Source organism: Poecile atricapillus, chromosome 6, assembly GCF_030490865.1.
Source record: "Poecile atricapillus isolate bPoeAtr1 chromosome 6, bPoeAtr1.hap1, whole genome shotgun sequence".
Lineage (NCBI taxonomy): Eukaryota > Metazoa > Chordata > Aves > Passeriformes > Paridae > Poecile > Poecile atricapillus.
In genome coordinates this window covers 21,226,283-21,328,950 of record NC_081254.1, presented here as the reverse complement: position 1 = coordinate 21,328,950, position 102,668 = coordinate 21,226,283, and the positions used below count along the sequence as shown (strand labels likewise).

The 102,668-nt window shown below is 43.4% G+C and overlaps 1 long non-coding RNA gene across 1 annotated transcript; it reads left to right on the top strand.

The window, feature by feature from the left end:
* The first annotated feature begins 8,256 nt into the window (after nucleotides 1-8,256).
* On the top strand, nucleotides 8,257-58,779 carry LOC131580394 (uncharacterized). Its single transcript, XR_009277858.1, has 4 exons — nucleotides 8,257-8,431; nucleotides 14,166-14,288; nucleotides 26,529-26,672; nucleotides 56,104-58,779. It is a non-coding gene; the product is annotated as an uncharacterized LOC131580394 (long non-coding RNA).
* The last annotated feature ends 43,889 nt before the right edge of the window (nucleotides 58,780-102,668 follow it).

The following is a 102,668-nucleotide window of genomic DNA, read 5'->3' as shown; positions in this document are numbered from 1 at the left end:
CAAGGTGTGCATGGCAGTGATTTATGCACTTGGAGGTTGAGACACATCAAAGAGCCTGCTTGCTGCATTTCTAGTCCCAGTGAGCAATTTATAGAAGGGTTTATGTAGATAAATAACCAGGGAGATTTATGTGAAGCAACACAAAACATATGTTTTTGGCTGCAGAGATGTAGAAATGCTCAAGGTCTTGGAAGCTGTGTAGCTGAGGTTATTTGTACGTGTTCCCGTTAGTAGGATTTATTCCGGGGCTTCGTTTTACTTGGCATTGCCTCCCAAAGGCTGCAGAGCAAACAAGCATAGCAGGATCCATCACCTCTTTTACTGTGTTGTCTGAAAGAGTTTGTCACATATAGCTTTAAAACCAGAAGTTTGGTCACATCACCCCTAGATGGGGCTGGGAATAGGAAAAGGCTGAGAGCAAGGAGAAACAGCAGCAAAGGAGACAGACCTCCTGGAGATGGAGGTTGGGTGCGGTCAGACAAGTCCCTGGAGAGACCCCAGATACCAGCTTGTTCTCTCACCCTAGGCACTGAGTGCTTACCTCGAAAAAATGGGTGCTTACCTCTGCAAACCTTGCAATTCTCCCATGGTTAGTGTGATTTGAAGGGAGAAGAGGAGACAGTCCTGGCCTTAGCTGGAAAGCTGGGATGTGGATTTGAATTTGTCCATCACACCAGGTGAGTCTGTGGTAATGGGAATAAGTTTCTGTCATGTATTATGTTTGCCTGGCTTGGACGTCCCCTGCAATCCTGGGTCCCACTGGCTGTGTAGTATTCCCTTTGCACTGAGATCCAGTCCCTGAACCTGGCATGAGCTCATTTGTGCCTGCTGAAGGTTAGGAGCGGGCTCAGTGCTGTGTTAGTGTGACAGTGAGCCAGAGCCAGGACGTGCTCTCACTGCTATCCCACCCTGAGAACTCACAATCTGAGGAAGTTGTGTGTCCTGGACCACCTTCCTCCTGCTCCTTTGCCCTCATGGGATGGCACAGAGGACTGTCAGAGGGGCCTGCTTGACAAAAATCTCTTGTGTCAGAAGAGACTCGCTGTGGGCCAGACAGCAAAGTCACCCTTATCGGACGGAGAGTGTGCACCAAGGAGAGCTCGCAGTCCTCACACCCAGTCCCACCACCCTCCATGCAGACCCTGACACATCCACTCGCCTGACAGAGGGGCAGATCCCCTACCACCGTGGGATATTGCACAGGAAATGGAGGCACAGCTGTCTGGCAGCCTGAACTGCCTCATCAGTTATTTTTGAAGTCTGAGGTGTTCCTGTTTCAGAAAGGAACAAAGAAGTCACTCAAACAAATTATACCAAACTGTCCCCATAAGGTGTGCACTCCAATGAACACTGATGTGCACATCTATCAGCAACACAAGAGTAAGACTGGTAATCCCTTCTGCCACTTATCCATAAAATTCCTCCCTACATATCTCCCTGTCCCCTGACCCTCTCTCCTCCATGGCTCTGTCTTCTGGTGATGAAGGCAGATCTTGGTGTGCCAGTGCCTGTCATTTTCTATCCTAGGCAGAAAAAAATATCAGCTGTTTCAAGATAAGTTGTGACTGCTCCTAAATCTTAGGCTCCCTCTTCCTGTGCAGGAGTGCAGAGCTTGGGATTTGCTTGGCAATCAGCCCTCCCATCGATGGGAAAGGCCCCCTGCCCTCATGTATGCTCACCACATGGGCCGCTTTATTTACATAGCTGGGTCCACACATTTATATTTAGTAAGTTTGAGAGGCCACCATGGAATTAGAAAGCTAAAAATGAGGATAGAATAAAATATATGGAAGTTAAGGGGGGGATATGAGTGAAAACTGAGGAGGCTGGAGGTAACTCCAGGGCTTGCTCAGCTGTGTGACCATGAATGCCAGAGTCTCCTGCTGTGAGCAAAAGGAACAGAAGTTGAGATCACCTTTGGGTATGAACCCAGATCAGATTCAGGCCCTTCTTCAAACATTCTTACTTGAATATAACTTGAAATTGCAAAACCAACCCAGTCTTATAGACTATAAGACATCTATATATCTGTCTATATTTATCCCAATGGATAAATATATTTTGGATATATTTGGATGTACTTATTTCCAATAAATTGGAAATTTTCAGTCACCACATAAGTCTGACCAGAGTTAGGCCTGAGGTTTCTTGATGCAATGTTTTAACTCAGGTCTCTCAAGTGATCTCAAGATCACCCAGGAGATTATTTGCTGTGATTCACTCCCTCAGTGAAAAGCCCCCTCCCTCACCCCCCCTAAAAAAAATAAGCCATTTGATGACAGTTGGGAGTTGATTATGCATTCATCTTCCTCCCACACCCTACACACATGGAGGGAATGGGGTGGATATGTTTCTGCCACCATCTCCAGTGGCACACAGCCTGCTGCATCTCTAGGAACCTCTCACCTGAAAGGCCTGCTGGAGGTGGTCTGTGATAACAAACAGCTTTGGCTCCAGCTAAAAGGTTTTTTCTCACCTTAAATGTATTTGGTAGAAATGTTGCATTCAGCGCAACTCATTGCTTCCCTTAGTAACTATAAGCAGAGTAAAATTAAACTTTCATGAGTCTCAAGTACATAACTATTCAAGCTCCAGGGTCTGTTTCTCTGGCCATCCTGCACCAACAAGGCCTTTGCTGGTGGTGCTGGGGTCCTGGGCATAGATGGTGCTGCTCACCCGAGCTAGTGATGTAACTGGTAGTAAATTATTGCTCATCACTCTTGTCCTTGGTAGACTTGTGTAGCTGCTGATTGAGGCTGGTTGTGAGCTGTGGTTACTGGGAGCAGGAAGGGCAGCGGGTGCCTCCCTGCCATGGCTAGGATTGCCCCCCACACAAGCAAAGAGGGTTTGAGGATCAGCCCGAGGCCAGCTGATTGTTTCCAGGAGCTGCGTGCCAGCAGTCCCTCCCCTGGAGGACGTAAATTGCCCTCATGTGCTCTGATAAGATGTGCTGTAATTATGAAGAGAATGAAACAGTACTTTCCCCACCCACCGGCCCTAAAAAGAAACTTATTGACTCTCTAGCCTGTTTTGTGCATTGCTGGCAAAAAAAAACAAGCTGGGGGAAATGAGGATGGTTTTGAGGTTCAAACAGGCTCTGTACCCAACTGCCAGCTTCTTTTGAGTCAACACATGCAGTAGTTCCCAGGAAGGTAATTTCAGTGTGTCAAGGCTCCTAATAGTGCAGTGCTCTGTTAAAAAAGGTGCTGAAACCCTCCTCTCTCTGTAGCCACAGTCATGGTGAGCCCCCCAGAAACCTCAGTCATTCTCCTGGGAATGGGGTTTTCCCATCCACACTGGAATATCCTGAGCCCTGAGAGGAGCTAGGGCTTAGCATGCCTATTTTGATGCTAAGGTTTCCTCTCAAGAGTGCAAGCAGATACAAATTTCATTTACTATACCTAGTTCAGTGGCTTAACATCCTTGTGGAATAGCTATGACAGCATTTTTAGCTGATGGATATGAAATTTCCTATGATTATATAACATGGGATTCTGAATCTCCTGTAGCTTATGATGAAACTTGTTTCAACTCTGGCAATTCAAAGGCAATTTTAGCCTTTTTCAGAAAGGCAGAAAAAAGTTGTCTTGACCAGAGGCAAAATTCTCTTTTAATGACTCCAAGCTTTCTTACTCTCATATTTGCACTTCTAGCAGAAGTTATTCTTGCTTTAGGTTTATGTCTGCTTGCAAAACTCTCAGCTTGAATCTAGCAGCATTTTCTTATGAGACATGTTGCATCATCTAGCTTCAGTCAAAAGCCACTCAATTTTACTCCTCTAGGTGAAAAGTGAACTGAGGGGAGATGATATCCTATTTTAAGAAATATTATCTGTGCTGGTGAGATATTTTCTGGAGGATTAGCTTTCCCCTTGGCACGAGGAGAGACAGTACTGAAGGCAAGATTTTGCCTTGGTGCTCTATGACCTTGATAAATCAGGCACCACAAATCACTGCTGTTAGAACTTAAAAATTTCACATCCCTTAATGAGTGGGAGGCAGAAGTGCCCTATCTTTTGAGAAGATCCTCCTGTTTCTTACTTGCATGTTAATTTAGCAGCTCCCGAAATAGCAACCTATAGTACCTAGATTCATAACTCATAATTAAAACTCCTAACAGTGTTCAGGCTCCAGTGTTGGTTTGACCTCTATGCCTCTCCATGAGCATACATCTCAAGGGATTCTTGCCCTCTTTTCAGGGAGGAGCCTGTGACTTATCCCATTAAGTTAACAGAAGGTCATATAATAGTCATAAAAATATTATGGGACCCTCCCACATTCCTCACCCATGGCTAAATACTGCAACAGGGAACAATCAGTGCTTTTTAGCTGGGCATCCAATAAATCTGGAGAGGTATTAGGCAGAACTGAAGCTCTACAGCTGCTGGGGTAGAGCGTGAGCACAGATGGATGGCTTGGGAAATGGGGTTCTTTTTTTGCCTCTGTTACTGTTTGGAATCAAACCTGTGTTTTAGGTTTTGCAAGATCTTTAAGAGGTGCAAATGTTGCATTTATTAAAAGATCTTGTTTTCTGTTTATTTGTCAGCTGTGTTATGTAGGGAAGTAAATTCAACAAAATTGAAGTAGTTTTACAGAAATGCTGTTCTGCTTGGTTGCTTTCTCAGTAGTGGTTAATAAGCCTATTTTGCATGGGACCTACCCAAAAGCAATCTCTCTCCAAACTCCCTGCGCTGCTCCTTGCTGAAGTTTCACTGCTGCCAGGTGAGCAGCTTTGAGCTTTGTCCCTTGGATCCCAGGAGCAGCATGTAATTCAGGCTTTTTGTACAGAGAATTGCAATGTCTCCCACAGGCTGTCCTCCGCAGCTCCAGCCCACTGAATCCTCTCCATCTGGCTGCTCTGGCCTGGGCTCTGCTTGCACCTGAGGACTGAGTCATGCTGGCATTGGCAGCCCAGCAGGGCATCTCTTCTCCCTGTGGTGCCTGAGCTTGTCTCATGGACCCATTCCTTATTCTTTCCTAAGCCCCTGGGAAAAACCTGGGGGAATGTGGTTCTTTCTAGACATTTGTTATTTCATCTGCTCTGGGTCTGAGCTGCTGTGTGCTCATAACCTCTGGGTGGGGTATTTGGGGTAAGAGTTGTGCCATGTGAAGTGGGATGATACTGGTTGCTGCTACTTAGGCCAAAGTTTTCATGCCACTCCGGGTACCTTAAGAGAAATTTGTCTGACATACATTTCCAAACTTTCCTCCTTCACACTCCCCAGTATTTGCTGGAAAGCCTTAGCTCCCTTGTGCCTTGTCTTGGCATGTACAGAAACACTGTGCCTTTGCTGAGGACTCTGCCACCATCCCAGCTCTACCTGGAATCTGGGTTCCACAGCACTGCTGAGTCCTGCATGTCATATCTCAAGCCTAGCTTTAGCAGAGCCTTTATCTATGAAATGCATTACATTTTGCTAAAAGTGTCACAAGGGTCAGGAATGAAAAGATGCTGCTGCCATGTGACTGAAGTCCCTGTTCTGAACACTTTGCAGGCTCTCATGTCTTTGCTGTCAAATGTTTGTTGTGCTGTGTGCTTAAGAGGGCAGCAAAACAAACCTTGTCTGGCCTCTCTGGAGCCAGTGGTGTGACAGTCGAGATGCAGCAAGTAGTCAATAGAGCTGCAACTCCTGCAATGACACAACCTTTCAAGATGAACATTGACCTTTATAGGCTTAAGTGCATTTCTCCCAATGAAGTGTGGTCATGGCTATATTCCCAAATGATTTCTCTATGGATGGCCAGTAGCTGGAAGAAGTGTCTAGAGACAGAATTAGCAGTTTGAAGAAACTGATGTATGCTCCTGCTATTGACTCTATTGAAAAGTTTCTGCAAGTATTGAATGAACAAAGGAGCAGACTGCCCAGCTGCATGACTGTTGAAGAAATCTTCCTGATGCTGGAGGTCAGAATCTATTAGAATTTTATCCAGAAGTGAATTAAGGTGTTGACAATGTGCTGCAAGGGTAAGGTCACATGCTGTCACTAGATTTTTCTCAGGAACTTCTTTTGCTGCTCACACAGTTTTGAGGCTGAAATGATATATGTGAAGAGAGCAGGATGAGAGACAACTCCAACTCCTTGCCCCTTAGCCTTTTGGATAAACTTCAGGTTTTTACATGGGGGTGCCAGCCACACTATCTAGGAGGGAAGTAGTCTAGTTTGCTACATCTGCAGGCTAGCAGGCACCCTGTGCCACAACTTTGGGCTGTGGTGTGTTAATGAGGAGTCTCAGCCTTGCAGGGAGTCTGTGTCCTGGCTGGCACCTCTGGGATGCACATGCTCGCTGCCTCACAAGAATGCACTGGGGACATCTCCTGTCCAGGTGGAATGAATAACTGTAGATCAGTTGCTGTGCAGTTGCCCTTCCTTGGAGGGTGTCTTTCAGCAAGGTGCTGCCAGAGTGAGGCTGGTCTCTGCAGGGATCCTGGCCAGTCTCAGCCTTGGACACCTCCTGAGGTTGGGGGCCCACTGTAACCCTTGCTCAGGCAAAGGCCAGGCAGAAGGAGAAAGTAGAACTCAAGAAAATAGTTTCCCCAGGGAAGCTCCTGCAGGAACAAAAAGCCAAAGCCTCTGTAACAGAGCCAAACATCAATGAAGGAAAAATCTAATTACCCCTTCTTGTGGGGTTTGCAGTACAGGAAATGTGGCCCTCCGGGACAGATGTAAATATAGGCATAATCTAATGCCATACTTGCCTGAACTCCCTGAATTCAAGATCTCTCTATTAAGCAGTCAGCTGGTTCTAACAGGAGTTGTTGAGCTGGAGGTGGTGTCTGCTTTTTCTACTCTCTCCCCACCAGTCTGTGCGCAGTGCAGTAGGTGAAGGCAGGGGCATTATAAAATAATTGGCATGAGTTACTTCTCTTGATTCCTTTAGCTTTACACATAATGTGCTAATGTCTGTAACCTCCTAGCTGTTTCTACAGCTATTGCTGGAAAGGAGTGTAAAAAGGGAACCCTTCAGGTGTGGGAAACTGCCCTGAACAGCAGCCTGTGTGTCTGTCCATGCTCCCTCCTGGCAGTGCTGCAGCCTTTCTCCAGCAGAGATCTGCCTCAATTTGAGAGGACTTGAGAGCTTCAAGACTTGGGTCTCTTGCCAGTCCAAGCGATTTTTGCTTGTGATTTGTTGCTGAAATCTTGAGAGCTGACAGGTCTGGGTTTGCTTTCCAATCCTGCATTTGTGAGCAGGTGGGGTGGTCCTGGCATGATCAGTGCAGTTTCCACATAGGTGTGTAAGGTTTATTGCTTCAACCTGCTGAGTGGTGCCTCAGTGTAGCTGTGTGAGTGCATCAGACTAAGGGCCAAAGAGTCTTCAGCACCTGCGAGCTCCACAACTGCTGCTACAGTGCAGTACACACGTCGTCATTTGGCAAAGGCTTGTCAGCAATGGAACCTGCCTCTGAGCAGAAACTGCTTGAAGAACCCACATTGCTGACTTGGGCTCAGTTTGGCTGTCCCAGGCAGAGGGCTGTGCCTCTTGGAAGCAGCGTGCTGCCTGAGGTGTGCCGAGAAGAGAATAGGTAAGTTTCCCTAGCACGAAGAAAATGCATGTGGTAGAGACCCAGAAGACTGGCTGCAGGGATAGCATTTAGCAGGCAAAAGACTACTTCAAGTGTCTTTTGTTGTGTTAATTGACTGCTATCCAAGTGTGTTTTCTCACCATGCTTTGAGGACCGATTTAGCCAGATGCAAAACACTCTCCTATGAAGGAGCAGCTGTGTGCGTTAGCTGGGTTTGCTTGGCTTTCAGTCCCAGGGAATCTGAGTGCTCAGCTGTTCCTAAGAAATTGCTGGTGAGGAAAACAAAGTAACAGACACAGTGGGGATTTTGTAGCGTACAATTGAGGAGCTGAGATCTGTTTCCCCAGCAGAGCTCAGCGCCCGTTCTCCCACGCAGCCTGCAGGCAGCGGGCTCTGTGCAGGGGCTGCGCTTGAGCCCGGCCCCGGGGAGCTGCCCGGCCCCGGGGGGGCTGCCCGGCCCCGGGGGGCTGCCCGGCCCCGGGGGGATGCCCGGCCCCGGGGAGCTGCCCGGCCCCGGGGAGCTGCCCGGCCCCGGGGGGGCTGCCCGGCCCCGGGGGGGCTGCCCGGGCCCGGGGAGCTGCCCGGGCCCGGGAGCTGCCTCCCCCCTGGGGCAGAGCCTGCGGGGCACAGGGGCTGTGGGCAGCCAGCCCCTGCAGCCTGGGCAGAGGCTGGGCTGTGAGGGTGAGGAGGGGCAGAGTCCAGCCAGGACTGGCACAGTGTGTTACTGTGGAGGTTTGGTTTACTGGCCGTAGAATTCAGGACCAGAAATCAAGACTTGTTTTTTTTCAATAAGATCTGTGCAGGATAGGCAAAAACTCGTCGCACTTTGGTCCATCCTAGAACACTGTCTTGTTCCTGCAACAAGCAATGGAACATCAGACTGCTGCTGACAGGAGAAGAGGGTAAAAAAGTAAGTGATTACCAGTTCATTTACTGCTGAAAAATTGCCAGCCTACCTTCATAGGCCTGTATCCCTGGTGGACCAGTAATGCCAGTTTATGCAGTTGTGTGAGTACCCAGCAGCTTCTTCAGGCTGGAGCTCAATTGCTCTGTCATGTTTAACAGAGGGAGAGCAGGAGCGGGTGAGGTGATGTTACCCAGATCCCTGTTGTTTTGGGAATCACCCAGTGATGCAGGCAGCTCCCTGTGCTTCAATGAAGTTCTTGGTAGCAGACAGATAATATCAAACACTCAGTGCCCTGGCAGCACTTCTGAAAGCCAAATTCTGGAGTGAATGACAAAGTGTTTTTCCGTTCCTTGGAAAGTACAAACGGCTTTTCTTTTTGCTGCCCCACCACTCACTGCATGTGGGAGATTTGTTTATGTTAGGCTGTCGAAGGAAAAAAAAAAAAATTTTTACATGTTATCTCAAAGCCAGGCAGATTAATCCAGAGGAAGATTTACTTAAGTGCAAATCAAAGGCTTAGTTTTGTTGGATAGTTCTTCAGTGTCTTGAGTCTAAATCCATCATGCTACCCTTGAAGGATTCAAATGTTTCAAAAGAATTTGGAAAGTTTGCTGTTCACTGCAGTTTGTAACCAGATTGCTAGCAGAATGTACTGCTGTCTTTTTTTTTTTTTTTTCTTTTTCCTTAGGGCTTCAGCTCTGCTATTTTTTATCTAATTTATTTTTGTTATGTTTAGTGTTCAAGATCTTTGAAGCCCTAAGGAAGGCTGTACAAATTAAAGGTACAATCCAAATCCAGGATTTGCACTCCTACTTCTGTGTAAACAGCTTCTAAGCTGAGCCTATGTAACTGATGTGCCCAGGTCTTGCATAATATTCCACTGCCCAGAAGCAGGACAATATTTCCATGTTTGCTACACTTGTCTACACTTTTCCTAAGTGTTCCAGGCAGGCATTATAGGACCCTTTGATTTAAAATGCATATGTATTCATTGTATTCCTTGCTTTTGGTGTTAATTTTCCTGCATTGTATTCTCAGGTTGCTGTTGTCCCACACCTACCCGGGGTGCTCTGCTGCCATATCTGCATCAGGCACATTAGGAAGTTGCTGGGACCAGTAAACTCTTCTCTTGATTGAAAATGATTTTTCTCATGTAAGTGTTGGGAATGGCAGTGGGCTGCTGCTTGTTCTGACACCTTCTGTGCAGGGAGGGCTTTAGAAGTAGGTAACACTTTAATTCCCAGCTTCTGCCTCTAAAATATGAGTGTACAGAGAATAAGGGTCTTAATATATTGATAGCTGGAGATGAGCAGTCCAAGAAATGTTGGTAGAGCTCTGAGATATAGCAGAATGACATTGTGGATCTGATTTAGAAAGTTGGGCAGAATCAATTCTGGGTGTTGAAAGCTTATGGCTTGTGTATAGCAGCTTGGCTTCCTGGACTGATTCTTGTGTCCAGTGTGTGATCTGGAGGTATTCCTGGTGAGAAATTGAGTTCTGGCTCCTCTGTTGCATCCATGGGGCAAGCTGAAGACTCTTGTCTGCTTTTTCCAGCAGTTGTGAGCTCTTTTCAGTTGATCACATCTGTGCAAGTAAAATGATTTTTTTAAAAGGTATAACAAAATAGCTCCTATAACTGAGCTCCACATCTGGCTGTCAGGCTGCAGGAACGCTGAATGCAAGGGGCTGGCCTAGAGGAGATGGGGAATTCAGACTCTGAGCCAAAGGCACTGGGATCACAGGGAAGGATGGAAAACCAGGTGCAGGAGCAAGAATGGTGTTTCCATGGTCTGATTCCAGCAAAAAAGCAGAGAGCTTAGAAGATAAAAGGTTAATTAGCTGGAGCTTGGGGTGTTGTTTGGTATGTGTCTTGTGTTGGGAACTAGCATCTTTAATGAAGCCTCTCCCTTTGGGGTTTAAATGCTGGGTTCAAATAGCAGTCAGGACAAGAAGTTTTGTTTCCCATGTCACATCAAACTGGAAATGGCAAGATATCCAAACAGATTGGCAGCTCACATTGTCAGGTGCAGAAGGCTGAGAACTGCCAGCCAAGTCTTTCCTGGGCTCTTCCTTAAATTTCTTCAAGTTGTTAGTGTGTGTCAAGGTTGTGACTCAATCATTTCTGCTCTGGGCCCCTATGGACCAGCTTGTCTTCCTTTTGGCTGAGGGACCACTGAAGCAGATCTCAAGTGAGAAGCCTTTTTGTCCAGCAGCCTTGAAGCAAGGCAGTTTTCTCCTGCATGTTTTGTGCAGCTGTGGGCAGTCATGCACACTCCCAATTTTTTAAATTCTTTATTCTGTCCATATTTCTGGCTCAGGCACCATAACTGAGAGCTGGGTAGGATATTTCATTTGCATTGCTGCCAAAGATTTCTATCTTGCTGCTGATGCTAAGAAGGTTGCACTTCCATATTGGCATGATACTTTAGTAATCAGTGCTTGCTTTTGCTTCACATACATAAAATTGGTGTTTTTCTAGTTTTTCTAGTGCTTATAGAAGTGTTTCCTACAAAGGGCAGCTCATGAGCAGTTTTTAAGATACCTTTCTCTACGATAATGGAATTGCCCACGGATTTAATGTCTTTCAAAACATTTATCAGCAAAATGATGGATCTGCTGCTGCATTTGTTATCAACTGCACACAAACATTTGGAGACACACAGTACGTTCAAAACCATGAGGAAGTTCTCCAACTGATTTCCTTTTTTCTTTTTTTGTGCAAATCTGTTCTGGTGAAGTGGATGGCAATTCTCATGAGTGTGAGCAAGATGAAATCAGTTCACTTCTGCTCAGATTACAATAGTTTTTGACAGCTTTCTGAAAAGCATAGATAAATAAAACACCTTTTCATAAGAAACCTAGATAAATGAGAATCCTCTGGTATGGAGGCATTGCCCACTTTGCCAAAGTTTTCTTGGAAGCAAATTATCTCTGGACAAGAGGCATATTTGAGCTCTTCAGTTTTTTCACCAGCATTGTTGAACAGGGTGAAAATGTTGTCTAATCCAGGAGCAGATTAGTTTGATTTTACCCATAATTTGTTAGGTCAGATATTGTTACTTAAGTAAAAACATGCCAATTGGTTGGGGTTTTTTTTTAATTTTTCAGAGTTTTATCCTTTTCCATGATATTTGTGAGTGAGAAGTTCAGAACCTTGCATTCTGCTTTTCATGTTATCTTCCAGATCCACTTTCTCTCTGCTCAGATCTTGTTGGTATAGTTCTCTGTGCCCAAGTGTTAAGGTTATTTTCCCTGGCCCAGATAAATACTTCAGTTTAGTAAACATCAGATAAAGACCAATTATCTCCTTGATGTCTGCTTTATTTGGAAAGGCCCTTCTACTCCAGTCTGATGTAAATTCACTGCTGTCATGACTGACTCAGCTTTTCCTTCCCCAGTCTGTATCCTCTATTTCTGAAGCAGGCTATAGAGATTCTGCTCCCCTGGATGTCCTTGTACACGGTACTAGAAGGCTATTTGCACTTAAAATTGGATGACACTTCATGGTTGGCTGACATGAGCACGTGTCTGACATTTTAGCTGGCCCAGCTTTAAAACCAAGTTCCCATTTGTAGCTGCCAAAATCTTGATGGGATATATAGTATTCCTGCTGATGGCAGAGGTTATTTTCACAGGGGGCTCAGATGGAAGGCTTTCTTCTATCTCCAGTCCTTGGGATTAGCAGCATTCATGGATGTGTGTGAACATTTGCAGATCCAATGTGAAAAGCCAGACTAACGACTTCATTAAATCTGTAATTCGTTGTCATTTGGCTGCATATCTATGACTGCAAAAAAGCAGCCACACAATTTTTTTCCAAAAATTTACTTCCAGGCTAAGATCTATTTGAAGAAAAAAAAAATTCCTGTATATAATTTCTTTGAATGCTTGTAAAGATGTTGTGCTTTGTGTATGGCCTAAGCCACTTGTATAGGCCCCAAGAAACAGTTGTAGTGCCGCGGCTGATCCACCTACAGTACTGGTTCCAGCCACCATGGTAATTTACTGACCTCTGCTTTCCTCCTCATTTTTCAGCTGGTTTCCTATTCAACCTCTTGCTCAGTATACTCTTTCATGCCACTTTGGTCCAGCTTTTGACTTTTGATGTTAAACACTGTCCAACACCTTTGTGCAGATTGAATTTTTGAGGGAATTTTAGAGCTTGAACATGTTATGCTGCCTTTATATTGCCTTTTGAATGCTCTGCTAAGTTATTTGTTGTCCTAGTTAGTGCTTTATCCAATTCCCTGCCAGATGTTTTCTCAGACCTCATCCCCTAGGAGGTGCTCTGAGATAATTTCCCACTGTTGATGATTAATTGGCAAGTCTGTCTTCTGTGTTTGCTCCTTAAATCCTTGTTTAAGCTACAGCAGGACAATGTGCTAGTTTTCTTTTTAGCCATAATGTAAAACTTGACAGCAGAGACACTCTCTATAAAGGAGGATCTCTTCATCTAGTTCTTTTGTAATCAAAGCTTGGGAAGGAGTGCAGTGAAAAAAAAGTTTTCTGGAAAGAAAGGAAGTTGCAGCCGAAACCTGCTAAAACAAAGGAGTGCATAATGCATTGCTTAAACTGTAAATCCCAGCAAATATCCTTTCAGAATTTGCTCTGGGATTGATGCTTGGCAGCAAATCATGGCTGAAGACGAGTCTATTTTTGGCCCAGTTAGGATTTCCCTTCATTTTGTAGCCAAGTGCAAAACCACCATCCAGCTGTATTGCTAGATATAGCACTGACCTTTTTACCTTATTGGACCACAGTTTGACTCTTAATTGAAATTGCACTATAATTACACCTCATGTCCCCATGGACACTTGTCTGTCTCATGAAACCAGCACAACATATTGGAACAATCTGTTTTCAAGTGATACAGGGCAGACTCTGAGGAATCACTGTCTCTCATCTCTGCTGGTGGTGGTGACTCCTCCAGGACACCGTGGCTAAATCTGCTATTGAAGGAGGTGTTCACTTGGGTTTAAGAGGGTGGTGAGATTGTGGTTGGTTTCAAGGGTGTTGGCTCCCCCTATTAACTGACCATCCAAAACATTCCCATGAAGCAGAAGGAAAAGGTCATTGGAAAAAACTTCTTTGAGATCTCATGGCAAGAGGAAAATACATCCATAGAAATTGGAAGTTCCTTCAAGTCTTCTGTGACATCTGCACAGGTTGCAGAGCAGTGTGCAGTGTTCGTGTCATTACACCTTGATACTGGCTTCAGGACTGGAATATTTGTCCTGGCTGTATTTCAATCCTGTAATATTAAAAGTACCAGCTCCACTGACCTCTCAGTCACAGAATGGGTCAGGCTGGAAGGGATCCGAGTGGCTCATCTGGTCCAACCTTCCTGCTCAAGCAGGATCATCCCAGAGCACAAGGCACAGGATTGTGTCCAGGTAGTTCTTGAATATCTCCAGGAAGGGAGACTCCACAGCCATTTGGGACAATCTGCTTCAGTGCATGGTCATCTTCCTCCCTCTCAAAGGCATCCTGAAGGACAAAAGGAGGCTGTTACATGTTTGGCTAAATCTCTGATTTGGGCAATTAGAATATTGCGATTATGAGGACATAAATATGACTCTTGGTTTAACGTGTTTGCTTTTGTTTCCTGTAGTTCTGATGCTTTCCTGGGTGAAATAAAACACAATTTACACCAAAAGGCTCAGAGAACTTTGTGTAAGGAATGCAGTGATATTTATATGGAGGATCACTTTAACATTGTACCTTATGCTTCCCCTAGGAAGAAGGTGCACAGGAGTTTTGTAACACTGTTTGCAGGCCTGCCAGCAGGGAGTGGGAGAGACCTGTCTGAATCTGAAGATCAGCAGTGAATAGGATACTGCTTTCCACCTAACAAGACTAAGTGAGTAAAACATAGCTTCTCTGTGCAGCTGAAATATCTGCAAGACAGTGATACAGAAAATAAGTGCTGTAGCAGCAAGTTCTGCAGTAGCTGTTTGGCATATGATGTATGCAAAAACTCTATTATTCCTTTCTGAACTCTGTCCAAGCTACCTTTAATGGCCTCAAATAATGGGAAATCTGTCACTTTTTCCTGGACTCCTCCTTGGTCTAGGAGGCATTTCTTCCAGTCAATCTCCATTAACTTTCCTTTGGTCAGATTAATACAATTATACCTTCTCTGGCCTTTCTTTCTCTGATTGCTCCTCTTTGCTTTATACATGTCTATGAGAGCTGTACAAACAGTCTGTACCTCTAGGATAGTTACCTGTCCCAAGAGGAATTTGCCAGTGCTGAAGATAGGCATTTTTATCATGATGGATGACCTTATGGAGACAAAGTGAAATGTGGAGTCTTGAGGACCTGCCTCTAAAGTTGGATAATTGGTTGCATATGAGGCAGGTTAATCACTGTCATAGTCTTGTGTGTTGAATGTACAAGAGGAAGGTTGCATGGTGGTTTGGGGCTGTCTAGAGGGGATACGCAGAGTTGAGAAGATGCTGTGCTACAAGATCAGTGTGGCTAAATGGTGAATGCTGGTTAAAACCTGGGAACACAGTGTAAAGACTGTGCAAATCAAGTTCTCAAACATCAGCCTTCACTCAAGATGGCATGGCACTGACAGGTAGATGTGTGTCATTAGTGTTATTCTGGGCAAGTGTGCAGGAGCTCTGCTGACCCCACTTTGGGCGGGTACCTAAAACCAGGCAGAACCTGGGTGCTTCATTTCCTAGCATAGCTGCTTGTGGTCTTTAGCTCTGTGTCCTGCTGTTTGGTCTGTAAACTGGGAGTAATTCTTCCCTACCTTCACAGGAGCTTGTTAAATGTTGTGTTTGTGGGGCACTGAGACTGAGGAGTGGTGAGCAGGATACATTAAGGGAGGGAAAGTAATAGCACTGTGCAGAGAGTGGGGCTTAGGAACCCACGCTGAGCCATCAAGGGGGAGGAAACTTGTGAGTATCTGTTAAATGAGTTTTACCTTTCCTGTGTGCTCATGTTTTGTTGAGCAATAGTCCATGACCTGCATTTTAATCCTGCCTACACTGGATGCTTTTCTCTGCTCTTTTAAGGGTGGTTTTGGCTCTTCTTGATCATTTTAGCTCAAGTGGGGCTGGGTGTATAAGTGCTGTGTGATAAAGCATATGAGGAGGATACTGGGGAGCGCTAGGAGACACAGCTGATGCTCTCTGCACATTGACTGTTCCAGGCATTTTTCCTTTTCAGCTGGGCTGCACTAAGTCAAACTATGTGGGTGAACACAGGGACAAAGTGACAAACAATAAATCAATTGAAAAATGGCAAGCCCAGAATTATGGATGTTATTTCTACCTAGTGAACTTGAGGAGCCTGATGGGGAACTGTTTTGTCCATTGATGGAAATAGTTTCCCTGATAAACTATTTGCAATTACCTGTTAATTGTCTTCCTTCAGCTTCTGTCATGCCATCTGGAAATCACCAAAGCCTGGCTATTAACAACTGGCTTCTCAGCTCAGCAGGAAGACTGGGCTCCTGATTTGCTAATCAGAGTATCAGCCAGTCACTGCTGCTCCTCTTGTCTGGGCTTGAAGTGTGAGATACAGCATGATTATGGTTGAGGGCAAGATTATTGCATGGGGCACTCCACATTTACCCTCCTGTCTTGAAGAGCTGGCTGTTAACGCAATTCAAGTGAAGTAAGCAGGAGTTGGTTTCTCCCCTTTTCCCAGACAAGATAATTTCTGCTTGGGATTGTCCAAGGTGCTTGGGGAATGCTCTGCTCTGCTCTTACAGCAAGTTGATACTGAACTCCCACTTCATGCTTTTCAGCTTGAAAGGTCCAGGCAGAGCTTTCCCATCAACAGGATTAATTTGTATTGGATTTTCTTGTGTCTATATAGAAGACAGAGAAGTTCAGAGTTTTCAGTAGCTAAGAAAACCTTGCAGCAAACAACTGCAAAGTCACACTGCAAACTTTCACACTAGTTTTCCTGGGAGTTCTCTATGAGGGCAAGCAAGTGACAAATGTGAACATTTTGACAAGATATCTGTGAGCTGTACATTCCCAGGGAAAGCAAGGATGGCTTTCCCTGTGAGATGATTTGAAAGCTTTGTCTGATCGGCCACAAACTTCCGCTAGAAAAGAATCTGGCAGGAGACCACACAGGATAAACTTCAGGCAGAAATCATCTACTGGAAGGGGAAGGACACAAAACTCAGCATCTCTGGTGGGAAAAAGAGTTAGAATTATAACAGGATAATGACTGCTCTTCCAGTGCAACCACTCCACAACAAAACTGACAGGAAGGAGTAGTCCCCTCTGCCTTGTTCACTGCATTGGGCAAGGACACCAAAGGCTGACCAGTGTTTAAGGCAACAGGCACACAGAAATCTCTTTCCTCTTAATTGGCATCATGTCAGACTGGTTTCCTCCAAGGACACTCAGATCATATTGATGACCATAGAACAGGAAAATATCACATTAAAAAAAAATCATCATCGCTTTTTTTTTTTTTTTTTTTTTTTTGTATGAAGCCAGGCATTTTTATTTTGTCAGAAGCATTTCAAGTGTTTCACTGACAGGTTTATACAACTCATATTTTGTTCAATGAAGAAAATACTTAGTCACAAAGCTGGTGTGTATTTTAACTAAAAATTCATAAGGAAGATGAGGAACATATCTACTTTACTCCTGACTTATACAAGCAAAGAGAAAAGAACATTGTTAACCTTGCACCTTTGCTTAAATGTATTAGCCATCTGGAGCTCAGTTTTGTCTTCAAAAATAATTACTGGGAATAAAACGTCTGTAGTTGTTGCTGTATTTTTATTTCCCTTTTTGACTTGTCTGGGACAAATTTTCTAGATTTTCATACTTTAACAATGGCTGGAAACATGGAACAAAAGTTGTTTCTCACATGACCAGCACTCAGCCTGGTGTTCAGTGCCCACAACCATGTCCAGAGCAGCACTATGGTACCAATTTGCAGTGATGCAAACCCATGTCATCTTCCCCTCTGGAGAGTCCTTCCTGTGCAGCTGCCCCTGTGCTGTGGCTGTCTAGTGTGGTAGGAGCTGTTTGGGTACTTTATGAGGTTTAATTTCAGCAAATGGTGAGACTAAAATCAAAACCCAGGATTCCCGCTTCCTTTTCTTACCACTTTCTCTGGATAAAATGTCTTGCATGTTGAAGAAGTAGAATAAAAATCACAAGATTTGACATTGCCAGAGTAATTTCTTCTCAAATTTGGCCTATGATTCAGGGTTTTGAAGAATAGCTTTTATCATTCTTCCCAAGAGTGTACTTTTAAACAAATAAATATTCTTCCACCAATGTTTACAATCAGAAGGGGCAGCCAGAAAATTTGCAAGCAGTGAAAAAGAAATTGGTCAGTAGGTATCTTTGCCAACAGGGAAGCAGAGGAAAATAAACAGCATCTATTATGGAAATATATTTTATTTGAAAGGTGTTGTCCAGTTCAGACTCTCAAAGACTTATCACCAATGTTGAGGTGTCCTGGCTTATATCTTTGATTTATGTTTGAACTTGTTCACATTCATCCAAGTGTTGAGAAATGGCCAGTTTAACAAACAAAGCCTTTTATTCATAGCTATACAGGGTTCATATTGCAGTTTTGTGTACAGATAATTACATTGTATATCTTGACACTATCATTTTTCATGTTTGCTAATAGTTGCTGTTTGCCAACAATTACTGTCTTTCTGGAGACTTAGCTGCAGGCAGTTGCTTTCTCTGTAATCATATTTGCTTCAGCAAAACAGTTTTATTCTGATTTTGAGCATATGAGACCACTGATTCACTCCAGAGGTCTGCCTTAAAATTTTACTTTGAGTAGGTCTGTGTGGTTTACTGCATCATGGACTAGCCAGGAAGAGACCTCCAGCTCAAGCAGTCCTGAGTAATTAAAATATCATTGGGAGATTAAATAAATGGAATGTGACTCAGTCCAGTAGGATCTTTGAGGCTGTGGCTCAGCTATACTGCTGCCCTCAGCTGTCTAAGATGCTCAGCTCCTGCAGGAGCAGCTCTGCATACCAGGTTTTGCTGGTCAGACAGTCTGCCATAGGTAACAGATGTGAGAATTTATCTTCAGACTTGGTGCCTGCCCCAGAAAGATCCATGAGAACAACAGGGAGGTGTAAATTCAGTGAATGGTCTCAGCCTGGTAAAGATGAGGCTCCTGGTCAGCTACTGTGCTCACAGCTCAGCCCCATGGCTTTCAACGTGTGCAGCTGCAACTTGTGATTCAAACAGGCATTTCTGTTGTTATAAGAGTGCCACTTAACTTCCAAGTGCCTTCCAAACTTTATTAGCTCACGAGATCTTTGAGGTACAAGAAGCTTGTTTTTACAGACTGAATTTGTTTTTCCTTTGCATGTTTCAGATGAGGGGAGATCCCTTTAGCACTGATGTAATGAAGAAGGGGGTGTTTTATGCTATCTGGAATTTATTATTATTTTCTACTTCTTTCATTTGAATAAAATTTACTTTACTGGGAAATTCAGGTCTCATCACTGCCAAATCAGGGGTCCATGTTTCACATCCATCATAATGTGTGAGGTAAAATCCCTTATTGTCAAATTATACAATGTTAAATTTTTAAATCTCATTTTGGAGGTGCTGTGTAGCTCATTATTCCCTTCTGGTGCCCCAAGATGCCTGGGTAGATTGTGGTAATACCAGCAAGGAAGGGTGCAGACAAACCATGATGTGCTCAAGCGAGAGGTAGAGGTGTCTGTCTAGATGGAGTGGAGGAGGTAGCTGCTAAACCTGGACAGGCTCCCTTGTGCTCAAGGGGTCTCAAGAAAAACCTGTGTGGCTCCCATCAGCCAGTACACAGGAAAGTGAATCCTTGTGACCATGGGGCCAAAATTAGATAGTAAATCTGTCAGAGAAGAGGGGAGCTGTGGTTTAGAAGTAAATATAGGAAAAATTTCTACATTTATTATATCTGTGTCATATATCAGTGGCAAACACTTTTACTTGAAAAGGAACAGGTATCTGTTCAAAGAACTCCCCTTCCCTGGTCACTTGGATTTTCACCACTTCAGTCACTGTATTCAGCTTTCCTGCCTGTAGGAGAGAAAAAGGGCAGTGAGAAGGGCAAATAGTTGGAACTTAGCATCTTTCAATTTGCTTTTTGCAAAAGCAGCATTGAGCCTTCTTGGTGGGGAGTAGAGCAACTCATCAGAAAATCCTGCCAACTTTTCAGCAAACCTTGTTTCCCCCTTGTTCCCAGCCTGTAGGAGGTCTGTCAGACAGGTAACAAAGATGATTGTTAGCTCAAAGATGATAAAACTGGCAAATAGGAATTCTGAAGTTAATCAGAGCATATTGGTTTATGACACAACCATGGACATCAAATGAATGCAAAAATCATGAAAACCTCCCTTTGTTGCTGGCAATGATTCCAAGTCTGCTTTAGAAAAATTCTTAATCCACTTATTTATCTACTGCATCTTGGAAGAGAATTTTGTTTTATCACCTTGCCTTACATGGTGTGCAAGCAAAAGAGCTGCTTTGTCAGGAAAGAACTATTATTTTTGCCCTTCTAGGGACATGGGGGACATTTAAGTGCATCTTTGTCCTGTGGGTGTGTCCTCAAGAAAGAGATTAGGCACTAAATTGGGAGCTTAACTTCCATTACAAAGCAAGGCATGCCTGTGCTTGGTACACTGACTGGCTTCATAAAATGGCTTAATTTATTTTGTTAACCTCAGCTCCTTGGGCCATTGTTGATTGTGTGTGGCAGTGTTAATCAAGTGTGTTATAGGGAATAATTTTGGCTGAAGTTTTGGATCTGTGCTATGTAAGGAAAATATTTGGATGGCATTAAGTACAGTTGAAGCTCAGTTTGTGCTCACTCTGTGCCATAAATTGATCAGACATGTTCAACAATTATCTAGCACTCCAAAAGCATCATTGTAAATGAGAAGAGTTTTGCATAACTGTGAAAAGCAGTTAATTTGATAACAGCCTAGTCACCAAATTCACATAATTTACCCTATTTCTGCATGACTGTCATGCTGAGCTGTGGATGGTATTGGAGAGAAGCTGCTTTAGCAGGACAATCTGCAGGATGGCCATTACTGAAGAGGGGTAAATATGAGCTGTCCTTCCTCATAGCTAAAAGTTTGTCAATGGTCTCTTTGTCATATACATGAATATTACAGGAATCTCTCCTACTGACCAGCAGTTGAAAATCATTCTGCAGAGACAAAAGTAAGATACTGACAGCCTTGACTAGGACAGGTTTGTTGGACTAGCCATATAACAATACGCTGGAAATTCCTTTCAACAAGAACAGTTCTGTGGTCTAGGTTGTATTGCTGACAGAATATTTGGAGCTCTTGGTCAGTTGGGAAATGATTAAAATATTTTAAAGGTGTTTTTTTGTATTGGTTACTCACAAATGAAATACAGATGTAAAACTCCTTGAGCTATAAATCTGGCCTCAATCATTCCTAACATTTCAACATCATACTGTGCAAAATGGCCTCCACTTAAGTAATTTCCAAATGACTGAGCTTCACATTTTTCTTCTGTTATTGTCATCAACCTCAGCAGCTGTCATAATCAAGGAAGAGCCACTAATGAGAAGCTGCTGGTAAATTTGGCATGCCTCAGTCACTTCCACGTGAATACCTGGAGAACAGACTGAGCATCTACAACAGCCAACGTGAATCAAAAACAAAACTAAGAATAAGAGCATGGATGTGAGCTGTTCTTTCAAACCACTCTATGTAAACAAATAGCCCTGTCAGTGTATACAGAGCAATAACCTGACTCTAGAACAAGATGAACCTTTCCAGTCTTGTGTTTACACTATTGCCCTCTGCAACTAGACCTAGAAAGACAGCTGTCATCTGCACCTTGGAGAGCATGATAAGAAGTGACTATTTTGTAACCAACACAAGTCTGTTCTTTATATTCATACAGCTCAGCTACATCACTGATAGATAAAAAGAAGTTACAAATACCTAGGTGCTTCATCTCTTTTAAGATTACATGTACCAAGATGGCAAAGAATGATAAAATTAGATTGTTATCTTGCTGCAAATATTGCAGTCACTGACTAAATCTTTCCATAGTTAACTCTTTCTTACACTGAACAGACATTTTCCAGATATTTGCATGGCTTAACACATCTGTTTACATATTTCCTCAACCAGCCAGATTTTCTCACTGATTGCATCTGAGAAAACCTATGGAGAGAGAGAGAGAGAGTATGGAGAACAAAATGTGTGCAACATATTTCTCTTGATGTATGTTTTCATCCCAGCTGCTCTTGTAATGGAGATGTCTGAGAGCATTTTGGACATGATGAACTGTGACCTTTAGTGAACAATGGCCCATCCCCAATACACAGAGCTAAACTTTCTCAGACTAAAGATTGTCCTCATCCTCCCTACAGTGTGTAAGTTTCCTTGATGTGGATCTTCATGATGGAATAAGCCAAGATCCAGGTCTGAACATTCAAATATCTTGGATAAAATCTAACTCCAAGGCCCCTGTGGCTGCACTTTATGATTGTACAGAGAAGTGTTTGTAAAGCTGAAACATGTTTGTAAACAGTTTGTTGAATGAGAAGCTAAGTTACCATCTGGCCTCTTTGTGCAGATTTCCCTCTTTGTTGTTTTGCAAGTTCTTGCACATGAGACAATTAGTATTGTTGATGGAGGGTGAATTTTGAACCTGTGGTCAACGTGCATGTATCTAAGAAATAGATTTTTTTGCTATTTAACTTTGAAACAAAGGTAATGTATTTAAGTCAAGTAAGGTTATGTAGTCATCATCAGAAATTGTGGCACATGCCTGAATGACCAGGCACAGAGACTAAGCAGTAAGTTGTGTACACTGGGTAAACATGTTAAGGCACAGTTTGAGAAGCACCTGGTGCTCTGGTCCCTTGGGAAAAACTATATTTGGCTCTATTAAATGAAAAGAGGGATAAATCCCCACAATCTACCTAGAGGAAATTTGTAAACAGAGAGGCTGGAGAAAAAGTATATTGAAAAATTGTTCACTAGTCCTAATGATTTAACGAATACAGTATGGATATTTCAGTAGCGGAGAGGATGATGGGACGTGTGTTAGAGAAAGCTGGGTTGAATCCAGGCCTCTAGGATGATTTTCTGTGACAGTTTGGTTAATTATAAGAGCCACATGAAAAAAGGCACATAAACTTCATCCTGTTCTGTTTTAAAACTTTCCCCAGAGCATCAGTCCTTCTTTAAAGGTTACCCTCTGATATGTAACACGTCCTGTGTTGTTTTGCTAAGCTATGACTCTGTAGTAAGTGTTTGAAATTTACAGCTTCAGTTAGTCATAGACTTGAGAAGTGTTTATTTTTTCTCAGTTGTTCTTGCTATGTAATGAATGTAGCTCAGCGAGTACTCTGACTCCAGCCCTGGACTCTGGCAGCCGCTGTCTTTCCGAGAAACAGCGCATTGGCTGCAGCACGCTGGTAATACGAGTGAGGCCTTTCTGCCCATTACCGAGTAATAATTTGCAGGCTGAGGAGGAGAGGCTAGAACTGAAGTCACACAAGGTCATTTCTGGCTGAGCTGAAAATAAAGCCCATATTTTAAAGGCAGCTTAGGAAAATTGCAGCCACTTATCCATATTGGTTTGCAGAAAGAGCCTGTCTGCCTATTTAGATGTGGTGGTTGCAAAATGGGGGGTTCCTTTTCCATAAGTAACTCATTTGTTTTGGTGGGTTAAAATTCCCTATTTGGATAAAGGTCTGTGACTGCTGGCAGTCATTGTAGTTAGTACCATGTTGCAAACAGCCCAGGGTTTCATGCACAATGGGACCTGCTGTGAATGAAGGATCCTGGATCTTCTTCAGGCCACTTTAGAAGCATGTGTTTGTATTTTGAGAAAAACTGAATGTGCTTCGTGGGAAAAGGAAACACTACCATTAATACTAGATGTATGTTCTGTAAATGACTAATACTGCAACTAAATCCAAATTAAAACTACGCTTCTGTTCATTGAGATTGATTAGCAAGTGTTTACTGTTAAATAGTTGATTTATTTAGCATTTCCACAATGTTCTTAACAATAGCTGCATAGCACTTATGTAAAGATTTCTTTCACAGAAGGTCTCAGAAGCCTTTTGCTGTAGGGAGAAGCTCAAGCTCTGTGACTTGACTTGCTGTTGCCCCCAGTGAGTACCTGCTCTGTGTGTGGTGGTCACAGGGTGGGTTTCCTCTGCTGCTGTCCCAGGCAAGCTGTGATTGCCCCTTGGGTGTTATGGTTGCCCCTGGATTGTTTTGGTTGCCCCTGGGCAGGCTGGCAAAGACTGTGCCATGCTGTGAGTGGCAATGTGGGTCCAGCAGCGCTGCCTACAAACTGAAACACAGCTCCAGCTCTAACAGCCATTTCTGAGCTGCTGATATCTTTGCCAACGTTTTGATGTTTGAGCTAAAGCTCTTTTGCTGGTGCCTGCTTCAGACCACTGTGTGCATCTTTCTTAATTTAATGAAAGTAACATGGGGTTGATTTTCCTTTGTTCAGATAGTTAGAGGAACTTCTCAGTTCTGTCTGTGTCCAGGGGAGGTAGGTCACTGGTTCCTTTTTACTGGTATTAGCTGTGAAGTATTTTATTCTCCCTTTCATTATTTTCCTTTGATATTCTCAGTCTGGGCTGGACTTTCTCATTGGTGAGTCAGCTTCTTTTCTGCTTGTTCCCCCATAGAATTACCTTATAGGCTTCATCTATCTTCCAGCTCCTGGAATGCCACAGAGCTGTCAGTGTCTAAGGCTAAGGTGGGAGTGTTTGAATTGCCCTGTCTCTCCAAATTGTCCTCATGAGGAGAAGCTGGGCTGGGGGGCTCTGTTCCTAATATATCTCTTACTCACATGCATGATCATTGCTCAAAGGTGACCAAGTGTCCCAGTCCCCAGCTGCAGCAAACACTGATGGTGTGGACAAAGCTCCTGAGACTGTTTTCAGCCTTTGCTATGGACAGTATCAAACTTGGTGTGCTGTGTCTAGCAGTACTCTCAAAGGGCTAAGGATGGAAATATATCCTGCCTTATATTTCACTGAAAACACTGGGAAAGCTGCCCTGGACCTGTGAGGTTGTAGTGACTGTGCTTGTTTCGATCATCCAAGAATCGCCCAAGGTACCAGATCAAGTGGTGATGTCTTTGCCTGCTGCTGAGCTTTCACAAAGCCCCAGCTGCAGGTGGGTCCTTTCCACAGACACCATCTGGTATCTCCCTGTACTGGCACCTGCAGCTTTATATCAAGGATAAAGCAAACCTTAGATAACATCAGAGAATCCCTTTTGGAAGTGCATTGAGAGGGCTGTAAGCATGGGCCTCTGAAAATGCAATGGAGGCTTCATTTAATTACTGTGTGTCCAGAACCTCTGCTCTGTACAGCCTGTAGACATCTGCCTTTGTAGTGGTGTCAGGCAGAAAAAACGACCAGGGCATTTTCACTGCAGGCCCTCCACTATATTCCCTGTGAGAGGCTTGAAACTGCCGGCTTAGGGTTTGGCAGCAGCCTGAACTGATAACTACTGGCCACACAGGCTATGGGACACATGGACCTGGGGCACAAGATCTGCCAAGAACTCAGGGCTCAGGGAATAATCTCACAGGCTGCATTTCAGTGTAAATTATTTCCCTCTGAAAAATATTCCTTTCTCAGGGCTTTACTGGAACGTAAAATATGGCCCTTAGGAGGTGGAGGCTGCTTCAGGTTTGCTGATTGGATTAAAATATAATTATTTCCTGTTCTCCCCAAATCACTTGGTGCCCAGCTGGGGGTGCTGCAAAAAGGATGCACTCCCCTCGCCCAGGAGCTGAATAGGATTTCTCTTCATTCAGCAGAATGGAAAAGAAAAATAGAGAATAACACATTAGGGATTTACATGCCGTTGTACAAACAATTGCTTGGCATCAGAGCAAAGCCAAGTAACCCCACCAGCTCTCATTCACAGTCCAGCAGCAGCAGGAGGGTCAGGTTCATTACCTGGGGGATTCTGCTCAAATGCAGGCTCCAGTCCAGCAGGGAGATGTCAAGAAAGAGTGAAGGCAATGTAATCAGCTCTGAGTGTAAAAGTTACAATCCGTTAGAGGAGCTTATAACATCCTACAGTGAGTGAAGCGAGACTGGGGCTGAAGGATGAAGGAAATCGGGGTGGAGGATTTTCTGGCTTTTGAGGTTTTATGAACCTTGCAAACTGTTTTATGGGTTCACAAAGCTAGTTGTCTGCAAACCTTTTTTTTTTTTTTTTTTTTGTAATTTAAATCCTTTTCTTTCCAGGGCCATCCAGGTTAGCAATAAAAATAATGTCAAACAATGAAGTAAAGCTGAGTCTGTTCTGCAAAGACTAGAGCATCCCAACAGAGACAGCCAAGCCACAGAGAAAAAGCACACTGTCTTTATTCACGGAATGGTGAATAAATGGATGCTCATGCTGGCTGTGATTTGTTTCTATTCTCATCTTTATTTTCAGTAACTTTCACTCTTCTCTGTATTGTGTTTGGTTTTGTTTTTTGTTTTTTTACTTTGGTTTCATAAGGAAGCAAAAGTTACAAAATAAATTCATCTGTACATGTATGAGTGCCTTTCAGTCTCACCCATCTGGTGTTCTTATTTCATCCAAATTTACCAGAAAGGTACAGTTCTCAGAGGTAATTGTGTTCCAACATGTTTTGTGAAAATAAGTGCCTGAAGAGAGGGGCAAGACCTTGTTAATGTTTTGAGCAAGGGGCAAAACTACAGGGAGTTAAAATCATTAAGAATTACAAACATACTCCCCACAAAAAAAATACAAATAAAAAAAAAAGAAGAGGGAGAAGGCTCAGAAGAAACTCACTGTGCTGCAGCTTCAGAAAATGCTTACAACTACCATGAGACTGAAATTCTTATGAGACTATGTCATTAACTCATGGACTTCTCTGTGTTTCTGCTTTGCTGAATGTCTCTGTAAAGCAGTATGTAACCTATAACATCTGAGAACAAATCAAACTGACAATCCAAGCAGCAGTGAAACTAGATCAGCCTGTTTGTTATTCCATGGCTAGTCATGAGAGAAACGTGGAGCTTGTTTCACAAATTGAAACATCCCAAATTATCAGCAGGCCTGTGACCACTCTGCATTTTTGTTTTTTATTGGGAGTTAACTGAAGCCAAACAGGACCAGACCAGACCTGTTACTTCATCTCTGCTTGGCTGGGTTCTGATTGCTGTGGTCTGATTGTGCTCCTGGAAATATCAGACATGGCTTTGTATTGGAGGATGCTGGATCCAGAGGCAATGATTTGTGAGTTGATCCTACTACTTCTGGGATGAATTCCCTTTGGAGTCTACTGCTTGCTCTGGACTCTAAAGGACAGACATATGTGAAAGGAACAGTGAAGTAAATGTTCTGGAGTTAGCTCTGGATAATTTTGTTTCCATGTCCAAATTTCCATATAATCCCTGCAATTTCAATAGTATGTTTAGGAAGAAGGAGAAAAAAGTAAAATATGTAAATATTTTTAAAAGAGAGGGAGAGTGGCTCCCTTCTGGTCAACATATCTATCATGCACAAATGTCAGATGTTCCAGGGTGAGGAGTGAGTGCTCCTTCTCTAATCCCTAAAGAGCAGCTTTGCTTGCTGACAAGGCAGCACTTACTGGACTGGGGTCATATGTGGTGTATTTTCTGCAGCTTCTCTTGAAAGATCATCCTGAATTTTGCATCCCTTAAACTCTTGTGTTCATGGCAAGCACTCTCTTGGTCATATAACAATATTGCTACCAGGGAAGTACTTTCATGGCCAAAAAATGGGTGCCTAAATGTGTGTTTAGTGAAAGCCATTTCAGAGGTGAAATTTGGGATTGCCTCCAAATTTGGGATGCAGCTTTTAGGGTGAATACAATTATTCTGGGAAATGCACAGAGAAGCCCTGTAAAGGCTCTGTCCTCCTGTATCCTGCCATGAAGTGGTGCATGCAGCCAGTCACTGGGGATTCTTACCTCCATGTCTGATCAGCCTGTAAAATCTGCCTTGGCTGTTGGTATTTCACCGCTGTTGGAGGTACCTGCCTGAGGCCATGGTGCTCTGCAGGACCCTGCACAGAGGAGGGCCCTGCCTGTGTTAATTTGCAGCCTCAACAGAAACATGCTTGGGAGAGAAAATGGCAATCCCTCTCTCTTTGGCCTTGAACCAATTTCCTTGTACATGGCTTGGTGAGAAATTCAGTGGCTCAGGAAAGGCTGTGTTGCAGTGTCATGGATGTTTTGGTTCATGGGTGTTAGAAATAAAGCCTCTCCTTTTCAGCTGCTGTTTGCAGGAGTTTATACATTAAAAATGTAAAACCTGCAGTTGTAGCATTTTATTTTACAAACCATGAGGCCTGACTGAGTGTCCCTGGTAGCCTCCAGCCATCCATCAGTTGGTGTGGGGCCAGGGGTGCTCTGGCTCTGTCCTGGTGCCCTCAGAGTCATCTTTGTGCCACCCAGAGCCAGAGGAGCTCCAGGCTGTGGTGTGTTGTGGCCATATGGCTTTTGCCTTTGGACAGACACTGAATCTCGCCCTGAAAACCATGTCAGGGAAAATAGCCTGCTTTTTGGTGTGAATTGATTCCTGAGTAAGCCTGCCAGACCCTGGCTGGAGGGGTGTCCCCCATGGTGAATGGTTTCCCATCTGGCTGAGTGAAGATGGTAGATAGGCAGTGTTGCAAGCATAGGTCATGACTTTGCTGTTCCAGCCAAAACTGTAAAAAACAGCTGTCAAACAAGATCAGCAAGGGAGGATTTTGCTGCTTTGTTGCTCAGGCCATTTTGGGGGAGGAAGGAGTGAAGAAGCTGGGCTTGATCCATTGCAGGCTACCTGCATTCTTTCCCCAGGCTGGGTGCTTCACAGTGCAATTCCCTTACGCTCTCTTATCAACAATGGGAAGGTGTTTTATTACTGGGTTGCTGCTGGCTGCTCACCAAGCACCCTTGAGACAGGAATCGTCACTCAAGCTAAATTAAAGAGTGCTTGAGTACATACAGGGGAAGGAAAAACAAACTGTCACAAACTGAATCCAGAACACCTGACATTCAGAGCTGCCTGGTTGACATCAGGCTTTTCCCCTTCCCTAAACAAGTGCCCCTCTTGCAAATGAAATCTGGGTTTCCAGAGCTGTCCAAAGGAGTTAGGCACCCATCTTCAGAGTGAGATGCCTTATGTCAGAATTCAGGATTTCTGCAATTTCCCCTGACTGTCACTAGCTCTTGGTATGCCCTTGGGTGCAACAGTTAACTTGCATTAGGTGTCCTACTGTGTGCAGTAGTACTGCCCAGTGATGCTGCAGGCTGTGGAGATGTGCAGTTGATCAAGCTGGGATGTGATGAATTGCGTAAGCCAGGGCAGGGTTATTTCTGCAGGCATTGAGGTATCTTCTGATGCAGCAAGGCCACAGAAGCTCTGCTTCACACCCCACCTCCCAGGCCAGGGGCTGTGCTAGCACAGTGCTGGTGCACAAGCTCTGCTGTGTTTGCCGTAGGAGATCCCCAAGAGCAGCTGGGGTGAGATGCTGAGGGGCTGTGGCTCCCATCGTTTGCAGACCAGCCCCATACACAGCCAGGGGCTGCCTTCTCTCAGGCATGATGGTTTGAAGCAGCCCTCAACATGAATATAATACAGGGATTTTGTTTTGTGGGAATTTTAATCTTCGGCTTCCGCTTCCCTTTGAGATGAGAATGTGTGGATCTGGCAAGGAAGGGGACAGTTTGGCAGCTCAGCAAGCCTTGGCTGTGAATGGAAACAGATTGTATGGTCTGCATTAAGGTTCAGGCTGGGGAGGGATGGGGTCTGTCCATGCACCAGTGGTCTGGGAGTATGGTGGGGCAGGCAGGCAATGAAGTGTGGGATGCCTGCAGTACTGAAAAGTCTTGGACATCTTATATACTGCCTGTTGTAAGCCCACCAGAGCTTACATTTATCCTCTCACAGGGAAGGAACAGTTGAGTTCCCTTGAGCTGTTGCTTTGCCTCCTCTCACTATGTGAAGCCAATACCTGCCGGGAGCAGGTCTGTGTGCATCATGGAAGAAGGATTTTCCCAAGGAGAAAAAAGCTAAATCTTTGGTGTATTTTCCCACGATTTTGAATTTTAGGATAATTGATGAAATGCATATTTATAGCATTATGTCAACAATTATTGTAACAGAAAATATTATTTTCTGCCAGAAAAAAATAATTCAGATTTATTTTACTTACCTATATGCTTGTCAAACAATACCTGAACAACTACCTGTGCTGAAGGAGAAGGAGAACTGTGTGTAGAAAAGGGGAAGGTATTTATCAATACCCCTTGTGAGGGAGCTGGATGGGTCCCTGTTGAATTCCCTGTCATGAAACAGCCCTTTTGGCAGGTAGAGGAATCCAACCCTCCATTCAGAAATGCCATGGCCCCAGGCATTATCTATCTCAAGATTTTTTGGCAGCTATTTAAATACCTGTGTCTTTGAACCACTTGTCCTTGATAAACGTCAGCAAACTCCTTTGTTAAATCAGCCCTGACTTTGACCCACATCTTTGAACCACGAGAAACACCAGCTGACATCTGTCTGCAGCGTGTAAATAGCGTGGATGCTTTGGATGGGTTGGCTAGCTGCTTCTCCCTCCTGGAGGCACAAGACTCCTCTGCTGCTGGTGGTGTGTGCCCCGTGGCTGTGACAATCAATGTGAGATCAGACTTTCTGTGCATTTGCTGAGTAGCTTAGTATAGTACAGGCTAAATATCTGGGGGAAATATCTATCATCATGACTAGCCCTCTCTAAACTCCCCCAGAACCATAATCCCTCTAAACAGCATTGGGTTCCTGGTATGATTAGAGTCCACGCTCAGCCCCCGACCTGTTTCAAATTCACTGATAATGATGTCGTTTATTTCTTGGTCTGGGTGCAATTGCAAATCAGGTTGGCTCCCTGCAATTGTATTGTTCTGTCTCTTCCTTCAGTGATATGTTCCTCTGAGCAATGTTTTGGTCTCATCCACAAACATTAGTGTGCAGTGAAGGAGGACCAGGAGGGGTCATGACAGCTTTCCAATTCCCTGCTAATTTGTTTTGATGTTTGCAACATGCCAGGTTTGGATCCTGAGCAGAGGCCAGGCAGCACTAGGAAGAAAAGGCCTTTGGCAGGGGGATAGGAAAAGGCTGCTGGAGCAATCAACACAAGAGCAAAGCAAAGGCAAGGGTCAGGCAGATATTGCTGCGTGCATTCAGCAGTTGAATGAAATTGGGAATTGATCACCAGGGCCTGGGTGTAGAGACAGTATTTGCAGTCAAGGGCACCTCTCCCTACCACAGCTGCAGCAGAGGGGTCCTGTGTTTTTATCTTGTTACTTCTTGCAGGGGTTTGAGCCCCTCTTGGATTTGAGAGATACAACAAATGTGCCTCTATTTCTCTGCAGTGAAGGCTGGGACAGAGGATGGGTTTAACTGCTGTGCTAGGGTGGAGGAACAAAGCAGTGTCTTCTGCTGCAGGAGTGCCTGAGCCCAGTTATCCAAATGGCTTGTTGTTGGCCTGTGCAGGGATGAATCCCTCAGGAAAGGGCACTAAACTATCTGATTGTCACCTGGTAAGGAGTAAAAAGATGGTGATTTTTCTCTAGGAACTGCATGTGCTATATTTTCCCAGTTTTACAGCATCTTGCTTGCTTTTCCCCAGCATGGGTCCTAGGATGTTTCAGAGTGTGTTTTAAAATCTCTCTAAATCCACTTGTGATTTCACTGTCTCCCCTACTATTGGTAACACCTCTAAATTAAGTTTCATCTGTGAATTTATTTCTTCCCCAAAGAAATTGCTTTCTTCCCCAAAGAATGCAGTGTTTTTATGGTGACAGAGTAAATATATAAATGCAGATTGCAGGAGTGAGTGGAGACTAACAAACTTTGTAGAGGGCTTTGGAGTATCTCCAAGGCTGGACAAAAAACCTGGATACTTAGGGATAGTTAATTGGCTGGAATGCTCCAGGGACGGGGGTGTCTGAATATTTGAAGACACTCAAACACCTGTCATTCTCATTCTTCCAGAGCAGAACTGAATCCAGAAATTTTAGCAAAAAAAACTTTTTACCAAACTAAAAAACAGGCTGCAGAAATAGAAATGTAACTCAGTAATAAAGTACTGCAAAAACCAGTTTTCTGCTCTGTATGTGGCTTTGGGAGTCCCATGACTCTGAGAAGCTTGGTATTCAGGGCCAAACTATCTCCTGTGGAACCAGAGAAAAGTGTGCATTCAGATTAATTTGTGTGTAATGTATTTATCAGTTTTCATCTGCTAAACACATACAAATCTGATGTGTACTCAGAAACAAAGGATGGAATTTTATCACTTGTCAACTTTACCTCCCTAAAGCTGGAGAAGCCACAGGTGTTGAGTTTCTCCTAAGGGCTAAAGTTAATATGAAAAATCGTAGATTCATTATAATCTTGTAGTGCTGGAACTTTGCTGGCCTGCAAAGATCTCCTTCATCACTCTGCATTTAGGCAGGAGGATTACTTCCACAAAATGCTTATGGTTGTTTGCCTGACTTCTTATAAAAAACCCTCCAATATTTAACTACGCTGATAGTCAGAGAGCATTCTTAATAACCCCTTTAAATCTGCCTTGCTTGGAGAAAAACTGATTTTTCTTCTCTTCCTCTTAGGAAACCTGGAGAGCAATTGATCATAATCTTCTTGACCTTTTAAATGTGAGAAGATTGCTATTACATCTCTCCGTAGTCTTCTCTTTTCTAGACTAAACAAATGTACTTCCTTCATGTATCCTTCCTGGGCCATATTTTCAAAAACCTCAATCCTTCCTATTACTATCCTTTGGACTTCTTCCAGTTCTCTACATCTCCCTTAACTGTGGTGCCCCAAAATGAACACAGTATCCCAGAAGAGTGATATCATTGCTCTTGTGTTATATACACATAACACTTGTGATAATACATCTTAGAAGGAAATTTGTCTTGTTTGCAATGGCATCACACCATTGACTCACTGAGTTTATGGCTTGACCATTCTGTGCTGTGTCTGTTCAGTCAGTGAGTAGCTCATCATTCTCCCCTGTTCTCACACTTGATTTTTCCTTTTGATGGTAATACTTTGTACTTGAACTTACCAAATTTCATGTTGGTTGGGGCTATCTGTCCAATTATCAAGGCCATTTTTCATTCTGATCCTGCCTTTCAAAGGAGTGGCAGCCTCTTTCAATTTGTGATCCTTTGCAGAGTCTAAAATGGAGTTCTTTTGGCTGATATTCAGAAAGGACAGAGATGTTTGTTCAGAGGGGACTAGGAAATTGGTTTAAATTTATAAAGGAGGGAGAACTGTGGGGTTTTTTTCACAAGCCACTTAAGCAGCTTCTGCTTGTGATGTCCTTTCATTTTTGAATTATTAAAATAATTGGCTTTTTTTAGCTGTGTTGCAGTTGTAGACTACAGACATCTTGTAAAAAATGTATGATATCTTAATGCTCTTTCTTCACAAAGCTCTCCTTACTTTTCTAGTTCCATTTGTAATAGCAATCTATTGACTTTTCTGGCCCAGAATGAGATCAGGTTTCCATATTATTTCTATTTAGGGAGAAGACTTATTCTTTAGTTGAGAAAAAGTTACTGCAAAGGCTTCCCCTGTTGTAAGAGAAGGGTCCTGGGGACTGTGGTCTGTGATAAGAACTCCATCTAGATCTGTAACTTGGCAGGCTTTGTTTCTCTTGTCCACTGAAAGTTCATAAAGAGTATCTGCCCCAGAAAAAATCTAGTTCCTTGAAGTTTCCCCTTCTATATGTCATCAGATTTCTTCTTGTGCAGCCTCCTAGTATCAGTCTTCCTCTTCTTTCTCTTGATCCCCTACTAATAATGCCTCTTCCTGGGCTGTGCATTTATATAGCAGATGATAATGGTGTTCATAGAAATGGTGGGGAAGTGGGAAGGTACTTAACATTAACTGAAGGAAAAGGGATTTCCTTGTTCTCATCCTTACAAATTGCTCACCGCAAGCAAAGTTTCTCCAGGAGGCCCTGCAGGCAACATGTGCAGCAGACTCCATTCCTGCAGCATATTTCCCTGGCAGCGTGCTGACAGATACTGCTCTGACCAGCAATTCTAGTAACATCCCTGTCTGTCCAGCTGTCAGAGGATTGCTTGAGTATTTTCAGAAAATCAGTTCTAATAGTCTCACCATTTCATCTGTGCAAGGTCGTTAGTCCCCAGGTAACTATTGAGGCAGACTGTAATTACCTCCTGTCTGCTGCACTATAAATCCTTATTTTCACTCACGCGTCTGCACTGGGGCCAGTCTGAAGTTTTCCTCTGATGTGATCAACTTTGGGGAGCAATCATCTCTCCAGTACTTCTGAGAGAGGATGTCTTTTCTGAAAGCTACATCCTCCCACCTAGATTTTGTTTGCCTAGAGATAGGAGTTGCTGGAGAAAGTCCTCTGACCAGGATTTAGTGTAGTGTAAGGAACAGAGTAGTCCCTGGTGGCTTTGCTATCTGTGGACTCAGTACTCTTTAACCTGGATCATGAGGGTTTGTATTTAGGGACTGCAAATCCTCCTGAAGCAGGCAAGCCAAAGATGGCAGAACTGGGAACTCCTGCCCTCAGTTCTCTCCATGTGCAAGTACAAATAAGGCACCCTCAACTGATCTTGTGTGATGTATTTGACTGCTTACCTTGGCTGGTTTTGCCTTCTCAAATGGCAATGGAGTTTGTTCTTGCTTGTGTTTGCTGGGCTTGGTTGATAAGTGGAGGGAAGACAGTGAAGAATGCTGCTACCTTTGCCACCCTTGTGTCCAAGGATGTCCTGGCTCACACATGACTGAGAAAGCTCATGGTGCCCCCTCATCCTCACTCTTCAAGGGCAGAGCAATGCAGGCAACTCCCTCTCCCTGCTAAGAAACATCCAGACTGGGATCAGTATGTGAGAAGCAATTGTTATCTGCTCTCCACAATCACTGCAAACCACATACTTTTGAAGGCATCTTGGTCTGGGGGAGGCTGTTGTACAAATCAAGATGAATTAGGAGGATGTCAGGATGATCTTTGTACATAATAAGGAGAAAGAAACAGGCTGAGGAATATTGGACAAATGAAGAAAGGGAGCAATCAAGGAGAAAAGCTAGTTCTGGGCAGGGATACTTGGCTTGGCTGTTTTCCCTGAAGGCTTGTTCCATTAACGTTTGGATATTCAGCAAAAGCTGTCTTTGCAGGGGTAAAGAGATAAGCAGAAATGTTTAGTTTAAAAGTAGCAGAGCTCTAGGTTTCAAGTGCATTCTGTCTGGCTTCCTCCTCCTCCCTCAATGAAATACTCTGGCTTTTCTGTAGCAAAATATGTGAGTGAGTCTGAGACATGCCTGGGTTCCCTATGCACATGTGGTTCTACTCCCCTCTTCTGATTTCATCCAGATGTCTTTTTTAATTGTTATTTCTGTTAAACTGTGCTGCTATTAATAACTTGGAAATAGGATTGCTCCTCTGAACAGCAACTGGATACAAACCCAGAACTTCATTTAGTCTTCGTTTAATGATGGCTTCTTCCTTCAGCTATTTACCATCCTAGTACTAAAAGATGCATTGTCCAAAATAGAATGATACGAACCTTTCTTTTTCACTTCTGAGCTGACACCTGAAGGTTGCTGTTATAGTAGTGGTTATACAGAATGCTATGTATTGTTATGAAAATGTCACTAAGAGCCAAACCACCCCAGGTGGGTTGGCTGGCTGGTGGGGCCAGGCATATGAAATCAATGTGATGATTTGGCTGAGTTGAGGTCAGAGTATTCAGCATCTCACAAAAATGAGCATGGTCTGTAATTACCCATAGACTGTAGTATGCACACAAGAATTTGACTTCACTCAGCATGCAGTGGTCCATTGCCTGGTCCTCAGCAGAGGCAGCACATAGGCTTACATGTTTCTTTTCAAGTATCAGTTTCACTGACTCCAAATGGCTGCTGCTGAGTTTATATTGCAAGTTTCAGGGCATGTCTGGAGGGATGCCACCTCTTTGAAAGAGACATTAGCTACAGAAGTTTTGCTGTAAAGGAATCATGCTGGGTTCACTGCCTTGCCTGGCACCTTTGTCTTTGGCACCATGAGGGGTAAGAGCCTGTAAATGGCAGTTTATCTTTGTGGGTGAGACCTGTCCAGATAGGAGATAGGCCTGATGTTTAGTACTGGCTACACTACTGTTTCAAAACTTTGGAGGCATTTTTAGACACTTAAATTGGTGGCCCTACCACTGAATTCCATGGAGCATCTGCAGTTCTCTTTCACTGTAGGTAGGTTTGCTGAAGTTTTGGAGCCTATATGACAGTGATCATCTGCTGCTAGTTGAAACCAAACATTCCTAGAGCAAAGCCTCTAGGAACTGGGTTGTGTGGTGCTATGAGAAGTGAACTTGATGATCCAGCAAGTCCTTTCCAGGCCTGCATTCCTTTGGTTCTGAAGCTGGAAACATGAAACAGTGTGATTTCTGAGGACCTTGTTAGCTTTGGCTTTAAGTGATAGCATGTATCTCCTGAGAACCATTCATAATATGAAAAACTTTTCTTTTTTCATAATGATAAAGCCTTAACACTTTGCTCAACAGTGATTTAATGAGTAGAATATTCCCACTGTCAGGGTCTGATACTAATAATAGACAGATGGCTGACAGTTTGAAAATCAGTCAACACAAAATTTTTGCTATATTAAACCCAAACGATTTTAACTTGAAAAAAATTGAGCTTCTTATTCCATGGTCAGATTGTAAATGAACTGTCAGTAAATACAATTAACTGACAAGGTGTGTTTATACTGCAGAAATCATGAAAACACACATAATGTAAAATGGTGCACCTGATGTTAAGTGAATTATACATACAGAAAAATGGAGGTGGGAAGAAGAAGCCCAACAGAGAGTAGGAGCAAAGCAGTGATGAGAAACAGCAGAACCAACAAAAAGGGAAGATGAAATTCACTGGCATGTTTCTAAGAGACAGTTCTGCTAGATTCAGAATTAGCTTCTAGCTACACTTGGTGCTCTGTATTGCTTGGAACTGTCACCAAGAACAAAGCCTTTACAGGTGTGTTGGTTGGCTGCTGACCAGGTGCACAATCTAACAGATGTTAGATGGTCACTGCTGTCCCTCCTGTTACTTTGTGGGAACAGCTAACTCAGACTGAAAACAGTAATGTCATAGAGCCCAAGGTGTTTGTGGAAGCTGAGGGCGAAGCTGCATCTGGAGGTGTTTCTAAATTATGACGGCCACCCTTGGGTTTGGATCATCTATATTCCAGCCCTTTGTCAGGGGCAGTTCTCAGTCCTCAGTTCATTACTGTCAGTCCTAAACTGCTGATTTCTCTCCACTGTTATCTCTAGCTTTACAGGCTCTGAGATATAAGAGCACAGTGTTTGTGGGGAGCCCAGTGAATACATTTCTTGGGATTTAGACTAACAGGAATTCCCACAAGAACAGGAAGTTCCCTGGCATGTTCCACTGTTACAGCCTGAAACAAGGCATGAAGAACATGCAGAGTGTGTATTATAGCCCCTCTTCAGAGATGTGTCTCACTGTCTAATACTTATGACAAAGAAATCCCATGTGAGGAGAGTTATATTAAACAACTCTCTAGACAAGCACTAGAGAAAGAGACAGCAATTCAAGATCTGTTTTCTTCTTGCATATGGGAAAAGGGCAGGACTATTTCATTGTCACAGAAAGCTCAAGGTGTAAAGTGTAATATAGTAGAACAACTTCAGGGCTGCTCTCGAGGCTAAGAACTATTGTTTGGCCTCCACATTAAACTGACTCCCCACACTGGGGAAGAAAGAGTAGAAAATATCATATGGAAAAATGCTGTGTAAGAGTGAGCAAGAGATACTGTACCGGTCTGGATTTATAAAACAAGAAAACAATCTGCATAATGGCATTGACTTTCATTCTAAGGGATAATGAAAAACCAGAAGGAAGATTTAGAAAAACAAAGCAGGCTATGGAAGAGCTGCAAGCAGTCTATTACAGAGTATTTATGCAGTAGAATATTATTTGTCAGCATTTTATGAAGAAAAAATTTCCATTTTGAAAATAACAGTAATGATTAATCTTTAAGAGAAAAAGGTTTCAAATTTAGTCAGTGAAAAAAAATCAGTGATTCTTTATTCTAGATAAGATAAAAGGAATATGAGCTCAGTAACATCACTGGAGATCAAGTATTGCAAAATAGTGACATATACCTGCTAAAGATTCAATTTTGAAGTTAACCTGAGTGAAATAAAAGGATGAGATGGATATACTTCAGAAGAGTCACTGAAACTAACTAGTGTAGCTTGGAGGAAGAATAATTACTTCTTAGCTTATGATGAAAACCTCCAGTTAACCAGAGAGCTATCATTTTTTTTGCTATAACCTAGTAATGCAGATCCAACTGTAAGGTAGGCTCATCTTTGTGGTCCTAAGTCTAGTCCTGTCAGGTTAGCTGGAGAAATTCTGCAGGCAATTACAAGCTGCCATTTCCAAAACATCTAGTAGAGACTACATGTAGTTTACAATATTGAGTAGATACTAAAGGAAGAGTTTGAAGATTTACATGTTACCTTGATCCATGTATTCTTTGAGTTATGTGGTTTTTGACCTCTAAATTATTACACATTTTTTACTTACAAATATGCAGCATGGTGTATTTGAAATAAACTATGAAAATAGGTCCAATGGTAGTAGTGTTGCCAACTTGAACATATATGGTATATGCAGGACCTTCTTGTGCCCATTTGGATTTTGGGAGTGGTAACACCACATTGGCTGTGGTTGGGAACAGGCTTTACTATGCTGTACCCTCACACATTTCCAGAATTCAGTCATACAGTTCGGAAGTAAAACATAAATTACAGCAGAGTCAGAGAGCAATTGACAGGTATGAGGAAAGGGGAGAAAGGACCTATTGTGTGAGAAGCAGACAGCTCTGCTGACCTGAAAATATATTATTCTATGGAAGCACAAACCAGAGGGTTTGTGGAATTTGCTCTCAATTCACCATGAAAATGCTGGGCTGGGGCAACCATCCATTTGATGCGGGTGGTCCTTAATGCATGTCATAATTTACACTTAAGGCATATACGATCCCTTGAAATTCCCTTCTTAGGAGGACCATAAAAACAGTGTTGCATATGGAGCACGCTGGAGGTTTCTGCAAAGCTCCCCCATTGTCAGACATAAACACATCCTATTATTCTAGCTTAGGTCAGAGTTCAATGACTCCCCAAAGCTTATTTCAGTCCTAAACTAATCCCATTGCAGTCCGGGTGGGCAAAGCAGAAGCGTTTCCAACACAGCTTCTTTGCTCTGGCTGCTCCACAATCAGAAGCAAACCTGACTCATCAGGCTGCAGGTCAATGTACAGCTTATTGGTGAAATCTCCGTTGCCCATCCTCAGGCTGTTTTCTGAAGGATTTTGCAAGCATTACTGAAGTTTCCTGTACTCTGCATAGGAGATCCTGGGATTATCATTAGCCTCATCTTCAAGAACAGGAATCAGAAGTTAAAAGACTTCATGCAGGGAATCCTTGTTAGCACAAGAAATAGATCACAGATGTGCCTTCGCCTGGCTGCTGCTGCAAAGACAGAGCCCGGGCCTTGCTGCACCTCATGGGCTCACCCCTGTTTGGACACAGATGTCAGGGCTGTGCTGCTGTGCTGGGAGCTGCCCTGCTCCTGCACAGCCACTGCTGGAGCCATTTGTTGGAGACCTGAGTGGGTATGTACCCCTCTGCTAGGCACTGTCCCTGCACCTGTCTCCAGCAGGGCAGCAGCAAGCAGACAGGGTGAAGATCAATCCACTTGGTCTAAACAAGGAAGTTTCCCAGACTGAGGCTACTCCTTGCTCCCAGTTTGCCAAATGCGCTTTCCAGGGCCGTTTGTTTCTTGCTTGTCAGCATGGGGGTCACACAGTGATATCTCCAAGAAAGACACTGCTGTCTTTGGGAATAGTGACCCAATGGTCAGTGCCCAGGACAGGGCTCATGGATGGCAAATCAGGAAGACCTTCCTCTGTTTAAAGGGATGAGATGAAGCTGTAGAAGGGTTTACACTTGGACCAGAGGTCTGGGCTGCACAAGCTGGGGAGAAAGCACTGACTCCTACCCTGGGAAATTAATGGTGAAAGGTTTACTCTGTACTTCATCTTAGCTGACAGGAGTAAGGCTGTCTCTCTGAACTACATGACTCTGTGGTACAAGGGATGGCTTCACAAGAGCAGGTAAGAAACATTTTGGCCATAGCTGCTGTTCAGAGGTTTCAAGAGCCAAATAAACAATGAAGGAAGAACAGAGAAAAACATCTGACCACAGAATATAAACAGAATAAAAAGTGCTTCTTTTTAGCATCTCATAATAACTGGATCAGGAGAAAACCAGGATATTTTACCTAAAATTTCAATGTGCATCAGTACTTGTTACTCCCTTTTACTCTTCTGTCTCTCAAAATCAGACAGTTTGTATCCTTAGATACAGTCATCAAAAGACCAGAATGGCAACTCAAATTGAGAGATTGCATTGCTGGATCTGGCCCTTGGTAGTATTTTATCTCTAATGGAGAGAAAATAGCAGTGACAAGGAATGAACATGTACAGTGTCTTTCCCTCCCATGGCCTTCCCAGGGGAGCTTTCCCTGCTCAATTCGTGACCAACAGGCTGTTTCCCCTCTCTGAAATATTGCCCATTCCTTCACCAGAGGTTTCCTGTGCTGACTGAAATATTAAAAAGGCCAAACAACATGGGGGAAGTTTGTTTATTTGTAGGGCTGCATATTCATGCCTGGCTTAGGCTTCCCCTCCTGCTGAGGAATTTCAGCTATTTTGCTGGAAATCTGGGATGGGGGAGTTAAGGCCCTGGTGAGAATGGGGGGATTGTAGTGATGCTGGTGACAGGAGTCAGGCCCAGATGGTCAGTGATGTCTCCATAACACTAACAGGGGTCAATGGAGGAGAGAAACTGTGTGGGAAGGAGACTGAGCCCACAGGAATCTGCTGTGGCAGGGGAGAGTGGAGCCCAGGGGTCACTGAAGCAGCACATGAGGAGCCTGGTTTGTGCACCCCTCCCTAGGCCCATCCAGGGTCTGGCACCTCAGTTGCACCTGGGGATCTCCAGAGAGTTTCATTTTCCCTTTTTAAGATCCCAGACCCAGCCTCCACTGGAAACTCTCTGGGAGCCTCCTGCAGGGGAAGGCTGTGTTGGGATCTCTGCCCCCCACTGCAGGGCCCTAAGCCATGCTCTGAGAGGAGGGGGTGTACGAGGAGGGAAAACAAGGCAGCTGCTTGCATCCTGGGGCCGGTACTTCTAAAGGCAGCAGAGCAGTGATTAACGCTCAGCCTGGCAGCGGGGCCTCTCTCCGGAAGCACAGCTGGTGCAAGCTCCTGTGGGGCACCTCCTTGTGCCCTTCCCTTGTGGTGAGGGGCAGTGGCTCCCCAAATACGGTGTCTGTGGGGAACAGCAGCCTCCGTGGCTGCCCAGGCGCTGCCGCTAGGAAGTCATCATCTGGATCTTGGGAAGCATCTGTGCTTCCTGCCACTGTGGGTTCACCATGTGGCTGTGTTAGCCAGCAATGCTCCTGTGCACCACCAGCCACACCAGGAGCAGGGATGTGGAGAAGGTTAGCAAGGATTAAACATTGGCTTGTCAAGCCCTTGGGAGTGTGAGATGGCTCAGGAAGCTGTCTATCTCTGTAAGCAGTTGGTACAGCCTGCTGTGTCCATTTCAAACAGCAGCTCTTCTCCAGGTCCAAAGGAAGTACAGGTTTGAAGTGTTGCCTTTAAATAGACAAGTTAAATAAAAATGGTAGCAGCAGAAAACTGCAGTGTGCATGCAGATTGTGATGACTGAAGCATGAGACCTGGCAAAGATTAACATCCCTCTCACGCCAAGGGCTGCAGGGGCCCTAATAAACGTACAGCTGCTTTTCTCCTGAAGCTGTAGAGAGACCAGCTTGTGTGGATTTTCAGCACAGAACAAAATTGGGATGATGGGCTTGCTGTATCTGGTCCTATGAAATCATGTTCCTGCATGGCTACCCACTGAGAAGAGAGGCTCATCGTGCTGCAGACAGTTCACTTGTCTCCTGAGTTTGGGGTCCCTTTGTCTGTACGCTGCCAGGACTCAGAAAGCTGAGGATATTGGTTTTACATGCTCTTCATTAGTACTATTTCAGTGTTGGTTGGTTTTGTTTGTTTGTTGGGTTTTTTGTTTTTGTTTTTTGCTGACAGTTTCTGCAGAAAATATATTTTTATTAGAAAATGCCGTGACATTTCCAAATTTCTAGTGTTGGATGACATTTGAGTTTATGTGTGCTTTGCAATTAAAATTTTTAAATGGTTCCTAAAAATGAAAAAGAAAAACCTAATATTTGAGAGGGGGTGGATGTTTTCAAATGAAAAATTAGCTGTTGCTTCTGCAAATTGATTTTCTGGCAGATGATTATATTACAACCATTTTTCATTAAAGAATAATCTACTGACCAGCTGCAGCACATTCATGTTTCAAAAGAAAGAGGAAGACTTCCACGTGCTGCAGTTTGGCTTGGACTGTCAGAAAGTGGGGGGGGAAACAGTAGTCCAGAGGTTTTCCTGAGCACTGCAGAGCGTGGTGGAAGCAGAGCATGGAGTGGCAGGCAGATCCTGCTGGGCTGACCATGTGTGTGGCCCCACCACACTGAGCACCTCTGGGACCCCGATACAACACTCCCTGGAAGGCTGCAGGGATACAAACCCCATCGTCTGCAGATGTAGGACAGTGGTGCCAATCTCTTCTGCCAGGCTGAAGTCAGGATGTCTACCCTCCAGGGGTGAAATCTAATTGAGAGGTTAAAGAACATTAAGACTTGGAGCGGGAAAGCATAAATGTAGTGTCTGAGCTCTCCAGTGACTTTCTGGAAATCACCATGACCATGTACAGGCTTGAAATTCTGTCACATCTTGCAAACATAAGATGGAAGATGATGTAGAGGTGACTTTTGAGGCACCACAGCACTAAAATTAACACTGGCTTAGTGTGCAGATGGCGGTGGCCCAGCTGTGAGAGCTGCTAAGTGTCTGACACCCAGGTTATACCCAGGCACAAAAAGCAATTCCTATAGTGTACTGCCAGAGCTGAGAACTGCAGAGTGTCCCATTCTGGGCTGGAGGCTCATCAGGGCAGGATCAGGGCTGCAGCAGTGGGGCTGCATAGTTGGCAGCTTTCTCTTACCTGAAGTTCTCACTTTATATTTGGTTTCTTTTCCTATAGCCCTCTTTCTTTGGGTGTGTTAATGAAAGTGAGTATGTGTAGCTAAGGATCCCAAGTTAAAGGCTGCTGTCCTGAGCATCCCAAAGCTCAGTCATTGCTTTGCCCAATTTTTCCACACAGGAATTTTCCAGTTGGGTTTTAGTCTGCATTTTAACATCCTGGTACCTTTGGGTTGTTATAGAGGAGCAGAAGTACAGAAGAAAAATACTGACCACCGCAGTTTTTCTGATCACTTACAAACCAACAGCCAGCTCTACCTCTATACATTTGTAAGCTAACCTGTGTTTGCCCAAAATGTGTTGTAATTAATTGCTGTATTAGCAGGCTAGTGAAGTCACAAAGCCAGTAACTGCAGCTAGAGAGAGGACTGAAGAGGCCAGTTTGTAAACTTGCTCTTTTTTGCTATCTTTTCTTAGAAGTCTTATTTCTGTTGTGGTTTTGCATAGAAAGAAAAATGGGTATGTGTGGCCCCTTCTAACTGCACAGGGTTTGAGCCACTCCTGCCCTGGTGAATGTCTGCTTAAACCTTGGCAAGCAGCAGGCATGAGGTTTGGAATTCAGGGAGCTGCACCTTGGGCTTGCAGCTAACAGCAAGCTGTGCCAAGGCTTTATCCCGGTGTTCTCATCCAGATGCAGTCTGCAGTGTGTGCAAAGGTGTTGGTGTTGAGAGAGAATTTCCTGTTGACAGCCTAGCACAGGACACACCAAGGAATTCAGGTGTTGCAAGTGAGGGGTACAGTGGTAATGGTACCAACATAATACCAAGCAGTCGTGCTGCTGGGTTGCATTTTGCAAATGCGAAGATTTTCCACCACTTCTTTGTGACCTACTTATCAAGCTGGTGAATCTGTTGAGGAAGAGAAATACTGAAATATGAATGTGATAAAAGATGGGAAGCCATGCTGATGCTATTCCCCACGCTTACTTACTTGATCTCCACAAATATTCCTGCAAGTAAAACCCAGACCACAAAAATTCTTGTAGAAAGCTCAGAGCTTCCTATCAGCGCTCCAGGAGTTTGTATTGTGGCCAGTTATCTTCTGTGCTGTTTGCTTTGTTGAGAGCAATTGGGCACAATTAAACGGGGTGGAATCCAGCGATGTCACGGTAGGAATCAGTTTGCTTCCCATGGACCATTATGTTCCAGCAATCTTCTCAGTGCTCTTGGTGGAGTGTGCTCAGCAAATATATGCCCTCTGGCTCTGTGCAGCAGTTGAGTATTGGCATTGGACTACCAGCATGAAATCAGGTGTTGACCTGTAGCCCACCTCCCACTACGGAGGTACTCTGCCAGCAATCCTTACTGGGTTACATGAGCTACGGACTTGGTGCCAGAAGTTTGCTGTCATGGAGCTAGGAGGTGCTCAGCAGATTTCCCAGGCAGGAACAAAAAGCCTTATGTCCTATTCAGACTTCATTTAGGAGGGGTATAGCTCCTAATCTGGGCTGTTGTCAGGGTTAGCCAGCACTTCCTCCCCCTTCACTCTCACTGTGTATCACATGAGCTGCCAGTCAGCACCAGCTGGCTACCTGCTCCAGTTTGCTAGCACTTAGTGCACATCAGATCTAGCCAAATTTGTAAGATGATGGTTTTGCCAGTCACTCAGGATATCTGAAACTCACTTGTGGTCTCTGTGCCCTGTACCATCATGTGTGGGAGGAAACAACACTTCATTCTAGGAGGTGGCAGAGTCCCAGAGGACTCCAATTTCACTTGTGTGAGGCAGTGGCTTTTTCTTTCTGTATCTGTACAGCATCAAGCACAGAAAGGGGCCTGGCCTGAGGCTGGTGTACCTATGTGGCATCATTGTAGTAGTAAACATAGAAGCATGTGATATTTGTCAGGGAAAAGCACAATAATCTACTCTGATTTTTTTTTGTATTTGGCTATATACATTACTGGAAATTTTGCAAAAACCTAGCCAAAGGAATTGTATAAACTGTCTTAAATGTAAACCAGATACAGTCAATTTAGGGCATTTGTAGTGGTGGTGTAAGCTGAGCCAGAAATGCTGAGCTGTGAGTCCAGGAGACAGACAAAATGCAGCCAAAAGTCTTTTCTCTGTCTTTAATTTAGTACAAGTGTGACTGGATAGGTACCAAGCCATGCTGGTCACACTCTGAGTAGGGAAACCTTAGGAGAAAGTGACTGGGAGTTTTGGTGAGAAATCACAGATCTTTGATCAAGTTTTATGATGAGGTAACAAAAGTTACCTTGAGCTGGTACCTGGAAATCTTGCCGTGAGAGTTCTTCTGTTATTTTTATCTAAGGATATGCCCGTGGTGTGATACACAAATAGAAGGGAGTTTAACCTGCCCATGCCCAAGCAGTCTTGAAACCATGGGAACAGAAACTGGATGACATTATGCCTCAGCTGATAAACTTCACTACAACCTTCAGTTTGGTACCTGTAAAGCCCTGAGGCCTGAAGGTGCAGAGATGGGTCATGTAATTGGCCATTCTCTCTCCCTTGAATTTTATATTTGTATTTAAATGTCTGTTGATGGCTACTGTCAGAAAGTGGGTGGGAGTGGTCTTTGGGCATCTGCCTTTTTTTCTGGCTGGCTCAGCACATGTGCCTGTGTGGGGATTAAGCCTTTTACAAAAAGAACTTGCAGATGTAATTTAAGCAAAGGTTTAAAGGTGACCAGTTCCAGCATTACACGAGCTGCCAAGGGATAGAGATGCATGCTAGAACACTTCTCTTGGAGGTGTGGTCCAAGCAGATCCAGAGGACTGGAAGCCAGACAATTCAGCATGGAAATAAGGTGCAGATTTTTTTACAGTGAAGAGAATTAACTACTGAAATAATTTACTAGAGGCTGTACTGGGTTCTCTATCACAAGTAGTTCTAAATCAAGACCAGGTGTCTCTCTGAAATATATCCTTCCTCAGCAGAAGGATGGGCTCACCCCACCACAGGGGATGATGTTCTCCAGCTGGTATGGTGCAAAATACCAGCTTGTTTGACTAACATTTCCTTCTGGATTTAAAAACCTATGGATCTTGGGGACAGAAAGAGCTGCATACTCTGTAACAGGGAATGTCTCTTGCATCTGGGAAAGTTTGTCAGCTTTATGGAGTCGCCTCTTGATGGTAAAAGAAGGTGTTCCTGCACGTGAAAGACCAGAGGCTGGATAGTGGCTTGGAGGGGCTGCTGAGTACTGGGGACCTGGGTGTTTAAAGGAAGGGCTGAGACATACTGCTGTACCCCACCTGCCTGCTGCTCCACCAGTGGATGGGATTGAGAAGGCTGGTGGATTTTATGGATGGATTTCTGTACTGGAATTTGTGCCAGGAACTGCCATGTTGCTGGAAGGCGATGGAGTAGGGAAACATGGCTCCTTCTTACCTGTAGGTCAAGTCTGTGATAAGTATTTGTGAGAGTGAGAGTGGGGGAAGGACAAGGGAAGAGGAAACACAGCTCAGAGATGCACTGATAACAGGACTGAGCTTAGATGTAAGGTTTCATTCTTATCAGTAGCAACTGAAACCATCTTGGGAGGTAGACATCCAGGAATGCACGCGTAGCTGGGTTCCTCTTACACTGGGCAACAGCTTGACTGCTGCAGGAACTTTAATAAAGTCAGGTTCAATAACTGAAGCTGTTCTGGAGAGAAAATAAAGAAAAGCAAGGAAGAAAAAATGGATCCTTCCCTACCAGAAAATGGCTTTTCAGAGCAATCTCATAAGAGCTACAAAATCCATGTAGTCAGCAGACCTGGTTCCAGCTGCCCTGAGGCCTGGAGAGGTGACACTGTGCAAACTGAGCTTTGAACAAGGTGAGAGCTGCAGGGGCACAACATCTCCTGCACTTGCCAGGCACTGGCAATCCCTTTGCAGAGCATGCTGAGCACTCAGCAGTGTAGCCATGGTGCTCTCGTTATGTTACAAATTGTACATCTCTTTCAAAGCTGATTGTTTATCCCTTGGCTGACTGAGGACGGACACATAATCCATGACAAATAATTTTGATTCAGTGAGCAAACTCTCACCTCTCCCAATCACAGCCATCACATTGGCAGGCTTTGCTGACAGATAATGCTCCATTTGGCAGACAAATTCCTGACATTTACAGCTTCTGCTTCAGTTCCAGTAGAAACAGCCTGCATGGCAACACAATCTGACCCCACTGGGTTCCTGGCTCAGCTCATTATCATTAGCTGTTTTAAAGGCAGCCTCTAAAAATCTCTGCTTCCCTTCTCAGCACCTCACAGTGTGAATGCTGTAGCTGGTTTACAGATGGGAAAAAGAAGTCACAAGAAAACATAGGCTGGTTCTGGGATGCTTCTTCACAGTCATCACTCATATTGAGTAGGTGTCTGCAAGCTCTGTCTGAAGAAGGGGTTATGTGTGAACCCTCCTGCTGTCCCCACAAATTCCAACACACTACCCCCATGCATGAAGTGAAAGAAATTTTTTACCACCTTGCTTGAGCTGGCTCAGGGCCTGTGGGCTGAATACTGCTGAGCATCTGCAAATCACAAACTGGAAATGCTGTGGTTCCCCTCTCTCAGTGGGCAGTGAATGTGCACAGCTCACCATGGCTGAGGGTAATGTCCCTTCCACACTCCTGGCCCTCTCCACGCCTCCCAGGGATCCATTGCTAGGCTCAGACATGCAGCAATTCATGGGTGCCCACGGGCAGGCACTGCTCTGCCTTCAGTCTACTGCCCCAGGAATGGTGGAAGTCAAGAAACACTGGCTCTGACATTAATGCTTCTGACTTGCCTAATTGCATTCCCTGGCTCTGGATCACTCTTAAGCCTTAGAGAACTGGATCAGATTTCCCAAGATGTTGAAGTGCCTACAAATGTAGGTGGGCTTCTGTCAGGATCTTCAAATATTCCAAACTGGCAAGCCAATTACTCCACAAAATCTGCTTACTATTTCTGACTCTGTGGGAGGGGGTCAATCTCAAAGGAACCAGACAGGTCAACATTTGCATGAAATGATGAAATGATTGTCTGTCCTGTTCTCTAACTCATCTGTGAACCTATAGCCATGGCTTCTGCCGTGTTGCTTTTTTGCTTTTAGATGCCATTATTCAGCACCTTTGTCTGATCAGTACCTGATGTTGAAATCATGAGTTCAAAGAAAGATGTGCACCCAAAGAGCACCTTCAGGCTGTGACTCCAGACCCTGAGCCTTCCAGAACAGACTCCTTTGGCCTCCATTGCTTTTCCTGCCTTTTGTGCCATTGAAACGCTTACTTCATTTTTAAAACCAGATTAAATAAGCAATCCCTGTGTTTTCTGATGGCTGTTTTTGAGCTTTCCTGAAAAGCACAGAAGAGGCCACCAGAAGCAGCTTTTTTCTTTATTTTTGCATCACATTTGAGCCTTGCCTGTGATCACCTGACAGATCAGAGTAGAACTTCTCCTGCTGCACAAATTCTTCCTTTTCTTTGCTCCTCGTGTCTTTCCTGACTGAAGTACTTCTTTGGAAGGCAGGAGACCAGGAGTGCCCATGTAGAAATGACAAGGATTTGGAAGTCCCAGATTCCTTGGCTGCCTTTTCTTCTTGCACCAGCTAAAGCTCAGAAATACTGTCGACAACAAAGAAAAATTTTCTCAGTTCAAAACTGAAACTCTTTTGAACCAAGAAACATTCTTGTATCTAGAAACCATTAATATAATTTTTTAAAAATTATACAGATTTATATTTTTTCAGTTAAAAATTGTCACCTGAATGGAGACTTTCACCAGAAGAGAAACTTTTATCTCTATTGAAAGCATTTGCCACTTCAGTGTCTGGCCAGGTCTGACTGTGCCCTAGTATTAGGAGGTTTTTGTTGGATTTGCTTAGGAATCTTCAGAGGAGAGGTTTATGTGCCTTGTGTCCAAATGTACACTCAGTGGCCAGGTGCCTACATTGTGTTATAGGACAGGGATGCTTTTTGGGCTGTCCCCAGCCTGAGCACTGGCCCCTAACACACCAGTCTGGTGAGCCTTTTTTATCTCCTCCCAAGGCTTTGATATTTGCATGTTGGTTTTTTATTATTTCTGGGATATTTCCAGCCCCCTACATGTCATCTGGCAGAACAGTCCCTTCAAATTCCTACATTTATAGTTTCTCCTCCATTTTCACCCTCTGAGTGCAGAAGGGTTTTCTACAGAGGAAATAAAACCTCTGTGCCCTGAAAGCTGCAAAGTCACAGACTAACCAGAGAGTAGAGGAGCGTATGAATATCCCTGCATAGTGGTTTGTGCTGCAAATAGACCAAAATCAATGGACATGAGAATGTCTCTCTTATATGACTTGTCTCAAGAGCAGGACTAAAAACATTTTTACATGGCAGATGGGTTATAGTGTTTCATTTTGTTTACATGGCTGGGAACCATCCTACTTTTCATAGCTGCCATCTGTTGGTCAAATTCATTCCAGTGCAATCAACCAGGTCATGGTTTTGGTTTGTTGATTTGTTACTGTTGCTTATTTATTTGTTTTAATTTGTTTTGTTGTGGTTCTCATTATTATTGTCTCTGGGAATTTAATTCTGAGGTTTTGGATCTGTGAGTAGAAAAATCCTATCTTGCAATGGCTGCTTGAAAGACCTTACTGATAGTAGACAATATTCTCTCTTTCTGCTTGCTTGCAATTTTTTCAAAAAAATAAAGCAACCACAACCAAACCTTTGAACAGGTGAGCACTCAGTCAAAGTAGTGGAATGATGGATTTGAAGTCTTCTCACAATGCTTTGTCCAGGTCAACAGAGGACAGTAATTAAAAGATCTGTATCAACATGGCTCAGGTTTCAAGCAAATTAAGAATTCTTCAGGCTGAAGAATGCCAAGAGCCTCTTTCTCTTGAAAAAGAGAAAGGTCACATATTGTTCCCTAAACTAAAGCTTCTCTCACAAATTCCACTACACTAAGATCACATTCACTCCATTCTTACTAAGTAATGATTTGCTTTGTTTATTTTTATCAACAATCCTTTTCTCTGCCTTGTAATTATGTTTGCATAGAATCTTTAAGGATGGAAAATACCTTTAAGATCATTGAGTGGTGTGGGCACAGTTTGTTAACAGGAGGTTCTTTTGGAAGTGAAATTATTTAAAATTGTTCAAATACCCAGAGTAACTCTATGGACTTCTGCAGAAGAGCAAATACTGTGAAAAGAAGAGTTTATGTGGTGGTAAAAAATTCAGGAGTGATTCTACTGCAGGCATCAGAGTCATTCAGATACAGGCAAGAAGCAAATCCTGCCCTCTCTTTACTCAATATGGGCAACAAGAATGTGCTTTCTGTCCCATGTGGCATAGAAGAACAGGATAGAGAGAATTGGTCTTTGTTTTGAAAGCACTGGAAATAAGAGACTTTCAAAGCATTTGCATGGAAAAGCTATAATTTAAGAAGATTGTAGTAGAGATTTTGGTTAATTTAGCTATTCAATTACCTATAGAAAATGGAATTTACCATTTAGGAAAAAGAGTTGAAAGAAAAATACCCTTCTTAAAAGAAGCTGAAGATGTTGGTGGATGTTGGTTTCAGATTGACATTATTTTTAACTTCTACTGAGAAATTCAGACTGCATCTGTGTATTTTTATAAAGTCCTTAGGGATCTGCTGCAAATTTCTTGTACTTTTGGGGAGGGAATGTGATTACTTTTTTTTTTAACTAGAAACTGGTCATGCACTGCTTATTAGTTTTTAGGTGCATTTATATTTCTGACAAAGTTCTGTTAATTACTATAATAAGACCTGTGTTTATCTTGCCAGAAAACCCTGTTCTCATAAAAAAAAATCTCAGAGGAAGAACATCTGTTTAAAAAAAAAAAATTCAAACCTGATTACTTGAAAGTGTTCAACCTTTTTCAACCTTTTTAAAAACAGGTTGGGAAAAAGTAATTGAACTTAAAACAATGTGGCCAACTGAGAATAAAGGTAACAACCTCTTGGACTGGCTACACGTGTAGGGGGTGGTGATGGTGGTGCTTTTCCAATGTAAGTACAAATTACTCCTGAGGTTTCCTATCTTTATGATCTTTGTTAAGGTAGACCAGCTCTTTGACAGGAACCTGCCCAAAACACCCAAGCACAACTCTTCCACCTTAAAGTAAATGTTCAGTGAAGTGAAGCTGAATTTCACACAGCCAGGTAAAGACCAGTGGAGAGCTCACACTGCAGAAACCGAGGTCAGGTTAAACAGGGCTCTGTCTCACATTTCTTGTAGCTCCCCTGTCTGTAGCTTGGCAGAGGTGGGCACCAGATGAAAGGAGAGGAAGCAAAATGGTGAAAGGGGTGATGACAGACAGACAACACCCATACATTCATCTTCAGATGCCTTTTCACATCTGTTTGGCATTTCAGGGGTAGTTTTCCTATGAGCATTACTCAAGGACATCCAAGCAAGGTGAGATGCTACACTTGAAAGGCCAGGAAGAAGAGTTAATCAGAAAGGTACATTGGACATGTGTGGTAAAGTGTGGCTGTATAAATTAAAAAGCGGAATGAGCCTTCAAAGAAATATGAACTACCCAGACTCTATACAAAAATCAGTGGGGTTCCCTGGGTTTTCCTTTTCTCTCCCAGGCAGAAGATATTTTTCCAGTGGCCTAAACTCCTGACCCAAACATTTGCAGATCTACAAGTGAATGTCTTTTGTTACTTCTGAGATTGTACTATTTTTAAGATCTGCATCATCTATGGAAAACAGAATTTAGATGCAGCCTTTGTAGGAGCTCTGCTTGAGGCAGCAAAGAGTGTATCTTTTAAAATTTTCTTTCACCCTGCAGATGTTCACCTATAGTCTTACAAATACAGCCATGGCTGTATACATCCTTCCATTGCCTTCTGTCTGGTTCTGTCTAGCCAGAAATGCAGTGTGCTTTGGCATGAACCCTTCAGCCCCAGAAACATCACTGGCTACCAAATGTTACAGGGTTCTTCCTCTGCATCCCTGGGTCGAGAAGCACATCCACCCTGTCACTTCCTATGTCTGCTGACATCTGTAGTGTGGAAGAAATGAGGGACAGAGGTGTTTGTCCAGAAATTCAGCCTTAAAAGTGTGTTTAAACACCTTATTGAATATCATTGTTCTCTGACTTACCGATCGTGTTGCAAATGTGAAAAGGAGAAAAGATCTTTATATGAGAGTTTTTAGTGGATTTTAATAAATTGAATAAATATACACATGAAAACTCAGCAAACACAGCTCTGAGACTACTCTATATAACAGCATTAGGACAGTACAATAGGCAAATCAATGGCATAGCTAAACTGGAGTTATCAGTGAGGCAGCAATGAGCTCAAGGAAAAGGTTTCTGTTTAACCCATGGGATCCCTGCACCAAGAAGCACTTGTGTGGGTGCCCAAAGGACATGAATTATTTCTAATGGATGTCTCAAATATCGTTAAGCTCTTCAAGGGTACAGGATATAGTGACCTTTAGTAGTTTTTGTATCTACCCATGGATACAGGCATCATCTAGCAAGAGGCAATCTCTGCCTTGGCTCCTCTGCTGATCGAGTAGAGCAGGATCTTCTGCATTCTTCTGTCTTGTGTTAAAAAGAAACCAGTTGCTTAGCCTTAGAAAACATCTTTAAGCTTGGGATCAATTAAGTGTCTTGATTTTGGAAACAGATTTGATCTATTCAAGTCATAGTAGATAGGTGGGAGACCCAATAACCTGTGACAGTTTTCCTGCAAAATCTGCCATTGGAGTGTCATGAACAATATTTCTTGCATATCAAAAATGCTGAGTGTGAATTTGGTCCACAGAAAAAAAGAAAAAGCCATCCATCCTGGGCTGCATATAAGGGGTTTTACCTATTAATGAATTTTCTGTCATTACTTCATTAACTCTTGAAAAATATTACCTGGCAGGAGATTAGGGAGGCAGTAAAAGTTTACTTTTCCTCTGACATTTAACACAGGGCTACCTTTCCATTTTTGTTCATGTAAAGAAATACAGGACTGCTGCACACCAGACACAGGCCATATTTGGGTAACTTTCCTCATGAGAATCAAGTACAAGTTTCAGACAAAATGTTAAGGCACGCTGTGGCATGGATCCAGTCTATCTCAAAGATTGCCTGTAGCTCTGGAATGAAGACAGTGAAGGGAAATCCTTTCCCAAACCACAGTGAGACTTTCTGGTTCTCAAATAGAACTCCTTTTTCTAGTGATGCCTTCTTAGGGATGATGATCTGTTCATGCCAAACTCCATGGCAGTAGGGCCTCAAACACTGCAGTATTGCTGCTGGATACCACCAGGCTTTAAAAATTCCCTGGACTCTTTGACAGGTGAGGTCTAGAGGGATTTTACCAAGAAGCCTGGAGCTCTCAGAAGGATTTTCGTTCAGTCAGTTGATGAATAACATAAACTTTTGGCTCAGAAAATAACAAGAATTAAGGTGATCAGGGATTTACAATCTGCATTCCTAGAACTCTAGAGGGCAAGGTATTAGGTGGAGGCTAGAACCATTTATTTTAGTTATATTAAATGGAAACCCTAGACACTTACATTCTGCCTGTTCCTGCTGCTAACACCACCTGGCAGAAAGGTTAAAAATATTATTATCTGCAGTTTACTTCTTTCCTTTTAAAAATCCTTTAGCCTTCCAATGAGAAATAGCACAATGCCATGGGCTCCAAGAGACCGGGCTCAGATGAGGAAAACCAATGAGATACTGAAAGTGGTTGCAAACATTTTTCATCTGGTTGTCTGGGTAATCCTTGGAAATGCCAAAAAGATCTAGATGAAAACAGTCTGCTAAAAGGGATGACAAGGCATATTTTTTCATAAAGATACAGAGCAGCTGTATTCATGAATCTGTCATTCAGGTAAATGCTGAAATGCTGGCTTACCCCCCACTCCAGCCCAGCCAGCAGCTGAGCAGGACCATGGGAAGGACCTTGCCTGGGCAGTGGGCACCAGGACTCCATGGCTCTTCCAACAGGTCTGTGATCTTCTCCAGGGCACTGCACACTCCCCAGGCTCTGTCCCCCACCCTGCTCCCTTGTGCTATAGTTTGGGTAGCTGTTGTTGTGTGGGGTTTTCCCAGGTACATGGCAGTTCCAGCCAGTGAGAATGGCAAGAGGTCAGTAGGGCTGCGTCTGGGATTGTACAAAGTAGGTGAGAGCTTAAGTAGAAAAGAGATGCTCTAAAACATTTCCTGGGGCCTCAGAGCCCCAGCAGTTCTTTACAGTTCTGTCTCAGGACTGACTCTGCTGCATCTGACACCCCCAAAATTACAGATGAAAGAGAAATAAAGGAATTTTCCCTTTATCACTGAAGAGCCTTGAGGCAGTTCCGATGTTCAGTATCTTGGGAGAAAAAAATCCTTGCAGGTGTATGATTCTATTAATTTACAGTTCTATGGAGTGAAAATGCTGCTCCAGGAGGCTCTCTGCTCCCTTTTGGAGGAAGGAGATGTGTATGCCTACTTGGAATGGCAGCTCATGCCCCATGTGTCTGTGGGAGGATCACTGTAATGTTTGCAGTTGCTCTGTCTGCACAAGGTCTGTCCAAACTCTTGACCTCCACCCCACTTGGTAAACCAGGGAGGCCAAAATTTTCTCCCTGGTTCTTCCCGTAAGGCTGACACTCACAACATCTCTTTTAGCATGCTAACGCATCACACCCACCAGGAACAATAAATTAATTTTAAAAATAAACAGCTGGCCATAAAAGTATCCAGAAAAACCCTGGCCTCTGCTCTTCTGATAGCCTAGGGGGTCTCAGTGCAAATCACCCTTGCTACCTACCCCCAGTGAATATTCCCTGCTTGTCAGGTCGGCTAATTGTTTCAGAGTGGATGCAATACATCTCCTGCCAGGAGAGACTTGTGAGGCACACGATGCTGAAAAATGATCTTCTGTTTATCTAATCTCTTCTCTTGCTGCTATCACTGTACATATACACAAACTGCCTTTACAGCCTCCCTCCAGCCACTGCTCTGGTTACAAGCTTAAACTAGTCCTTGGTCATTTTAGAGCTACAGGCTTATTTAAGGAAATGACTGCAATAGCAGTAAGCTGTTGTGGTCTCCTAGCAGGTAAAGTGTTGTGCTGTCCCTACTCAGCCTGCTTTTCAAGGTGATGATCTTTGCAGAAATTCCTCTCAATTGGACAGCTGTTCAGCTGGACACAGGTCTGCTGTTCTGTGTTCATTTCACATACACAGAGACAACCCTATCTTAATTCAACCTATGGAAATAAGCCATAAAATCAGATTAACATATCCAATTCAGAGGAATGTACCCTGGAGGAATATGTCACCCAGGAGCTGGCTCCGGATTTCTGTTGATGAGATGGCAATGCAGCTCATTAGAAGACACTCAGGCAAAGCTGAAGCCAGATGGGACATGAACACACCACCCAACACCCAATGAACATTCCTAAAGCAAGGGCTTAAGCCACAAGTGTGGCTTAGTGTGTAGGCCAGCACTAGAACTGACCTTTTCTCTGTGTTGCCAGAGAGAAATGTGAGACCAAAGAAGGTTTTTCTGACAGCTTATAATCTCCCTATCACTTCTGCAGTGACTGAGTGGGTAGGCGATTAAGTTTTAATTGGAAAATTGGAGGGAATGAGGGAAAAATCAGAAAAAATAAACATTCAAGTCAGCAAGTCACATTAGTGACAGCAGCTAATGTTTCTAACGTGAGCTTTAAATCCTCAAGCCTTCCTGCAAAGCAAACATATTATGCATTGTTCATAATGCTCTTTATTGGAAATATTTAGTCATCCAAATAGTAGAAGTATATTCAATTATTTGCTCAGAGCCTGGATCAATACCAGTATTAATAGTTCATTTTAGGGGAGATCTATTTAGTTTTCATTTCAGAGATCACCTGCACCAAACAGTTTGAGATTTTAAGATTTGGTTTCCTGAAAACAATCTCTGAAAACAAGGAGCTGGCTGAAGGCATCAAGGTTTGTGATGGTGGAGAAAATGCATCAGGCCATTCTTGGTTGAGAAAGCACTGCTTCAGCACAGAGGGTCTGTCTGAAGGCACCTGCTGAAGTGATGGGATTTTCTCTCCCATGGTGTACAAGTGGTGCAGTAGGCTGCAGTTACATGCTTGTATCCCAGGCTGTGGCTGTGACCTTTGCTTCTCCAGGCCCCTCGCTGCACTGCCCCATGTGTAACCCCAGGAACAGTGCCCAGAGCTTCCTGAGTGCTGGGTGGCTCCCAATGGCCTTGATCCACCACCTGGTTAAGGCTCCCCATCTACTACAGACAGCCATTAAGTGGGAGGGATTGCAAAACACAGAGATGAACATGAGGGCAAGGCTCTCTTTAAAGCATTAGCAAGAATTGCTGGCATTGGTGGCAATAGAAAATTACATTTTCAAGGTAGAAGGAAAATTATACATTCAGGCATTCCAGTCCTGGGGAGAAGGAAAGCAGTTAACAAGTCCATGTGGAGATATATCCACTGCCTGTGAAGACACATTTGAAGAAAATCCAAACACAGTAACAAAATCGCTCAGATTTTTTCTTTTTTTCTTTCTAGGAACCAGCCCAAATCCAGCTCATGTTGGAGATGGTTTGCTGTTTGAGAGCAGCCTGGGTGAGATCCCAGCCTCTGTCCCACCACCAGCTGTTGGCAGCATGAAACACCCACCCATTGTCCCTGCACACACGGCTTCAGACCCCCAAGAGGAGTCCACTGTGGAGAGAGCTCACCTCTCTGCATGGTTCATGTATCATGAGAGTGGTAGGGGCTTTGGCTAGGGACTGAGGAGTTACTGAGCTTGTAACAGGTTGTAACCTCCTGATAATCAAGAAGTTTACCATGTTTTTCAGTGCTTTTTTGTTACAAGCTGCTTACCTTATGAAATTACCAAGGATTTAACAGGAAGGCTGCTTTTGCACTGAAAGTATACATGAGAAAAACTTGTATTTTCACCTTTGCACTACAAACTAGTTTTTAATTCCAAATGGTCTTTTTTTCCACTCACTTATTCAGGAAATATGGTGATTTTTCCTACAGTCCTAGCTGAGGGAACAGGAGTAAAAATTATATTTCTATACTCATAAAGAATAGAATATGACAAATGCAATTTCAAGCCATTTCACCCTTTGCTTTGAATCTTTTCACACATCCTTCTGGGTGCCCCTCATACAGATGGGGTTTGCAAACTGCTGCTGGGGCTTCTTATGCCAGGCAATACCATTGTCCAGGATTAGGAGATGTATTTGCCATCTCAGCAGTTGTAAGAGGGCAGAGATCATCCTGGGCAGAGAGTGGCTTGTGATTCTCTGCTAATAAATAAACATCTCTGTTTCCCTTTTGCACTATGCAACTTGATGGTAAGGTTTCAAAGAAAAGTTGAGCTGACATCAAAAAAAAGACTCTCCAAGGCAAATAAAGAGAGATTTATTTTCTCATTCAGGATTCTCAAAGGCTCCTTCTATGTGCCTGCTCTGTACACAATCATTTTCAGCATTCAGGAATGCTTTCATTTAGCGTCTGAAATAGCTTATTGTATCTCCTGGTATCTTTCTTTAACTGTAAAATAAATATCCTTTCCTTACCAGGTCTGAAGATATGGGATTTGGGGCAGCATGTAAATAATTGATCCAGAACATATTTTTTTTTTACTCATTTTACTTTAAGACACTGTTTTTCATCAAGCTATTCTCCGTGTCCCGGTCTCCTCATAGAAGTTTGGTCAGTATAATTCTGTAAAGATGTAATTTTGTGTTAGTTACATCAACTCAGCTCTGATGTCAAGGATGTGATGTCTTTTGCATTGGTACAACTTATTTCCCTTGCTATGGAGGAGCACAAAGGGCAGGATGTTCTCTCTTGCACTGGTGTTGGGGTAGCTGCAGTGGTCAGGGCTGTATTCATGCAAGTCTGCTGGGATGGTTATGGGAGCAGGCAGAGAAACCCTAATTACTGAGTGTGATCTACTGAGGGTTTATCTCACAGCTGCTTCACCAGCTCCACACTGCTCTTGGGAACAAGATATTGGGTGAGAAGAATACAGGGCAGGTCTACTCTTGATTGAAACTTTATGACATTCTCTGAAGTCTGGTTTTATTTTCTGACGAAAAAGAACAAACCATTCCCAGCCCTCTGGCATAAGCAGCTGCCACTAGCATTATTGAACAAGGCAGAATGCATGAGGCTCATGACACTGCTGATTTTTGAAATTTTGTTTAAAACTAAATTTTAAAAGTGCTGCTACAATGATGCTGGTACTTGGCTGTATTAAGCTGCAGACACTGGCAGGCAGGGATGCCTGTCTGTGAGATGAATTCCTGCACAGTGATAATTGGTTATTGGGATTTCCTGCATGGCTGTGTGAATCAGGGCCATCTGTCAGCAGCTTTCTGTGGTGGTAGATTGATGCTGAAAAGACAGATGGAGGGAATCTGAAGTGAGAGACCTTCCCAGCTGTAGGGGAGGCCGAGCTGGATAGATTTACAGTCTGCATCATTCTCTTTAGGAATGATGCTTTCCTGAAATGCTTTTCTCTGTACATGTGATATTTTGTCATTAGGTTGTTCCCCAGGTGCTGCATTAGCTGCTGGGAAAGAGAACTGCAGGGTCTCAGCTCAGGTACATCCTGGGCAGCTGTATCTCAAAACTTGCCTGAAGGTGGGAGGATGTTTTACCCCAGCTCTAACTTTGAAGTCTGAGGAGAAGACAAATCAGGAATATGCAAAGGGAGCTCACTCAATATCTGTAGCCAAAGATTGAAGCTATAGCTTAAAAATAGTGGCATTGTGCTTTGACAACAGCTTATCAAAATATTTACTGTATTCCCCTTGACTTAATGTAGTTTTTGGTATTTCTCTGTGTTACCCTACATAACTAATTTATTGCAATTTGAGTACACCATTGTTGGTTTTGAACTCAAACTAATGGTGTTAGTGGAGATTTATGTTTAAGACATAGGAGCTGCCTAGTACTGGAGAGCTATCCTACAACAACAAACCAGCCCAGGCAGTGCAGTCCTCATAATAATGCTGTTTTGTTGCAATACAGATTAGATGTTCAGCCTTTCTAAGATTTCTATGCTTTCTTTGTGGCACTGGAATTGCTGAAGATGAGGTGGTTTAAGGTTACAAGCAAGGCAGGGATGTTGGAGAAAAGCAGTATCTTTTATTAGTCTTTACTAACTGAAGGCTTGTCTGGTTTCTCCAGCTATGTCATTTAGTCTAATAAAAGATCTTGCCTACCCTTCCAAGCCTTTGTTGTGGATTTTTTAAAATGGGGCTTACATTTAAAGAAACTGAAAAATTAGAGAGGTTGCGGTGAGAAGCTACACACCCCAAAAAATTATCTGAGAGGTTTTTATTCCTTTGCACTACAGGAATTGGAGAGCTCAGGCTACTTATCACATTAAGATAAACAGTGGAACTTCGTTAGTAGGTGCTTCATGGGAAGAACCCAACTGTGAAGGGCTTTTTCTTCTTGTGAAGTTGCAGCAAGAGCCACTGCTGGAGATAATAAGTGAACTAGAAATAATGACATTTTTTATGGTACTCTGATTTCTATGAGCTTTTCTCTATATTCAGCTGGCAGGCTCAATATGACAAACTGGCAGATGTAGGACCTGTACATCACATTGATGGATCCCTTCCCCTCCTATAAAGAAAAAATTAACAAATTAGTTAAAAGAGCATGGGATTAGCTTCAAGGAGTCTGAAGTTCTGCAGTGTCTCTGAGGCTAAGGAGGACACAGATTCCTGACTCTGTGTTTGCCATCCTCCTCCAGTGGTAATGAAATACCGTACAGCCAGACACATACTATAAATAATGAATGACCTAAAGAACAAGTTGGAGACCACTAAACATTGGAGGGATTTAATGGCTGGTCTAGGATTTAAGAGACGTGCATCAAAAGATCTGCTCTGTCCAAGGAAATTTGTAACTCTTCCCTTCCCTCACATTTATCTGTGAAGATAAATGCATTAAGGCTTGCAGGAAGATCGTGTGCTGCAAAGCAAAGGCCAGGTGCTTAAGAACTAATCAAAGGATGTGGACATACAATAAACAGGTTGGTGGCTGATTGGGAAAAGCTTTTAAGAGGATCCAAAGCCTTTCTGCTGCAAAAAGTAGAGTGAGCATTTGTCTTACTGGCTGTTCAAAGAGAAATTCTCCAAGCAGCTCTGGCATAACCACCCAGTGACATTCTGCCCTGCTATCTTCTCCTGCTCGTGTCGCAGTGCACTTAGGCAGGCAGCAGCACCAGCCTGGTGAAAGCACAGAAATCACAGGGAGAAACAGCACAACACTGGCTAGGAATTGAAGAGCATCAGCCCATAGCCTTGCACCCAGTTAGCAAAGCCCCATGTAAAACCAATTCAAAGTGAAGCAAGAACAGGAGCACACACTTGCTAGTTTTTCCTCTCTTCTGATTTTACGCTGCCTCTTGGTTTCACTCACCCCCAAGATAATTTTGTCCTAAAAATAATCAAGGTCTTTTGGACTACACACATTAACAGCCTTGTTGAGACAGAGCAGTTTGACACTCACAAATGCTGAAGCAAGTAAGTTGTACCAAATGGTCAGTGGCCCACTTAGGAACCCCTTTCCATTTGAATGTGAAGTTGGAAAAATTGTATTGCCTGATGTCCTTGACTTGCTGAGGACCAGCAGTGCAGTGAATAATGTGTCTGACTACAAGGGTGTAGTCAGGTCTCCCTGCCCTGGGTAACTTTTTATCCACCTTGGGAATATGAGGTAAAGTTCCTACTACTTGTCTGGATGGGATGGTTGGCAAGAGGGGTCATCCAGGGTAGGAGGATTCTGGAGACCTTGGTTTGTATGTTTTAGAGTACAGAGGCACCAAGCAGGAGGGCTGGTGTTACTGCTGGGAGCTGCTCTCAGTCCAGCCAGCAGCACACAGTCCCCAGCCCCAGAACAGCCTATGCCGGTGCCTCAGCTCAGCTTAAGGCTCTGCCTGGCTGTTATTCCAAGCCTATTCAGGCAAGGGGTGATCCACAACCTGCTGAAATCAGTGGGGATTCCCAGCTGAGTGGTGTGATGCAGATCAGAATCCTGTGCACAGGTGCTGCCTCTAGTGAGGCTCCAGCACAGCTGAAGGGAGCTCAGACATACAGGAGCTCATAAAACAGGCCACAAAAACTGTCTTCCCTCGGCCCTCTCCTGCCACAGAGAGGCCCCTTTGCTGCTGTGCTTCTGTTGAGGGGTGTCAGGCGCCTGCTAATTACAGCTAATGAGGACTTTAATTGCCCTTCAGCACAGGAGTAGCTGTGCGGGCAGTGTCTGCGGGCCGGTGGCTGCTGGGGGGTCTCCATGCCCCGCTCAGCCCACACACACGGTGAAAGGCCCGGCCCCTTCCCCTGCCCTGGGCTCTGCGGGACGGGCTGGCCCACACCTACAGCCCCAAGCACATCCACGAGCCCTTCCCGTCTGCTCTTCTCCAGCTGGAGGCCCTTGGATGGGGTAACCCTTCCTGCCGGGCCTGCCCCCTCTCCTCAGCCTGGCCACTTGGGAGGGCTTCCCGGCAAGCGTGTGCCTCTGCAGGGCCTTGGGGCTGCTCCGTGCCTGTTCTGTGAGCCGTGTGGGCACGGCAGGAGGCGGGATCCCGCTGCTTTCAGTGGTGAGGGGCTGGCGAGCCCCTGCTGACAGGCTGTGTCCCTGCCTTTGCTTTGACCCGAATGGGCTGCTTGGTCTGCTTGTTTGGGGCATGGAGCAAGGCAGGAAGGGGCTGCTCGTGGAGCGTGTACAGGAGGGCAGATGTTGGCTTGGGTACTCTGTTTACAAGCACTTTACCCTTTGCAATGCACCCGTCTAAACCCATCTGTGTTGTCAGCGTTTCTCACGCACTGACTCCCAGCACTGTGCTCTGTCCTGCGTGCCTCCCCTGGTCTCTGTTCTGTAGATACACTCTCCTCTTACCTACGTGTCTGTGTGTAGGCTATGTACCTCCCCTCAGAAAAATGAGTCTGCTCCTCATTTTGTGCAAAAGATAGCAGCTACGTTCAGGTAAATTCCAGTTGGGTAAGTGATGTATAACACTGCGTATTTCAGAGATACATGTTAGGCTAGAGGAAGCCTAGCTTCTCTTCTAACCTAATTTAATAACTTTAAATTACTCTTTCCAAGTTTACCAGATCAGTCACCTTTTTCTTTAAAAACAAAGGCAAAATCTCCTTCAAAAAGTGCAAATCCCATATTAAAGTTGCCCTTAGTTTAAAATTAAGGACATGGCCTTTTTTTTCCTGGAGGAAGCTGATATGCAACCAGGATTTTATAGAAGACCATCACTGAACAGCCTGACGGGAGAGAAGGCATCTGTGTGTGTGCTTGGTTGTGTGACCAAAATAGCTGTGCTGGCTGCAGAGCATGGCTGTGGGTTAGAGCTGGGTGTGATTTACCCTCAGCAAAACCAACTGGCTCCAGCAAAACGTCCTTGTCTGTTTGATTTCATATCAATTGAATGTGTTCGCAGAGACTTGTTGAAAACCGATGAGGTTTGGATTAGTCTGACAGGACACGGCCAAGAGCATTTCAACATTTCTAGCAGCTTTTTTTTATTGCTAAGAAATTCTGAACCACCTAATCAGATTAGATGCCTGAATTCTTAAAAAGAAAAAAAAAATAATTAAAAAGGCAAGTAGTAAATGGAAGGAAACAAGATGATTTCAACAGCTACCAGGTGGTGGGTTACAGGAGATCCAAATGCCCCAATAATACAGTCTGTGTTGCAGATGTACAGCAGGCAGCCCAGCTAGTCCTGAGGGAAAGGCTACAGGCCAAATTTTGATTCTGGTCTTGCTCGTGTAAGACTAGAAGAAGCCTTTCATACTGGAGAAGTTTAAAGAAATTGTTTAGAGCAAGTCAAATGCACTCTTTCAAGAACCCTATTTTGCAGGCAAAATATTGCAAATACTAGGCTATAAAGCCTGTATTGAATCTTTGCTTTCCTGTAGAAGTACTTCATTCAGTCATGCTTTTAAAGCTCTTTTTAGAGGTTGGCAGGCCAGAGCTGTGCTGGGGGGCTGTGCAATAGCCCTGCTGTAGTTCACATCTGATGGCATGGCTGACACTGTTGTGACACACAGGCACAGGGGGAGGCATGAGCTTTTATGTGCTCTGAATGCCGGGCTCTGGGATGAGTCTCAGCTGAGTGCACCTGCAAAATGCAGGGGCAGCTGAGCACCACAGCACAGAAAAGAAAGGGAAAATCTTCCCCACTGCAGAGATACTCCTTGTTGAAGAGTGGCCCAGTTGGAGACTGATCACCTGCTTCAGTCCCTTGTGTTACTCCTCCCTCCAACAACTCTCTTGAACTCTTTCTGTACACTGGCCTTGTCCCCCTCCTGCTTTGGAATGAGTTCATTTTTAGTACTTCCCTTCTACAGGTCAACTGTGGTTTCTGGCTTTGGGGTGTGCAGTTGGTGGAAATAGCATTGGCAATGTACAGGGTGAAAGTCTGTAAAGGCAGATACATTTCCGTGCTCTCTGGAGGACCTACGAGACGTCCCAGAGTTATTTGGTGCCTCATATCTGTGGGATAGATATTGAGAAGGCAAGCACATTTATGTCAGAGGTCATGTAATACAGTTTCCTTAGGCAAATACAGCTGGTACAGCTTGAGGTGGTACCAAGGTTGTCCTGGGCCACTCATAGCTACTGTGAATGTGTCTGCAGTTAAAGAGAACTTCCTTCCACAATATCCCTTCCTATAGATAAACTCACCTCAAGAAAGCTTAGGTAAAGTTTGAAGCTTGTTTGTGGGTCAGCCTCTTGTGACAGGCATGGAGGTAAAAGCAAGCTCAGACACTACTGGCAAGGCAGTCAGGAGGGTACTCAGTGTGTGGCAGAAGAGGTTGCACCCCACCATCTCCAAAGGATGACACTGAGCTTGCTCATGGTTCCAGTGGGAGAGGGATCTCAGCCTTATCTGCAGATGAGAACTCTGTGGCCACTTTCTTTTCTCACAGAGAGTGTTTGAGCCTTAACCTGCATGTCTCTGCAGGAAACAGGAAAGCCCACAGCCTCTCAGCATAACCATCAGCACTGGCACTGGGCCTTAGCAGCTCACTCATTGTGGCTTGTAGGTAGCAGCAAATTTGTTTGTGAGTGGTTGCCAGATCCCAGAGCACCATTAGGTCCCTCGTGCTTCTCCATATACCCAGCTGGTTTCGAGCATCAGGTCAATGGTGACATGGACCCATCTCTTGGAAATGCCTTGTGGCCAATCTGGCTAGTAAAGAAAGAACATTTTATCAAAGTGAAGTCAAAACTCTGCAACAGGCAGTAACCTGACATGTTATTCTCATGTCACCTAGGTGACAGGGGAGCAGCTGTCTGTGGACACCTGATCTGAGTAGCGTGGGCCTCCCTTTCTGTTGGACTGGGGCTTTGTGCCCTGTCACTGACAATTTGTCATGTTACACGTAGATCTAGAAGCTGACCTGTGTAACACAGCATAAAGCAGTGCAGGGAATATATTGGGATGGGGTGGGTCCTAATCAAAAACATGTGTGGAATAGCTTTGCGTTAGTCAAAACTGTCCTGTCTGGAGGCACGTCTGTTAAAAGAGAAGGCAGTTCATTAAGTGCTGAAGTATCCCTGGGTTGGTGGGTCCTGGAGCCTGAGAAATGTAGAACCTGAATTCCCCTGTTTTACAGCTGTGGACATGATATAGAACAAAGAGCTAGGACTAGGACAAAGCTGGTATAGAGGGGGAGGCTGGTGCTGGGAATCAGACACTGGGACAAATGACCCTTGTGCGACTGCAGCTGCTGTCAGTATGTAGGATGATGGCTGTAGTAAGACCTGCTGTTCCTTTTCTCCAGCCAGAGTGGAGAGGACTGTGGGACTAAGGAGTGATCCTGTAAGTGCCCTCACCATGCCCACTGTGGATTTGCAGCACACCCTGGCTATGATTTGAACACCTGTGGGCCTGTCTTTTCGAAGAAGAGGTTTTAAAACCAGGGGAAGGGCTTATGGTCTCAAAAGGTTTATTGCTCCCTTTAATTCAGGTGATACAGCTCCAGGCCACCCCTGGAGAGTGTATCAGCCATTCTGTTCAGGCACGTTTGTTCCTCTGTATGAATCCCCTGGCAAGGAAAGCTGTGGCTTCCTGGCTCTCAAGTTCAGGGGATTTTCAGCCAATGTGGTTCCATTTAAGAAACAGTAATTAGCAGAGAAGACTTCACACCACTGTCCTGTGAACAGGGAGCTTTCACAGCTGTTTTATTTCAGTGTAACATGTGGAGTACATGATGTGAAGAGGGATTGCTACAGTAGAGCAGCTCCCAAACCTCCATATCCCACCAGCCACTGGAGCACTCAGAGGCAAGGCTGAGGCTCAGCATTGCTTTAAGGGAAGAATATAATTTCAGCAGGGAAGATGGGTCTCTCCAGAAGTGTGCCAGTGCAGAGTGCAGATCCCCACATTTTGGGAACTGCATAGCAAGCTTTCAGCTAAGATTCTAACGGTGTTTAGTTCCAACCTGGTGGTATCCCTCTCACCCTTCAGGGCCCTCTGCCAGAACCATATGCTGTTATTTGAGCTCTTTTAATGGCCAAAATGTGGATGGCATCTGCCCAAGTGATAATTAACCATGAGCTCAACTCTGCTCACAAACTATTCTGTGGAAGCTTACTTCTCAGAGAACTCAAGCTTCTCCAGTGCCACTCCTGGACTAAATGCAATACTCTCATAATGTAGCAAGCCTCAGAAAAGTCAACCCATAGAAGCCAGTGCCATTTTATCAATAACTTCACAACCCTCAGCTAATGTGGAAACTTCTTTACTTCACTGCATAGATTTTTGATGTACTTCTGAGATGAGCAGACTTTAGATGCAGGGATGACAACTTTGAATTATTTATTGCATGGGGAGGAAGAAAGCATTGTTTTAGAAAATACTGCATCTAAAAACTTGCTGGGCCATAGAACTGGTTGTTTTTTGCGGGAAGGGCTTGTTAGTGTTTGGTTCATGGGTGATTTTTTTGAAGACCATCACAGAACTATTAATATAGTTATATTGTTTGTTGATTTAAACAGAATTCAGGGATTTAAGCTCTTCTCTTTAGCTCAAGAGTTCCCCATATCTGCAGTGGAATTGCTACTGAGTTGATACACACACTTGTGGAGGACTTCTGGCTGTGTGGATAGCCCTGTAGGAGTTATTGGTCTTCCATGGAAGTGTTTGTCCTGCCAGTATATTGAATATCTGCGCAGCTTGGGCAGTATTTATTCTGATAAAGTATTTCACTGGAAAAACAGCTAATTTCCAGGGAAGCTTTAGTCTTCCAGATGCGCTTTAGTCTTAACTGAAATGGGCAGTACCATTTTCATGGAGCTTTAAACATTTAAATTGGGATATTATTTTATTTTAGAATTACTTAAAAATTAAATCCTTTCTAAGGAAAGACAGAAGCCACTGTGAATTGGTGCCTAACTGTATTTATTCAGAAACAAAATGCTTCTCTTATGTTTCAAGGTTTTTTGCACTTACAATTGAAAGCACTTTACAACTTGTCAGTTTTGTTTCTTTAGGCCTAGAAGTCCTTTTTCACTCTCTAGAGTCATTGCTGTATGGTTACTGTGGATTTTTAAGCTCATGAGATTTTTATTTCCATTCTTAAGACTATGTTCATGCATTTTCTCTTATGTGATTAATACAGGAAAAAATTATAAAACACATGTTACTAATGTGCTGCTCCATGTTATGGAATCGGATAAGACTTCTTCAAATGACTGACATTACATATGTCTTTCAAGGATGTGAATCATATGTAAACCATATGTTTCATCTATTTCAAAGATTGTTAAAGAGTAAATATTGTAATGAAATTAACTTACAATCATGGTTCTGAAATGTATGTGTAAGTATCGATAACAATATTTCTTAAATGTTCCTTAGGTGGAACTGAGGGTAGCTTTCAATTTTGTTTTTAGGGTAGTATTTGGTTTAACCCCAGCTGGCAACTAAGCACCACAGAGCTGCTCTCTGACTCTCCCCTCCATCCCCCAATGGGATGGGGAGAAGAATCAGAAAAAAAGGAAACCTGTGGGTTGAGATAAGAGCAGTTTAATAATTGAAATAAATTAATAATAATAATTGCAATGAACAGGAAGTTAACAGGTTGAGAATAAACCCCAAGAAAGAAAAGGGATGCACAACACAATTGCTCACCATCTGCTGACTGTACTTTCTTCATTTCTAATTTTACCTAGAGAACTGCTTCAAGCAACCACTCCTTCAGTTTACAAACTCCCACTTTCACTTTTCAGACAAAGTATTTTTTTTTTTTTTGTCCATCATGGAAAAACAAAACTGTCAAAAAAATGTTTTTTTTTTTACCAAGGAAAATCTGCCCTGCTCTTATTTCAGTGTCATGGAGAAGAAAATTGAGGCAGAATGAGAGTGAATTACAGTGAAAATGCTGAAAGCCTCAGTCCCTGACTTCTGCAAGGTTCTCTCACAGAGATCTCATGTTTTAATGTGTTTATATTTCTTTGAGGAAGAACTTGTCTAAAATAACAGGATTATAAGGATGTTTTTGCAGATGGAAAGGTGTTGAGCTCAAGGTTTTATGCATTTGCTATTTATGCATTTTCTATAGCTGCTTAAATATTTTTTTGTTCATAAAAATTTAATATGGAAAATTATTGAGGAGCTGGATAGTGAGATGATACAGTAACTGTAGCCAGGCTAAAAGTGAGTTGTCAGCTCTGGACCTTCCCAGTCCAACAGGTAATTGCAGAACTGTGTGAGTGAGATACAAAGGGAGATTCTGAAAGGTTCAAAGAGATTTATTGAATATTTCAGACCACAAAAACACATAAAACAAAGTCCAAAAAAGTTCCAGAAACAGGACAAGAGGGACCTGTTGTCAGAAGCAGCTTGTCATACAGTAATGATTTACTGTCCTCTCCCAAGTGATCTGTACAGTCTCTGTCAGCAGCAAGGCAAACAAATGGCATTCGAGGGGGCTTGAGATGAGGGTGTGGGAGAGAAGGCAGCAGTGATGATGGCCACAGCAAGCTCAGGCAGTGAAGCCTGTAGAGCTCTGTCTGAGCAGAAAGTACAGAGCACTCTTTTCACCTCTCCTTTCAAAGAACAAACCCAGGTCAAATAAAGGAAGTATCCAAATATAAGAAGAATTTAACTTTGAAGTTATTCCCAGCTTCCTAGGGAATTTATGTAGTTATTAAAATTAATGGGATGATGCATCTGCACCATGGTATACTGGAACTTTGAAAACTCTAGTCTAAGAGTTTTCAAAGCCATCCCTTTCTCCATTTCCAAGTTTTGTTTGTTTCTCCTTTTAGCTAGATGTGAACTTGTGCTTTAATATGACTTGTACGTGAAGCAAAAGTCAGGTCTGCTTAGACTGAGTACTTTGGGCTAATGCTTCCATTTCTGCAACTTTTAAAACAGACTTGAGAAACTATTTTGCTGATGATGTCCCCCCATGCACACTGCAGGCTGCATACAAGATTTCAATTCATGCTAAAAGCACGGAGGTATAAAATGCATGTGTTTTTCTAGATGTAAAGAAAAATCATCCCAATAGTCTGTTACTATATAAAACAAAATAAACTGACTGGGGTTTCTTTTGGGTTTTGTTTTCTTGTCTTTGTTTGGTTTGGGTTTTTTTTTCCTGTGTGTGTGGTGGTAGGTTTTTCTTAAGTGGACTCCAGAAACTAGTAGCTGAACAAAACGATAAATCCTGCAAAAGTCGATTCTGTGCCTACAGTGTTGGTGCTATATGCTTGGCTGGAGACACTAGAAATTTTACAATAATGCATCTCACTTCAGAACAGATATTAATTATGACAGTAAAAATAATGTAGCAAAACATCCTCCTTTATTTGTGAGTCAACCACAGATATGTTTCCACTAGTAAATAGCTTGCTCCAGGTGTGAATGTGTGTCTGTGTCTGGGTGTGTCTGAGAATGTCTGAGAGGTGTGTCTGAATGTGTGTCTGAGAGGTTTCCACATTTGGACATCAAGGTGTGGTTGTCATATTACCAGCAGGGCTGCTGTGGTCCATGTGTGCTCCTCAGCATCTCTGCAAGCACAGCTTGCCTTCCAGGTTGATGTCAATGCATCTTCCCATACTGAATTCCACCTTCCATGTTCCCCATGCCCTTTTTCTGCCCTCTCCTTGTGCTCTGTTCTTCTCTTAATGCCTGTTCTTTCCTTTATGTTTTTACAGCTTACTCTTTTCTCAAGGATCCTGTTCTACGTCCTCTTTCATCCAAACCCCTTTTGCTACATTATAGACTTTGTCTTGGCCTTCTCAGAGATCTCTCATAATTCCGTTCTTAGGAAATCTTTCTTTTCAAACCAGCTTCCTTCTGCTAGCAGGGAGGTGTGTTCCCATCTGCATTTATGACTAAGTCACAGGGAGCCATGGCCAAGGGCAGGGCAGGCATGATTGGCTGTAGATTTTGCTGAATGCTGGTCAGTAGCAGCAGGGAGGGAGGAGAGTTTTGATGACTTGCTCTGATCTTTAGTAGCACAGCTACTGATGTTTTCAAGGGAGAAACTTCTCCCAGGAAGGCAGGAGAGCAGTACTGTTTTTCCTGTCTGATGGTTCCTTTTCGCTCTGTGGAAGAGGACAACTCTCCCTCTAGGTTTCCAAGCAGACACTAATAACCAGCACAATGACCAGCTCCAGGCAGTGCATTCAGCACTTCAAAGGTGGATGCATCACTAACACCCCTGCTTTATGCTATGCAGCACATTTCCCTTTTACAGCAGGAAACAAGGCTCAGCAGCCCCTCTCTCCTTGGACTGGCCTGCTGGCACACAGAGCCTTTGTGGGGAGAAAGCTGGAGCTGATAATCCCTTTTAGAAGTGGACTTTGTAAATACAGTCTTGGCATTCCTGTCACCAGCTTGAGGTGAGGGCAGGACCTGAAGAGCCTGAGCAGCTGGCAGTGCCCATGACACTTGATTACCAGCACAGCATGCTTCAGATTCCGTGGCACAGTGAACCGAGGTTATTGAGAAACTTGGCTGCATCCCGAACTTGCCCCTGGCAGAACTGGCAGATCACGTAGCTCATGTTCCTTTCCAGGACTTGGCCAGGCATAACCCACCCGTCTCCTTCCTTCATCTCCCCTGTACTTGGCTTTGGACTGTATTTGTTCATTGGGTTGGCTGCCTTCCCACCTGTGCACTCACAGGGTTTCATGTAGGGTGGAGTGGGTATATCCACAGTAATCTAATTCCATCTTTCCAGAGACATGTGACTCAGTATCAGAAGCTGCATGTTTTTAAGTTGATTTTTTTGCCATAGCTTTTATGGGAAATGTCTATCACACGGTTTAAATCCAGTAGACTTACAACAATCTTAAAGCTAGCAAAATATATTTTAATTTTTTTTAATAGAAATTAGAGCTAGAAAAGTTCTAGTGATAATTGAAGTGATCATGAAATGGTTAGGCCAGGACTGTTACCAGTGCTACAGTGCACTTTTCTCCTCTCTAATATGCGACTTCAGCACAGGATTGGCATTGCCCTCCCAGACTGTGCTGTTGAGAAGGTTCTCTCTCATACCAAGCTATCCAGACTCTTCTGGAACTGAACACGTTCTGTACAGGGGCTTTAAACCTGTCCTCTGCACCCACACAGCAGCAGCACTCTCTTCCTTATCTGTGCAGGCCATGAGTGAGCTCCAGAACTGGTCCTGTCTGAAATGGAATGGGCTGTTCAAGTATTTGGAGAGTTCCTAAACCCTGGGGCTAAGGTTGTGGCTGGCACTCATCTGTATTACTGGTGGAAAGCAGAGAGACAGGGCTAGTTGATAAATTTCTGGTTCATCAGTGACTTAGAAAAGTCCAGAAGGCACAGCCTAGGACATTTCATTGAAAGCAGGCGTGATTTGATCTGTGTGCCCTGAGCTGGGGGAGTGTCACTAGGCATTACTATTTCTCTTGAGCATCACTGATTCTCCTGTCTCCAGCAGGTCCCTGAGGGTACCTAAGGGCTGGGTGCAAATAATCCATCTGGATAGCACTTTCTACACAACAGGGACCCAAAATTTTATCTGAATTCTTTGCATTTTTATGAGTTTTTTAATTTGTTAAAATTATTATTTTTAACAATAATAAAACCAATAAATAAATAAATAATAAATAATAAATAATTAGCATCAGCAGCTTGCCAGCAACTATTGGACAAAGCATAAAATGCTTTGTTTTAGGATGAAAAGAGGTTGTAATTAGCTTCTTACATTTACATTTCAACTACAGAAGTGGAGTAGCTGCAGCCCAGCAGTGATGCCTGTGAACCCTTTGATTCAGAGTCACAGGAGGTATCAGCAGGCTTGTTACAATCTGTCACCTAAGCTGTGTAAAGGGCTATGCTTGGGCAGTCAATATACAGTGCTATTGTGCGTACCACAGCCCTTGGATAAAAGCAGATGGCTGAAGGGTTTTTATCTTTCTCCAAACTGAGAGACAGCTTTTTCTTTTGAGGAGCAAAATGTTCCTGACTTGGCTCTGTTGTTACTTACTGGATATTTTCTGTGTTTTCCTTTGAAATGCCTAGCCATGTGCAGGGACAAAACAGCTGTGCTGCTTTGGAGTGCACAGGTTTCACATAATAAGTTGTATGAAAGTCCTAATTGCAGATGTTAGAGATAAGGGGTTGTGGAGAAGCCCATTCCCCTGACCCCTTCACGCTGAGGTAGTCACTAATATCTTACCACAAGCCTCCCAGCTACTGCCATTTACACCTAACCAGGCTGCTGAGTATAAAGGTTTTCTCTCAGCAAAGTTATCCTTCCCTTTGCCCCTCATCTACATCCCTGAACACGATCTTGTTTTGATTCTTGCGGTCCCTCGAGCATCTGGATTTGGCTTATAACTCAGGAGGCTATTTTTCTGTCATGTGCTCAGAGTTGTTTAGCACAATTTTATCCATTTGTGGCTGCAAGCCCAATTGGAAACACGTGGGCTGGTTAAAGACAGGTGGAGGCACTCCTTTTGTTAATTAGGCCTCAAATTCCATTGTGTTCCTTGTAACCAGTGGCCAGGCTCTGGTCTCAGTAACACCAGACAAACCCCATTAGTGAAGGAATAACCCAGGATTTGAAATGCTTATAAACCTCATAAATTTGCCTGGGGTTATAGTGTTGTGGATTTTTTAGGGGTTGTTTTGTTTGTTTGTTTTTGCCTTTGCTTGAGTCATTTTTCAGAAAAATGCTGCTACATTCAACTAAAAACCTTTTCTAGGATGGGGGTGATAAAAAGAAATTTTCTGGGTCTGGCAGGGCTGCAGAGCCAAGGCCAAGGTGCTATGATCAGACAGGAAAAGCAAGAGCTCCTTTCCCACCAGCATGTTGTCCTCTCTCCCCCACCAGCCCATTTCCCTTCTGCTCTACACTCAATCACTAATTTAATCTCCAAATCAAGGGGCTGCCATTTTGCACTAGGCTGGGAGCTGGTGTTCACCCCCCTGTGGGCTCCCCCAGTAATTAGAGTAACACCTTCTGTAGTGTTTAAGCAACAAATGCCTGTTGCTTCACCTACTCCAGCTATAATTCAGCTTCACTATCACCTCAGAGCTCTGTCAAGAGGTGTGGGCAGGTCAATCTTGTTGCAGAAGGGAGTTCTCTTCTGCAGAGTGTGTGTGTGCTGAGAAGATAGCACAGAGAGAAATAGGCTTTACAAGAAGTTAAATATAAAGGTTTAGGTTTATTTCCTCAGAAGCCTGGGTAAAAGCAATTGTGCAGGTACCTTAGCTGTCTCTTTCCTGTGCACAGAAGACCTTAGGCTTAATTAGTCAGCCATACTTGCATTCCCTGTATTCCTGCATCACAAGGAGTTTCACTGGGTTAGGCACCTTGAATTTATTTACTGATTTGACTGTTGAATACTTGCTGCCCATTCAAATTGGCACATCTTACATGAAAAATGTAAATACCTCTGAGGTTTTCTTCCTTTGTCTTTTGAGTTTTCACTACAACACTGCCAGCAGGAGTTGTTGGTTTTGTAGAAAATTCCCATTGTAGAAAAGCTGCTGCATCACTAAGCCTCCAGGGTTTGAGGAAATTTCATGACTGCCACGCTTTTCTTTTGGGCTGGGGAGTTGGTGTTATGTGCCTGTGTGCTGTGCTACCTCTGCCATGTTCCTGACCTGTTAGACAGGGCTGCTGTTGGCTGCCATCCTGGCCATGGAGACAGTGGAATTTGGAGTGCCAGTGCACAGGGGCGGAAGGGAAGAAGAATAGAATGAGACCAAAGCTCCTTGCTCGTTTTTTGTTGTTGGGTTGGTTTTTCCCCCACCACACCCAAAATTGAAATGAAGACAGTTTGGAAATTTTCTTGGGGACTGCAGGGGTCCTTGCACTGCACCCAGTGCTGAGTGCCATCTGGGAAGGGTGACATGAGTTGTCTGGGCAGACTCCAGTGCAAGCAGCAGAATCCAAGGGGCAGAGAGAGGTGTGGTCACCATTAACACTGAGATGGAGAGGGGACTACAGCCCTGACATTTGAATATCAGACTCCAAAGGCTGAGGCTCTTTGTGGATCAGACTAGATAAAGAGATAGCTAAAACAGCAAAGTTTTGTGATAATTCACTGCCAAGTGCCAACCATACCACTGAACTGAGCCTGTTTGACAGGAGGGCAACAGTGCAGGATCACATAGGTGCCAGAAATCACAGGATGTGGGATTTTATTCGCTAGATCAGTATTTTTACTTAAGAGGCCTAAAGCAGCTATACATTAAACTGCACTGACTCCCAGGGAATTCTTGGGGGCTGAGTCTTGCCCCCAGCCTTGTGCTCAGGAGAGGGAAGAGGATGCTGAAGTCAAAAACCTTGCATCCTGTTTCTCTCTGCTGTGTTACCCACTTCCTTCCTGGGCTGTTCTCTGAACCTCTGGCAATAATGTTAAATAAGTAATAACTTTTCACAACTATGTACCCTCCCCAGTGTGAAAGTTAACCTCTTTTCTTTCCTCTGCTTTCTATCTAAACTGTGAAGACTAGAGTTAAAAATCCACATTCCCAATATACTTACCCAATACAAGGAGGTGGTTGAAAGTTTGCCTCAAAAATACCTTTCTGTGTCAAATTTGTGACTTAAACAGAAAGAAATTTTCCAGCTGGAGAAGAATGGTCTGCTTCCTTTAGAAATTTCTAACTGAATTTGTCAAAATTTAGAACGCTTGAAAACTGAGGTATCTTAGCCATAATACCCTTGCTAAAAGACAGTATTCCATTTTGAAATGCTCTCATAGTGTCCTATGGGAGCTGCTGGCTTCATGTGCCTGTGCAGCTCTGGTGTAGGTGCTGTGCTCACCACACATGGAATCATAAATTTGTGGAAATAACAGGAGAAGAAATTTTCATCTAATGGGTCACCTAGCCTGTCCTACTGCCCTAAAGCAAGATTAATTGCAACCTTCCTCTTCCTCACATGTATTTATCGATCTGTTTCTAAGAATTTGCAACAATGAAAGCTTCAAACATTCTTAGGTTATATATGCCAGTATTTAACTATGGCTAATTAAAGATTTTTTTTCCTCATATTATTTTGAAGACTTGTGGCCTTCATGCTTTTCTTCCAAATATTAAATACTAGTTTTAAAGTCCTTTCCTCATGCGAGGGGTGGCAGTTTTTGAGTTTCTTTGTTTTTTTAATCTTCTGATTATTTTCACTGTTTTTGGAGAGATCTCTCCAAAATTAGCTGTATCCTTAATTCAGTGCCTGAAACTGCAGCCCCTATTCCGGTTAAGACTTTGCCACTACTGAACAAACTGGAGGACTTTCTTGCAAAGTCTGTCATAGGGCACTTCTTTTTGTTTCAAGTTGGATTTTCTCACAGCAGAGTGGGAATGTTGGCTGACTTTCAGATTTTTATCCAGTGCAGTCCCCAGAACGTTTGCTGCAGACCTTTTGTGTTCTTGGTCATTCACCATCTCTTGACTTTTTTGTTCAGTTGGTTATTTCTGCCTAATTATAGTATTTGACCTTTGTCAATACAGACTTACAACCAGGCAAGCCACAAGTTTTATTTCTAATAATCGTTTAAATTGGTTGAGTTTTGGTGTTTGGTGGTTTGGGGCTTTTTAACTTAATTATAACATCCAACCTTTATTCCCTCTGTTCCATCTCACTACTTTGGTATCATACTTAGGCTTTAAAAGGTAATCCCTATTCCATTGGCAAAATCATTAATAGAAGCAAAGAGTAGTGCCAGAGCCAGAGCAGACCCTTGAGTAATCCAGTTCCATATATCTTTTTAGGGTGAGTCTAAGCAATTTAAAACTGATCTGTAATTTTTATTTGATTTTTTTATCATTTTGGCATCAATGTGAAGCTTCATTTAGGCTGTGTTTTCCTCACTGTTTCTGAAAGTGTCACCTGGGACAATGTCATAAGCCTTGCTGAACTCAGGATATGTCATCCATCGCTTCTTGCGTCAGCCTCAAAGCCTGAGACTAGAGCAAGAGAGATCATACATCACAGCAGATATAGCCCAAACCAGAATCATGCTCAGGGGAAAACAGGAGTGTGAAATACATGAAATACAGCTCCCAGAAGGTCCTGCAGGGCCTCCGTGACAGAGCTGTTATGGTTTCCAGCCAAATACTTTCAGGTTTTGAAATTTTAGCATTTAAAAAAGTGCACCAGTACCATTTTTCTAAATGGCTGTAGTGCATTCCTAGATCCTGTGTTGTTATTTACCAGCATACCCTGTACTGTGGTGAGGTGATCAGCACTCTGATACACAGGGTGCTTGATGGGTGGTAAAATGAAGTGCACGCAGAAGCCTTTACTGAAACACAGCTTCACTGCAACAGGAGGCAGCAGAGCTGTGTTCAACATTTTACTCACCATGAAACTGCTGATGTGCACACATTTAATGATCATTTCTGGCTGCACCTGGGGCCCAGTTATTCCAGTCCTGTGGTAGACTATCAGGCTGAAATTCATCCTTAAGTCCTACACATCTTCACTTGATGAATCCACGTGGTTCTTGAAACAAGTTGCCCTGTCACTGAAAAAGAAAGCCTATGCTGTAGGGAACCAGTTTGGCTGAACAAGCAGTTAGAGAGGCTTCAGAAGTGCAGTGCAGCACACATTCTCTTCATCAGATGCGCTCCTGTTATTCTTGTTCAGTATCTAGATGTGCAGTACTTTTGGGACAGTATCAGTCACTTAATCCTGAGTTTTAATTTGGAGGAAGCACAACATACCTTGGAAGATTCAGTTTTTCACATCTGGGGGAAGGAAAAAAGACTGCTTCCTACCCTATCAGCTTGAATGCTGTATTTGCAATCACAGACAACTGAGGAACAATGAATTTGAAAGCTCCCTATCAGTGTTGTAACACAATATTATTCCCATTTTAAATCCACTTGCATTAAATAAAGTTGATGCAGATATGCAGGCCAGGAAAAGGTAAACATTTTAGCTCTCCCATAAGGGAGAAATTTGTCCCTTAGACAGGAGAAACATTGGGTTGAAATAGGGGGAGGATTCATATGACAGATTTTGTTTGTTATGTCCTGTATTTAACTAGTGGCCTCCTGAGGTGGCTTCTTGTAAGCATGAAGATGTAGAAAGAAACAGCTCGAAGACAAGAACTCTTGACTACTGTCTTTCTGTTTTGACTATATGGGACCAAAAGGACTGTTTGGAGCAGGGTGCTGAGACCTGAATCTCCTAAGAATGGGCAATTGCTCTGCAGACTGAAACCTGGCATTTCTTCTTTTTTGAATAAACCTACAAGGGAAGTGACATGCACTGAGAGCGTGAATGGAGGGAGATGCTCCCATGTGAGTTTATTTTGCTTAGCGGGTAAGATCAGAAGAGGCCTAAACAAGGCTCTTTATTTTCAGCAACACTGATCATCTGCTTTGAAGTAAGATCCAAAGAAAATATACTCCCGCCTTCATCCCAATTAAAAAGCAATAAAAACTCTCTTCAAATTTTAAATATTGAAGGTAGGATATCTGCCAAGAAATCTTTTCCTTTATAGAGGGGCAGATGTCAAATATTGTGAGGCCACTGCATCCTCCTCTGGTGTTATCCAGCATCACTCAATCGAAGACAGTCTGAGTTGTGCTGCCTTAATGCCTGGCTCCTCATCTGGCCGTGCCATTCAAGTGTACAGCTCTGCAGAGGTCATGTGCAAACACAGTATTTAGAGATAATGGCCCAGATTCATTCCAGCAGTTTCACTCAGCAGATTATATGACCTCCTGCCTTTTGGTGCTCTTAACATTGATGGCTACAGCAGCAGGAGAGCAGTGCTCTCTGCAGACCAGGAATAATTTGGGTGCCAGGAGGGGCAGTTGTCCTCAGGCAGGTCACTCTAACCCCTTTCTATGCCTGGAACAATTGAGAAGAGGAAAATCATACCTCCAGCTAAAATAGGGCAGCTCATGGAGGGAAAAAAATGTTATTTTCCACACTGGTGTATCTAAGAGACTGAAACTTTATCTACAGAAATATGATTAGAGAGTCAGTTTTAGTCACCAGCAACTGTTTCTTCTTTCTGTCCTGGAGTGTGTCTATTCTTGTATCTGGTTTAGTTTTCGTTCGTGCATCACGTATTAGGTTCACCAATGAGAATATAAAGGACTTGCCTAAATAAAAGAGTGAAGAAGCTGGTGGACATAAGAGAAGGGGTTGGGGGAAGGTGAGAAAGGAATTATAGGAGCAGTCTACCCCATTGTCATGGAAGACAAAAAAAGTAAGAAATGTTTGTCTTGTAGTTTCTGTGTTTCATAATTAACCACAGATGGATATATAGGACAGTCTTTGAGGTAGGACTGGGTCCCAGTGTAAGTGAAGCACTCTCCCGCTGTTTTTTTGCATCTCTTGCCTCTCCTTGTGGAGGAAGAAGAAAGCAGTACAGCTGCCCACAGTGGGGTAAGTCAGGAGGATGGAGCAGCACAGAGAAGCAGCCAGAACTCCTCATGTTGTTGTTGTAGAGGTGTGTAAATGTATCTCTTATCTATCCTCAGCTTTATTGGTAACAAACTCACTGGATTCCACTGGAGAGCACTGAGTTAAAGTAAGTCTTGGAGGAAAGGCCAAACAAAAGACTACTACTGCAGTTCTAAATTAATTCCTAACAAGAAACAAGATCCAGTCTGATCATGTTTTCTGAGCCCCTACAGTATTTTTTTCAGAGTTTGGATCATAATTTGCTGTTGCTTCAGGTATTCTGAACTCAGTGAAGAATAAAATGCTACAATAAATCTACTTGATCTTGTATTATGTGTTGGACGCAGATATTGGCAAATCAGTGTATACGTTAAGCTTCCTAATTTCTAGAATCCAAATCAAGCTTTGTTCTTCTGTTTAGAGCTGTCTTGTCTACAAGTTCCTTCAGGAAGGAGGAGATGCAATTGGTTCCTTCCCTGTCCAGCCCTCTCTTCCTCATGTTAGAAAAACCCAGTTCCTTCAGCCTCTCATATTTCACCTGCTCTAGACTCCCAAATGTCTCATAACCTTTTCTTGGACTCCCTACAGTTGTCAGTGTCTCTCAAACAGGGTGGCACACAAGTGAGCTTCAACATATTTCTGCTATTGATCCAGACCAAATGACATCTGAATTTTGCAAGTTTGCCCATCATTTGCTGCATGAGGAAGTCTGCCACACTATTGTCTTATTTTACCTTATGTTCTCCTGATGATAAAATGTTGAGGAAACCTAAGAAAGATCTATGTGATTTTTTTCAAGCTACCACTGGCCTCTGCACTGATAGTGTCACTATCTTGCATATCTTTCTTCCCTATGGAAGGGATGAACTCTGGTGTTGCCCTGAGATAAGCAAGAAGATTATCAGACCCATAAACTGCATGGGAGACCAGGAAGCTGTTTGGTCCAGGCATTCCTCTTCCCCCCCAGGCTACTTCTTTCTGGAGGAAGCCATTGATCTTTGGCAGGCAGACACGGTTGGGCATTCAGTCAATCTATCAGTGACAGACTAACATAAAACAGTGGCAAACAGCCTCCAGTGGTTTTGGGGAAGGGCTCCTTGGCTGGAGAAGCACAGATTCAGCATTCATTCAAACTAACTTTCAAGGAATTTTTTTATTACAGGAAACAACAATGATAATAATCTGGGGAATCTCTGTCAAGAAAGAGCCTTTGGATAATCTCAAGAAAAAGATATCTAGGCAGGAAGTCCCACTTGGTTTTGCTCATTTAACAAGATCTTACAGGTCTCCAGAAATATATTTTCATTTTATTCTGAATGGAATTTATGCTGGAATACGCAGTAGTGGCTCAATGTTATTTAAATCAACTTTGCATAGATTTGAATGAGCACTCCCAGAAGAGCCTGAAATTTCAGAGAAACCTGGAGATGATAGACAGCAAAGTCTTTCTGAGATCTTTTCCTTCCACCCTTGGAAGCGGAGTCCAGGTTTCTTTTTCTACTGTATATATGTGTGTGTGTGTATATATATATATATATATATATATAATTTTTATAGTATTTTATCTGTTTAGTTTTATGTGTTTGAAGAAGGGAGATTATTCCTCTGAGTAATATCAGCAAATTCCTCCTGACAGCCATGATGTCTTGTTAATTTCCTTTCTTTATCCCTTCTTTTTCATTTTTCTGGCACCTCAGTGAATTTGCCTATTCTCCGTGGTACTTGCACAAAGGCATTCAATATCTTCAAATGACTTCAGTGTCTCCACACCTTCCCTAGATCACTTTGTCAAGCTAAGCAGCTCCAGCCTCAATCAGTCTTGCAGCTCCAACACAACCACCCCTAAAGGATTGCAAGATGAGTGCTTTACTAGTTAACATCTTCTACTTTCTGCACTTCTGGATTGCTTTTACTGAAGTTTGGGTCCATCCTTCAGAGGAAAGTATTGGTCAAGTGTACTGAGCTGTGTGTGGCCATGCATTGTCCCTGCTCCCAAAGCTCTGCACACACAGAGACTTTGGGGACCCCTGTTTAGGTCTGAGCTGACAGGATGAGGTTATGTGATGTGTCTCCAGGTGATACAGCACATGACTCCCATCCTGGGGAAGAGTTGCAGGACAGTGACTTCAAACCACATTTGTGCCTTCACAGCCTCAGACTTGTCCAGGAGCTGAGAAAACTGTTCTACAGCCCAGGCCAAAGTTGAGGCAGCCATGCATGTCTTCCAGACTAGCATGTAGCTCAGAATCATCTAAGCATTGTACACAGAGTTTGCACACTAGAGTTTATCCATCATCCCCAACCTGAAACCCTCTGTGGCAGATCCTGGGAGGCAGCAGGTGTCCTGGGACCAAAGGCCTCCACCACTGGGATGTTTGTTGCCCCAGTCATACTGCTGTGATCCTCTGTTGGATGTAGAGGCTAGCACAGGAAGAAAGATCTTACTCAGAGTAATTCCTAGTTGGGTAGATACTGTAAAGTACCAGTATAGAACTCACTGTATTGTAACTTGGCTAAAACTGGTATTAATTAACATGATCTTCCCTGATCTTGCCTTTCCCCCAGTAGTATGTTTGCAGCTTTATTCCACTGAACTCCCCTTAGATATTTTGATTAGGATGAAAGGCTACAAAGATTGTAAAGCCATGGCTGGCCAGGGACATTTAAGGAGATATTTTTGCCCAGCACGCATTTCTAATATCACCAAAATCATCTGAGAAGTCTCTGCTGCAGGAGCAAGGAGTTTTGAGGCTTAGCCTGACCGTATGAACAAGAGCACAGTAGAAGGGTGTCTGGTTGGACTTTCTGGGCTAGAAGGAGGCTGTGCCTTGTGGCCAGCTGAGGGGACAGTAATGCAGCCCATATGGCAGAGGATGGGGCAAGCCGTATTTGAGCATGGTTTATGCAGCTCACTAGCTTTTCCCTCAACAAGCAAGGGCAGAGGATTAGTAGAATGAGGGCTGAGGAGTTCCTTTAGCTGTTAATTTGTTGACAGAATGAAGACATTTGCTGGTAAATTGATAGGTAGAAGTGTCCTCATATTCTTGGTGGGTTTGAGGAATGATCAGGAAAGGAATTCCTAATAACAAGCAAAATCCTGCATGTATGGGCAGTTTCAGCTGGTGATACTGGTAAACAGTAATTTTATGTCTTGGCACATTTTTCAGCTTTTGACTGAGACAGCCACAGTCTAGTCTTTGTACACAGACACATTTACATTTTGATTAATGCTCTCTGCCTATGGACTGAGTGCCTGGTGACTCTTCCCCATCAGTTCAGAGGCCAGTATACTGCCTGTGCCTGTGATCTAACATCAGAAATAAAATGGTATCACATTCTCTCTGCACATTTGCAGGAAAGAAACTGGTTACATTACATGGACCTGTGGGATCAGACTCCTTGGAATATGAGATGTGTGTGGGTGAACTTGGCCAGTGAGGCAGCCAAGAAGACAATTTACTAGCCCACCCCTGAAGAACATGATGGGACTCCAGAGGATGGAATCAGAGGCCCATATAAATACTTAGAGAAGTTATTAACTTTTTTCGGGTATTTTGGTGCTAGAATTTTAAGCCTCATATCAATTATCCTTCAGCAAAGAGCGTTTTACTGTGGAAAAACAATTACATGCATAGTGGGAGCTCTCCTGACTCTCAACTGAGGCAGCAAGGGTGTTAAAATTTTAATGAGGACCTTTGTTTCATGCAGGGTTTCTCAGGTGTTGAGTTAAACCTCTACTAATAAAAAGCAAACAAAACCAAACACAAAGTAAAACTGTATGCCAAAACCTAAGTCCACCCTAATTTCAGAGAGAGACTGACAGGGCCAAGACACAATCTAAGTCAAGTGATTTTGAGTCTATTTGTTTTCAGTAGAGTTGAAAGTGTTGACTGTCCACATTACCTTAGTACCACTCAGGATCCTGGACTGTAGCACTTCCAAAAATGCTTACAGTGTTTAGTGGAGACTTTAAACCTCTGGGCTGGTGTGCTCTGCTTGCCTGATCTTGAAATTCTTGTCCAAAATTCATATTTCTGGCCTACCATCTCAGTCATCTTGAAAAAAAGAGAAATTTTCCCTTTGGCTCCATTGAGGTGTATATGACATTCTTTACACAGAAACAAATTGGAGAAATAACTCTAAGTCAAAAAACATTTCAGATCTAATGTATCCATAATAAAGAACAAACAAAAAAAAACAAAACAAAAGAACAAAAAAACAAAAAACAAAGAACAACAGCACCAAATGAAGAGAATAGCTATTATATGGTTCATTTCTTTGTTTGTTTTTCCTCAGTTATTTGTAAGCAATAGGCTTCACTAGCATGCTTTAAAAACATTAGCTGCTTCTGATAGGAGTCTGAAGAAAAGGTTCAGGACTCTGAAAGCTCTGGCACTTTTGTCATATACTCTGGGTCATTGGCTCACTGAAGTGCCAAGGGAAAGAGCAGTGATTTTAAAAGGGTAATGCAGAAATAACTCATGGAAATAAGTGCTGAACTCACTTCACTGGGATTCAGACAGACATTTCCATTTCCGTTTCCTCCCTAATCCTAAATGATGATTCATGTAAAAGTGGGACTAGGGCTGATGGTGGTATTTGTCAAACAAATCTCTGCAGTCTCTTCAGCCACTGTGTGCTCAATATTTTTAAGTTTGCCATATCCAAGGAGGATTGGGCAATTAAATTAATTATGCACCTCTGGGAAGTAATCTATACCTTGAGGCTTTTGAGGAAGGGAAAATTCCACAGTTGCACCTGGTCAAATGGTTACACATGAAGGAAATGACCCCTTGACCCTTTTAGGTGCACTGAACATAAAACTTGTTTAACCCTCTCTTACCTGCAGAGCTGTAAATAGTATTACTGCTCACAAATCTATGCAGCCCCATGCCCCCAAAAAAGGGCAGTATTTGACTGATCTTAAGCAGCAGGAATTCTTCTGGGTGGCATGAGAAAGAGCTGCAGAAATTAGAAGTGACCTTATCTTGACTGTACTGTACAGTTAGAAACTGCCTACTCCATTTGTGAGTGCTGGATTTGCAGGACCATTTGGGAAGTCTTTGGGGTGAATACAATGCAAACTGTGCAGAATCAGCAATGCTACAGCCATGCTCTTTGTCATGAGGAGAGCGCTGTCTTGCTACTGTTTTCCTGTATGATATAACTTTATTGCCAAAGTTTTTTTGTCTTTATGTGACTGAAGGCAGAAAACCAAATGATTGTTCCATTCTGAATAATTTCATCAATAGTTTATGGCAGCACTATAACTACTGCAAAGCCTTTGCATGATAAAGCATTGTCACGCTTTGTTTATTAAGAAGATTTCCATTGGTAAAGGAAGGTCCCAGAGGGAGCTAAGATTTGTGTGTGTCACAGCTTCCTTCTGGCTCCTGATTGTGTATGGCATGGGAGAGGCTTGCTTTGCCCTCTTACATTATTACTTCCACTTTGATTCCCTTGTATTACCTCTGAATTTGACCTGAATTATCTGTGAAGTTAAGGGTAAGAGTGGTATCGTTCATAGCTTGGTGTAATTCATCACCTGAATGTGAGAGGAGTAAAAAGTAAAAGTAAAAAATTAGAGAAACATGCAAAAGATACCTGTGACAGACTGGTTTTCTGTCTGAAATGATGCTTTGCTTTGCCCTAGATGTGTAATGAGTGGCTTCCATATGTGCCTAGGGCTGTAGATTGAAGATAAGAACATTGTAAGTTGGTCTTATACTAGCTTGTACATCAGCCTTTGAATTTGGCCTGCAGGAGGAATAGGAAATCTAATTACTGATTACTAAAAAGAAAAAAAAAAAAAAAATAAAGAGAAAGTCTACATTCTCCCACCCAGCCCAAACATATACCTCAGAATAAATATGAATAATGATGTATGAAAGAGCAGCAGCCAGGAGAAGCTGTGAAGCTATGTCAGCCATCCCAACCCATTTGTAAGGCTGGGCACTCGCACATCAGGGTTACAGGTCTGCAGTTTCCCATGGGATGGGCCGTGTTCTCAGGCTGCAGGGAAGAGCCCGCTGCTCTGGCAGCATCAGTCCTGCCTGCTAGATGAAGGCCCTGTCACTATGCCATTATTTCTATTTCAGGGCACATTCTGTCTGCTGAGATGGCTTGTCCAGGCACAGGGGATCTTGAGCCAAAAGCAAAACTTCCTGTCCAGGGGAATCTTTCATAGAACAGATTTTTTAAAAATCGGCATCCATTCCCACTGCAAGGCTTTCCCCCTGCAACCTGCAGTGACACCAGCTGCAGCACCTGAGAAGAGCACTGCATTATAGGAAGCATATCAAAGCTGAGGGGGAGCAAAGTGGCCTTTTTGGTACATGGCAAGGCTTGCAGAGCAGAGGGCACCTGCTGGCAGCTTCTGGCTTTAGCAGATAATTACCAAATCTCTCTGGTTCTCTCTTCTAGCTGGGTATGAGATTACTGACTGAATTTGGAGTGGTGTAATGGGCATGATGAGCAAAGCTGCAGCTGACAGTGTGACTGGCCTGATCCTTACCAAGTACAGACTTCTCAATGCTCTAAAGAGGTATAGCTGCTTCTTCCCTGGGTGGTCTGTTCCAATGTTTGACAACCACTTTGTTGAAGAAACGGTCTCACATCTAGTCTAAACCTTCTTGGCATAACTGGAAGCTGTATCAGTCTGGGGCTGATATATCTCTATCAAAATCAAAGAGCACTTTGTCATAAAGCATTATAAAACTATAGCTTATTTCATACATATCTTTCAATTGCATCAGGACAGTTCAAGGAGAATGTGAGGGAAGATTATGAATGTGGTAGAGATTGTTGCATCTCAGGTGAGAACCAGCAATTTTACCTGTCTCAGGGCTGAGCAGTCAAACCATTTTACAAATCCTTCTGTGCCTTAGCACAACATTGTATAAGAGAGACAAAGAATACAACCAATTAGCCAGAGAAATCAAGAGCTATGCAAAGAATTGAGCACCTTTATGGAATGGCAACATCTTGGGTTCCTTCATGGGTCTCCAATTAGACAAACATCTCTCTTCCATTACAAGGGTCAGCTGGGGTCACTGCCAGTCCTTCTTCAGCTGATGTGCACTGCCAGGCAGCAGAGAAATGCTGAACTAAATGGCTTGTCATGTAGTAACAGAGTAGAGAACATGGGCTCTGCACAGCCCTCATTTATTCAGCATTTTTATAGTCCAGTATTGCAGACTTGGAGGGGTTTGGAAGATTTGGAAGGGTTTGAGAGGTGCTTTCCCAGAATTAATTCCTTACTCAGTGGGAGGGAGGAAGATTGAACTCTATCTTATGTTTGCTATTATTAAACATCTATTCCCTTTGATATGCAGTTTCAGTTCAGAGATGAGGGGGTATCTTTCGTGTGACAACGAAAAAAGAGCCCAAAAAGAGAGAAAAAGAGAAATCTGAAGTCTGGCATTTTCTGCTTAAGTGAGCCCAAAGCATCTCAGTTTTCATAATCACCTCTCTTAGTGGAAGGGGGGAAAAAAATAGCAGCAGAATATTACATACCTGAACCCCATACCAGATTCTGCTGTCATAAAAGCAAAATTTAAAAGTGAACACTCATTTCCACCAGGAGACACTAGCTGTAGCAGACAGGCAGCCAGGCTTCTTCACAGCCCCAGTTCCAGTATCATCTTATTTTGCTGACCAGGGATCTTTCCCAGCTTGGAACACAGACACACCAGCTGGCTGGACTACCACTGTGAGTGAACACATTTGGAAGTGACTGTGCTATCTCAACGCCTTACGAATACATCAAAGTGTGCTGCAAGCACAGCTGGGGTTTGTCTCCCTGCCTGCTGCCAGGAGAAGTTCCAGCTTCTTCTCCTCACTCTCTTCATCCATGTATTCTCAGTCCTTCCTCCACCCTTCAAAAACAAGCTAAATGGTGTATTATTAATGATCTTTGGTTTAATAGCCATGCTATTACAGAAAATCTGAAAACAGATAATTCCACATGCCAATAATCTGTCCACTGATTCTTCTTTTAGTATCAAATGAGCATGCAAACTATTACTATTCTGGTTAAATTCAGTTCTCAGGAAAATAAGAGGCCCTAACTAGAGCTGAGGGATAGTGCTGGCAAGCAAAATGAGAAAGGATGAGGCATTTCAATCCCAAACTTCATACTTAGCAAGTGATATCACCTTGGGCTGCTGGCTGTGTTAGGATTGGTTCAGCAGCCAGGCCTGGGGAGGAACAGGATAGCTGAGCATCGGGGGATTCTGTTCTGGACCAGGCATGGAAATTTTCAGGTCTCCTGTAAAATCTGTTTGCATTACATTGCAGAAGATTTCCTGTAATCTTTGTGACACAGTTTGTGCTCCAGGCTCTGGAGAATCTTTTTGTCCAAAATGCTTCCCTTGGTGGATTTCCAGTGATGCAGCTGGGAGGTAAACCCGGTCCATGTCACTGGTAACAAAGATTATTGCAGTCTCTGTTAATTCATGTTTCCTGTGTTAATGATTTCTTTCCGACAAACTGTTCTGAAAATTTTTTCTTGCAGCATAAAGAGATAAAAAAAAATCACACCCCCTCCCACCCTACTCCCTCCCCCCCCCACTGCCTTGGATCTGTTGCCAGTTTTTGCTGAGAGAAAGTGAAGATGGAAGCAGAAGGTTTTTGTCATTCTGAATTTCTTGGACAGTGTTTTTTTTTTAGTTTTGTTTTGCTATTCTCTGTATTGTTGTAGGATACCTTTTACCCATTTGGAATTCAAGTATCCCTGTTTCCTATGCTGATGATCCTGCTGCCTCCAGCTGGGATTCTGCAACACAAACTATTTACAGAATTAAATACTGGAACCTTTAATTGCCTGCAGATGCATCTTCACCCTCTCAGCAGCATTAGACAAATGCCTGAACTATGTAAGCTGGTGCAAACTCTAAATTGATCTTAAGTGCCTACACAGACCTCCCTGACACTAATTTTTGTCTGGTTCTAAAGTAGTGAGAATGGTTCTCTGCCCTCAGACTCCCCTGTCTGACCAGTCATGGAGAACAGTGCAGACAAGCCCTGGAACAGAGGCATGTGTCTTAGGAGTTGGAGAAGGAAGATCTCCAACCCCCAGCATACACAGATGTTTTGACACTCATGAGGAGCTTTTGCCATCCATGACCATGGGCCATTCTGGCCCAAATCAGGTTGTCAGTCTGATTATAATCAGAGCCATTAGGGGCAGCGTTGATGAATTTCCTATTCTTGTTATTAAGGCTGACACTAATGTATAAGCCCCAGAGCTTTGAAGTCAAGGCTGCCTTCAGAGCACTCTGAGAGTAGATAAAGAGATGTCAGCACTGGATATGCTGTGGCAACGTTGCTGTGGGTTGCTCAGAAACATTGTAAAGTTCATATTTCACAATCACTAGCCTCAGCCATGCCCATCTGTTAGGCACTGGTAACAATTGAAGTGTTTCATAGCAGATGTTCTCCCTGAACAAGTGCCTGCACAGAGTTTGCTGATTTCCTGGATCACAACTGTTTATCCCAAATACTTCTTCAAGTAACTGTCAGAGGTCAGTTCAGAGTGAATGTCCTGTTTTCTGAGTTTACACTGGTAAGAGCAGTGCAGAACTGCACCCACTGCACTTTAGCCCTGCTCTCAAACACTGGTACAAATCAACAAGGGAGTCAGGGGAGTGTAAAACAGATGGAAGTGAGAACAAAATAAATCCTTCCACTTTTACCTCATAATACTTCAGATCACAGATGGGAGCACTGGGATGCAGACAAAATATGACAGGAGGTTACTTGAACATCTGGAGTCTAAACAAATGCTTCTTTATACAAAATATCATTTAGCAAAAAATGCCTAGAAAATGTGAAAACTGGACCCAATCCTGGTCCCATATAAGTTGCTGCCCACACTCTTGTTCATGTCAGCAATTCTGCTCTGATGACATCACAAATATCATGTCTGAGTTACATCCGATGGCAAATGGAATTTTAAAAGCTTTCCCCGAATCTTTCTGGTAGAATTGCCTTTGCCAAAAAAAACTTTTCAAGGATATTTAAGGCAGGAGCCAAATGTCCAGTATTTGGATTCTCTCTTCAAAGCCACAAATATCTATGTGGTGTTCAACTTACCATGAGAGCCACTTAGAAATGGGCACTAAAATCTGCTTTGTACCTTTGGAAATGTCCAATCTGATTTAGGTTTTGGATGAGCTGTTTGAGACTAAAATAAAAGAGAATGACACAAAATCAATGCTGCTGAGTGTCAGAATCTCTGCAAGTGACACTTCTGCACTTACCCAGATAAGAACATCTACACAGAGAACCAGCTTCTTTGGGAGCCCAGTCTTTTCAGTTCTGTTGGGAAAAGATGAGAATAGGATGAGAACAGAAGTTAGTTTGTATAAATTTTTAGGAAAGGATGTTATAATAAAAAAAATCTTTGGATAACACATGAGGAATCTGGAATTCTTGATAGATGATTAGAGTGGACAAGCTCTGGGTATACCAGTGTGTGTTTATGGTTTGTATAATGAAGGACAAATAGGCAGCCCTGCCTCTATCCAACTGGAAATCTGTGTGTGATTAAGGAAGGGAGATGTACTCCCTTCACTACCATTAAGTAGAATTCTCCCTTATATCACTGTCATGGGCCAGGATCTGATTTAAACCACGTGCTGTAGCTAGTAACCTCAGATAAATCAGCACTTTGTGTCTTTCTAAGGTATTGTCTGTCATTGCGAGGACATTTAACAAACTGCCTGTGTGGGAATTGTTGTTTAATCTAAAGCAGAAATACAGACATCTTGGGGTGGGAAGGCAAGAGTGAGACCAACAGGACTCATAACAAATATGTGAAAAGTATTAAAGTAGCCAAGACCTTCCACTGCAGGTGGTGGTCTGCATGCACATGTATAGGAGAGAAGTCCTCTGTATGGAATGTCTGATATCCAGTGCAGGTGTACACAGCCAGATCACATGAGCTGGGCTCAGTGCTTTCTGCAGGGTGAGGGGCACAGTGACAGAGCTTCCCACAGCTTTACACCACCATGTGGAACCTTGCTGACCCAGCTGGAAACTGGAACCTAACCAGAGCTACTCCAGCTTTGGTGATGGTCACTCTTTTGGGTGTTCCAATACTTGCTGGTATTTTAGTAAGACTGTGCTGATCTTGTAGATCTTTCAGGCTTGGGTGGTTGTTTGATCTGTTGGTGGGATTGGCTAAGGGATTATATACTTAAAATTCACAGATGTCTTTTTCATTTTGCTGCAGATTTAGATAAAGAAATTTTATGAGATACAGATTTCAGGCAACTTTAGATGAACAGTATTCCAAGCTGGGATCTCAGTCAACACCTGAGAAGGGTCAGGGTAGGGCATCATAGGATGTTAGAATAATTTGGTTTGGAAGGGACCTTTAAAGGTTCTAGTCCAAACTCCCTGAAATAAGAAGGGACACCTTCAATTACATCAGGTTGCTCACAATCTCATCCAGCCTGACTCTGAATGTTTCCATCAAGGGGTGGGTCATCTACCACTTCTCAGAAGAGCGAGAGTGTATATATGTATGTATAGAAAATTAGTGTGGACAATTGGAATTTTTTTGTCTATTGCCTCTTCAGATGTAAAATCCTCGGCTGTGATCCAAGGACAGTAGGTGCTTTGCATTCAGGTGCAGCACAGGGGGGACACATGCCTGCTCCTTAGACACCTCCTTGGTTGTCCATTCATTCAGATACAACTGCATCTGTATTTTGCATTTCAGCTGCTGACTATTTTAAGCAATCAAACTGAAGAGTCCCAAAGCCAGAGAGGATGTCACTAGAATAGACATGCTATGTGCAGTGTGCTTATGCTGTTAAATGCTGTTAATTGCCTTGGCTGGGCAGCCTGCTGTTCTCTGGTAGGTCTCTGCTGGGATCCCAGCCTTTGCTCCTCTTCTGCAATGGAAACATTTCTCCCTTATTTATTTTTGCGTGAGAAAACATGTTTCCATTCTGAGCCTCTAGATACCACTCGAGTGCCCCCCTGACCTCTCCTCGTGGGCCCAGCCCGTGTAAATGACCAGACGAAGGAATGTGGATGAAGGAAGTGCTATAAAGTAGAAATATTGCTGGCTCGTAAATTCCCTCCAGCACAGCAAGTTTTCAAAATAAACAGAGCTACAGTCACATAGGACAGCATAACTCAGCGGTGCAAAATTCATCACTGGCTTTTGCATAGGAGGGCAGCCTGACACCAAAATTAAACTCCTCCAAGAGTGCTGTCTGCCCTGGCAACAGACCTGCATTGCATTTCCATACAGACTTCACCCAGCTTTGTTCTCCAAGTTATTCCCTTCTTCAAAACTTGTACCAGACTGAATCCAGGGTGGGAAGCTGAACTGAATCCAGGATGGGAAGCTGAACTACAGTTCTTACTCAAGTCATTGGGATTTGGTGGCCTTCATATCCTCTGTGTGGCTTTTATAAAAATTCACAAGTTTTGATATTTCTGTGTTCCTCTAGCTTGCAGCATGAACATATCCATACCTCCAGTACCGGGGAGACCAGCCATGAATCCTGCCTGCTGCTGGATGCCAGGAGCCGAGGCAGGCTCGGTGCCTTCATGCTGCTGCATCTGCTCAGCTGCAGATCACTCTTTCTTCTGCTCCAGTGACACTTCTGGGTCTGTTCATAAGGTCTCAAGACCCCTTGCTTCTGAAAAAATCCCAGGTGCCAGGTGATTTCCAGGTGTTTGAAGAAGCAGCTTATGCACTGCACAGATTGCTTCTAAGTGCAATATTCCGGTGTTTGCCATGCCATGAAAAGGAAGGTCTCTCCTTGGATTGGGAGCTTTTTGAAGAGAAGGGAGCTTTCTCCTAGCTCACTCTGACAAGTAGTTTACAAATGACCATGTGCAGCTCCCCAAAACCCATGGCATGTCAAGGAGTGAGGTCAAACTGAGATTCCTCGAAACAAAGTTTTAATTTTGGAACATAAGTACAAGCACATATCTCAACTTCAGACAGCAGTCCACTCAGAAGCCTGTCTTAGGGTTCAAAGCAATGGACTCAACATGACTGGCAAGCAGAGACAAACTTACTTTTCAACAATTTTTTGGCTTAACATTGGACATTTTCAGAAGTTGAATTCAAGGAACTTTTGATGAGCTTGTACTGCTTGTTGAAATATATTCCATTTTGACACAAAACATACTGCCTTTCCACTGAGACCCAGTATCCTCCTGCTCTTCTTCCCTGACTCTGCTGTTCTTATCTAAAAAGAATTTGGTTTGTTTATTTAGTGAAAAATTGAATGTTTCCAAGGGCACTGAGACTTTTTTCTCTTCACCGAGAGCTCAAATATCTACTGAAAAAGCTTTGATGAGAAATTTTCAATCAGATTCAATGAAAAAAGAGATGGAGGAGGAAATGATGAGTTTTTTTTCTTTTAAAGCGCACAAGAGAGTTCCTTAAGATCAGTTGTGGGAATAAAGAAGAAAGTGACTGCCTTTGATCTGAAGGGAATCCTATAGTTTTCCTGAATTTTGCCAGCTGCTCCAATTCTGCACTTCCACTCAGACAAAACCCTACATTATGACTGAGCCTGAAACCAACATAAACAATCGTCTGCCCTTTTACCCCTGCTGTTAGAAGATGGAGTATCAGTGGAGCTGCAAATTTACTCAATACATCTAAATGAAGTGTAACCTTCCAGAATTAGATGGCACCAGCTAGATAACCCTGTTCAAGTGGAAATAGATGAAGGATGACGCTGAAGATTGCATGATGGGGCTGTAGCTGATAGTCCTGCTTGTGACTTCTTTGCTAACTGCACTGGACACGGAAACACCAAAAGGTTTGTTACGACCAGATCTGGAAAAATCTTCCCAAAAGACTGGCTAAAAGTTTTGTCTGTAAGTGAGGGAGAAGAGATTCATCACACCATAGACTGTATCATGCAAGAACAAGCTGTTGATAAATGGATGAAGAATAAATTGAGGCTGCAATTAAGAGAAAATCCTTAACATTTCAAGCAGGCTTTGAAAGACTCTGTCATCAGACTGGATTAAAGAGGTGTGGAATAAGAGGGTTATTTGTGTGATTATGGGGTCTGGACTCAGACCAGAAGATCTTTCCTTGTGTTGTATAACTCTGGAGTCCACAAACCTTTTTAACCTACACAGTTTTATAGCTTTTAGAAGTTAAATGTTTTCTACGAAAGTGAGAGGACCTAGTATTGGCCACGCAGGAATGCTGAAAGAACAGTCTGATACATCCCACAGAGTAAAGGACACAGCAGATATTTCTAAGCCCTCCTTCCTGAGGATGAGATGTTTGGGCAGTATCTTGTAAAGGGTCAGGTTCCTCATGCCCAAGGACACTGCTAGTGCTTATGCATCTCTAAGGGCTGTGTGGGACCCAGTCTTCAGCAGGTGCTTCCAGGGAAGTGGAGCATGTGGGAAGAGTGGGATGAGAAAAAGGAGAGGCAGAACAGAGGCAGAGCAGGACAATGAGGAGGCAAAAGGAAGGGAGAAGTAGGGAGCTAGAGGAACAAAAATTTAAAAAATGTGGAAATTAACTAAGAGTAAATGTGTAAGGAAGGATGAGAGGGTGGCAGAAATAAAAAAATAGGGAAATTGGATGGGCTGGCTGCAGAGCATGCCATAAACAATGTCTGGGTTTGCAGACAGTGGAAATTATGGAAGATGACTTCTCTGAGTCAGGTTCTACTGTAAGAACCAGGTAGCATCTGCCACTGCCTCACTGCAGTGTTCTACCTTGGTGCTCTAGGCGGTTTTCCCTGATGAACATGATCCTCTCCCTCCCTCTGCCAGCCTCACAGCCCTAGCAGGGTAAATGTTTGGGAAATCCTTATTCCTCTTGTTTTACAGCATCTGGAGTTAGGGCTGAATAAAGGCCTTCAGGCTGGGAGGTTTTGGAAGGAAGCCCCACTCTCACTGGGCCCTTTGCCAGTGAGTTAATCCTTTCTGTATTGACCCTTCTAGAAGCAGCAGTCCCAGGCCACCAAGGATCTGATAGCCTTGAACTCTCCATGCCTGGAACTGTGCTTGCTGCTTTTTAGTGCTGATCTCTTCCCAGCAACTTTCCCCTAAGGACCCAGGCAGCAAAGCAGGGGCAGTACAGATCAGCCACATCTGTCCTCATTCTCTCAATCAGTGCTCTGGTGCAGCTGTTGTTGTGTCAGTCAGGACAGAAGATGCTGTGCCATGTGCTTCAGCCACTTCTGTTTCTGTTGGCACTGCCTTGCATGTACATGCCAGGAACTCCACACTTTCCTACAGATACACCAGATTCTCTCTCAGGGCCATTGGCTGTGAGCTGCACAGGTCTGCAGCATCCCTGAGCTCTTTGCCCCTTGTGTGGAACTGAATCAGGCTGGGCTTGGGCTGAGCTGAAGGCACAGAGCAGTAAGTGGTGCTGGCTGGGCTCATGCTCAGTGGCAGTGTGTTTGTGGGGGTTACAGGCAGCATGGGCATGCCAGGGCAAATCACTGCAGTGTGCAAGAGCTGAGCTGTATGGATGTTTGTCTTGTGTCCTGTTAGGGGCTTGGGTTCGGTTCCATGGCTTGGAGTAGGTAAATGGAAGACAAGGAATATAATTATCTCTGGCAACATCTGAAAATCTCTCAGCTTTCACAAGGAGCCATTGTAGCTGAGGATCACCGCAGCTATGGCAGTAATCTGCACCACTTGAGAGCCTGGGCTTAGTCTTGCCTTTAGTACAGACTTCTGAGTAATCCCAAATTCCATAAATAGCTCCTAGTGCCATAGTGCTCCTTGAGCAGCTGTTTTCCAGAGTCTGGAATACTCACAGCAGCCAGCTGGACCTGGCAGCACTCATCTGCAGCAAGCAAGATTTGGCCTTCCAGATGCTGCTTCACCCCAAATGAAATGACACTCTTGTAGCCATTATTTGGAATAACTCTCTGCCTTGGTTCTTCCATCCTTAAAATGGGAATAAAACACCAGGATAGACTCCTCTGTGTGGGATTTGGATGCCTAGGTATAGGCTTATAGGCTTCTAATGCTGTTTGGAACAGCTCACGTGTACAGCGTGCCTGTCAGATGATAAGAAGCTTGCAGACCCCAATATTTCTGAGATGGCAGCTAGAAGCCAAGCAGGTACCCCACACACCTACAATGAACATTGCAATGTCTACACAGAGATATATTTCATACAGCCAACCCAGCTGCTTTATTCTTCACCTGTATTGCAGACTGCTCTCAGGCAGGTTCATTTTCATGGCACATCTTAGGAGGAGTGCAGAGAAGCATCTGCCACCTGGGTTTTTCTTCCACAAATAAAAGCTAAGCCCAAGGGTTTTTATGACCTTTAAACAACTTACTCTTGCTCCTGCATCACAGCTGCAGGCAGTCCACCTGGTCAGGGTGTTTGCTTGGGAGGAAAAAGCTACCTTCTGTGGGAGATCTGAAAAGCTTTTGTTTCCACATCAGATCTCCTGTTTGAGAGCACATACAACACCTCCAAGAAATGTAAGAGGGAAAACTACAGCCCCCATGGAACCAATGAGGCTGTAAATCCAGAGAAAATCTTCTTGTGTCATTTATGAGGCAGCACATCAGATACTGGCCTCTTGTGTAGAGTGGCTTGGTCCAGGCACATTCCTTCTCCTCATTTCCTCAGTTACAAGAGAAGGGGATATTTGCTGTGGTTTTATTCTGGGAAAAGGGATTGAAAAAACCTAGGACTTATGTCCTTAGATGGGCACACTAAAGAAATTAATTTTGTTCAAAAGAAAAGCTAGTTAGTTATAATTTGCTAACTGGACATAGGGAGAAACACCATTGTAACCTCACAGGTGTAGCATTTTGGGATTGATCTTTTAAACCTAAAGTCTCTCTTTGCTCTGTATTCCCTTTCTGGTGCCTGCTTAGTAGCTCTACCATTTGGGCTTTTCCAATGAGGTTATTGATAGGTACTTTATTGCACAGGGATATTGCCATGAGCTCCTGCTGGGCAAGGAAGGGACAATATTATTCTTGTTTCCAGGTGTTCTTGACTTTATCTTCAGGGCAGACATTTATTATTCTATAAATATTAACTGCAGTTTTTCAGATATTGCAGGAGCTAAAAAAGGCTGTTTATAATCAGGGTGGGGTGGGGAAGGAAGCTGGATTTTGTTTTTTCAGGGGGAACAGTGCAGAATTTTTCAAAAACCAGAGTCTATAACCACAGTTCTTTCTTTCTAGTGAAGTTTCTGATTCCCTGCTAAAATCAAATGATGCGAGACCTGCTTGAAACTGCTGAAATCAGTGGGATGTTAGGAGCTTCACATCCTTCTTGGAGCTGAGCCCAGACTCTGGGCCATGTGCCGGGAGGGCTTGCTGCAGGGAGCTTTAGCCATGCTTGCCCTCCTCTCTTGAGCATCTGCTCTTGAGCATGGCTGGAGAGGGGATTCTGAGCTACACAGACCTTTGATCTGGAATAATGTGGCCTTTGTACTGCTCTCATGCATCTTCCTCTGCATCCTAGCATCTGTAAATGTCACAGTGGCTGTCAGCCGGTTGTGCCCTGTCAGTGAAGTCTCCCTGCTCTGTGACACACCAAGCTCAGGTGCCACACCAGACCTGCCCCCAAACACCACTGAGAGCTGCACCAGGGCAGGAGGAGAGCTGCAGGCAGACTTGTGCTGGGCACTTCATTGCACGTGGGGAATGTCCAGCTGCGAAGCTCTAACAGATGTTGACACCTCTGTGCTGTGTTTGCTCTACAAAATGGGAACAGGGCCAAGGATCAGTCCCTCCACCTGGGATACACTGTCAGAGCTTTGTGTACATGCTAAATTAACACACACCAAAAAAAGCTGTAGTAAACTGTGCTGCAGATGCTGGGGAATTGATTGTATGCATGTGTGAAGGGGGTGACTATGCCAAGTTTAAACACCTACTTTATTCCCTTGTGGGAGACTGACGTTCTTAGAGCTTAGCTTAATGTGTATGTCACGTTCTTAGGGCTTAGCTTAATGGACATGTCACAAAACAAGAAGGTGGTGCAAGGGCTTAAATACATATACATGCATTTTGAGTTAGTTCTTTTTCCAGAAAATGTGAGCAGTCACTGTAGATCAGAAGAAATGCAAAACTGTCTGACGAATTTTCTTCTAAACTGCCTTGTTTAGATCTCAGTGGTTTTTACTGAATGAAGCAAGTTCTGATGAACCAATACCTGCAGCCATATAGTTATGAGCAACATATTTAATTCTGAGCAACACGTAAAAATGAAATTACAAACGCATACACAGACTCTTTTTTCAAATGTTTGCTGTTTGCACATTTGTGTTCCAGTCTGGTCAATTCAAATCATGGCTAAACTTGTTGACATGAAATTCAGTCTGTGGGAATCCCTTACCTATATGGTCTTTTCCAGGTTAAAAATGGCATGCAAACTCATTAAAAATGAGCTAACAAAGCCACAAAAGCTTAAAAGTATAAAACCAGCTACACAGCAGCATATCTCAGGTCTTTTTGTGAACTGAGATACAACAAGAGCAACATTTTTAGGACTCATGATATAGGACAATGAAATAACATGGACATTTATCATTTGCTTGTGTGGGTCAAAGAAGAAACAGAAACCATCTCCAGAGAGGAATATTGTAAAGTAGTAAATTAGCATAAATAGATTTTTTATGCTCCAGAAGGGAGGATTTAAAAGTAGAGACATTAGGAAGGAAAGACTTCTGATGGTAAGTCATATTGGACTACAGAAAGACCTCCTGAGAGAAGAAATAGAAGCTGAACCTCTAAAAACTTTTAAGCACCAGCTGAATGCAATGGCAATAAATCTTCAATCAGAAACAACCCTGCACTGTGAGAAAAAAGGGCTAGATGGCTTTACTGTACTTCTCCATGTCTTGCAACTGAATGACTCTGATGCTCTTTGTGGATGGTTGGAGTTTTATAAGCAGCTGGGGATCCATTAGGTTGAATGATACTGTAGGAGTACCAACTGGTCTTACTCCCCCTGTGTTTTGGTATGAATAGTGATAATCTCCTGAAACATGTATTCAGGCCCAAAATGCTGGAGCAGAAAAGAGTAGCTACAGCCACAAGACCAGAGTTACTCAAAGGAGAAGAAATGACGAGCTGATATTTCTGCTAACATGCTGGGGGAGTGGCAGGTCATGGGTGTGTCCTTCAGGGACTCATTTCTGGCCAAGTGTTTCCCTCTAAGGGAGCAAAGGTTTAGGAGCTGGCTTTGAAAACCTCAGTTATGCAGTCAGCTAGTGGTTGTAAGATCCAAGAAAGCTCTGAGTAAAACCCCACTCCAGCAAGTGAGCAAAACATTGCATTTGGCGTGTCCCAATCTGCACAGCCCAGTTAGGCCTGGACCTGTAAGACACATGTTCTTGTCGTGTGAGTGACATGTATCTTAAGTGATCCTAATGATTGTTTATCACAAACTAAACACTTTTGCCATCTGGCAACTTTACACAATGAATGTCAGAACAGTTCCAGCAAATGAAATCTTTCCATCACCACAAACAATCCATTTGCTGGATTTCACTTCAATGTGAGAATAATACAGCTGCCCATAGCCCAGAGAACAAATCTCTAAACTAAATTTAATTTATGTGCCTCATCAGCAGGCAGAAATTTCCTGAACATGCTGCCCAGGCCCTAGTACCTGGCTTTGGGCACATAGCACACTAACTTTTCTCTCACACATCCTTTTTTTGCCTTTTCTCTTTTTTTCTTACCTAGTACTCTGGGCTTTTAGATGGTGTGGCTCTCAGGCTATTCTTGTCTTTTATGTGATGTATCTCTGTGGTTCCTCTTGCCCAAAATTACTATATTCACGGTTTTAATTGGCTCTAGGACTTTTGCAAAGCAACATTAAAATAACGGATTTTTTTAAAAATTATAGAAAGGCATTTACAAAAATTCAAGTTTTCAGATTTTTCCTGAATATTTGCAGAAAGAAGCAGGTTAAGAAAAAGGGAAGGAAAGGGGAGGGGGGGGGGGGGGGGGAAGAAAACGGGAAAGAAAAAGAGAGCAGAAAAAAAAAAGGAAACTAGGGAAAATAAAAATATGAAGAAAAAGAGAAGGAGAAAGAAGACTTTTAAAAGCTGAAACTAAGTGGAGCTGGATGTGGGGAGAGGCTTGTTCCGGTGTTTCTCCCGGCAGGAGCGGCTCTCCAGGCACTAGAGGGCCCCCCAGGACGCGCAACCGGCGGCGCTCGGGGCGCGGAGCCCCGGCCGCGGCTCCGGGCTCGCACCCACCTCTCGCTTTTAATCCGGATCCGGGCTCTGCTTCTGGAGTGGACTTTTTGAAGCCCTATTACTATTTGCTTTGAATCGAAGAGCTGTCTCTGAATGTGTGAAGGGGACTGTTTTAGGATGAAAAAAGTAATAAAATTAACTCCAGAAGGGCACGTAGTCTTCTTGCTAAATAGCAATTTAGTTCCTAGGATAAAACTACAGCTAGACTGAAAAATGCTTCTTGAAATGGAATGGAAAGACTGCTTTGCTCTGTACATATGTTCTTATTGCACCTCGCAAAGTTGTTAATATAGACAGAACCCTGGTCTTTGTTGAGGAAGAATGCAGCTGGAAAGTTTTGTCTCAGCGTCTGAAAATCCCCAAAGTCTATAGATATTTGGGTTATGGTGTTTTGTTCATGCCTATCTTAAATTAAAAGCAAATAATAACAGAAAAAATAAAAACCCAAGAGGCATGTGACTCATATTTGATTAGTCAAATGAAAGCCTGAAAGAAATGAGATGGGTGTTATAAGGACCCCTGACCATTCTGACCTGAACACTGGGATAAATCTTTTCCCTGTAGACTCTTAAACCATTTCATTTCTAATGCTCTGGTTGTCTGTGCATCACTTTCCCATGCAGGGAGTATAAAGGCAGAGCTGAGCTTGGCCCTGGCCAGACCTCCCAGGTACCATTCTTGCTGGGAATAGAGAGCCTTTACTGCTGAGGTCCAGGTTCCTTGCAGTGGCCTGCGAGCTCAGTGAACCTGAACAGTCCAAGCGAAACCCAAGCAAAGCCACACAGTTTGAAACACTCTTGGAATAAAATCCCCTCTGTGGTGTCAGCTTGGTGCTCAGAGGGAGAGGCAGAACACAGCAAACTTGGCTCTGTTTTACCCCAAGATTTCAGGAAACTCCTTGCAGCGAGGCCAAGAGCTACGTTCATAACAAAACTTAAACCCAAGCAAAATTTATCACGTTTTGAGTTTCTTCATGAAAGGTTAGACCAAGTTGGGATGTACTCTGCTGGGATAAAAGAAGAGATGGGGTCTGCCCTTAAGGGCCAATTTCATATCCACTGAAATCGCATGCAAAACTCCCAGAGAAGCAAGCTTAAACTTTTAAATACTGCTACAAAAGCAGCTACCACAGTTCTCTGTCATTCTAGTTAACCATCTATAAACAGTTACTCACTTGACCTCTATTTGATCTCTCCCTCTGCCCTCCAAGGAATCTTTCAGGGCCAACATACATTATGGATATCTCTGTGTATATGAATGTTGGAGGCTATTTTACTACTATGAGAACAGATCTCTTGCAATTCTATCTGAAATCTGGTTGTTTGGGGAAGTTGTTTTTTCTTTCTAAAGACAAATCCAACAAGTGACTTCTGTTAGTTTATACTGGTCTGCTGAAAATATTTAATTACTGTAGGTCCTGTTTGCCACAGAACCTTTGTAAAGGATGATTTTGGAACACTGCCATGGCAATAAGGAGGGAAAATAGTCTTAACACTTGAAACAAGAAGGTCAAAGACAGGAGTCAAGAAAGATCTTCAAGCCATACAACAAAAGTTGTCCTTTTCTAGCTGCTGCTTGAATGTGCAGCAAGATGACAAAGTCTTCAAGCTTTCACCTGATTAATAGTCTTGGGGGAAAAACATTCTCTAGGAATGTTGGAAGAGTAAGACTGCTATTTAAAAAAAAGAATTCTTAAGCAAAACAAAAGTGACAGTAAGATGGAAGTAAGTTAAGGTCATATAGTAACTTAAGGAAGAATTTTATATGGATGCCTTGGTTTTGCTGGGTTGGTTTTTTGGTTTTGATTGGTTTCTTTCTTTAAACATGATAAAATTTCAGAGTTAAGGATATTAAGTATATATATAAGTTATTTATATTATGAAATAATAAAAATATGTAAAAATATTGAAGCACTTAAAATCTCCAAGTACTCCTAACTCTGCGCACTAAGGATAGAATGCAGCAGCTAATATAAATTTTAACATTTTATCATCTTTCATTTCCTTCCTGTCACAGTATCATACTATAAGGAAATAAGCTATATAAACATGCTTTAAAGAAACATAATCTTGAGAAAAAAAAAAAGACCTGCATCTAGAGATGATACTAAACTGCTGCAGTCATTATTGTGTGGGCTAGTAGATGCCCAGACAGAGAGATAAGGTCAATGCAGTCCAACAACCTAATAAATACAGATGTCTACATGTAATTTTTCTTAACTTTAGAACCCACGGTAATGTAATATATTTTACTTAAAATTGTTAAGATGCACTGTTTATTTAAGTGTTTTTCCACTTAAATATGGATTCTGTGTGAATGCTGTGGTCATCCAAAAAAGCAGTGCATTTAGTTACAGATAATACATCCAGGAAACTTTAAGGAAGATCTTAGTGAAATAGCATTAGTGAGAACAAGGTGAAAACAAGGTTACTAATTTCCAACCTAAGGACATTCAATTTAATTCTTGACTCACACAAAATTTTCTTAATAATAAGTTGTGCTGGCCAGAAATGGCTTGTTTTAGACATAATCTATGGGAATTTAAAACAGCTTCAGATAATAATGATTTCATTGCTGTGTTATGCCAGTCTAAAATTCTAAGTAACAGAAATGTTGCCATCTCCTCATTTAAGAGGAAATGTAATTTGATACAAACACACTAAAAATTTGGAATATTTTATTATTAAAAAAGGCTGTCTCAAGCTGTGTTGAAGTCAACAGTAGGTCTATTTAAGGTTTCTGAATTCATCCTTTCTTTGTTAGCATTCAGATAAAAGATTGAATTTACTGGCTATTAAGGAGTTCTGGCTGCAGCTGGTTGGGGGGAGAAGGGGGAGAGGGAGATATTCAGCCATCCAGATCATCAAGGGGTGTAGGCTGGATTTTTTGAGCATTCAGATAAACACTGGTCAATTCTGTGGGAGTTAACATAAAATTGAAACGAAATTTTCAAGGAACTTAACACTTGCAAGTCATTTGACTTTGCTTTTAAATGTTCAATTTGTTCAGATCTCTCTGAGTTCCTAGTTCTAGTTTGGGGCTGGGGGGAGTAAACCACGAGACTCCCATGGAGAGGGGGTTTTCCTGGTTTTTTATTGTTCTGCTACTTTATGCTGCTTAAATCTTGAGCTTACTGTTGTTGTATCGTAGGCAGCAATTTGTGCTCGACGGGAAGTAAAACCAAAAATCCTCGAGCCCGAAAATGGCTCGGAGCTCATTCAGATGAGCTGGGTTGTTGCCTGGAGACCTCTTCTTCACGCAGGGGCAGGATGAGAGCCGTGAGGCGGCGGAGCCTCGCTCTGCGGGCTCGGCTGCGCTCCCACCCAGCACCTCCCCTCCGTCCTGTGCTGCTCCGGGAAATCTTCCTGCCAAAATACCCCGCAGCCCGCCCCGGTGCCCGCTCTGATGCGGAGCGGCCGCGGCTCGCCCGGCAGCCCTCGGACCGGGGGCTCAGCACGGCGGGGTGGTCTCTCCGCCAAGCTCCCGGGGACTTTACCAAGTACCTGAACCCCCCTTCCCTGCCCCGCCGGGATCCCCTTCCCGGGCTGGCTGAGGGCTGTGGAGGGATGGTGCCGGCTGCGGCATCCCGCTCCTCCTGTTCCCTTCTCCTCCGGAGACTTGATCTCCCATGCGAGGGCGGCTGTGGCGGGGCGGGGAGGACAGACGAGCATCCTCCTGCCTTGCTGCTGATTCACTCACCTGTCCCGAGGTGTAGAGGGAGCCCTTTCATCTGCCTGCTGTGACTCTTCGACTCAGCTCCGAAGTCTGCCCAGACATTTCTTAGAGCCCAGCCAGTTTTCACCTTTAGTTACAACACGCCTGCATGTCTCGGGATGCCGAGGGGAAGACTGCTACAAAGATTTGGCTCTGATTTCATTCCACATTTATCCAGGCTCTTTGATTAGATCCTTGAGATGTTTGTCTCTGTGGAAATAGAAACAGCGAAGACACGCTATTGCTTTAAGTGTTATTACTCTAAGTAATTGTGACTCTAAGTGTGGTGTGGATGTAACAGTGTCTCCGCTAAGTGCAGTGGGGATGTCTTCGTGTGCCAGTGGGAGCACTGGGGGTTCAGCAGCACTCCTAGCAGTGTTTGCAATTACGATGAGCTTCTTCCATCCCTGCAGAGTGTCACAGCTGTCACAGCAGCAGTAGCCAGGCTCACAGCACTGGTTACAATTATTGGTCCTTTCAGTGCATCAGGTTCGTGCACTACTGGGCTACCTCACCTAAAAGAAAGGAGGGGATCTGGGAGGAAGATTAGCCTAAACAAAATCAGTGCTCTTTGGTAAGAAGGGACAAAGAAATACAAATAACTAGATTTAGGGAGCTGGATGTGTGTCTTTGTCAGGTAGGGATCTGTTCATCACCAAGCATCACTGCAAGCATTTCTCCTGGCTTTCAGAAACAGTCTTTTCCCAGTGAAACAGCCACAGGTTAGCAAGGTGCAATGTTTGGTCTCCTGTGTCCAACCTCGTGGGCTGTGGCTGAGAGAATTAGCAGTTACCCAGGGTACAAAACAACCATGCTAGTGCTTTTGGTGTCATCGTGAACCTGTCCTTTAAACAGCTCCACACAAGGATTAGCTGTACCCACTCAGCCCCACACTGGCCCAGCCTGTTTTAAATGCAGATGAGGAATTCAAAGTCAATCAAAGCTTTGATTTTAAGTTTTTAATGGCAACAAACAGAGCCCTGTGGGCTTGGGCTGCAGACATGGAGGACATGCTTAAGTCGATTACACTTGACAATACTGTAATAGCTGAGTGCAAGTGACACCCCTGGGCCTCTGAGCTCTGCAGGCCAACCAGGGCTTTCAGCAGAGGTGCCAGGGAGCCCAGTGGCATCTGCAATACAAAGGAAGTGGAATGTTGGCAGCAAATGCACTACTGGGTTGATTTAATACAGGGAAGAGGTGGTGTTTCGGCCAAACACGCAGAGGCAAAAAATGAAAGTCTCTCTCTCTCTCTCTCTCTCTCTGTCTTTTCTCCCCTCAAATG